We start from the raw sequence: 144,179 nt of genomic DNA, 5'->3' as shown, positions 1-144,179 counted from the left end.
TTGCGTCCAGTTCTGGGTGCCTCACTTTAGGAAAGATGTAAAGGCATTTGAGAGAGTCCAGAATAGGTTCATGAGAATGGTTCCAGGTATGAGGGACTTCAGTTATGTGGATAGATTGGAGAAGCTGGGACTCTTTTCTTTGAAGAAGAGAAGGTTTGATTGAAGTATTCAAAATCAGGAGGGGCCTGGACAGAAAAGATGGGGAAAATCTGTTCACGCTGATGGAAGGATCAAGAACCGGAGAGCGCAGCTTTAATGTAATTGACAAAAGGAGCAAAGGCAACATGAGGAAAAACTTTTTCACGCAGTGAGTGGTTAGGATCTGGAATGCACAGATTGTGTGGTGGAGGCAGGTTCAATCAAAGCATTCAAGCAAGAATTGGATTGTTACCTGAAAAGGAAGAATGTGCAGGGCTAATGGGACAAGGCAGGGGAGCGGCACTAGTGTAATGAAAATACGATAATTTTCAAAGTATTTTTCTGGTTTATTGTGAAGTAGGTTTATGGGGGTGTGTATAGTTCGGTCTGTCTAGGTGATTTAATTACATTTGGATTCAAGTAGATTGTAAGGTTAAAATCATCAAAAGAAGCTATGTGCTTGGCATGCTAATGAGTAAACATGGATACTGGCTTAGCATGTAAGGTATGAATGAAATTTGCATTTTTAGATAAATGAAGGGATTATTTGGATTTTAAAGGGATCTTAGCCTGTTTACAACTAGCCAGATAAACAAGGCAAAGGAATGTGTTTATTTTTCCCAAAGATTACTGACAATATTGGCAACATGAAAGTTTTTATATTATGAGGAAGTTACAGTTTCAAAGACATATGGAACATTAAAATTTACATATTAAAAAGAGAGAAACATATATTAAGGAGAATGAAAGGCTATGTGGAAAATAGGCCATGTAAGATCTGACAGGAATGTGTGAAATAGCCTTAATGAAGCCTCCAGCCTTTGAGCAAAATCTGCTATATAATGAAACTAAAGTTGTGGAAAAGCCATTTGGAGTTCCACTCTCACTTGGGTATTGTGGCCCTCTATCCAGTTCTACCTGTTTCCCCCCCCATCCTCCCCCACTTAAACCAGCTTATATTTTATCTCTTTTCTATTTTTACTTAGTTCTGTTGAACAGTCATACAGACTCGAAACGTTAACTGTGTTCCTCTCCACAGATGCTGCCAGACTTGCTGAGTTTTTCCAGGTAATTTTATTTTTGTTTTGGATTTCCAGCATCCACAGTTTTTTGCTTTTATCATTGCGTTAACTTGCTGGTTCTGTTTTAAACCTAAAATCTATTTTGGACTGTTGCCTTAAAAGGGATGTAACTAGGGGGTCAGGTTACTTAGGAATTTTAAGAGTTATAATCATAGCAAGTAATTGTAGTTTTATGTATGTGCTTGAAATATTTTAGATTTTGTTACTATTTTAATTTATTTTTTAAAATCTCTGAAGGTCTTGGCGGGTTTATTACTTCTGAATTCAGTGCACACATCTTCTCATAATAAATACAAGTTGCAAAACTGTTGTGGTAGCGTGACCAAGTTTCCCTTGTGGATTTGGTCTGTCTGGCATGCATCATCTGTCACATCATAAAACTAGGTAAATTGCTCCTATGGAGAGCTGGTGCAGACACAATATGCCGAATGGCCTCATTCTGTGCTGTAATAATTCTGGGAGATTCTGTGCGATATATTCGATGTTTTAGATTTATTGATCCCCTAATTTCCCTTTGGTTGAATTTCTACAATTGCCACCTTGTAAAATTGCATCTTCAACTCGCAGAGATGTCAAGAATTATGCCAGGAATTTTCTTGGGATAATTTTTTATTACCTGACCTGTTTGTCCTCTCCTGTCCTCTTCCTCCTCTTTCTATTCATGTTGGTCTTTCAACAGGCACTGGTCATCCTTGCATATCTTGCCCAAGTGGCGACTCTGAATGAAAATCAAACTTAGAAAATAAACAATTTTTTACTTCACTTTACAATCAAATACCCTCAGAATGCCTACTGCCACTTGTTTAGCCTTACTGATGAAGGCTTTGTGTTGTTTGAATTACTTTCATGAATGGGGGTAATTATTAATCAATCATTTTCTATTCTAAATACCCACATTTTCTATTTATTATTCCACTTAAGTGCATTATCTTGCATTGATCCACATTAAAATCTATCCTCTAGCCTGTTCTCTTGATTTTGTCCAGATCCCGTTGAACGCCTAGTATCTTCCTCACAATGGTTTTCAAAGGATAATAGTTTGTATTACTGGGACATTTGCTGTTAAAGAGATGTTGGGCAAATAGATCATGTATTTGCAACCCAGAGAAAGCCACCTTTGGTTAAGATAAGCTGATAAATTGCATGCTAGTCATTGTAACTTGTTCCTCATTTTTCTCCTGCTTCAAGTAGAGAATAGACATTCAGTGCAAAACTCAATCAATGCCAACACACAAGGATGTGAGATAATCTTAACAGTTAATGCTCAGAAACAACCCCAGACACACACAATGAATTAGAAGGGAGAGCACTAATTGTATCCAAATGCAATTTGACATCTCCTTTTGACAAAAATCAATACTTAATACTATAAAAACTGGCCAATTTTTGAGAACCTTTATCACTAATTGCTGGTATGTAGTAGGAGTGGGATAAATAGATTTATTTGGCAACTGCTCCACACTGAGTCGGGGATCATTTAAAATGAGAAATCTTGGATCTTGCCTTAAGAGAGACTATATTTCCTTCAATCTGATCATTTTAATCAACAAATATCACTACTTCATATTCATCTCAACCTTTTTGCTAAAACAAGTGACTGGACCATTGTTCTTTATGCTTATTGAATTCAATTATGGTAGCATAAACTTGAACCTCGAACATCGGGGGTTTGCATTTACAATAGCTTTTTTACTGCAGAGATTCAGATAATCTAATATATTACACCACTTTATAAAGTGCATCATTCATATCTATAACTCCATCTGCAAGTTCACAGGCCAACTATAAATTCAAACTAACACATGATGGAAATGGTGTTTCATTCCCAATTCTGTCAACACTATTTGCGTGCACACAGTTCAGGTTTTTCCCTCCGTTTGTTTACTGAGCTGGTTACCCTGCAATAAAAGAGGCAGGAAGAGAAAACACAGTGTGCAGCAGAGTTCACGAGATGTAAGAAAATCTTAATGAACATGGAGTAGCAGCCATTTTTTCTAGACATGTTAGATTCAGATGTTGATTATGTATATTATCTTTGAGTCTTCAATTCATTCCAGAGGCTGAGGTTTTCCCAGCCCAGTTTAGAGATTGGCATTATGCCAATTTTCTATATAGAACAGATGTTTGGGTTAGTTAGAATTCACATGAGAATCTGTTCTCTTTTTTGCATAATAAATAAGGTAATGGAATAAACTACACTCCTACACACTGCAGCTGTCCTCAAATAAGAATGATTTCAGGTCCAGTCGTGATAAAGCGTTGTTCCATGTTAGCATGTACCAACTGTGCTGTAAGGAGTGTCCAAGGTCAACCTTTAGGTGGAACTCTGTTTTGTAGCTTGTGCACCATCACTGAGCATGTTTTCTCTTTGATGCTAACACTGCGTCATTTCACAAAGGGGGTTTCCTGTTTTAGATCAAATAGAAGAAGTCCCATGTCCGGCTGCCAGTTTAGTTGAAAAGCAATCACCTGCTGAAAGCAAACAGCAAATCCAAAGCAACACTAAAGTTTTGTTACTCCAAAGCATAATTGATATTGGATTGTTTTCATACCTGAAAGAATTCACATTCCTATCAAAACATCATATTATAGTTCCCCTATTATTGGTTTCTCACCATAGTGTTCAAAATAAATATATCACAACTTCTTAAAATATTATTTGTTCCAACCTCCATAATTCTTTTGTAAATAAATATAGACATTGATCAGATCCGTCAAAAAAAAATCCTGCACAGAACAACATTGAAAACTGTCATCAGATTCCAATTCAATTGTCACAGTCATGATCTGCCTTGGGATTTCTGGGCAGGCTGATTGATAGTTCAGTATCAAAGCACTTCTGGCTTCTTTGAACTTTATATCTGTATCCGTCACATTAATCTTAAGATAATTAAAGGAGAAAGAAGGTTTGGGGGCAATACCTCCTGTTCAAAGTACTCTCCAATATCTATCGGGGAAAAAAATATATTTGGGCCTCATCCCAGTGCAACTGAGAGTTTATCCAGAGCCAAATGGTCCCAGAACAAAACCTACTATTAGTCTTGTGCATAACTTTAATTTTTTCATTAATGTGGTGTTTTGCTGAGAGAATAGGCAGGTTATTTACTCAGACCTCTGCTCATACTGGCTTTCACAGCCTTCAACTAATGTCACCTTGACCTTACTTTGATCATGTGTCTATCTTATTGAGGCTACACCATTTAAAATTTATTATGGCATAAATTACTGATGTATACTGAGCATAATTCTACAACAAAATGACTTCCCTAGACCTATCAAGCTTCACCATTCATAAAGAAGTTTGGCACTTTGGAATTAATTCTTGTCCAATGACTCATTCCATGCCGTCCTATCTAACAAAAATTGAGCAGCATGAGGAATTTACAAAGATGTTTGGTAGATGAACATAGAAAGAAGACACCAGAACTACTTGGATATACATATCAGGAAAGTACTGATACCTATGATGGCGGGGCGGGGGATTGTAGTGTTATCTTACGAGGAAGGACGGACAGACTGGGCCTATATCTATTGGGAGGTGATCTTATTGAAACATATAAGATCCTGAGGGGACTGGACAGAGTTAGTGCTGAGTTTCCCCTTGTGGGAGAGACTAGAACCATGGGGCACAGATTAAAAATAAGGGGTCGCTCATTTAAGACAGAGATAAGAAGAATATTTTTCTGAGGATTGTGAATCTTTGGAAGTCTCTTTCCCTGACAGCGGTGGAGGCAGGGTCAATGAATATTTTTAAGGCAGAGGTATATAGATTCTTGACTAACAAGGGAGTCAAAGGTTATCAGGGATAGGTGGAATGTGGAGTTGAGGCCACAGTCAGATCAGCTGTGATCTTATTGAATGGCAGAGAAGGTCAAGGGGCTGAATGGCCTACTCCTGCTCCTAATTCATATGTTTAAATTATAAAAGATTTTGATAGAGTGGATACAGAGAGGATGTTTCCTCTTGTGGGGAGGAGTATAACTAGAGGCCATCAATATAAGATAGCCACCAATAAATCTAATAGGGAATTCAGTAGATACCTGTTTACCTGAAAATTGGTAAGAATGTGGAACTTGCTACCACAGGGAATGTTTGAAGTGAATAGTATCGATGCATTTAATGGGAAGCTGGACAAGCTTTTGACAGAGAAAGGTGATTATAATGGTAGATTTGGATGAGAAAAGATGGGAGGAGGGTAAAGAGGAGCATAAACACCAATGTGGGTTGGCCAAATGGCCTGTTTGTGTGCTGTAAATCCTATGAAATTCTGTTTAATCCAATGAGAAGCAATAATTTAAAATTTGACTAATTGACTCAGTAATATAGCCCTAAAAGGAACTTGTGCAAAAATAACTCAATGTTGGGCATGCCACATTGTATTTCTAAAGCCATTAATCTAACTTTGTGTTAGCTCTGCCACATTAGTAGTTTATATTTTTCTCAGCTGCATACAATATTCCAAATCAAACCTAACCAATGACCTGTACCAGGATTGCATTGATTTAATATCAAATGCCCTTGAGCTGTAACCTAGTACATGATTAGCTTCATTTATGACACCTTCATATTGACTGGATGTTTCAAGTGATTGATCAATAATCACACCCAAATCTTTTCCTTTTTCATTAATGCTAATGGACATTCCTTCATCTTGTATAATTATCTCACATTCCAATGAACATAACTATACACTTGTCTACATTAAATGCAGCTGCCATTCCTCTCTCTATCTATTTTACCTGGTCCTGATCTCAAATGGTAGGAACCTCGCTTGTACTCAGAACATATAGCTGGATGCTGTAAGGAAATTTTGTAATATTACGAGGTTTATCCTTTTCTTTAACTATATATAATATAAATAAGGTGGCCCAGAACAGATAGCTGGAGTGCTTCCATAATTAAAACACGTTGGCCTGGATATTGCGGGCAGTGCCGAGGCAGGGTTGCCTGCTGCTGACCTCAAAGAAGGTTGCCCAAAAAAGATCTAGCAATCTGTGGTGTGGTTTTCCCCTTTCCCAACAAATAAGTGTAAATCTGGCACCAACTCAGGGATATCTTGGCATTCAGCAACAGTCAGCAAGCAGGTAGGCAACCAATCACATTGAAGTATTCATATACAGTAAGCCAGGAAGTTAAAAGCACTTAAAATCTTTTGACTTTCAGATAGCAAAATAAATGATGATTGGATTAAGATAGAAGCTAAAATAAAGGAAAGCAAGCTTGGAAAGAAGGACCTTTTTAAAAATATGTGGAAACTTTTTTAATATTTTGGAGAAGTTTGACATTCCACGAATATAAAATTAGCTTTTCAAAGCCAGTGAGTATGTTTGACAGAAATTAAAAAGTTCATATGCTGTTTAAAAACCCAGTTACACCTCATGTAAGCATTTAAGAAACACCTTGATTTCAAGATTCTCATCCTTGTTTTCAAATCCCTCCATGGCCTCGCCCCCTTCCCATCTCTGTAATCTCCTCCAGCTCCACAATCCTCCGAGACATCTACATTTCTCCAACTCTGGCCTCTTGAGCATCCCTGATTTTTAATGTTCCACCATTGATGGCTCTGGAATTCTCTCCCTAAATCTCTCCCACTTTACCTGGCTTTTCTCCTTGAAGCTGATCCTTTAAAACCTAATTTTTGACTAAATCTTTGGTCATCTGCTCTAATGTGTCCTTATTTGGCTTTGTGCCATTTTTAAATGTTTTTATGTTAAAGGAGCTATATAAATAAGAGTTGTTAAAAAGGTGCAGCTTTGGCAAGATTTTTTACAGTGACACGAACCCCATTTGAGTGTAAGTTCTTATCAATTTCATTAGAGGCAGCCAGGGGCGGGTGTGGATGCGGTGTGCCTTATACCTTATAAAGAAGTATAGAATCACTGACAGCAACTTCTGGATTACTGTGTTCTTCTCGGTATGTGAGAACTCCAGAAGCTGCTGTCAGTTTTGGTGGGATAATGTTGGTGAACACTGACAGTTTCCCAAGATCTGGGCTATTACTATTCTTGTGAAGTCTTTTCTAATTAATACTTTGAATTATTGCAAAAACATTATTCCATTTGTATTTCAATTAGCAAATTATTCAATGATGATGGCTTTACAATCATTATTAGAGATTAATCACCATAATGGTGGAATTATAATGTTAACATTTTGTTGCATTTTATTAAATGCCCATTGAGGGTGAATGGTACACGATATGCACAATTCTAAGGAGACCTGTTTTTCTTTTGGTCTGCTCATCATTCCTACATTCTGTACTCCATATCTGCACCAAGCATTCTAGAACCTGGTTTTACAAGGTGCACAGCAAAGCTCCCCCTAGACTCTGCTAGTAATTCCTGTGTTTTCCACAAAAGCAATCCGTGGAACCTGTTTGAAATCTGTGCCAAATTATAAGCTTCTTAATTTGCTGCAACATAATTTTCTGAGGGAGCACAATGTTTCTAGATCCTCCTTTGTCAGTCATTTCAAAGTTCTGCACAGAACTGACGATGCACCTGAAATCCTGGCATTACTCCAATCCTCTTTCACAATGTATGCCATTCATGTGTGGTATAAATAAAATGCAGAGTTTGGTGATGTCATGTACAGTGCACTTGTGAATTATGCAGTGCAGTGTTGCTCAATGGAGTATTTCTGTTTGTTGCTGCTCCCCCTTAGAAATCCTTTATCCTCTGACTGCTTAATTCTTCCCTGATATTTCTTAACATCTTTAATGCTTTTTGCATATTTAAATAGCTTGTTGCTCTTTAATTTTCAGGGCTGCTAACCCCAATAATAAATATATAAATTCCTCATTTCAATATTTCGGAAACACATTTCTTGTTTTCTTGCTTCCCCATTGTAAAGCGCAGCATTTAAATTTCAATGGAACCATTTCAATGACAGAGAGAGAGAGAAACACTGGTGGAGGTATTCTAAACCATTTCTGTAAATCAGTCCACTTTAGCATTCTATTTCTAAATGGACATCATAGCATAAACATTCTTCAGAAATATATATCCCTTGATCTTTATCATTAAGCTTCATCATTTAACATTTTATCCTCAAGTCACAAGGTACTCAGTATTAACCCCTGTGCAGACTGTTGAAAACCAGCCTGCATTGAGCTGTATGGATATTTGCTCTCATCACCTTATTAAAACAGTGACAGACTATGTAGGGCCTCAGAGACACGTCATCCTTCTTGGTTAGACACAGTGTTGTCCATAGGGAGTGTGAAGGCTCAGTCATTTGTATCTTCAATATCTCCAAGACACGTTGTCAGATTAATGTTGTATTTCGTTTCCAGGGCAGAAGAGCAGGGTTGCTCTCTATCGGGTGTTGCAACCCAAGTATCAATCATATGGCACGGAGTTGTAATCCCTGTATCTTTTAACTGTCAGTGTCTTGGAACCTTGCCAGCAAATCACAACTCAGGGCAGTGGTCCAGTCAGCTCAAGACTCACTTAATATCCTGAACAATTACTTACGCAGTAGCTTTTGATGCTACTCTCCTTGGCAACATGACACAACTGTTCATTTTCTGCAGTGGACTAAGCTCTACTGGATGATTGTATGCTTAATATTTGAAGTTTCTCTTCCTGTTAGTCAGATAGAATTTAAAGAATGTTCCTTTGGGTAGCTTGGTATCCCAAGTGTTTCATGAAAGATCTTGTGGACATAGGATTATTACAACAATCAAGAGTTTTGGAGAAGTTAATGATTTGCCTGTTGGAACCTCATTACAATTGTGCCAAGTTTCCACGTGCTCCAAGCAGCTGCCTGGGTCAACTTCAGAAGACATATGTCTGTGTTACAGCTGCTTCCAGCTATATCTGTTGTGCCACCAAACAGATCAGAAAAGTAAGCCCATTCCTGTGCAGATGGTGATAAGTTTGTGTCCCCGAGCTGCCTGTCACCTGAAATCATTGGCCTCCAGATGGGTTTCTGCAGTTCGCAGTCTGCTAGATGGAGTGACAGAGGCATTTCATTTTAGGGGCTGGGAGAAAACTGACAGAATCAGCCCTGCTCTTTGACATCACTTCTCCTGCTATCCAATTACACACCATCACAGGCAGCAGATACAAATATCTGAAGTTTAATGCTATAAGTCTAAGACAACGAAGGTGGGAAGAGATCACATCAGGTCATAGTTTTTGAATATACTGAAACTTGGAAAGAAAATTACATGGTTTGTTTTGTCTCAAGTTACTTATAAAGAAGTTACCACTCAGGAGATAATCTTTACTTTAATCTGATGCAAGTTATGTGTATAGTGAGTTTACAAAGCTTTCTCTCAAAGCATAACAAACTTGTAATGGCCAAATATTCAAAATTTCTTTCTTCTACAGATTTACAAAATTTGTGTGGATATACACCTTTCAGTTAAGATCAGAGTACAAGCATAAATAAATGCACTGTTTATTGTTAAACTGCAACTTGAAGGCACATAAGAACTGAAATGGGTCATTAAGTCCCTCATGTCTGTTCTGTCACTCAATGAGATTAAGGCTGATCTGACAGCAACAATCCAAATTTGGCATCAGGTGCAGCCACTTTTCTCTTTCAGGACAAAATGTCAGGGATGTTTCTCATCAAGGTGAAGAGGCCCATTTTCCAAAATCCTTTTCTCAAACTACATTAAAATGATGAATACATGTACAGTTATGGGCAAAATCACAACATTGCCTTCTAATCATCTGCACTGCAACATGAAAGGACTTGGAATCACAATTTCTCAGGTTTCTGTTTCTTCCTACTTATTAAATACATTTTCCTGTCTCCCCTCAAATTTCAGTCATATATGGCACCCAGTTCACAGCACTTGGAAAGTGACATTTTTCTTGGCATCTACCCAGCTATGTGGAATATTGCCCAGGTATGTCCTATACACAAAAAGCAGGACAAATCCAACTCAGCCAATTACTGTCCCATCAGTCTACCCCCCATCATCAGTAAAGTAATGGAAGGGGCCATCAACAGTGCTATCAAGTGGCACTTGTTTAGCAATAACTTGCTCACTGACACCTAGTTTGGGTTCCGCCAGGGCCACTCAGCTCCTAACCTCACTACAGCCTTGGTTAGAATAAGGACAAAATAGCTGAACTCCCAAGGTGAGGTGAGAGTGACTGCCCTTGACATCAAGGCCACAGATGACAGAGTGTGGCATCAAGGAGCTCTAGGAAAACTGGAGTCAATGGGAAATGGGGGAAAAATCTCTGCTGGTCGGAGTTATACCTAGCACAAAGGAAGATGGTTGTGGTTGTTGGAGGTCAGTCATCTCAGCTGCAGGATATCAATGCAGGAATTCCTCAAGGTAGTGTCCTAGGCTTAATCATCTTCAGCAGCTTCATCAATGACTTCCCTTCCATCATTAAGTTCAGAAATGAGGATATTTGCTGCTGATTGCACAATGTTCAGCACCATTTGCGACTCCTCAGATACTGAAGCAGTCCATGTCCATATACAGCAAGATTTGGACAATATCCAGGCTTGGGCTGACAACTGGCAAGTAACATTTGCGCCACGCAAATGTCAGGCAATGACCATTTCCAACAAGAGAGAAACTAACCATCGCCCCTTGATGTTCAATGGCATTACCATCACTGAATCAACATCCTGGGGAGTTACCATTGACCAGAAACTGAATTGAACTAGCCATATAAATACTGTGGCTACAAGATAGGCCAGAGGCTAGGAATCGTGAGATGGTAACTCACCTCCTGGCTCTCCAAAGCCTGTCCACCGTCTACAAGGCACAAGCCAGGAGTGTGATGGAATACTCTCCACTTGCCTGGATAATGCCGCTCACACAACATTCAAGAAACTTAACACAGTCCAGGACAAAGTAATCCACTTGATTGGCACCACATCCACAAACATTCACTCCCTCCACCACTGACACACAGTAGCAGCAGTGTGTACCATCTACAAGATGCACTGCAGGAATTCACCAGGGCTCCTTCAATATCACCTTCCAAACCCACGACCACTACCATCTAGAAGGACAAGGGCAGCAGATAGATGGGAACACCACCACCTGGAAGTTTCCCTCCAAGTCCGTCACCATCCTGATTTGGAAATATATCACTGTTCCTTTACCGTTGCTGGGTCAAAATTCTGAAACTCCCTTCCTAACAGCACTGTGGATATACCTACACCACATGGACTGCAGCAGTTCAAGAAGGCAGCTCACCACTACCTTCTCAAGGGCAACTAGGGATGGGCAATAAATGCTGGCCTAGCCAATGAAACTCACATTGCATGAAAGAATAGAAAAGAAATAAATATTGCTTTTGAACAGGTTCCCAGAGGTACATGATGCATCTTGGGGATATGTCAACTTCAATGATTTTCTGTCTTTCCATTGAAATGTAGCTGGCCAGGACTCCCATCTTCTCTAAAATCACAGAAAAGATCAATGTGGGGTATTGTAGATGTTGATCTGAAGGACTCCTCTAAGATAGTGTAGGTGTTTCCATGCTTTTATTTGTCTGGTATCTTTTTCATCTTTTAAAATGTAGTATAATATTTGAGGAAGGAAAATGCAAAAACTTGCTTGTCTATTGGGCCTTCACAAATTCAAGAAGTCCCAAAAGAGTTGTACCTCCAATGAATTACTCTTGAAGTGTAGTCATGATTGTTACGCAAGCAATATTTTAATGCTGTACTGTATAACTTCTGAACATTTAGAACTAGTTGTGACTGTGGTAAACCCAAAATACAGTCCTGCCTGGACTGATGACCAATATACCTTGGTGGTCATCAGAGCCTACACTTAGGTCTATTGCTATGGAAGCAATTTTCTAACAGTTATTTGTTGCATGAGCCTTAAAATGAAGAAGCTAACAAAGATCTTTATATGGCTAGGTGTTAATTTTCATTTGATAACACTTTGTGAAGCACCTTGACCCTTCACTCCATCAAAAGTGCTATAATTGCAAGTTGTTATTGTATACTAACCCTCAGAGCTGTGATATTGAAGCCATTTGAATGTGGGAAGGATTTGATCCTTTTTTACCGCTTGTTATGATCCTTGGTCAGACACCCAAGTTTTTGGTAAGATTCAGTTAGGGACCAATGACATTTTATTTAAAGTAGACAAAGTGAGATTTAAGGCACTTGCTCAATGAATAAATCACAAGATTCCACAGGTTTTGAAAGATAAAACAATTTACACCATCTATCTTACTTTCCCTGAATGTTAGAGTATATGAGGTACAAGTGAATTAACAAGCAAACCATGGTAGAACATATCACAATACACAATAAATGGCAGATGCAACCAAGACAGAGTCCATGGACTTCTCAACAACCCATCCAGATGTCAATAAACAATGTGAGTCAACCAATCTCACTGAAACTTTGTCTCTTTCACGAGGAATTCCAGTCTTCGCCTTCGAAGATCTAACATGGGAATTCTCTCAAAGCTGTTCCAACTCAGACGGTATCAATAACAGCCCACCTTGCAGGGTTTCAATCTCGTCTCTCGAGATTCCAGTTCCCTGGATTCCTGAGTCTGCACCCAAGCACCAACTCACAACACAACTTCAGCTCTTCAACCGTGCCAAGCAGAACAGGACTTCTCCAAGAGGGTACGTTTGCCCCAACGGCCTGCAGCATGGAGACACCAACCTTTGGCTACCTTCTTTGCTTAAACTCTGCTCCCTGCAGCTCTTTTCCTATTTGAAGCCTGTTTCTCTGCTCCTCTGAACTGGGACCTTTGCCTGTCCCTGTCTCCACTCTGGGACTCTTTTACGACCTCTTTCTGTCCCCTCTCCCTTTTGGGAGCTCTCTGTCCCCTGCCTGGGACACTTGCCTGTGATGGCATTCCACTCCCAGTCACCTGATTTTGGTTTTCGCACCATTTTTCTTTTGGCACAGGTGCACTTGGCTCAATGAATGTAGAAGTGCGGATCTGCGCATGTGCAGCCCGTTCCCGGTCCATGCATGCATGAAAGCTTCAAGGACCATCAGCAGCTAAAGTTCTTGACCTCCGCTCTCTTGACCTTTCACTACATCAAAAGCGCTATAAGTTGTTGTTGTATTCTAATCCTAGTGGCTGTGATTATGAAGCCACTGGAATGTGTGAAGGACTCTATCCCTTTCTATCACTTCTGGTGGCTAAAATATTATATATTTCTGAAAGCAATTTCAGACACTGGAAGCTAAGGTGAATTGTCTTTGTTGTACATTGAGCTAAGTGTCAGCCAATACACAACCAATGACTTGTATTTGCATATGATGTGTAATTTATTCACATTTGCAATGAAATTGACCTACTAAATAAATGACTCATTGGCACATTAAATAAAGTTGCATCATAGTTCATCCTGCTATTTTGGTTAGAGGAGAACATTTGGTGATGGAACAGTTTAGCTTTATGTTTGAACATTCATATCATTCACATCATGCTACCATCAATGCTATTAGTTGATAAACCATCCTGGTGACATCTCTGAGAACTGCAGATTGATGTTACTCTTTCTCATGGTAATTTTTAGCTCCTTCCTCCAAAACCCAACAATACTGACAAACTCATTGCTTTTGAGGGCCCAAGTACAAATACCATACAATAATTGAATTTATATTCCATTCCCCCCTTGTCAAGAGTCCAACATTCTAGAATTTTTAACTATCAGGCCATCACTGATTCAACTTTAACTTCTTCTGCTTCTAAGCAATTAATTCCATAAGCATTTTGTAATGGTTTAAAAATTTTGATGAAGAATTAACTTTCGCCATTAGAGATTTTTTTTTGTTAGAAAAAGTACAACAAAGAAAATACCAAGACAAGTGCATGAAGTATGAGAAAGGATCAAACTTTTTGTCCCAACTCTTGATCTATGTATGACACTGATACTGACATTAAAGTCAATACAATAGAACAAATTGCATTTCTATGGAGCGTTTAATGTCATAAACCTGCTTGTCAGAGAAGAAAAATACACTGCAGTTGTAGGAGAGTTAGATGACCAAAACATAGTTGAATATGGGTTTTGAAGAGGGTATTAAAGTCAGGAAAAGAATAATAAAGTTGATGGGTTTGGGGAATGAAATTTAGCTAATGTTTAAGTGGGCAGAAAACTCTACCACTGATAGTGGAGTGGTGGAACTGGGGATGTATGAAAAGAGGCCAGAGGCAAAGCGCATAGTTTGTGATATATGTTTTTAGGCAAATGAAGGGTAAGGATGAGCAAGGCTGCTCAGGGATTTGTAAGTAAGAATGAGGATTTGAAACTCCTGAGTTGAGTGCATTAAGGGGCACTGAGTCAGTGAAGGTCTGGTGGAATAGGTGATGGAGGTCATGATGAATTGTATGCAAGGTGGAGTTCAGGAGGCAGCAATTAGAGAAATGGAGTGTAGAGGTAAAGGAAATGTGAATGAAAGGCTTGGGGCATGGTATGGTTGGAGACAAGTGATGCAGAAAAGGAAGCAAGCAGCCTTGGAGATGGGTAGGATAGGTATTGTGAAGTTTTAGTACAAAATTAAACAACATTAAGTTAATTCTTCATCAAAATTTTTAAACCATTTTACAAAATGCTTATGGAATTAATTGCTTAGAAGCAGAAGAAGTTAAAGTTGAGTCAGTGATGGCCTGATAGTTAAAAAATCTAGAATGTTGGACTCTTGACAAGGGGGAATGGAATATAAATTCAATTATTGTATGGTATTTGTACTTGGGCCCTCAAAAGCAATGAGTTTGTCAGTATTGTTGGGTTTTGGAGGAAAGAGCCAAAAATTCAAGCTTGACCAGCGAGGAAGAGTTTGAGAGTAAGGATATGTAAAGCTTTTTTGGGAGTAAATTAAAACAAATTTGGTTTTGTAAGGTTTAATTTGAGAAACTTTTAATCATATTGGTCTTGAATTGTAATTAGAATGATATACTGATTTAGTGACAAAATGAGGAACAGATGGGTTCATGTATCATCAATTTAAAAAATCACAAGAGGAACTTGGTAATTATGTAGGTCAAGATCTTAAAGTTAGTAATGAGCACCTGACACTTGACCTGCAAATTAAGAGGTCCTGGTTAAGGTTCCTTTACCACCTCTAGAGTTAATTAAATTAACTTATTTCATGGAGGGAGTCCTTTTCTTTCTACTGCAGGAAGATCAATTTGTTGCCCAAGGTGAGTAAGGTCTGGATCAATCATTTATTGTGAATGGGATACTGAAGCTGCACAGTATTAGAGCTGCAGAACTAATTGTTCTGTTCAACTGTTCGGTGATTTCAATAACCTGAAAGATATTTCAGCTTTCTGCACTCCCACAGAAGCGCAGTGTTCCACTGTACATCCACAATGATCATTCCTAAACATTCCAGTTAAGTTCTCCCCTTCTTTCTAATCAGATTCTAGGACCTAAGTGGCCAAGCCACTACCTGGGAGAACTGATTTATTAGTCTGGATGGTAATCCCATGGAGAAGGCAGTCAGAGAGAAGAATGGTTCAGAAGAAGAACATCTTTTATCCCATTTGATCTCATTCTTCCATACTGACTTTACAGTCTTTCTTTTTACGAAATCTCTTCAATGATTGCTCAGCCACTCTAACAAGGAACCCATTTAAATTGACAGTATTACATCCAATATGAAACTGTTATGGTGTCAACTACCCCTAAACCTCCATGGAATCCCCTTCAACAGGATAAGCCAAACTAGGACAGAACCACAAAAGAAGTAAAGAGATGAATTCTTAGTGACTATGTGACAGTAACTTAATAACCATAGCATACCACATATGTGTACAATATATCAACATTGTTATTCAGTTAACCAGTAATTATTGCACGATATCCAACCAAATCTAGTAAACTAGTTAGGTACTGAAAAAATTGAACAGTTTAGCTCAAAGGATGGCACAGGTGAGCCAGGTTTTCTGAATTAAGGAGAGAAAGTAAGTCATCAGATCAAATATCAAATAATAAAGCTGATGTATTCAGGCCATGAGGAATTGCACAGATGCTGCACATTGAGCCATTCAGACATGATGTCACAGCATGGACTATTGGATAATGATCAGGGCATGGATGACAGCTCTGTAACATTGCAACTGTCTACCACTCGTGGTCTTTCCCAAAACAGCCTTCTGTCTCCTGGAACTCTTTGACTTACCAATATGTTTTTTAATTATACAGAGCAGGGTGAATCTCCCTGGCCCGACACATGATAGTCAACGGATGTAACTTTTCCCTTAATTGTATTCTAGGCATGTGACAGCAAGCAGTGCCTTCAATGTGGTCTAAATGGAGCCAGATGTCCTGAAAATAGCTTAGCTGAAAAGGGAAAAGCATGCCCTCCTGTTTTGCATGCTTTTAATGCTGAAGGTTCTTTTGCCATCTTGTGGTCAAAATATTGTATGAAATCCTAAGAAAGAGTTATTTGAATTAGTCACAGCCATTCAATCCAATATTTTCTGGAAGTCTGAGCTCTGTTTTACACTTATTCAGTTGCGAAATTTTCAGTAAATGTAGTTAACAAGCTAAAATAAACAGTTATTTTTTTCTAAATCCTTCAATACAAGTAGTGCATAGCAATAAAAGTACCATCCGATAAAATGGAAGTGCATTTACATTATCAGTAATACAAAAATGAACATATTGCATAATGTATAGATCAATGATTTTTTCATGATCTAAAATAACCAAAAGGCAGTCATGCTAAGTCAGTGAATCATTCAATGAGACAAAGTTGGTTTTAGGAGTAGAGTTTGCAATTATAAAGGTCCACTGGATTTCAAACCAGTAGAAATTGTACATCGGCAATTCCAGTTCAAAACATAAAGCAACATCTTTTGGGTTTACATTTGGTAAACAAGCTTACATGTATATGTCAGATTTTTCACAGCTGGGGGAATGCAAGCTGAAGATGCAGCAGTGAAGAGCACAGTAATAAATCACCCTTGACAAGGATAGGTACTTTACATAATATCGACTGCAGAACAGTACAACGCTGTTTGAGGAGCTAACTAAGTGAAACTTCTCCATCAATGATAGGCAACAGAGCAGAAAGGGATATGAACTTACAGCCCTTTGGTTTGGAAGCCAGTGCACTGTCACTAGAGCTACAGGTTTACATTTAATAGTTGGCCTCTATTTAAATTGTAACTTATATTTAGACAACAAAAAGTGACATGGAAAAACTGCATGACCTTTCCTTGGCAACCTCCATTGGCAAGAAGGCTTGAGCCTGGCCCACTTGATCAGAGTGGACCAGAAAGCACTTTCAGCCATTAGATCCTCTGGGCCCATAGCAAAACTGAAGGGGAATGCAAACCTTACACACCCATTAGAGGCCAGCTCTGGAGTGACATTAGCCAATATTTGGAACACCCTGTTAGCTGAAGAAAGGCATCAGGTGAATTTTTGGAAATTTTCAGAAGACAATGGATCCCAAGATTATTACTCATTATTATCCTGCTGATCTAATCTCCAAAAAATTTCTGAGGCCTCGATAATTATTCATCGTAAAATCCCTGCCCAGCTTGGCTTACTTGCAGGGAATCTGGAGGCAGCAAGAGCTGGGAGATATGTGCAGTTGGTCCTTAATGGCTGCTGTTTAAAGAGGAAGGAATCATAACTGAACAATGAGGCAAAGCACCATGACTTTCAGATGGAGTTTCAGGGTTCAGAGGTGTTTATGGAAAAAAAACATCAGCAAAAGAGAATTGGACTGCTTTGACATTCCAGGGCAACCTCTTCACAGGTTGTTGGGCTACCAGAGTGGGTCCAGCCACAAATAGCCAGATGATGTCACAGAAGATAAAGGCAAAGATTAATAGCCTCAAGAAGTCTACCAAATCTTCATGCCAAACAGCATAAGCAGCAACGATAGACACTGCTAAGCGATTCCACAACCAACAGATCGGATCTAAGTTCTGCAGTCCTACCACATCCAGTTGTGAATGGTCGCAGACAATTAAACACTCACTGGAGAAGGTTTCACAAATATCCCCATCCTCAATGATGGGGGAGACATGCAAACGAGTGCAAAAGATATGAAGCACTTTCAACAATCTTCAGCCAGAAGTGCCAAATGGATGATCCATCTCGGCCTCATCCGGAGGTCCCCAGCATCACGGATACCAGTCTTCATTCAATTCGATTCATTCTACGTGATATCAAAAATGGCTGAAGGCATTGAATACTGCAAAGGCTATGGGCCCTGATGATATTCCAGCAAAGTACTGAAGACTTATGCTCCGGAATTGGCTGTGCCCCTACCCAAGCTGTTTCAGTGCAGTGATAACACTGGCATCTACCTGGCAATGTGGAAAATGTACACAAAAAGCAGGACAAATCCAACCCGGCCAATTACTGCCCATCTGTCTACTCATCAGCAAAGTGATGGAAAGGGTATTCAACAGTGCTATCAAGCGGCACATGCTCAGCAATAACCTGTTCACTGACACTCAGTTTGGGTTCTGCCAGGGTCACTCAGCTCCTGAATTCATTACAGCCTTGGTTCAAACATGGACAAAAGAGTTGAGCTTCAGAGGTGAGGTGAGAGTGATTATCCTTAACATCAAAGCAGCATTTGACCCACTGTGGCATCAAGGAGCCCTAGCAAAACTGGAATCAATGAGAATCAGGAGGAAAACTCTCTGTTGGTTGGAGTCATACCTAGCACAAAGGAAGATGGTTGTGGTTGTTGGAGTTCAATCATCTCAGTTCCAGAACATTACTATTGGAGTTCCCCAGGGTAGAGTCCTAAGCCACCTTCAGCTGCTCCATCAATGACCTTCCTTCTATCATACGGTCAGAAATGGGGATGTTCGCTGATGATTGCACAATGTTTAGCACCATTCACGACTCCTCAGATACTGAAGCAATCCATGTCCAAATGCAGCAAGACCTGGACAATATCCAGACTTGGGCTGACAAATGCCAAGTAACATTTGCGCTACATGAGTGCCAGGCAATGACCATCTCCAACAAGAGAGAATCTAACCATTGCCCCTTGAAATTCAAAGGCATTATCATCACTGAATTCCCCCACTATCGACATCCTGGGGGCTACCATTGATAGAAACTGAACTGGACTAGCCATATAAATACCGTGGCTACAAAGGCAGGTCAGAGGCTTGGAATCCTACAGCGAGCAATTCACCTCCCTCCCCAAAGCCTGTCCACCACCTACAAGGCACAAGTCAGCAGTGTGGTGGAATACTCTCCACTTGCCTAGATGAGTGCACCTCCAACGACACTCAAGAAACTTGACACCGTCCAGGAAAAAGCAACCTATTTGAGTGCTGCCTCATCCACAAACATTCACTTCCTCTACCACCGACGCCCAATGGCAGCAGTGTGTACCATCTACAAGGTGTACTGCAGGAGCTCACCAAGGCTCCTTAGACAGCACCTTCCAAACCCATGACCGCTACCATCTAGAAGGACAAGAGCAGCATACACATGGGAACAGTACCACCTGGAAGCTCTCTCCAAGCCACTCACCATCCTAATTGGAAATATATCGCTATTCCTTCACTGTTACTGGGTCAAAATCCTGGAGCTCCCTTCCTAACAGCACTGTGGGTGTACTATATCACTTGGACTGCAGCGGTTCAAGTAGGCAGCTCACCATCTTCTCAAGGGCATCTAGGGATAGGCAATAAATGCTGGACTAGTCAGTGATGCCCACATCAAATGAATGAATAAAAACAAAACCACAGTAAGGTTGGCTAATGTTGTACTGGACCAAGTATGCAGGTGTAATGCTTCATCTTGCTTATAACACCCGACTAAGGCTGTAAATTAATCCCTCATAAAATAGATTTTTTTCAAAATTCACTTACATATCCATACCACAGCTGGACATAATTTATTACTGTTATTTCAAACAAGTACTGTTATTGCATGACCAAAGTATAGAAGGGTGGTTTCATAAAGCAAGTTTAGACTCATCGGTCAACATAAGCCAGCCATAGTGGGAACTGGGAACATAAAGGGACTGGGTCACGATTTAGCTGGAAATGCCTCTGAAGCATTGCACAGAAGCGTTATTTTATAGTTATTCTTCCTCATCTGTACCCTTCCACATTCTTACACCCATGCATTGCAGCAAAGTACCATTACACACTTGCTGTGTATGCTTTATTTGAAGAGTATTGTCACAAAACTGTCATTTTTCATAATATTTGTGGGATATTGTAAGGTAGGCTTATGTGGGTGGTTGATTTAATTGAATTAGAATCAGATAGGCTGCAAGGTTGAAATTATCAAAAGAATAACTGTAAAACAGACTTTTGAAATGGGGATGAATAAACTAGGATGAAGGTTGGGTGTGAAGGATATTTGCATTTTTAGATAAGTAAAGGGGTTGTATGATTTTCAAAGGAATGGTGTAATGTTTACAACTAACAAGATAAATGAGGCAGAGTAATACATTTATTTTTCCCAGAAGTGCTGACCATAATGATGACATTAAAGATTTTTATATTATGGGGAAAGTAAATTTCCAACGACATGTAGAACAATGGGATTTTACACATTAAAGAGAGAGAAACCTATATAAAGAAGGATGGAAGGCTATATTGGGGTGTGGCTCTGTAATATCTTGAAAGGAACACCATGTGACACAGACTTGGAAGAAGCCCAAGCCACTTTGAAGAAGTGCTGCTCCAGTAACTAAAGTTGTATTAAAAGCCTATGAAATTCTGCTGTTGAGTGGGTGCTGTGGTAACCTTGCTGGATTGCTTATTTAAAGTTAAAATCTATTGGAATGTTGCCTTAAAGGGGGTGTTTAGTTGGGAGTCAGGTTATTTAGGAATTTTGGAATATGTTATAGCATTAAGTAACTGTAATCTTATGTATGTGTTTGAATTATTTTATTTTGTTAATAAATGTTTTAATTTAATTTTTAAAATCCCTAAAGGTGTTAGTGGACTCATTACTTCTGAATTTAGTGCACAAATCTTCTCATAATAAATACAAATTACAAAACCATTGTGATAGTGTGGCCAAGTTTCCCTTGTGGATTTGATCCATCTGGCATATATCATCTGTCATATCATAGCAGTATAGTTCAGCATCTGTTACAACATTTCTTGTTCTATTTCTAATGATGCCCTTGAGAATGAAGGCACAGAACCCAGTGGTTCCCACAAAGTCTGTAATTTACACTAATCCAGGCCAATTGCCCATCCATAGCAAGCACCAACACCTTTAACTCCATCCAGGAAATTTAGGTAATCTGTATGAGCTGGCTAAATGACACTGTATGTGTGAGTGGGAGCAGGTGAAGGTACAGTAAAAGCAGGCAATCTACTGGCCAAAAGCCCAATTCATGTACTTCCTCACAGCTCCTTAGGATCCAGACCGCACAGGGCCTACATTTAAGATAAGTTGAAGAGATGGCATCTCATAAACCAACACAGATAACCTGAAAGTTGATGGAGTGGAAGCCCTGGTATCCACGAAGGGTTTGGAATTGTGTGCATGAATCCATTGAAGCCTTTGGGTGCCACCAATAGTGGCTTGGACTTGGGGGAAATCATGCCAGACAAAGCAGATTGTACAGTTCTGTCATTCAGCTAGGGGAAGTAATGAAGTTGTTTGCCGGGTGGCCAATTCATCAGTTGGCTGCATGATACACCAATAAGGTACACATTGACTGATATTGTTGGTGTTCACTGTGACAGCTTGCATTGAGCCAGATACATAAAAGTTCAGAGCTATAATGACCTTGAGATGCTCTGGTTGAAGGTCTGGGTCTGGGAAAATAATGCATCTTTGTCACTAGCTTCTTAGTGAAGCAGAATCCATGAAGGCATTTTTCCTCTACTTTCCAAAGTTGGTGTGCCTTGTGTACATATATATAATGGGTGTGGGCAGTGCCCCTCTGATGCAATCTGACCTTCTTTCATCTTATTCTTCCTCCTCCAAATAGCACAAAAAGCAAGAAATCTCCATTGTAAAGCCCAATTATCAAAATTATAAATGCAACAACTAAAAATCTGGTGGCCAAAGCTCTTACAAAAAATAGGATGAAAATTATCACTAAAGATATAGTAGCATTTAACAACACAACAATGAAATTTCTCAGTCTTCCCAGAACCTAGTGGGTTCCTTTTAAATGCTGGCTTCCTGATAGCCCAGTGTGTGATTGCCTCATCTGTCATTTTATAAAATAACAAGAACTTGCACTTGTATAACAATTTTAACTTGAAATATAGCTCGAGGCACTTCACATATGATGGAAACTGAGTAATTGTGTCAAAATTAGGAGAAGTGATTGAAAGCAAAGGCAAAGGCTTAGCTTTTTGAAAGGCTTTTAAAAGTGGTGAGAAAAATTGGAAAGTGAAGGAGTTGAGGGAGGGAATTTCAGACAGCAAGGGTGAGATGGCTGAAGATTCTGCCACTGAAGCCAGGGCAGATGAAGAAGGATGAAATAAAAAGCCCAGGCAGCAGCAGAGCACGACCATGGAAGGCTGTGTAGTCGAGAACAAAAATTTTGAACTCAGTATGTTAGAGGGGGCAGGGACCTAATTGAATTTAGGAAGATCATTCTGTTTGGTGCACAAAACTTGATATGAGAGTGTGATCTGCACGGTTTTGGACAAGTCAGAGTTTCTACAAGGTGGAGCTTGGAAAGTCAACAAGGAGGGTGGTTGACATTAAATCTAGAGGTAACAAAAGTGTAAATGAAGCTTTTGAGAGAACTGGAACTGATAGGGACTGAGATGTGTAACAATGTGAAGATGGAAGTTAAAAGCTTTGATGACGGATTGGATATGATCTGAAATTCACTCCTGGTTCAAATGCTCAGCACCTCGTTAAAGCTAAATGAACAGCTAATGAAGGAGCTGGAATCAAAGCCAAGTTTTATTGCAATTTAGGTGTGAGTCAAACAAGGCAGTTTGACTCATCTTCCAAATGTACAAATGGGGGAACGTTGGCTAATAGCATCCTCACAATATGGGAAATTGTATATACTGGAAGTTGCATCCCAATCCAACAGATTTAAATGCTGAAGTCTTTCCTGAAGTTGTGCAGGGTTCCACAAGATCAAATTCTCTGATTTTACCACTTTCCAGTGCCAAATTCACTATTTCTACCTTTGATGGGAACTGAAAAATTTACCCTATGGTGTAAATAGGGTAAATTTACACTATAGGGGCAAGGGGTGGGGATGGGGACTTTATGAGAAAGAGTAAAATTAAAATGAAAGTCACCATAGTCCCAGAGGGCCATGGTTGCTCTATCATTAGAGAGAGATGACTGGTGGCAAGTTTAACCTGAGGGTCACCACACCTCAGGCAAGGGATGAGCTCTGCCGGTACAGGAATTGAACCTGCACTGTTGGTGTCATTCTGCATCAAATAATCCACTATAATTAATGTTTAGGGTTCCTTGAAGACTTAGAATATTTTATAACACCTTTATAGAAGTATGAAAACAAAAAATCTACAATGTAAACCTTTTTTTCTAGGTTGCAGGTGATCATAATATTAACACACAAACAGGAGGTGCACTGAGCTAACAATGGATCAGATCTAAGCTCTGCAGTCCTGCCACACCCTGTCATGAATGGTATTACACAATTAAACAACTAACTGGAGGTGGAAGATCCACAAACATCCCAATCCTCAATGATGTGGGTGGCCAGCACATCAATGTAAAAGACAAGGATGAAGCATTTGTAATCATCTTCAGCCAGAAGTGTCAAGTGAATGATTCATCTTGGCCTACCCTGGAGGGACCCAGGTTCACAGATGCCGGTCTTCAGCTAACTGGATTCACTCTACATATTATCAAGAAATGACTGAAGACACTGGATAAAATAAGGCCCTGACAACATCCTGACAGTAGTACTGAATATTTGTGCTCCAGAACTAGCTGTGCCATGAGCCAAGCTGTTCCAGTACAGCTACAACATTGGCATTTATCCATCAATGTGGAAATTTGCCATGGCAAGTCCTGTCCACTAATAATAGGACAAATGAATTCTGGCCTATTACCACCCTATCAGTCTACTCTTGATCATCTGAAAAGTGGTGGAAGGTGTCACTGACAGTGCTATTAAGCACGACTTACACAGTAATAGCCTGCTCACTAATGCTCCTTTTGGGTTCCACCAAGGTCACTCGGCTCCAAACTTCATTACAGTCTTGGTCCAAAAATGGACAAAGGAGCTGAGTTCAAGACTGAGATGAAGGTGACTGCCCCTGACATCAAGGGAGCATTTGACTAAGTGTAGCCTCAAGGAGCCCTAGCAAAATTGGTGTCAATGGAAATCAGGGGGGAAACTCTGGAGTGGTTGGAGTCACACCTAGCACAAAGGAAAATATTTGTTGTTGTTGGAGGCCAATCTCAGCCTTAGGACCTTGCTACAGGAGTTCCTCAGGGTAGTTTTCTAGGTCAAACCATCTTCAGCTGCTTCATCATAAGGTCAAAAGTGGAGATATTCGCTGATGATTGCACAGTGTACATTACCATTTGTGACTGCTCAGACACTGAAGTAGTCCATGCCAACATACAGCAAGACTTGGGACAACATTTGGGCTTGGGCTGATAAGTGGCAAGTTACATTTGTGCCACACAAGTGTCAGGGGATGATCATCTCCAACAAGAGAGAATCTAACCATCTTTCCTTGAAATTCAACAGCATTTACATCATTGAATCTTCCAGAAACTCGACAAGCCTCCTTTGACAGCATTTTCCAAACCTGCCACCTCTAAGACCTAGAAGGACAAGGGAAGCAGACATGTGGGAACATCATCACCTGCAAGTTCCCCACAAAGTCACACACTATCCTGACTTAGAAATATAATTGCTTTTCCTTCAGTGTCGCTGGGTCAAAAACATAGAAATCCCTTCCTAACAGCACTGTGGGTGTACCTACACCTGCAGTAGTTCGAGGAGGTGGCTTACCACCACCTTCTCAAGGGCAATTAGAGCTGGGCAACAAAAACTGGCATTGCCAGTGACACTAACATCCCATGAAAGAATTTTTTAAAATTCCAACTGTTAGGCAATGACGTTGGAAGACATAAATGTTGCTTCATAAGCAGCATCAATGTCTTATGATATACTCAGTTCAATCAAGATGAGTGCATCATCATTAATCACTTAGGACAGCTTTTGCTCACAATAATTACAATTATCTATAAGCTGAAAAATAACTCTAGCCTCACATGGAGTTGGAAATTCATTCAGCTAATTGTGATTGTTTATTGTAGTCACGTAGGGTTCTGAAAGACATCTAAAAATGTATATATTTATTTTATTTCAGCGCTGTGTACACATCTGATGTCAATAGAATTGCCAATTTGTGAGCAGTGCAATACTAGAAAATAATTTAACCTGTGACACTAGGTATGTGACCCATTCATCCTTCAGGCTAGTTAATTGCATCTTCCTGACATTGCGTAGTGATTTATTTCCTATGTCCCACAACTCAGTGTCTGCAATTGTGATCTTAGAGTTGTTATTGGTGGCTGAGTAAAGCTGCCATGTCAGAGCTCACACAGGTCTCTACAAACAAAAAGATGTAGTTTTGTCCTTCCTCTTCATGGTATGGAAACAAAATAATGCCCATCTATTTTTCTTTTGGAGGGAAAATCTGTAGTTTGTTCATTTAATTTTGTGTGAATTTAGAATTACAGGTTAGTTTAAATTGTATGCTTATTTAATTCTAATTTGCTACGATTGATTGTGGACTGAGCAAATGTTTGCAAACAGAAATTTTGAGCTTACAGTCGGAGGTGTTTAAAATTAAGTTTGTGACACAGCTCTGAAGATCTACAATAAAATGGCTTCCTCTCTCTCTCTCTAAAGATTAAAAATGCTGCTTGTAATTTCTGATGCTGTACTTTTGCTCGATTGGATGCAAACAAATAAAACCACTCCTTTTAATGGTCCTTTGCACAACATTAAATAATACCATTGCTCATTATGTTAACAAAATAATCCGGAAAAAAAAGTTAAACCTAAAGACAATTCTCCAATTTTAATCTATACCTTTTGTTGTAATATCTTGAGGTAGTACTCTGAATTAAGATATGATACAGCACGGATAATGCTGTTTGACGTGTCCCTAAGGTATTCTGTCACCCCCGTTCAAGGCTTCTAAGTTTGGTTCTCCAATCTTTCACCCTAAAATTCAAACCCATTTCCCCATCATCCCTGTGCTCACTGTTCTTGCTCTGGCAACACTTCATTTTTAAAATTCTCATCCTTGATTTCAAATCTCTCCATGGCCTTACCGCTCCCTATCCTTGTCACCTCCTATAATCCTTCGAGACCTGTGCACTGCTCCAATTCTGGCCTGCTGTGCTGTGCCAGAAAATTAATTGCTCCATCATAAGTGGTCACATTTTCACCTTCTGAGGCCCCAAATTCTCGAACTCCTTCCCTAAACCTTTCCAATTCTCTCTCTCTCCTCTTTTAAGATGCTTATTGAAATCTACTTCTTTGACCAAGCTTTTGGGCATTTGTTCTAGTGTCTCCTCATCTGGTTCAGTCACAAACTTTGTTAAATGATGCCCCTGTGTAACTCCTTAGCACGTTTTACTTTGTTCAAGGCACTATATAGAAATGCAAATTGTTGTTGAATTAATAAAAATGTCAGATTTCATAGAAACGTAAGAAAATTAAGGTACAGAAGAAGGCCATTTGGCCTATCATGTCTGTACTGGTCAAAAAAGAGTTATGCAGCCTAATCCCATTTTCTAGCTCTTGGTTGGAAGTATTGCGGGTTACAGCACTCCAAAGTGCATATCCAAATATTTTTTTAAATGTGATGAGCTATTCTTAAAAAAAACAAGCAAAGTTAGGCAGTAAGGCGATTAAACCTACTACATGCAGTTACAAACACTATGTTCTAACCATCGGTGTGAACCAGCCCAAACCCTGTGAACTTTCCGTTTTTATATAATGTTAGAAGACTATGCCCCTTAATTTATAAAAATATGGGGGAGGATCTTCCTGATGTTACCCAGCATCATTTCCATTTTCAGGTGGGCGGGGGCGCAGCCAAATCAGCTGCGCACCCGCCGACCTGTCAACAGCCTATTGAGACCATTTAAAAAGCAATTGACATAATTAATGGACCAGCCCATCCAACTTTAAGGGCAGGATGAGGTTTCATGAGGGTTTTTAAATATTTAGTTAAGGTTTCAGTAAAAGTGATGGACGTGTCCCAACTCATGTGACAGTGTCACATGAGGGGACATGTCAGGGAAATTTTGTTATCGTTTCTTTAACATTTTTAAATTTGGATCTGATCACCCTGAGGCAGCACTTAGCCTCAGGGAGATCAGTGCACTCTTTCACGCGCATGCACGAAAGAGCGCATTCCCGGCTGAGGGAATCCCCCTCCCCGCCCGCAGAGGGAGCGCATTGCGGTTCCTGGCAGACGTCATGCTGGGCGGGCCAACTGTAAAATGGCACTTGCCCACGCCAGCTCCTGCACTTCCCTCCTGAAGAGGGGAAAATTTTTCCCATGACTCTTTAGCTTTCAACTGACTGGAACTTCTGCAATTTGAACCGAGACAGAGCCAGCTGCTTGAAAATGCAAGGCCACATTACAGATTGGAGGTGAGAAACCACCAGATGACCCTCAAGGGAATGTAAAGAGAGAAACACTTCCTGTGACCCAGACACCCTTTGAAACTTGTAACTGTCTCAGAAAGGAACATTAAAAATAGGCGGTGTCCAAAAAGTCTTCAGCAGAGGAAACAAGTTGAGGGCTCTTTCGCTCCCTCTCTCTCATTTGGAATAAGCCTATCACCTGGTTGAAGAAGCCAAATATGTTAGAAACCTAGCAGCGAACCAAAATCTCATAATAATTTCAATACCTTCTACGTCTGATAGTGTCCAAGAAACCATCTAACCAAAATTGGCCACAACGTTTAAAATCTACGCCTCAAGGAAAATCAAAGGACGCTTAACTATGTATTAATTTACCTTTATTTATTGGGCTCTAACTCACCTTATTTCTGACACCTGTGTATGTGTGTGTGTGTGTGTGTGAATGCTTGGCATTGCGTTTTTATTATTCATCTCAGATTCAGGGGTCAATAAATTTGCTCTTTCTTTGATTCACAAAAACCTTGCTTGATTAGCTCTTTATTGCTCACAGTTCAATACATTCTGGTTGAGAAAAAGGCATATTCTTGTGAAAAAGAAAGGTAAACCTTTGTTGTTGTCAACCGAGGAAGTTGAGTAGAGGGGAGCCAGTTCACCCCTTCTTAAACAAAAACAGAATTACCTGGAAAAACTCAGCAGGTCTGGCAGCATCGGCAGAGAAGAAAAGAGTTGACGTTTCGAGTCCTCATGACCCTTCAGCAGAACTAGGTGAATCCAAGGAAATGGTGAAATATAAGCTGGTTTAAGGTGTGTGTGTGTGTGTGGGGGGGGTGGGGGGGGGAGGGGAAGAGAAGTGGAGGGGGGTGGTGTGGTTGTAGGGACAGGCAAGCAGTGATAGAAGCAGATAATCAAAAGATGTCACAGGCATCAGAACAAAAGAACACAGAGGTGTTGAAGTTGGTGATACTTTCTAAACGAATGTGCTAATTAAGAATGGATGGTAGGGCACTCAAGGTATAGCTCTAGTGGGGGTGGGGGGAGCATAAAAGATTTAAAAATATTTTAAAAATAGGTGGGAAAAGAAAAATCTATATAATTTATTGGAAAAACAAAATGAAGGGGGAAGAAACAGAAAGGGGGTGGGGATGGAGGAGGGAGTTCAAGACCTAAAGTTGTTGAATTCAATATTCAGTCCGGAAGTTGTAAAGTGCCTAGTCGGAAGATGAGGTGTTGTTCCTCCAGTTTGCGTTGGGCTTCACTGGAACAATGCAGCAAGCCAAGGACAGACATGTGGGCAAGAGAGCAGGGTGGAGTGTTAAAATGGCAAGCGACAGGGAGGTTTGGGTCATTCTTGCGGACAGACCGCAGGTATTCTGCAACCACTTTGGTGGGTGACCGCTTTGCAGAACACCTGCGGTCTGTCCTCAAGAATGACCCAAACCTCCCTGTCGCTTGCCATTTTAACACTCCACCCTGCTCTCTTACCCACATGTCTGTCCTTGGCTTGCTGCATTGTTCCAGTGAAGCCCAACGCAAACTGGAGGAACAACACCTCATCTTCCGACTAGGCACTTAACAGATTTCCAGACTGAATATTGAATTCAACAACTTTAGGTCTTGAACTCCCTCCTCCATCCCCACCCCCTTTCTGTTTCTTCCCCCTTCATTTTGTTTTTTCCAATAAATTATATAGATTTTTCTTTTCCCACCTATTTTCATTATTTTTAAATATTTTTAAATCAATTATGCTCCCCCCACCCCAACTAGAGCTATACCTTGAGTGCCCTACCATCCATTCTTAATTAGCACATTCGTTTAGATAATATCACCAACTTCAACACCTCTGTGTTCTTTTGTTCTGTTGTCTGTGACATCTTTTGATGATCTGCTTCTATCACTGCTTGTTTGTGCCTACAACCACACCACCCCCCTCCACTTCTCTCCCCCCACCCAACCACCCCCCCACCCCCACCTCCCCGACACACACACACACACACACACAAACCTTAAACCAGCTTATATTTCACCCTTTCCTTGGATTTACCTAGTTCTGTTGAAGAGTCATGAGGACTGGAAACGTCAACTCTTTTCTTCTCCGCCGATGCTGCCAGACCTGCTGAGTTTTTCCAGGTAATTCTGTTTAACCTTTGTTGTTGTCAACCGTGGAAGTTGAGTAGAGGGGAGCCAGTTCACCCCTTCTTACCTGGTCATACCAACATATATATTTTCTGTCTTGTACTTACAGAGTAATGAGAATGCGGAACTTACTACCAGATGGAATAGCTGAGACAAATAGCATAGGTACCTTTAAGGAGAAGCTAGATAAACACATGGGGGAGAAAGGAATAAAAGGTTATGATGATAATGAAGAAAGGTGGGAGGATGCTCATGTGGAGCATAACTATTGGCACAATCAAATGGGCTGAATAGCACAGTTTCTGTGCTATAAATTCTATGTGAATAATTACTGCTAGTCCACTGGCCAGTTCTATTGTTCAAAATGATACTGAGTGTGGTACCTTACAATGGTTCTGACTATTAACTCTAAAGAACTAACTTTACATTTTCATGATTTGTTTCAATTATGTTTTTTTAATCTGTGGTTTGTTCAAACCTAAATTAAGATTTTCATTGATAAAAAGGATCTAATTACTTCATCCTCACTTTCATCAACTGAAGTGAAAGTGGTTGTTTTGTGTACTGTGAAGGCTCTAAAATATTATTGATATTATTTGGATAGTGCTGATTTTTTAACAAAAGTCTTATGCAATCAAGTGTTCACATTTCTTTATAATCTATGGGTGTTTTGCTCTTCATAAGAAGGATATTCCCACAGGATACAGAAATTATTCATTAGGATTTCTTTTGCTATTTTTATTACTCTAATTAGGGCAAATTTGGAATTAGAAGCTACACACATTTCCACAGATTCAAGGATAGAATCTCACTCTGTGCTTGGTGCAGAATATAAATCTTCCTTATTCTGAGATGTTGACAAAATATTAATTATATCATGACTGAATTTCATTAGCACCTTGTACTCTTGACATTGCTAGACCACACTTCGTCCAGGATAAAGCAGCCGGCTTGATTGGCACCACATCCACAAACATCACTCCCTCCACCACCGATGCATAGTAGCAGCAGTGTGTACCATCTACAAGATGCACTGCAGGAATTCACCAAGGCTCCTTAGACAACACCTTCCAAACCCACGACCACTAGCATCTAGAAGGACAAGGGCAGCAGTTGATGGGATCACCACCATCTGGAAGTTCGCCTCCAAGCCCTCACCGTCCTGACTTGGAAACATATCACTGTTGCTTCATGGTCGCTGGGTCAAAATCCTGGAACTCCCTTCCAAACATCACTGGACTGCAGTGGTTCAAGAAGGCAGCTCACCACCTCCTTCTCAAGGGCAATTAGGGATGGGCAATAAATGCTGGCCCAACCAGCGAAGCCCTTATCCTGTGAATGAATAATTTAAAAAAATACTAATCCAATCAGGAATGGTAATTTGAAAAGCCTGTTGGCAGAATGATCACTTCATATTGGTTGGAGGTATTAGGCAGTCTCTTCTCGGGTTGAGTAGTTTACGGCTGTATTAGACATATATGAGCTTTCAGTACTTTTATTTAATGTTAAGATATTTTTAGGTCTTGGAAATTAGCACTAGTCCACAGACCAGGCTGAATGTTAAACTATGAATTGGTGATTTTGGAAATGTGACAGAACCCACCATTCGTAACAGCAGGGAAACTCTCCAACTCTCACATAAAGCTTCAGATCATCACATCAGCAGGAGCTGTGACTAAAGTTGGGAAGGGGAGTTACCATTTAAGTATTAGTGTGGGCATCTTACTTTCAGCTGTTACTTTCAACTGTTGGCCTGTTCTACTTCACTAGCGCTGTGTACTTTGGTATATTTAAATAGTAGTGACCTTCTTGCCCCACCATACACCCAACTTAAAGGGCTCCTCAACTTTTCCTCTGTTTTCTTTGAAAGTCCTGGAATCCCATACATGAAATTCTGAGCAATAGATTACAAGGCCGAAATTGGTCAGAACATTGTTTGGTCTCAGTTTGGATTACCTGATTGAACTTGATTCATTGTTGAATATTCTGCAGTATATTACACTAATCACATAACAGTGCGTATGTATACTTTAGAATAGGTTAACACAGACACCAAAACAGATAGAGGAATTTCGGAAAAATTCACCAAGTGTTCACACTCCAGTGATTGCAGGGCCAATATTTTATGTTAAAAAGAATAGAAACAATTCAATATTGGAAAATAATTCCTTCTTATCAGAGATTCTAGTTATCATATTTGTGCATGGATAATTTGTTTAGTGAATCAGTATTAATTTCTACACTTTTTATTGACTACTTCATCCTGCTTAAAACCCCATGTGTTACTGAAACAGCATAAAGCTTGGTATAGTATCATAATAATGAAGGAAAATCACCGAATTGCATCTGGAAATATTGGATTTTAAGAATAAGAACTGATTTTTTTCAAAATGCACACAAGCCACTGGCTGGAATGCTGCAGGGTGACTCCCTAAGAGGTAATGGAACCCCACCCTGTTGCCAGACAAGGTACTTCTAAAGACATCCAGAAACTAATTGCTCCCTCCGGTAGAGACAATGGAACATAATGGGAGATAAGCATCACTTCATCAAGAAATTCTGGGGACAATGCCCAGACAGATTTGTAAATTTGCCTTTAGTAGTTAATAAAATTACTCTTACCTTTAATTCAAGAAAGTCTGATTAAATTGGCTCCTTCAACACCAAAATGATTGGGTCTGGGAAAAAAGTATCTGCAAAAGGGATCCCTTTTTAGATTAAATCTTGTTGCAACCAAAAGAAGGGGGTGTGCTGAATAAAGACAGTTCATATAGTTCAATAAAGTTCATCCCTCCTCACCCGGAGCATAACAGTTTGGGGATGTCCCAGCAAGACGGTGACAAATTGAGGCATCTCATCTGGATCAACAACTTTGGGGAACCTTACCTGGGGGTGGGTCGTAACAGTGGGATTCCACAGAGGAGCTACAATATTCATTTTCTATAAACTATCTGAACCAGTGAGTCTGATGTAGTTATGAAACAAGATTTAAGTTTAGTTTATAAAGACCTTTAATAACAATTTAATTCTTACTATTTTGTTGCCTCCCTTTTGGCAACTGTGCCGCCTACAGCTCCTAACCAGAGGCACTGAATGTTTTACTGTGTCTCTGTGGAATTGCTAATGCTGCTCCTGGATTGGTTATTTGGAAATTCTGAAGCAAAGCAGGGGGCCTCCCACCCTCTGAAATTTTATCTTTCCTTTCATTTCTTTCAAGCACCATTTAACATCTTAATTCAATCTGCAGGGGAAAAGGGGGCAAATGTTGGCAGAAGTGAAGTCTGAGTCTGTACATACACTGCTTGTCGGAGCATGGTAGAAGGACCACCACTCTGATTCCATCTTGCATCTGGGAGTGTCTCTTGTTACACAAAATAAAAAAAAGCCAATTTTATATTTAACTGTTTTAAATGTACCGCTTCCATAATATAGCTGTTGTCTTATCTAACAGCATTTCCCCTGTGATTACATTATTAAACTGAGATCTCCTGTGGTTTTATGTCTTGGACAATATTTATCTCTCAACCAATGACAGACTATCTAGTCATTTAACTCATTACTTTTTGTGGGACCTTGCTTTGTGCAAATTGGCTACCAAATTTTCCAACATTACAACAGTAACTACATTTCAAGAATACGTAATTGACAGTGAAACACATTAGGACGTTTTGAAATCCTGAAAGGCACTATATAAAGTCAAATTCTTTATTCTGTTTAAATGTTCTGTGTGCAGTGGTTTAGATGTGCTTAGACCGGGGATTCCCAGGTTAATTAATTTTCATACCGTATTACCGGCTTTCAGCAAAGCTAGTGTGGAGACATTAAAATTAGTTTCAGTGTCTCCAGCACTTGGGAGGAGAAAAATCAGCCAGTTCTGGTGTTTGCTCTGAAGACTAGTCAGCATTGTACTGACAGTTTAGCTTCCAAGTGTGGGTGGTCCTGACAAGTACCCGGTGACCATTAAGGACCAATGCATGACTGAACATTGGATAGGGAAAGGAAGAGGCTTGTCTGTATTACTCTCTCCTACCGACACTGCTGGGCAAAAGGCCTCCTTGAGTTCGATTCTGGTGGCCTACTGCTGCCAGTGGCGCTGAACATCTATCATGAGACCACCTTCTGAGAGGAAAAAAGGGAGAAAATTGTGGATATTATTCTATTTGGAATTGTGGGAAGGATTCCAGTTACATTGTACCTGAAAATTCTGCAGGGTTCGTAGAAGGGAATTTTTGCTTGATAATCGTATCTTTAATTACACGCTCAGAGCAACTCAAAGAAAATAACTTCACCCTAGCTAGTTTATATTGCTGAACATGCACCATTTCCTCTGTCAGACCTATACCATTACACAGAAAGCTCATGTTCCAAGTGGGAGCAGCCACGCGTGAAATATAAAGTGTTATCATACCTCCAACTGATCTTTAGGGTAAATAACAGAACAAGGTTAAAGCAAAATCTATTAAAATACTCTCTTTCTGAATGACAAAAAAGTAAATATTGATAGGCCTGCAGTGACAATCGACCCTTTCTTGGGTCAGTTACCTGCCTATCACTCATTCATTTGTTCATGCCATCTAGTTGTACAACAGAGCAGCCCAGTGTTATAACTTAAAGATTCCTTGTCTGTGGAAAGGGACACAAAAACAACACAGAACATTTACAAAACAATCATGAAGATGTTTAACAAGTATTTTGGTTCAACTCTAACAATCGGGTTTAGCACAATTTTTCGCGCACATTGAGAGGCTAAATCTGACCTTTGGTGTACATCATCTTCATATGCAGCAGAATTTAGGAAGAATTAAAATTACTCCACAATGCCTTTATTATTACTAACATAAATTTATTCAGATTAAGTTTCCTCTGAGAACTCTGTATTTCTCCAATTCTGGCCACTTCTGACTATCCAATTTTAATTGCCCCACCATTGGCAGCTATGCCTTCAGCTGCACATATCCTAAGCTCTGGTATTCCCTACTAAACCTCTCTACCGCCCTCTCCACCATTTAAGATACTCCTCAAAACCTATCTTGTTGACCAAACTTTTGACCGCCTCTCCTAACTTTTTATGTGGCTTGATCTTATATTTTGTCTGATAACAATCTTGTGGGACATCTTGGGAAGTGTTACTATGTTAATGGTGCAATAAAAATGCAAGTTGCTGTGGTATTAATTCATATTTCTGCATACTGGGTTGTCCCTCTATGAACATTAATAGTTTTGCAGACAGGAAACTAGTCAGCATTCGACTTTGCCTTCAATGTCAGTTTTGCCTGTGAATCAGAAGATTGTGGATTCAAGTCTCACCACAGTCTTTTGCACAAAATCTAGGCTAATGATGCAATACTAAGGGAATGCTGCGTTGTCAGAGGTGCTGCCTTTTGGGTGAACTGTGAAACCAAGGCCCAGCCTGACCTCTCAGGTACATGTGAAAGGTCCCATGGCACTATTCTGATGAGGGGAGTTCTCCTGATGTCATGGTCAATGTCCTTAGGTAGTGAAAGGCACAACAGAGATGCAAGCTTTCTTTTTTAATACTATACTGCAAGGAACTTGTAGTTTAGGAATATCTTTCCATTCTGCAGATCAGAAAATATTTATGCACAGTGGCCACAATCATTATGTTAATCATAAATCAAATAAATGTGGTGTAACGTGATACATCTGATCCTTCACACATTTTTATACATTATATATGTTTATGTATTTTTGGTGCATAAATCACAAACATTTTATCATCGTAAGAGGCCTTGGAGGTTTCTAAAGCTTGCACACTCCATAAATTACCTTACAATAGCAACCTATACTATTTGTAATATGTTCATTTGATGCAGGACTGTCTGCAGTTTCTTTTTTATGTGTTCTACATATGCCATTGCAGGTTCCCAACAGCTGGGTGCTTTGCACCTGCATGTGTAAGTACATACATAAACAGAAAGAAATTAAATCTTATGCAGAGCAGTAGAAAAGCCAACCAGGCGTGAACCACAGGGGAACAGTATGACAAGTGCTTAGCTGTAAACAAGCTTTAAAGGGATTTAATTCTTTTGACAAGTGCCAGTGGTGGCATCTCACTTGGAGTCAGCATATGCAGAGATTGGAGAACAGGAATCACAGAGGAGTGTGTTTTCAAGGCTCCCAGTGAATCAATTTCAGCATTTCCCAAAATAACCAAACATGTGAGTGATATAATTACCCTCTTTTTCAAGATTTCTGACCCTGAATTCTAATGGTGCTGACACAAACGTTTTAAGCACAAGAATGATATGATGGATGTGGAAGTCATATTGTAGGATGAAAATTACACAGTCAAATACAGTTAAAATCGAACATAACTGGTCATGGGGATATAACGTTACAATCTCAAGTGGAGACATTGAGAAAAAATGTCATTTAATACTGAAACTTTTTTTTCCACAAAGGCTTAGAGATTTTTTGGAGCATAGAGTGAAGGATATTATACTGCAAGATTTTAAATCTTTATATCAACAAATATTGGAGGAGTTAATCTTAATTAATCAGAACACTAATGCAGTAGCAAGCAGAAATAAATTGATGGGTCCTGGCCCCTCTCTATAAAGAGATTTGCCTTTACTTCTATTAAGACTGAAAGGAAGCAGAAACTAATCAAATTGGACACGCAATCATCAGAAGAAAAACTCATTAACTCTGAAACAATATTAGAGGAATTTAAATCTCACTCCATTAATTTTAATGCTTTGTGAAGCATTTGCCTTCTCTGCATCTTGTAGCAGTAACCTGTGAGATTTGTCAAAATCTTTCCTTCACTCTTTCCCAAATGGACATTTAATGCTGACAGCTGGTGAAATTCTCAAGGTGCAGCTTCACATCTAAACAGCCTTCATTTCTCAGACACCTGTGATGCATTTCCTCCTCTTTTACCTACTGTTCCCTGGGCTTGTTTCAAAATGATTTGCATGTCTGTCTGTAAAAGGAACTGACCAGTAACTGCCACTCAAGCTGTGTACAGTAGTCTGTTATCTTGTGAGTCCTCTAATGGGCACAAACATCAACAAAGTCTTTAACCATGGCCAACTATTACTTGTCTCTTCCATATGAGTGCAGCAAACACTATCAGCTATACAACTAGAATCTCAATGTTGTCAGTTTCTTCTACTTGAATGACAAATAATGCATAACACAAATTGTTAAGAAATTATTTTTTTATTCTAATATTTGTCTTAATACTGAAGCCTTGTAATGAAGATCTTGGTTTCAATAGAAGGCTGCCAGAATCTAAAATTTTGAAAATGGGCACTGTCCCTAAATTAACATTATATAGAAAATTAGAATGGGGGTTGCTCCAAACTCCTCTCTCACTAATGAACCGCCCGCAAAATGATGTAGTGGAATCAGATTCAGAAATCTTCAAAGCTGTTATAGCATAGCTAAAAAACATAAGCGCAGATTTTGTTCTCAGCAGCATTTCACTGTTTGCCTCACTGACAATTGCTCACAGAGTGTGCACAGGCTTGTTGTAGGAGAATTCCCTTAATCAATGCCTGTTTCACTGTAACATCCTCTACAGGGTATCTGTGATATCTGTGAGCAGAGCAATAAACAACGAGGTTCTTCAACCAATCAGACTGAAGAATCCTCACTGAGCCATGTAGAGTCCAAACCAGGAAGTATAAAGCAGGAAATATAATTAGATTTAAAAGTGATGTACAGAAAGCAAAATAAAGAACAAGAAATACAAATACAGAAGGGAGAGAGATAAAGGAGACACAGAAACTATTATTTTAAAAATCTACAATAATTAATTTTCTTCTGAATAAATGAGGCTCCACACTTGTAAAATATATTTGTTCAGAGCCAGGGAGATTATTCAGCAGTAATTCTCACTTATTATCCTGTTAAAAACTACTTAATTCTGAATGCAACATTCCTAACATTTTCAACCATTTTTAATGACCATTTTCAAACAGAGTTCATATTGTTGCAGTAATTTTGATGCTAAGTCTAACAGTCTACCCTATGGGGGTTCAGAATATATCTGACAGCGTTCAGCTGCACATGTGCTGACACCAGAAATTACTATCCAATTTATGCTATTGCAACAAAATTCAAACCATAATCATCAGGCATTCCTGGATATGGAGAAAGGACCAATTCACGTACATACTAGGTACATGAGTATTTTATCGAACTTGACTTGATCCTGTGAACACGTAGCTATAGCAACGTCATGTCTACATCTCATCAAATTAACATCAGTTAAGGATTAATACCAAGTCTATTTAGTTGCAATTTCGGTTTAAATAGATGTTCAATCACTTAGTCTACTGCATTCGTTGCTCCCAACGCAGTTTCCTCTACATTGGAAAGACCAAACGTAAACTGGGTGACCGCTTTGCAGAACACCTGCGGTCTGTCCGCAAGAATGACCCAAACCTCCCTGTCACTTGCCATTTTAACACTCCACCCTGCTCTCTTGTCCACATGTCTGTCCTTGGCTTGCTGCATTGTTCCAGTGAAACCCAACGCAAACTGGAGGAACAGCACCTCATCTTCCGACTAGGCACTTTACAGCCTTCTGGACTGAATATTGAATTCAACAACTTTAGATCTTGAACTCCCTCCTCCATCCCCACCCCCTTTCTGTTTCTTCCCCCTTCCTTTTGTTTTTTCCAATAATTAATATAGATTTTTCTTTTCCCACCTATTTCCATTATTTTTAAATCTTTTTTGCCCTGCTAGTCTTTCCACCCACCCCCACTAGAGCTGTACCTTGAGTGCCCTGCCATCCATTCTTAATTAGCACATTCGTTTAGATAATATCACCATCTTCAACACCTGTGTTCTTTTGTTCTTTTGTCTGTGACATCTTTTGATTATCTGCTCCTATCACTGCTTGCTTGTCCCTACAACCACACCACCCCTCCCCCACTTCTCCCCTACCCCCACCCCACCTTAAACCAGCTTATATTTCACCCCTCTCAGTTCTGTGGAAGGGTCATAGGACTCAAAACGTCAACTCTTTTCTTCTCCGCCAATGCTGCCGGACCTGCTGAGTTTTTCCAGGTAATTCTGTTTTTGTTTTGGATTTCCAGCATCCGCAGTTTTTGTTTTTATCTCTGTGTTCAATCACATTCCTTTTCCTAATATTCAGGCACTGCAGGCCTTGGGCCAGCAAACTGAACTTTCTCATGCAGGACACTCTCAAACAATTTTATTTTTCTTCCAGCTGCATTTTCCTAAAGCATTGAATCATGCTGAGTCATGAGCACCAGGTGATCTCCAAAGCCTTGTTACAATGGCCATTCTCCCTGTGTGAATATAGACAGTGGATATCAGCTGGGTATTCAACTGTGGTGGCACATGGGTGGAGCATCACAGAGATGTTGGCTTGCTCTGATGGGTTCATTCCTTTTTCTTTAATCCCATTCAGATAATCATCTTCATTTCCATTTTATGTTTTCTCCTTCTATCCTATTTTTGGCATATAAACCATGCCAGAAATTTTTACCCAGCGTCAGAAAGAGTAAGTACTGCAAAAAAATTACACGTCCATGGCTCATAATCTTGAAAGTATGGATTTTTTTCATCAACTTGATTCAATTGAGATGGAACAGACTTTTCTCTAGTGCACTGCTCTTTCACATCCTCACTTGGAAACTTCTTCTTCTATTGTGAGTAATTTTCTGGTTACAATATATTTCACTGTTGCACCTCAAAAAATGTATTTTCATGCATTGTCCCCTTTTCTCGCTTCCTATATGAAAGCACTGACCCATGCCTGTAACACTCCAGCACATCAACCAGCTGGCCAGCCTTCAAGTGTAAGCCTGCTGAATGGATGTCAGTAAGGGTATTCAGCAAAAGGAGGCATCACAGTCAAACCTCATCTTGTCCAAATACACTCAAATTTTAAACTGTGGGCACATAGAAATCAGTAATAAACCTGTCTATTCTCTTCCTGTCCCCTGCACAGAGGCACTGTAGCCAACTGCAGTCCTCTATCTTTACATGGTTGAAATTAACTGGTGGATCTGGGATGTTCCGTTTACAGTGCGAATTGAGACGATCCCCTTACCCACTGGATCAACAGGGTACTCCTTAAAGATTATCCTTATGTTTGACATGCAGAATTAAAAATAATTGATAACGCAATGCCTGCTTGGTCTCACTCTGTAATTGCCTTTTTTGTTGCCAGTTGAAATTCATTGTTCCCAGGTTTCTGTACAAATGATGGGATTAACCAAGATGCTCCTGCCCAAAATGGTTGTTCTTTTTATCTGAGATCCTGAAAGATTCTGTAAACTATGAAACACAAACTTCCGAATACATTAACTTTACTTTTGTCGATTCTGTCCCTCAAGAATTAGCAATCATTACGAATTATTCTTGAAAGGATAATTCCATCACTGAACTGACTAATATATTTGTTTAGCAACTCATTGGGAGAAAGGCAATGGACCTGACACAGAGGACTGGATTTTCATGGAGTCGGATAGATGCTGTGGAGGTGTGAAAATGGCGGCAGAGACCAGATTCTGGGATTATCACTGGTGTGGGATAAGGATGCAGGCTGCTGGGGGTTGTGAGTCGGCGCCTTGCACTCCCAATCTTGCCAGCTCCACAGTGGTATAGGTATTTCCTAGTCCTCTGCAATTTTCATAGCATGTGGCCAGCTTTGAAAGGATTTGTAGTTCATGGCACCTCAGAGATGTTGTGAACCATACTCTGCATGAGGGAACCTTTTGAAAGGTAAATTCAAAAGAACTTATCAACGACCCCCCCCATGCCAAGTCATGCCCCTCCACCCCCACTCCACATGACCCCTTATACCCTTCATGCCATGCCCCTCCACTCAGCTCTCATGGTCTCTTATACCCTCCATGCCAAGCTATGCCCCTCCACCCACCTCCATGGCCTGTCATACACTCCGCACCAAGCTATGGCACTTCCAAGCACATTCACCCACCATATATTCTGCATAGAACCAAAGAACTCTATAGCAACAATATGGTGTGTTAAAAAAGCTTTTAAAAAAGTCCTTCATTCTTGCTTTCCATTTTCTTAGAAATACCACTCTCACGATGGCTCAATAAAAATGTCAATCATCCAGACCTTTTAAAGTATCAAAGCAGAAACTGTAAGCACTTGAAACCTCTTTATATTGTATAAATAAACATTTTACAATTAACTGAACAGATCAGAGAACCAGAGCTGTCAATCAAGCAATGTTTTCCCTGGGGTACAATTGTTTCAACTGAGTAATGGATGTCTGGGCTCTCAGCCAAGAATACATAATGAAGCTTGGCTGAGAGCCCAGACATCCATTACTCTCTTGGAATGGCTGCACATCAAGGAAAACATTGCTTGGCTCTCTGATCTATTCAGTCAATTGTACACTGTTCATTTACACAAGACAAAAGAGGTTGAAGTGCTTGCAGTTTCTGCTATTGATATTTTAAATGATCTGGATGATTGGCACTTTTATTGGGCTGTTGTGAAAGGATTTTTTTCAAGATAATGGAAAATTATTGATGAATGACTGTTTTATTGAAAGTTTTTTTTAACACATCATCGTATTGTCATTATAGGGTTCATTGGTTCTGCACAGAGTGTCTAGTGGGTGAATGTGCATGGAAGTGCCATAGCTTAGCATAGAGTGTATGAGGGGCCATGTGGGTGGGTGAGTGGAGGGGCAGAGTTTGGCATGGAGGGTACAAGGGGCCATGGGGGTGGGTGAAGGGAAATAGGTTGGCATGGGAGGTGTAAGACACCATGGTAGATGGGTGGGCATGACTTGGCATGGATGAAGCATGGGGAGTGTGTGGGGGGGGTGAGGGGGTGCAAGGAGTGATGTCTAGAGGCCCCTACTGTTTTTATTGTAACTAGGACAAAGTCCCAGATCACCAAGACGGGCCTTTTAAACGGACCACCTTGGCAACTAGAAGCCTCTGCAGTCTTTCTGTGGGTGCAGGCCTGACTCCTGTTAGCATCTGTCCCCTGGAATGAAAATTCCATCTTTGCGAGCACTTTCTCTTGAGGTGGGCTAGCCGGGTCATGAAATTTCCCAACTCCTGCTACCCACCTCGAAGATGAAAACCCATCCCAGAATGTCTTTAGACTCTTTATTAACCTGGTGGGGCATGCCAAAGTTTAGTTTACATTTATGAAGTGCAATATTAATGGTAAATGGTGTTAAATACCAGTCACACTGCCCTTCGTCCTTCCTGAAATCTGGTTCAGCCACTGGATCATATCTGGAGGTTGTGGAGCTGGCATGTCAGCCATCCTATGTGCACCACCTTGTGGTAAATTATACAAAGGAACTGCAATTGAGACGCATATTTTTATGTGAACTGTCTCTTCCTGTTCAGGGCTGAAGGAAATTACATACAAAGAACATGTAAGGAGGCAAGAGTAAAACCATCCCTTTTTTGACTGTTGTCTGTGGTTTAAATTCCTTCATAAAGTGGGACTCTGCCCAGGAACCACCTTGTTTAATAACAGTCAAGCAGGAGGAGTTTAGAGTCTGCAAGAGGTTTACTTGGTAATAAAATGGAAAAATGAACCAAAGCAGTTAATTTGCACTTGCTGAAAAATAAATTATGCAATCTCGTGGTATTAATCTGGTTATGGAGACCATTTTGTTATAAAGAAGTTCATAAATCAGAAGAGCAGCAGGTTTATTTATTTCCCCCCAAGGACTATGCAGAAATGTAGCCAATCACTGAAGAGCGATAGCTAAATGCATTCATAAAGCAGAGACAGGCATCAGCTGCTCAGCCTGGCTCCAATTTTCTAGAGGAAGGTGAAGTAAAAACTTGTCAGCCCACTATGCAACCTCTTAATCTCACTGTTTATTCCAGGCTTCATTAAAATCAATCTCTACCGGTTGGGCTGTCACTCAGGCTGTGCTCAGTGTCCTGCTGTCTACTTTCCCCTGAGAGCATCCTTCATTCTGATAAATGGTCTGTTACTTGCACTGAGGCTGAGAGGAGAATGGTCTTGCATCTGAGGAGATGGAAGGAGACAGCTTCCCTCAACAGTCCCTGAGTAGAATACAATAACAGTTTGTGAAAAAGACCTGTCAGGCAGAAAATAAGTTTGGTAGCAACAGGAAAATGAAATAATTGAGTCCTGTACTGCAGGACTAACGGTACAGTGAAGCGGAGCGAGAAGCAGGATGGCAAGTTCACTGGCTGGGTGCCAAGTTTGGTCTCATTAGCACAGGCCAACCAAAAGCAAAAGTCCAAGAGATTTGCCTCATTTACAGTTAAATAATAACTTAACTGAAACTCTAAAACTGAAGTTGTCGTTCCCAGGGAGTTGCACACTACAATTTAAAAAGAGAACTTGATTCTATTTTAAGAATTATCCTTTTCAATAAATCATTCCTAAACAAAAATTAATCCTTTCCTGCAAGTCATGAACCTTGACTGTGTACAGATGGATCTGCTCAGTTTATCCAATCTGTACCAAAAAGACTAAAATCTCAAAGAATGGCAGGGAAGTAGGATCAGAAAACACAGGTTTAAATGAGCAAAATGCTCATTTAAAATAGATATCAGGGAGAACTTGGTTACTTGGAAGTCTGTACTGGAGTGCTGCTATGGGCTGCATTAGAGTGCTTCAGTTGGAGTTTGGTGAGAGAGGGATTTTTAAAGGTTAATTTCTATCTAAAGTCTATTCTTTCTTTAATTTAGCAACTAACTAAAAGTTGATCTTTAGGTTGTAAGAAGATGAGTTTTAGTCCAACTTTAAAACAGGGGTTATACAGGCTCTGCTTACAGCTGCTGCTCGTAAATTAGTTAACTGGCTTAAATAGGTTTTCAGAAGTTAGATTCAAACAACATAAAAGCAAGATAGCTATGGCGCTGCTTTTGTCTGCACTGGGGTGCTGCTTTGGGCTGCATTAGAGTGCTTCAATTGGAGTTTGGTGAGAGAGGAATTTTGGTGAAGAGGGAAGGAGGTGATCCTTTCATTTTCCACCTCTTCTCAGTAAGAAGAGCGGCTGCCTTGGTAAGTAGGACCTGGTAAATATTTCCTCTGGCCTCAATATTCTCAAAATTAGAAGGAGTAAAAGTAAAGGAAGTAATTTAAGGATAAGTCATGGCAGGGCAGCTTGGCCAAGTGGAATGTTCCTCTTGTGCGATGTGGGAAGTCAGGGACACTTCCAGTGTCCAGGGTGACCATGAGTGCAGGAAATGTCTCCAGCTGCAGCTGTCTGTGTTTTAGAGCTGGAGCTGCGCCTGGAGTCACTGTGGAGCATCCACAAAGATGCGTTATTTGTGAATAACACGTATAGTGAGGTAGTCACACTGTAGGTAAACAGTGCACAGACAGAAAGGGAATGGGTGACCGCCAGACAGAGGAAAAGCTCCATGCAGCTAGAGCAGGAGTCCCCTGGGTCCATCTCCCTCTTCAACAAATTTTCCATTTTGGATACTGCTGGGTGAGATGGTTTCTCAGGGAAATGTGGCAAGGGCCAAGTCCGTGGCACCACAAGTGGCTCAGCTGCATGGGGCATGGGGTGGGGGGGAAGAGTGGGAGAACAACAAGGATAAGAGATTCTATTGTAAGGGAAACAGAGAGACATTTCTGCAGTCGCAGAATGGTATGTTAACCAAGGGGTCGTTGACAGGGCCCTCAACCGTGTCCAGCCCATCTCCCGCGCATCCGCCCTCATGCCATCTCCTCCCTCCCAGAAACATGATAGGGTCCCCCTTGTCCTCACTTATCACCCCACCAGTCTCCGCATTCAAAGGATCATCCTCTGCCATTTCCGCCAACTCCAGCATGATGCCACCACCAAACACATCTTCCCTCCACCCCCCTGGCGGCATTCTATAGGGATCGTTCCCTCCGGGACACCCTGGTCCACTCCTCCATCACCCCCTACTCCTCAACCCCCACCTATGGCACCTCCTCCGTCTGGCTGAACTTGTTCTCACACTGAACAATTTCTCCTTCAACTCCTCTCACTTCCTCCAAATAAAAGGTGTGGCTATGGGTACCTCCATGGGCCCCAGCTATGCCTGTCTCTTTATGGGGTATGTGGAACATTCCTTGTTCCAGTCCTACTCCGGACCCCTTCCACAACTCTTTCTCCGGTACATCGATGATTACTTCGGTGCTGCTTCATGCTCCCGTCGGGACTTGGAAAAATTTATTAATTTTGCTTCCAATCTCCACCCCTCCATCATTTTCACGTGGTCCATCTATGACACTTCCCAACCCTTCCTTGACCTCTCTGTCTCAATCTCTGGTGATAGACTGTCCACCAATATCCATTACAAGCCTACCGACTCCCACAGCTACCTCGACTACAGCTCCTCACACCCCGCTTCCTGTAAGGACTCCATCCCATTCTCTCAGTTCCTTCGCCTCCGTCGCATCTGTTCTGATGATGCTACCTTCAAAAACAGTTCCTCTGACATGTCCTCCTTCTTCCTTAACCGAGGTTTTCCACCCACGGTCATTGATAGGGCCCTCAACCATGTCCGGCCTATCTCCTGTGCATCCGCCCTCACGCCTTCTCCTCCCTCCCAGAAACATGATAGGGTCCCCCTTGTCCTCACTTATCACCCCACCAGCCTCCACATTCAAAGGATCATCCTCCGCCATTTCCACCAACTCCAGCATGATGCCACCACCAAACACATCTTCCCTTCAGCCCCCCGTCGCTCCCTCTGGTGGGACACCCTGGTCCACTCCTCCATCACCCCCTGCTCCTCAACCCCCACCTATGGCACCTCCCCATGCCCACGCAAAAGATGTAACACCTGCCCCTTCACTTCCTCTCTCCTCATCGTCCAAGGGCCCAAACACTTCTTTCAAGTGAAGCAGCATTTCACTTGCATTTCCCCCAACTTAGTCTACTGTATTCGTTGCTCCCAATGCGGTCTCCTCTACATTGGAGAGACCAAATGTTATCTGGGCGACCGCTTTGCAGAACACCTGCGGTCTGTCTGCAAGAATGACCCAAACCTCCCTGTCGCTTGCCATTTTAACACTCCACCCTGCTCTCTTGTCCACATGTCTGTCCTTGACTTGCTGCATTGTTCCAGTGAAGGCCAACGCAAACTGGAGGAACAGCACCTCATCTTCCGACTAGGCACTTTACAGCCTTCCGGACTGAATATTGAATTCAACAACTTTAGGTCTTGAACTCCCTCCTCCATCCCCACCCCTTTCTATTTTTCCCCCTTCCTTTTGTTTCTTCCAATAATTTATATAGATTTTTCTTTTCCCACCTATTTCCATTATTTTTAAATCTTTTATGCCCCCCCACCCTCACTAGAGCTATAGCTTGAGTGCCCTACCATCCATTCTTAATTAGCACATTTGTTTAGATAATATCACCAACTTCAACACCTCTGTGTTCTTTTGTTCTTTTGTCTGTGACATCTTTTGATTATCTGCTCCTATCACCGCTTGCTTGTCCCTACAACCACACCCCCCACTTCACTTCTCCCACCTCCCCCCCCACCCCCCCACCCCCACACAACCTTAAACCAGCTTATATTTCAGCCCTCTCCTTGGATTCACCTAGTTCTGTTGAAGGGTCATGAGGACTCGCAACATCAACTCTTTTCTTCTCCGCCGATGCTGCCAGACCAGCTGAGTTTTTCCAGGTAATTCTGTTTTTGTTTTGGTACGTTGCCTCCCTGGTGCCAAGGTCAAGGATGTCACTGAATGGCTGCAAGACATTCTGAAGGGGAAGGATGAACAGCCAGGGGTTGTGGTCCAAATCAGTACCGACAACATAGGTAAAAAGAGGGATGAGGTCCTGAAAGCAGAATATAGGGAGCTCGGACATAAATTAAAAAGCAGGACCTCAAAGGTAGTAATCTCAAGATTACTCCCAGTTCCACATGCTAGTGAGGTCAGGAATAGGAGAACAGACCAGAAGAATCTGTAGCTGGAGAGATGGTGTAGGAGGGAGGGATTTAGATTCCTGAGGCATTGGGACTGATTCTGGGGAGGATGGGGCCTGTACAAGCAGGATGGGTTGCACCCCAGCAGGACTGGGACCAATATCTTTGCAGGGATATTCACTATTACTGAACGGGAGGGTTTAAGCTAGATTAACAGGGGAATGGCAACCTGAGTGGGAAGACACTCTCCTGAGAGAGGGAAACAAAGATAGGAATGAAAGACAGAAAAGTAGAAAGCAAAAGTGGAAGGCAGGGGAAACAAGGGATAGCAGCAAATAGGGCCATCCTACAAAAAATGTGTAAAAATTTTTAAAAGACCAGTCTAAAGGCATTGTATCTGACTGCATGGAGCATTCGCAATAAGGTAGATGAATTAACAGCGCAAATAGATGTAAATGGGTACGATATTTTGCGATTATGGAGACATGGCTGCAGGGTGATCAAGGCTGAGAACTGAATATCCAAGGGTACTTGATATTTAGGACAGATGGGCAAAAAGGAAAAGGACGTTGTTAGTTAAGGATGAAATCAGTGCGATAATGAGAGAAGATATTGGCTTAGAAAATCTAGATGTAGAATCAGTCTTGGTGGAGCTAAGAAGCAACAAGGGGCAGAAAACACTAGTGGGAGTTGTCTATAAGCCTCCAAACAGTAGTGATAAGGTGGGGAACAGCATTAAACAGGAAATTAGAGATGCATGTAATAAGGATGCTACAATAATCATGGGAAACTTTAATTTGCATATAGACTGGGCAAACCAAATTAGTAATAATACTGTGGCAGATGAATTCCTGGACTGTGTACGAGATGGTTTTTTGGGCCAGTATGTTGAGGAACCAACTAGGGAATAGGCTATCCTTGATTTGGTATTGTGCAATGAGAAGGGTTTAATTCATAATCTTGTTATGCAGGGCCCTTTAGGGAACAGTGACCATAACATGATAGAATTCTCCATTAAGATGGAAAGTGAAGTAGTCTGATCTGAAATTAGGATCCTAAATCTTAACAAAGGAAATTATGAAGGTATGAGGCATGAGTTACCTAAGATAGGTTGGGGAACTTCATTAAAAGACATCTTGGTGGATAGATATCGGCTAATATTTAAGGAACAAATGTATGCATTGCAACAGTTATACATTCCTTTCTGGAGCAAAAACACAAAACAGAACAGGAAAAGCAGCCCAACCATGGCTAACAAAAGAAATTCAATGGGATTAGACAAAGTCAGCAGGGATTTATGGAGGGAAAATCATGTTTGACAAACCTACCGTAGTTTTTTGAGGACGTAACTAGCAGAATGGATGAGGGAGAACCAAATGGATGTGGTGTATTTGGATTTTCAGAAAGCTTTGATAAAGTCCTACATAAGAGGTTAGTGTGTAAAATTAAATCACATGGGATTGGGGGTAATATATTGGCATGGGTTGAGAATTGGTTAGCAGACAATAAACAGGCAGTAGAAGTAAATGGGTCTTTTTCGGAGTGGCAGGCAGTGACTAGTGGGGTACCACAGGGATCAGTGCTTGGGTCCCAGCTATTCACAATATGTATCAATTATTTGGATGAGGGAGCCAAATGTATTATTTCCAAGTTTGCTGACAACATGAAACTTGGTGGGAGTGTGAGCCATGAGGAGGGCGCTAAGAGGCTTCAAGGTGATTTAGACAGATACATGGCAGATGCAGTATAATGTTAATAAGTGTAAAGTTATCTGCTTCGGTAGGAAAAACACTTTGGCAGAGTATTATTTAAATGGTGATAGATTGGGAAATTTTGATGTACAAAGGGGCCTGGGTGTACTTGTATACCAATCACTGAAAGCAAGCATGCAGGTGCAGCAAGCAGTTAAGGTAAATGGTATGTTGGCCTTCATTGTGAGAGGACTTGAATTCAGGAGCAAGGATGTCTAACTGCAGCTGTACTCGGCCTTGGTGAGACCACATCTGGAGTATTTTGTGCAGTTTTGGTCTCCTTACCTAAGAAAGGATATACTTGCATAGATGGAGTGCAGCGAGGGTTCACCAGACTGATTCCTGGGATGGCAGGATTATCGTATGAGGAAAGATTGGGCCGACCAGACCTGTATTCATTGGAAACAAAAACAGAATTACCTGGAAAAACTCAGCAGGTCTGGCAGCATCGGCGGAGAAGAAAAGAGTTGACGTTTCGAGTCCTCATGACCCTTCGACAGAACTTGAGTCGAAGGGTCATGAGGACTCGAAACGTCAACTCTTTTCTTCTCCGCCGATGCTGCCAGACCTGCTGAGTTTTTCCAGGTAATTCTGTTTTTGTTTTGGATTTCCAGCATCCGCAGTTTTTTTGTTTTTTTTTCTCTGTATTCATTGGAGTTTAGAAGAATGAGAGGAGATCTCATTGAAACGTGTAAAATTCTGACAGGGATGAACAGACTGAATGCAGGAATGATATTTCCTCTGGCTGGGGAGTCTAGAACAAGGGGTCATAGTCTCAGGATATGGGGTAGACCATTTAGGACTGAGATGAGGAGAAATGTCTTCACTCAGAGGATCGTGAACTTATGGAATTCTTTATCACATAAGGCTATGGAGGCTAAGGCACCGAAAATATTTAAGAAGGAAATAAACAGATTTCTGAACCCTCAAAGCGTCAAGGGATATGGGGAGAGCGCGGGAGTATGACGTTGAGATAGAGGATCAGCCCATGATCATATTGAATGATGGAGCAGGCTCGAAGGGCTGAATGACCTACTTCTGCTCCTATTTTCTATGTTTCTACTTGAACTGTAATAATGGCATAGGTCATTGACCTGAAACGTCAACTCTGTTCTTTCTCCACAGATACTGCCAGACCTGCTGAGTATTTTCATCAGTTTCTGTTTTTATTTCAGACTTCCAGCATCCACAGTATTTTGCTCTTGAGTCTGTCCCTCTAAAATCTTGTTGGCTGTCACTTGTAAGATTGTTTTCACAAAGGTACTCCTTAAAATTGTTTCTAATCAATTTTATAATTTTGTCAGTCACTTATGTAAAATTGGGTTTTTTATCATCTTTTTTGAAAGATGTTGGATTTGTTTCAATGCAGTCAGATCTTGGTGTTCATTGGCTCCCACATGGTGACTGCCAGCATCTTATTGATTTAGTTCTTATTTTCAGGAAAATCCTCAGAGTATCTTGAGATATATCTTCCTAAGTATCTGTAATTTCAGTGCTGGCTGATTTTCAAACCATTAGCCACAGTTATGATGATTTTTGTCATTACTCTGCCAGGCTGCTTGATGATACACACCAAAGCAATAATGCATTACCCTTCAGGAGGAAAATACGAACATGGGTCATCTTTATCTGCTGTGAGCACAGCTCCCCTTGAGCGAATGTGGAGTGCTATTCACATTAAAACCTTAGAGTTTCCAGTTTGCTTGCTGGAGCAGAAGTAGGATATAGGGAACGGGGAACTGGTAAAATGTCATCAGTTTTCATTGTGGAACATTTATGGGGAACACTTCAGCTTTAATTAAGTTAAATAAGAATCTCCAAATTCTGTAGATCGTGAATGCAGCATTTTTTATCCTAGCTGCTTCGAGTGATTGTAATTCCTTCCTGAATATTGTGCATCATTGTTTCATTGTTAGAACAGCAAACAATTCCATAAGGACATAAAAGTACTTAAGGATCAGTCCGGATTTAATAATGGTCTGTTTTTTGGCATATTGAACAATACCCTAGAGCATTTCATGATTCTGTCCCTACTTGAAGGACAATGCAACAATCTTTAGCTTCCACTAATTGTTTAGTATCCGACTAATGCTTATTTTTTGTTTCCACTTGTGTGTTAATCAGCAAAAAACCCATCTTCAGCAACAAAAGGCAAAATTTTTGTACTGGAATGCATTAGGATGCATCCATTTATATTTTCAGTACAGATATAAGTCTGATTACAGTTTCTTAAAATGTTTATACATACATAGGAAAAACATATTATAAACTACATAGAATAAAGGTGGGACATTTTACAGCAACTTTCAAATTTTCCTCCAACAGATATTGGGCTGTAAGTAATTTTGACATAGTGGAACCTAGTTTAAACTGGCAAAGCATTTCCTAAAAGAAAAATGTTCCAAGAACTCATGTCTCTGAATCAAAATTGGTCATGTGACATAAAAACAAAAAAACTGCGGATGCTGGAAATCCAAAACAAAAACAGAATTACCTGGAAAAACTCAGCAGGTCTGGCAGCATCGGCGGAGAAGAAAAGAGTTGACGTTTCGAGTCCTCATGACCCTTCGACAGAACTTGAGTTCGAGTCCAAGAAAGAGTTGAAATATAAGCTGGTTTAAGGTGTTGTGGGGGGGAGGGAGAGAGAGAGAGAGAGAAGTGGAGGGGGGTGGTGTGGTTGTAGGCAAAAGCAGTGATAGAAGCAGATCATCAAAAGATGTCATAAACAACAGGACAAAAGAACACATAGGTATTAAAGTTGGTGATATTATCTAAACGAATGTGCTAATTAAGAATGGATGGTAGGGCACTCAAGGTATAGCTCTAGTGGGGGTGGGGGGAGCATAAAAGATTTAAAATATTTAAAAATAATAGAAATAGGTGGGAAAAGAAAAATCTATATAATTTATTGGAAAAAAACAAAAGGAAGGGGGAAACAGAAAGGGGGTGGGGATGGAGGGGGGAGCTCAAGACCTAAAGTTGTTGAATTCAATATTCAGTCCGGAAAGCTGTAAAGTGCCTAGTCGGAAGATGAGGTGTTGTTCCTCCAGTTTGCGTTGGGCTTCACTAGAACAATGCAGCAAGCCAAGGACAGACATGTGGGCAAGAGAGCAGGGTGGAGTGTTAAAATGGCAAGCGACAGGGAGGTTTGGGTCATTCTCGCGGACAGACCGCAGGTGTTCTGCAAAGCAGTCGCCCAGTTTACGTTTGGTCTCTCCAATGTAGAGGAGACCACATTGGGAGCAACGAATGCAGTAGACTAAGTTTGGGGAGATGCAAGTGAAATGCTGCTTCACTTGAAAAGAGTGTTTGGGCTCTTGGACAGTGAGGAGAGAGGAAGTGAAGGGGCAGGTGTTGCATCTTTTGCGTGGGCATGGGGTGGTGCCATAGGAGGGGGTTGAGGAGTAGGGGGTGATGGAGGAGTGGACCAGGGTGTCCCGGAGGGAGCGATCCCTATGGAATGCCGATAGGAGGGGTGAAGGGAAGATGTGTTTGGTGGTGGCATCATGCTGGAGTTGGCGGAAATGGCGAAGGATGTCCTTAACCGAGGTTTTCCACCCACAGTCGTTGACAGGGCCCTCAACCGTGTCCGGCCCATCTCCCGCGCATCCGCTCTCACGCCTTCTCCTCCCTCCCAGAAACATGATAGGGTCCCCCTTGTCCTCACTTATCACCCCACCAGCCTCCGCATTCAAAGGATCATCCTCCACCATTTCCGCCAACTCCAGCATGATGCCACCACCAAACACATCTTCCCTTCACCCCCCCTATCGGCATTCCATAGGGATCGCTCCCTCCGGGACACCCTGGTCCACTCCTCCATCACCCCCTACTCCTCAACCCCCTCCTATGGCACCACCCCATGCCCACGCAAAAGATGCAACACCTGCCCCTTCACTTCCTCTCTCCTCACTGTCCAAGGGCCCAAACATTCTTTTCAAGTGAAGCAGCATTTCACTTGCATCTCCCCCAACTTAGTCTACTGCATTCGTTGCTCCCAATGTGGTCTCCTCTACATTGGAGAGACCAAACGTAAACTGGGTGACCGCTTTGCAGAACACCTGCGGTCTGTCCGCAAGAATGACCCAAACCTCCCTGTCGCTTGCCATTTTAACACTCCACCCTGCTCTCTTGCCCACATGTCTGTCCTTGGCTTGCTGCATTGTTCTAGTGAAGCCCAACGCAAACTGGAGGAACAACACCTCATCTTCCGACTAGGCACTTTACAGCTTTCCGGACTGAATATTGAATTCAACAACTTTAGGTCTTGAGCTCCCCCCTCCATCCCCACCCCCTTTCTGTTTCCCCCTTCCTTTTGTTTTTTTCCAATAAATTATATAGATTTTTCTTTTCCCACCTATTTCCATTATTTTTAAATATTTTAAATCTTTTATGCTCCCCCCACCCCCACTAGAGCTATACCTTGAGTGCCCTACCATCCATTCTTAATAGCACATTCGTTTAGATAATATCACCAACTTTAACACCTATGTGTTCTTTTGTCCTGTTGTTTATGACATCTTTTGATGATCTGCTTCTATCACTGCTTTTGCCTACAACCACACCACCCCCCTCCACTTCTCTCTCTCTCCCTCCCCCCCACAACACCTTAAACCAGCTTATATTTCAACTCTTTCTTGGACTCGAACTCAAGTTCTGTCGAAGGGTCATGAGGACTCGAAACGTCAACTCTTTTCTTCTCCGCCGATGCTGCCAGACCTGCTGAGTTTTTCCAGGTAATTCTGTTTTTGTTTTGGTCATGTGACAACTGACTGTACAATTATTTCTACTTTCTGTGATGACATATTACAAGTATATGCTTTACTTTGTATAAACACAGCAGTTTAGCACACAAGATACTTTGAATAAAAGTAAACAAGACCAGGATGAATGACACAGACATAATGGGCTGAATGGCTACTTTCTGTGCTGGGACCATTCTATGATTCTATGAAACTGTTTACAAACCACAAAACTCCGTTATATGTTGCCCCAAGATCTTAACTTAGAAAAGTATATTGGCTCGGATTTTGTGATAATGGTTTCGGCGAGGCTGTCAATTCTCTGCAATATTATGGAGCAAAATGTACAGTAACTTCTGGCGTCTGCAAATGCGCAGCAAAAAGCAGAAGTCTGGAAGTTACTATCCAATTTATCCTGCTCCCCTACAAGCTTTGCTACACTGGTACCTCGCTGATATACTGGGCATTGAAATACATTTAGGGCATGGAGTTGCTCTAAGTACACACTCATTAAACATGCCAGAAAAAGTTAGGACATGCAGATTTACATGCAAGTAAATATTTAATGGTATGTGAAATCTTAATTATGCCAAACAACCTCAATGGCACTGAAAATTAACTTTTACAACTGCGGAGTCTCATTTCTTCAATTTTAATTATTGTTAGAGATTTTAAAAAATAACTAATCTCTTTCTCTCTTAATTCTATCCATCTACCCCTCTCTTTGTTTTCATTTTCTGTACATGATTTTATATTGAATTATATATTCTAACTTACACTTCCTGATTTAGACTGTCTCACTAAAGGTTCTTCAATCTATTTGAATGACGAGACACACTGATACTTGCCTTACATCCCCTGTAGAGGGCACTGTGGTGGATTGGAAACCCAGTGACAGTAAGTTGCCACTCCAAAGCCCATGAAAAGTCTGCTGGCAGCTGTAAGGATAATGAATGTTGAGTACCATTTATTTGCTCTTGACCATAAAATTGGGCCTTTGATTTTCTTTGGCTCCTTCCTCACAAAATAATATAATTGTATAGTTAGGCATCCAGCCAACAATAATAGGATGCAGAGAGACAGTTCTGTGGTGAATGAATAACCATCCAAATCCTCGTGGTCAAGAAGGTGCCTGGCATGTACTTAGCACCTTCCTACATATTTAAGGTTAGGAATTAAGTGACTGAAGGGATCAAGCATGCATCCCACCATATCATGGTACTGCACTATGGAACTCCAATTTGCTTTGCAATTATGCAGGAAGAATATATGTTCTTATGCTGATAATGCAACTGTGGGATCCCATGTAGTATAGTTCCAAGATGCCATAATGATGATTGGAAGCCTGAAACTGCCTCGATTCATTTCAATTTTTTTATGTAGAATTAACCCTATATCATAAAAGACATTAAAGAAAAACTATGATATAGTACTATTAGGTGAAAAAAAAATCATTTGACACTCCAACCTTGTTACTGTTACCAAAAGATCATTTTTAATGGTATAAGGTTGTGAACATACATACGAACAAGCAAGTTAGGAGCAGGAGTAGGTCACTCGGCCCTTTGAGTCTGTTCTGCCATTCTATAAGATTGTGGCTGATCTGACTGTAACCTCACTTACCCCCGATAACCTTTCACCCCTTTATTCATCAAGAATCTATCTACCTTTTCCTTGAAAGCATTCAAAGACTCTGCTTCCACTGCCTTTTGAGGAAGGGAACTCCAAAGACTTGATACCCTCCGAGAGAAAAAAATTCTTCTCACCTCTGTCTTAAATGAGTGACCCCTTATTTTTAAAGTGACCTCTCTTCTAGATTCTCCCACAAGAGGAAACATCCTCTCCACATGCACCCTGTCAAGACCCCTCAGGATCTTCTATGTTTCAATCAAGTCGCCCCCTTACTCTTCTAAACTCCAAGCCTAGTGTGTCCAATCTTTCCTACTAAGACAACCCGACCAATCCAGGTATTAGTTTAATAATTCTTCTTTGAACTGCTTCCAAGGAATTACATCCTTCCTTAAATGAGGAGACCAATACTATACACAGTACTCCATATGTGGTATCACCAGTGTCCAGTACAACTGAAATATAACCTCCCTACTTTTGTATTCAATTCCTCTTGCAATAAACAATAACATTCTATTAGCTTTCTGAATTACTTGCTGTACCTGCATAATAATCTTTTGTGATTCATACACTAGGACACCCAGGTCCCTCTGAATCTTGGGGCTCTGCAATCTCTCACCATTTAGATAATATGCTTTTTTATTCTTCCTGCCAAAATGGACAATTTTACACTTTCCCACATTATACTCCATTTGCCAGACCTTTGCCCACTTGCTTAGACTACCTATGTCCTCTTGTAGCCTCCTTATATCCTCTTCACAACTTACTTTCCTACCTATCTTTATATTATCAACAAACTTAGCAACCATTCCTTCTGCCTCTTCATCCAAGTCGTCTATATAAATTGTAAAAAGTTGAGGCCCCAGCACTGATCCCGGTGGCACACCATTCATTACATCCCACAAATCAGAAAAGGCCCCATTTATGGCATCTCTCTGTTTTCTGTTAGCCAGCCAATCTTCTATCCATGCCAATATACTAACCCCTGCACCATGAGCTTTTATGTTCTACAATAACCTTTGATGTGGCGCCTTATCAAATGCCTGTTGGAAATCTAAGTATAGCACATCCATTGGTTCCCCTTTATCCACAACGCATGTGACTCTTTCAAAGAACATGATTTCACTTTCACAAAACCATGTTGACTCTGCCTGATTGCCTTGAATTTTTCTAAGTGCTCTGCCATAACATCTTTTAATAATAGCTTCCAACATTTTCCCTATGACAGATGTTAAGCAACATGGCCTGTAGTTTCCTGCTTTCTGTCTCATTCCCTTTTTGAATAAAGGAGTTACATTTGCCATTTTCGAATCTAATGGCACCTTCCCTGAATCCAGGGAATTTTGGAAAATTAAAACCAATGCATCAACTATCTCACTAGCCATTTTTTTAAGACCCTAGGATGAAGTCCATCAGGATCTATGGATTTGTCAGCCCGCAGCTCCAACAATTTTCTCAGTACCACATCCCTGGTGATTGTAATTTTCCTGAGTTTCTTCCTTCCAATTCCTGATTAACAGCTATTTCTAGGATGTTATTTGTAATCTTGTTACTTGTAGTGAATCTTGGAGTATTGCACAAAGTGTTTTATGAAACTCTAATATAAGCCATTGTCCATTTCACAAGTTACAATACAGCACTATGGGCATAAACTAATAAGATTAATTGACTTTACTTTAATTTGTTGCGTGTTGTTTTGTGATAATAATGCTCCTTTAAGCATCAATTAGTTTAAATCAAAAGAATGATGTAGTGTGATCATTCATTCGCAAGAAACATTAAGACGTATTAGCATAACTGTGCCCCTTGGGATTCGATGTAACAGAAGTGAAAAATTGCCATTATTAATGTTAAAAAAGCAAAGTTTATTATAATAACCCAACTTATTCTGCAAGCTTCATTGTACACTGGTATCTTTTACTATCTCGAAAACAATGTGACTAACTGTAATTGCTTTGTGAGCATTACATGTTCTCTACATTGCGCACAGATATTTAAACAATACAGAAGAGAGATCAACCTACAGTGCTTATCACTTTGTATATACTTAAACCAATATTGTGTCACTGAATCTCTTGGAGACTCAAAAGTAAATCTTTCTCAGATTATTATATGTAGATAATTCATCACTTCAATAGAATATATTTGCAGGTCCCAAAAGATGTAATAATACAAAAAATTAAGTAAATAAAATTAATGAATGTTATACATGCATTAATGACAATTCTTATCCCAAATCCTCAAAGCATCAATTGAACTGGGGAGAGAGAGGTAGATTGGAAAAAGAAACTGAAAGTTAAGAGTTGTTGAAGGTAAAATAAATTTTTGACATGAAAGAGAAAATCAAGATTCTTGGAAGCAGTGTTAAGAATGGAAGAGTTCCACTGAGGCTAGATGACACAGTATTGATAGGAACGCTAATAGATGAAAAAAGGATGAAGTCAGCAAGGGTAAACATGGCAGCTCTCAATTAAACTGAGAGCCCATGAAGAAACTGTACCTTTTAAGAATTGAAAGCAAAAGATTTTAATTATTAATTGAGAAAGGTCTGGTGGTTGTAAGCACTAAGGGTGTAGAATTTGAATGAACTATTAGAAATTAATATATTGAAATTGAGCTGAAAATATTACAGCTCAAAAATGGTGTGAAACAACTGATGCCAGGAAATTTTACTGGAGTACTATGATTAAAATAAGAGCAAAACAACTGCTGTATCAGTAAGTTTAACTATTATTTAACCTTCTTCTGTGGTGTTATTAAACTGTAAATTGGTTGATATACTCAAATTAATTCTGTACTTCTATGCTTCCAGTAAGGAAGCCTCATTCAGAGTGTTCCATTTCCTCCAGAAATGGAGCAACAATTCTGTGATCTGCACTCACATGTTGTCATGAGCATGGATCCTATACCCGAATTACTTATGGACATATTGAAATTATAAGTAAGAATTTTTTTTAAAAGGATATGCAAACAAAAGCTGGCTGAGACTGTAAGGTAACCACTTACTGGCAAATTCCTATGTGGATTACTTGACCAACTAGTTCACAGAGAATGGAATGTCGCGTCTAAAAGGTCTGACACAGCCTACTTCAGACAGAGGCACTTCAAAAGAATGCATACTGAATTGAACTGTAATCTCCGGTGGTTGCGGAGATAATGGAAAATGATTATCATCTCAGCTGAAAGCACCCCCTGTCGAGTTATATCCCAGTATGTGAACATGAACTGAGTTGAAAAGAAAACAGATCTGGGAGAAAGACATGTTTGTTTTTTTTCCCTTCTATGAATATACAAGGAAAGGGGTTTAAAAATGCCAACTGCAACCCTAGTTCTGTGTGCTAGGCTGGTGTTCTGTTCTGGTGTGTGTGCGCTGTGAAGGTCACAGCTGAAGAACACCAACTGGGCATCTTTGCGCTTGCAGGTAAAAAAAACTCTCTCTGATTGCTAGAAGCAAGTCACAAGTCAGCAAAGCCACAGTCGAAAAGAGAACAGGATAATTCCTTTCAGCTAACCTGCAGAACCAAGAATCTCCAACCCAATTGCTCAACTGCCAAAGTCAGCACGACCAGAATCACCCCAACTTAACAGCTGCAACGTTTCACCATGTGCTCCTCACAGACAAGCCAAAGGACTGATTCGTATCTCCTTCATAACTTTTACTTTTGGATTCAATTTCTTATCTGTGTGTATGTGTGTTGCGTTTTTATTATTTTTCCTCGCGTTTAGTAACTAATAAACTCACTCTTTCTTTGAACTCAAGACAGCCTGGTTAAATTGACTCCTTTTAAAACAGAAATACATTTGGACTGCGAAAAGGTATCCACAAGGGAAGGGATCCTTCTTAAATTGACCTTGTGCAACCAACCAAGGGGGTTGAATATAGAAAGGGAGCCAGTTCATTCCTCCTTACCGGGGTGCATAACAATTTGGGGTACCTCGTCCGGGATCATAACAAATTGGGGGAACTCACCCAGGAACCAGTTGTAACACGATGAACAGGAGGGTTATGTCATGAAGTGCATAAAGCTTTAAAAATGAAATTATATGCCTTTAAGGCCACAAAGTTTTCCCAGGCTATCAGCCATGTCACAGTTGCCTCTGAATCACAAGACATGAGGTTCAAGTCCCATTCCAAGACTTGAGCACAAAAAGCAAGGTTGGCGTTCCAGGGTAGTACTGAGGTCTGTCAGAAATGCTGTCTTTCTGATGAGACATTAATCTGAGGTCCTATCTGCTTCTTGTGGTGGCTGTAAAAGATCCCATGGCACTATTTTGAAGAAGAGCAGAATTATCCCTGGTGTCCCTGCCAACATTTATCCCTCAATCAACATCAGAAAAACAGATGATCTGGTCATAATCACAGTGCTGTTTATAGGAGTTTGTTGTGCATTGGCTGCTGCATTTCCTACATGAATGACTACACATCAAAAATACTTCATTAGCTGTAAAGTGCAATGAGATTTCTGGTGGTCGTAAATGCAAACCTTTCTCTTTTTGTGAAACTAGAAGTCCTGCCTGACTGCTCAAATGGACGTAGGAGATTCCATGAAGAGTAGGAGGGTTTCTCACCAAAGTTCTCTCTATGGTTATCCCCATCATCACCGTATGTGATTAATGGTCAATTATCTCATTACAGTTTTGGGGCCTGGTTCTTTCTAAACTGCTTGCTGCTTGGACTACAAAACATATACTTCAAAGAAAGTAATACATAGTTGGAGGATGTGTCAGGTGTGTGTGTATATGCTGTAAAGGTAAGTCCTCTCTTTTAAACTTCTTCTGCTTTACATTAATATGGGTTGCGCTAGCTAAACCAGGCATGACCTGCTGAGACGGTAGTCCTGATAATGAAAACTTATAAATGGAAATAATTTAAAGATGAGTCTTGAAGATTTCAAGTGATGGGGCTGTGACTATTTGCTTTTGCAGCTTGTTCCATTGTGAGATTATCCTTAGGAAGAAAGATTGTTGATCCACAGTCTTGGAAACAAATAGTCTTTATATTTTTGGGGGGGAATGGCTACGTCGTGTTTTCTCATTGCCAGAGGGCACCAGATACTTGTTTCTGTCAACTCCCACCAGCCCGTTCCATACTTTATGTAGAACATGGTCGGTCTATTTTTCTCCCTCCTTTACTGCAGTGATTCCCATTCCAAATCTTTGATCAAGGATGTGACACTGGTGTATTTCCCATGCTGATTCTTTGCATCACTTCAATATCTCTCGTCATATTGAGATCTCACACACAACGTGCATATCCCCCAGGATTAGACGAGCAAATGTTTGTTGGGAAGCCATAACTTATATTTTCGGCGTAATACCAGAATTCCTCCTCAGACATCCAAGAAGCCTGTTTGGATGTTAATTCAATGTGGAACCCCCACTGAAGATTGTTTTAAGATGACGCCCCTCCCCCCCCCCCCCCCCCGGGCAAGGTTGTGCATCAGTATCTGTAAGGGAACGTGTGTTTTACTGAAATTTACACGTTTAAATGATACAATGTTATTTTGCTTCAAATGGCTTAGACTTCTGCTACCAAACTGATCAGGGAGACTCACCAAAAGGCGTTGCGAAGGCAAACCTAACGACAGGCATGTGGGTCTCGGCCAATCGGAGCGGCTGTTATTGAGGGGTGGGGAAAAAGGCGCCGGGCGGCGTTTCTAGGGCAACGGTCGTTGCTGGGTGGGGGTGGGGGTGGAAAAATCGATCGGCTGTTTGTAGCTGTGGAAATTATAATTTATAAAACACAGTTCGTATTATTGAAGTAAAAGATGGTAAGTGTTGGGGCGGGGGCGGGGTAGAGAGAGAGAGGTGTGTGTCTCCCGAATGTGTGTGTGCTCTCAGTTCATGGTTGTTGGCTGGAGTTACTTTCTAGAGTATAGCCCCATCGTGATTTCAAAATTTGGCTTATTGCTTATTAAACTTGGTGCTTTAACCCTTTGCGGGTATACTTTAAACATCTGCTCCACTAGTCAGCCAATGCTGAGCGGTGCCACTCTGCAGAGTGAGAAGGTTTGGGTTGTTGCCCCACCATCTTGACCCAACAAAACGTCAATTGTATCCCCCCTCCCCCTCCCCCTCCCCCTCCCCAGATGCTGTCAGACCTCCTGAGTTTTTCCAGGTGTTTTTGTTCTAGATTTGCAGCATCCGCAGTATTTTGCTTTTATCTTTTCTGAATAGCCGTGAGGCATAGGAATCCTGAGACTCATTGAAACAACTTGTCCAACCACCGCCCCCCCAGCCCCCCAAGTCAAAACCAGGGTCCTGTAAAGTTCAACTACTCATTGGGTGATCTTACATTTATCGAGGGGAGCAAGTGTTGAGGAATACTTGCGCCCCATCACAGTTAAATGCTGAGGGTGTACCCTGTTCTCGAAGTAATTTTTTTTGTGTGTATTCGCCTTGACGTTTATTTTTTTAAAAGGGATGCTGTGAAGGAAAGATACATTTTAGGAGGGGTGACCAACAGGCTGATCACAGAGGTGGGTTTTAAGTAGGAGCAGAGATGCGAGGGTTTTGTGAGAAAATTCGAGAACGGAGCCTTGGGAAGTATAACATGTCAAAGTCAAGAACAAAGCTTGGAGGCAATGGAGAGTTTAGAGATTGGGAGGGGTGAGAAAATGGAGAGATTTCAACCTGAGGATGAAAGTGTTAAACTTGAGATGTTTGTAGAGTGTCAGTCAATGTAGGTCAGTGATGTCTTGGTGACACAGGGCTATCCAGTACCACCCTTTTCATTTCAACTGTAATCTCAATTCAGATGCTTTAGCAATTTCCAACCCAAGTGCTTTGTTACCAAGTGATCTCTGTCCTGGAACCCTATAATAGGCACAAATAATTAATTTTGAACCATCAGCTTGAACTAACGAGATAGATTCAACTGTTGTTGATGCATTAACATCATCTCATTTTAAGGTAATTAAGTTTTCTTTAACAAATAGGTTGTGGGCAAGTGAGAATTGGTGCATGATAGGATATAGGCAGTAGAGTTTTGGTTAAAATGAAGATTGGGAGACGAGCCTGGAGATTGTTGGAATAGATCTGGAGGCGATAAAGGCATGGATGAAGATCTCAGCAGCAAATGGGACACGTGGATCCAATCACAATTTATACAAAAGGCAGGATTTTTCTGTTGGCATGCAGGGATAGGCCCAACACACAGCTGCGCAATGATGTCAGGCTTGCGTCTTGGCATCATTGCGCAGTCCCGCGATATTTTGTTTGGCGGGTGCGTGCTGGAGTTGGCTGCGCGCCTGCCTAATGCAAAATGTCTGTTAAGGCCAATAACAAGGCAATTATTGTAATTGTTAACACTGTCTGTCCAACCTTAAGGCCCAAGCAGCCTTCGCGTTTTTTAGGAAACCTCATCCACCAGCGGGATGAGGCTTCCTAAAGATTTATTAAATAAATTTTAAACATTCATAAATATAAAAACATGTCACATGAGAGGACATGTTTAAATAATTTTTAAAACTTTTTATTTAATAATTTTAATATCGATTCAATCTCTCTGAGGCAGCTCTGTGCCTCAGGGAGATTGATGTGGTCTTTTGCGCTGGCCCCGACTCTCCCTCCTCCCCCCCACCTGCACATGTAGCGCCGAGCGCTACGGCTTGCATATTATGCTGGGCGAGCCTTAATTGGCTCGCCTGCATAAAATGGCGGCACCCCGACCACTCCCGCTGAGCCCGCCCGCCATATGAAAATTCTACCCAAAGATCCTCCTTTAAGCTATCCAATTAGATATCATGATTTCAAGCTCAATCACCCCACTATGTGAAGCTTTCCACATTGCAATAGCAAATAAGTAGATTTCTCTTCACTTGCCTCACTCTTTTTCCCTGCAAACATCAGGAGGTTTAATATGTGCTGGCACGCAGGAAGCCACTCAAGCTCCCAGAAATAATCTTCATGGCCTCCCACTGGTAGATATTTACCATGTTTGTGTGGTGGCTCCTGAGCCAGGTTAAGTAGCAGTACTCTGCTGTTAGGTCGACTAGGATGAGTGAAGCATTGTGTAGTGTGTTGGCTCTGCTGTCCCAGGTGGTACCCACCAGTTTCCATTTGAGAATCATCTCATCTTGACCTGGGCTCCGGCATTCCGGAGGTGTTGTCGATAGGTCAGTGAACGTCAAGAGTGATGCCAAGATATTTTGGCATTGAGTCATTGGTGAGTGGTCAGTCACAGAACTGGACATGAAGTTTTTCTGTGTTCCTTGATAGGAAGTTCTTCCCATCTTCCTCAAAGAACACGAATGGCTGACAGCTAATGATGCACTCCTATTCACACAGAACCTCGAAAAAAAAACATGCACTCATCTGAAATCTCATGGCCCCTACTGGGGCACATTCCACATCCAGCAAACTAACAACAGTCCCACCTCTTGATGGCACACTTTATGGTTGACTGCAGACATCAACTGCAACCTGGTAACTGATCCACATGGTAAAGTTCCAGGTTTCAACCTTCCACAGAAAATCTGAACAACCCTCAGTTGCTTGAGGACGGGTCAAGGAAGATGTGGCCATTTGCTCCCCAAGTAGAACATGAGGAACAGCTCAAATTGTGACTGTGGCCATCCAAGTTAGACTATCGTCCATATACAGTCAGACCATCATCCATATACTGAACCTTTGCCTTGGGAAATCCATTTCTGGTGGCATTACAATCATTTGCATTGCATCAGCTGAAGCCATTGAATGGATTGTTAACATTGACATTGAACTATAACTGCTCCCCCAGCCATACAAATTAAAAAGAACCCTCACTCTTGGTGAAAGTTTCACATTGATGACTCCTTATCACTGATTGCCCCAACCAGTGGCAGGGTTTTGGGTCGGGACCTTGAAGCTGGGGTCAAATAGGAGTCACCATCATGCACCGTGTGGGAAACAGGAGCACAAAGGGCATTCCCTGCAAAGACATGGTGCAGCACCGTCCTTAACTTCAGCTATCAAAACCACTTGGCTGCGGATTAAGCTTACTTCAAAGATTTCCTTTCCTTAAATTTTTAATCGCTCCTTAATCTGCTGCTTCAGCTTTGGCAAAGACTGCAAATAGACAAGATTTTTTTTTTGAGGCTTTGTAATACGTCTGGGGTATTTGTCCCCTAATTTTGAAACTTTATTTGGTCCATTTATGTTTCACTTCATGTGATTTTTCCATCGCCATCACTGATGTACTTCACGCAAGTCTGTTCTTTGACCTGTGATTGATTATAAAAATGGCCAAATTTCAGAAAATTATGTGCTTTTAGCACTTTTCCATTCTGGTGGGATTTGCACCAGTTCTTAGCTATTAAGAACCAGCCTGTAGACAAAATAACAGGTCCAAGTGACTTGTAGGCTATTTCAACTTGGGCGATGTCTGCTTGGGGAAATCCAGAATTGTTTTTTTCTTATTTCTGTATGCAGCCAGGCTGATGTGGTTACAAAAGCATCTTTATATCAAGAACTTTATATCCTGTTGTAAACAATTACATTCTCACATTCTCATTAGTTGGGAGAACTGTCGGCAGGTACCGTTCAAATTAATTTTGAAATCTGAAGTTTATATGTCTCCCTGGCTGCATTTTGGAAGAGGAAATTATTTTTGCTAAACGTGTGCCAATGTTTCAAAATGTCCACTTTCTTCTTTATTATCAACAGGCTACTTATTGTCCAACTAAATTAGTGAAAAAGCAACAGCTGCTAGCGGGAGTAGACAAAGTAGACGAGGACACAGTGTTTGCACATTTTCTTAAAAAATTGGAAAAGGAAAAGGCTTTACTTGCCGGAATGAGATCTGACGAATTGGCACCAAGGAAACGCTTTCAAAGGATATTACAGGATATAGAACATGAAAAATTGATGGAAGAAGCAATTATAAAGGTAAATTAATTACTAGAGTTCTTAGTTAAGTATTTCATTATGTATTGGTTATTGTTTAATTGGTTTTGATTTGTAGGGCATGCATGCATTATCTCAAGTGGGATTTACTGATGTTTTCTAAGTTCTATAATTGTGGAATATTTCACTTTTTAAATGAAATTCAGACACTTATTATTGTTGTTCTGGCCTTAACGTAGCATTCAACTTCCTGACAGAAATGTGTCTAGTACATTTAAATGCACTTACTCTCTTTAGTAACTTGTACTTCCCAAATATACGTAAGCAAAAGGAATACTGAGGCCAAGAAGGATGAGATTAAGAAGGTGACTGAGATGGCTCTTGCTGTTTTAAGAGGTGGAAAGTAAAGAGATTTCAGAAATGAGTTTCAGACAGTGGGACCAAGCTTTGCCACCAAAAGGGCAAAAGAAGGGGGATGCTTAGGACTAAAAGGAGCAGGATGTTCGGGAGGGCATATTGTCGTGGAGGCTATTGCAGAAATAGGTGGGTCAAGGCTATGGAGGGATTTATAAAAGCAACAAATGTGTCAGAGGACAGAGCCAGTGTAGGTCATCAAGAATGGGCCTGATGGGTAGGTGAGACTTGGTGCAGGACATGATACATGCGGCCACATTTTGTGAAATCTGGACTTCATAGATGATAGTGAATGGGAGGCAGAAATAAGTGGTTCTGGTGATGGAAGAGCTCAGTTAGTGGTCAAACATGGGACAAATATTGCGTATCATTGCTTGCTGTAGATCCATCAATTTGATGCTGGAGCTTCTGCTTCAGCCAGCAATGAGCAGCACCAGCTTGATGGCTGAAGTATTAAATTCTAGGCCTTGAGGAAAATGTTTATTGTTGTTCACAAGAAATTATAATACTTCAAGATTAAACACTTCCCTTGCCTCCATGTCTTAAAGCTATCCTCATGTCCTAGGCCCAACCGTCTTCAGCTAATGAATGAAGAGTCATACGGACTCGAGACGTTAACTGTATTCCTCTCTGCAGATGCTGTCAGACCTGCTGAGTTTTTCCAGCTATTTTTATTTTTGTTTCAGATTTCTGGCATCCGTGGTATTTTGCTTTTATGCTTTCATCTTCTGCTGCTTCATCAATGACTTTGCCTCCATCATAAGATTAGAAGTGGGGATGTTGCTGATGATTGCAGTATTCACTATTATTCACAACTCCTCGGATACTGAAGCAGACCATGCCAATAAGCAGCAAGATCTGGACACATTCAGGCTTGGCCTGATGAGTGGCAAAGTAAATACGTGCCACACAAGTGCCAGGCAATCACCATCTCCAACAAAACAGAATCTAACCATCGCCCCTTGACATTTGATAGCATTACCAAAGCTGAATCCCCACCAGCAACATCCTGGGAGTTATAATTGACCCAGAAACTTAACTGGCCTAGTCATATAAATATTGTGGCTATAAGAACAGGTCAGAGGCTGGGAATTCTGAGGCGAGTAACTCGCCTCCTGACTCCCCAAAGCCTGTCCACAAGGCATTGGTCATGAGTGTAATTGAATACTCTCCACTTGCCTGAATAAATGCAACTCCATCAACACTCAAGAAGCTTGATACAATCCAGGAGAAAGTAATCTGCTTGATTGGCACTCCATCCACCAGTGACGCACCCCCTCCACCACTGACGCACAGCGGCAGCTGTGTGTACCATCTACAATATGCACTGCAGCAACTCGCCCAAGGTCCCTTCATCAACACCTTCAAAACCCACAACCTCTATCACTGAGCAGGACAAAGGCAGAAGTTGCATGGGAACACCATCACCTGCAATATGCCCTCCAAGCCCCACACATCATCTTGACTTGGAACTATATTGCCATTCCTTTCACAGTCACTGGGTCAAAATCCTGGAACTCTCTTCCTAATAGCACTGTGGGTATATCCACAACAGATGAACTGTCATGGTTCAAAAAGGTAACTCACCACCACTTTCAAGGGCAATTAGGGATGGGCAACAAATGCTGATCTTGTATGCTGGCCTCACATCCCATGAAAGAATTTTTTAAAAAATTGACACAGATATTCACCTTTGGGTACAGGAAATAAGTTTCTTCAAAAGGCAGAGTCAGATTTTCTTTCACTGGACATTATTAGGGAAAATTTCCACTTGGGTTCTGGCAATCTCCTCCTATAACCTAGATGATGGATTGACACGCCTCCTGGAGTAGCATGTCAATGGTCATTTTTATACATTTATGCTGTTCTGTTGATCTGCCAAAATTATGGTGGGAGATGGGGGAAACCACCATAGAAAATCCTGTTGTGTTCTTTTTTAGAAGTAATAGTGAATGATTTCACTTCTCATTTGAATCCATTTTCTTCTAGGTTTATCATTGTTTTGAGTTCATTTGAGTTTCTGGCTTTCAGGAATTTTATTATTCAGTTGGTCATCATTTAAGGTAGTTGGTTTACTTACTCATTGGAGAGAGACTCCAACAGCACCTGGAATTTCAACATATTTTTCCAAAAATATACTTTATTCATATAATGTAATGTCATCTTTGAATGATCATGTAAAGTGTAAAAACAACTCAGTTTCTTCCAATACGATATGTATATCGTGAAGGCAAAATACTGCAGATGCTGGAAATCTGAACCGAGAACAAAAAATGCTGGTAAAACTCAGCAGGTCTGACAGCATCTGTGGAGAGAGAGACAGAGATAACGTTTTGAGTCCGTATGACTCTTCTTCAGATCAAAAGGGAGGTAGAGATGTGGTGAAATATATACTGATTAAGGGGAGGTGGAACTGGTGAAGCTGGATAGAAGGCCAGTGATAAGTGGAGGCAAAGGACAGATGGCAAAAAATGTCATAAACAAAAGGTCGAAGAGTTGTTGATGGTGGTGGTACTGGCTAAATGAGGTGCTAATGGTGACATTAAGAAAGCAAAATGTGATAATGGCCAGACCAGGGTAAGCACCCTGGAAAATGACAGATGGCCCTCATGGGGGTGGGGTTGGGGGAGGGGCCAGTGGTGGGAGGAAAGATCAAAAATAGGATAAAAGTTGGGGATAAAACAATGAATGAAAATGGAAATAAATTTTAAAAATGGTAATGAAAATAAGTGGATAAAAAATTAATAAAAGTAAAAATGAATATGGAAAAGGAGGGGATGAAAAAGGGGGTTGGGGATGGAGGAGAGAGTTCATGGTCTGGAAGTTGTTGAACTCAATACTAAGTCTGGAAAGCTGTAAAGTGCCTAATCGGAAGATGAGCTGCTGTTCCCCCGGTTTGCGTTGAGCTTCACTGGAACATTGCAGCAGGCCAAGGACGGACATATGGGCATAAGAGCAGGATGGTGTGTTGAAATGGCAAGCAACAGGAAGGATTGGGTCATGCTTGCGGACAGACCGAAGATGTTCCGCAAAGCGGTCACCCAGTCTGCGTTTGGTCTGTCCAGTGTAGAGGAGACTGCACTGGGAGCAGTGATTGCAGTAGACCAAATTGAGGGAAGTGCAAGTGAAATGCTGCTTCATTGTTTGGACCCTTGGATAGTGAGAAGGGGAGAAGTAAAGGGGCAGGTGTTGCACCTTCTGCGATTGCATGGGAAGGTGCCATGGGAGGGAGTTGAGGTGTTCGGGGTGGGGGAGGAGTGGACCAGGGTGTCCTGGAGGGAAAGGTCCCTATGGACTGCTGACAGGAGGGGGTGAAGGGAAGATGTATTTGGTGGTGGCATCATGCTGGAGTTTGCAGAAACGGCAGAGGATGATCCTTTGAATGAGAAGGCTGGTGGGGTGAAAAGTAAGGACAAGGGGGGCCCTATCATGGTCTGGAAGGGAGAGGAAGGTGTGAGGGAAGAAGATGTGAGGGCAGAGGTGCGGGAGATGGGTCGGACATGGTTGAGGGCCCTGTCAACCACCGTAGGTGGGAAACCTCGGCTAAGGAAGACATGTGAGAAGCACAATTTTGCAAAGTGGCATCATCAGAACAGATGCGACGGAGGCGAAGGAACTGAGAGAATGGGATGGAGTCCTTACATGAGTCAGGGTGTGAGGAGTTGTAGTTGAGGTAGCTGTGGGAGTTGATGGGCTTGTACTGAATATTGGTGGACAGTCTATCACCAGAAATTGAGACAGAGAGGTCAAGGAAGGAAAGGGAAGAGTCAGAGATGGACCATGTGAAAGTGATGGGGGGCTGGAAATTGGAAGCAAAATTTCCAACTTTTGCTTTCTTAATGTCACCATTAGCACCTCACTTAGCCAGTACCAGCACCATTAACAACACTTTGACCTTTTGTTTATGACATCCTTTGCCATCTCTCCTTTGCCTCCCTCTATCACTGGCCTATCCAGCTTCACCGGTTCCACCTCCCTTAATCAGTATATATTTCACCACATCTTTACCTCCCTTTAGGTCTGAAAAAGAGTCATACGGACTTGATATGTTATCTCTGTCTCTATCCACAGATGCTGTCAGACCTGCTGAGTTTTTCCTGTATGTTTATTTACAATTACAGTCAATATTTACAGAGCTCTTTACATTTCAAGCATATAGCCCAAGAGGTATTTCACAGTTTTCAGCCCCACAGCGTACGACGGCTGATATGCCTTTGACAATGGTCTTTCCCCATTGCAGCTTTGCGGCAGCTGCCCCAAGCTTTAGTGTGTCCCTCAGTACATAGTTCTGGACTTTGCAATTGCTAGACTGCAACACTTGGCACTGGAAGACTGACTGGTTTTGGGCAGACCAAAAAGCATCCTTCACCAAGCTGATGGTCCTCTCGCCGCAGTTGATGTTTATCTTGGTGTGCATCCCTGAGAACAACCCACAGAGCACTGAATTCTGTGCGAAGAGTTGCTTGGGATGAACCTTGAGGTAAAACCATTGCATGGTGGTGGACAATTAAACCACAAACTGGAGAAGGAGGCACCACAAATATTCCCATCCTCAATGATGGGGGAGCCCAGCATATCAGTGTAAAAGACAAAGCTGAGATAGTTGCAACCACCTTCAATCAGAAGTGCCGAGTGGATGATCCATCTTGGCCTCCTCCGGGGGTTCCCAGCATCACTGATGAATTTGATACACTCCACGTAATATCAAGAAACAACTGAAGGCACCAGATACTGCAAAAGGTTATGAGGCTATGTGGTTCTTCAAAGTTCATGAAGGAGATTGATTTTATGGTGTTCAGATGAAGAGAGATCACCTGAGAGGTTTGGTTATGAACTTGACAATATCCTGTGAAATGGTTATCACAACTTTTTAAGGTGTGGTTGCTAGAAAGGGCTCCTAAGATGGAGGAGCTGATGTAGCTACAACATTAGTTACCTTTGTAAAAAGGAAAAACTAATTTGTTTCATTTGCCATTTTGTAACTTATTGGTTGAATATTGAATCATTGCACTTCCACATAACTTTGAATTATCAAGGCTGGTATGAAAAATTCCTAGCAGCCTGTGAAGAGATAGGAAATTACTTTTGTGACTGTGTCTCCATTGTATTGATGGGATACTTTACATCAAATATGCTGCTTCTATCTCATACGCCTACAGTGATTTGCTAAACTCTCAGCATAGGGTGAGAGGAGGCTTGTGTGGAGCATAAACATTGGATCTATTGGCTGAACAGCCTGTTTCTGTGCTGTAAATAATTTATAATACTGGAAGGCAAAGGCTACATAATCTCAACTTTTTTAAAAAGCCAGTTTAAAAAAATATATAATGAAACCTTCAATATCCTCATAATGGTGGATTTTAGAAATCGGCAGATAATTGAAAATACCTAAATGTTGGTCATGCATGCATGATACAACATTCCCTAGGCATGGGAAAGAAGATAATTACAATATAAATAATACTAATTTGAATTTAGTTTTGAGGTTGATTTATTTCAGATATGTGGAGATTGATGCTATGCAATAAGGTGTTACCTGGCTCAAGGCTTTTTGCTGAGAAAATTCTAGCAAATAACTAGGAAGTTGAATAATTCGAATGCTGATAAAAGGCTTCACTATATAAATGGTTCAATTTAACTTGTTAATATTCAATAAAGCAAAATGTAGTTCAAGTGCATACATGTATAAAATTAAATTGCATTGGTCATTAGGAATGTTCTTTTGAAGAGCCTATTTACATTGGTTAACATATGTGATTCCCATGCTTTATTGTGCTTGACTATTTCTCTGTAAAAGGCAGAAAAAAGAAAATTACTGAAGGCAAAACAACTAGAACAAGAGGAGAGAATTGCCAAGGAACTGGAAAGAATAAAATATGAAAAACTAAAAGATGAAAAAATGAGACAGCAAGTCAGAGAAAACAGGTAAGATAAAGAAACATGTCAAATTTATATATATTGCCTCATCACATTCTAGAAATACATCACAGCTAATTAATTATCTTTTGAAGGGTAGATCATTGTTATGAAGACTGAGGTAATCTGAAAGGAGGGAAGGATATGTTTTTAAAAAATGAATGACCAGAAACATTTTGCAATTAATGATATTGAAAAGAGATTGAGGCTCCAGTTTTTCTTTCCCAGATGAGCCATGATCACAAATTGAGCAAACTAGGTTATAGATTTATGAATAAATATTAAATGTCAATTTTCTGACATCAATGGTTTCTCTCCCCACAGAGGCTGCCTGACCTTGAGTATTTCCATCATTTCCTGGTTTCATTTCAGATTTTCAGCATCTGCAGTATTTTGCTATTGACAAACGTTAACAGCAAAACTACTGTTGTCATTTTACAGCTTTATTTCTTCTACTACCACCTGCTTTGTGTCGCACCATCATCCCTTTTATCATTTAATCACTCCTGTTATCCACCCTTCTACTATCCAACCTACTTCAGACCTCTATTCTTTCCTCCTCACTTCTTTCTTTCTCCCTCATCCTCCTTTCTTTGCATCTATATTTGCTTAAAAACTGTTACAAAGTATTTATAGCAAATGGGGAAGACGATAGGCATAGTGGTATTGTCGCTGGATTAGGGTAATGCTCTGGGGACTCAGGTTCGAATCCCGCCACAGCATAAAAATCTGGAATTAAAAGTCTGATGATGACCAATGTTGATTGTTGTAAAAAAAATCCATCTGGTTCACTAATGTCCTTTTAGGGAAGGAAATCTGTTGCCCTTACTTGGTTTGGTCTGCACATGACTCCAATGTGGTTGAATCTTAAATGCCCTCTGAAATGGCCAAGCAATCCACTCAGTTGTATCAAACTGTTGCTACAAAGTCACAAAAAGCAAAAATCGGGCAGACCACCTGGCATCGACCTAAGCATTGGAAACAACAAAGGCAATCTCAGCTCTGTTGACCCTGCAAAATCCTCTTCACTAACATCTGGGGGCTAGTGACAAAATTGGGAGAGCTGTCTCATAGACTAGTCATCCTCACGGAATCATATCTTACAGATAATGCCCCAGGCACCACCATCACCTGGGTATGTCCTGTCTCACCAGCAGGAGAGACAGCAGAGGTGGCAGCACAGTAATATAGAGTCAGGAGGGAATTGCCCTGGGAGTGTTCAACATCGACTCCGGACCCCATGAAGTCTCATGGCATCAGGTCAAACATGGGCTAGGAAACCTGCTGATTACCACGTACCACCCTCCCTCAGCTAATGAATCAGTGCTCCTTCGTGTTGAACACCATTTGGAGGAGGCACTGAGGGCAGCAAGGCCGCAGAATGTACTCTGGGTGGGGACTACAATGTCCATCACCAAGAGTGACTCAGTAGCACCACTACTGACCAAATCCTAAATGATATAACTGCTAGACTGGGTCTGCGGCAGGTGGTGAGGGAACCAACAAGAGGGGAAAAACAAACTTGACCTCATCCTCACCAGCCTGCCTGCCGCAGATGCAGTGGTTGTAAATGATATACAGTATCGGTAGGATTGACCACCGTACAGTCATTGTGGAGACGAAGTTCCGCCTTCACATTAAGGATACCCTCCATACATTGAGGGTAGCACTACCAATGTGTTAAATGGGATAGATTTCAAACAACCTAGCAACTCAAGGCTGGGCATCCATGAGGTGCTGTGGGCCATCAGCAGCAGCAGAATTGTATGCAACCAAAATCTCATGACCCGGCATATCCCCCACTCTACCATTACCATCAAGCCAAGGGATCAACCCTGGTTCAATGAAGAGTGCAGGAGGGCATGCCAGGAGCAGCACCAGGCATACCTAAAAATGACGTGTCAACATGGTGAAGCTATAACAGAGGACTACTTGTGTGCCAAACAGCATAAGCAGCAAGTGATAGACAGAGCTGAGAGATCCCACAACCAACAGATCAGATCTAAGCTCTGCAGTCCTGCCACATTCAGTTGTGAAAGGTAGTGGACAATTAAACAACTCGCTGGAGGAGGAGGCTCAACAAATATCCCCATCCTCAATGATGGAGGAGCCCAGCACATCAGTGCAAAATGTAAGGCTGAAGCATCTGCTACAATCTTCAGCCAGAAGTGCCGAGTGAATGATCCATCTCGGCCTCCTCTGAAGGCCCCAGTATCATAGATGCCAGTCTTCAGCCAATTCGATTCACTCCACATGATATCAAGAAACAGCTGAAGGCACTGGATACTGCAAAGGCCCTAACAATATTCCGGCAATAGTACTGAAGACTTGTGTTCCAGAACTTGCCACACCCCTAGCCAAGCTATTCCAGTACAGCTACAACACTGGTATCTACCTGGCTATGTTGAAAATTTCCCAGGTATGTCCTGTACACACAAAGCAGGAGAAATCCAACCTGGCCACTTACCACCCCATCAGTCTACTCTCTATCATCAGTAAAGTAATGGAAGGGGTCATCAAAAGTGCTATCAAGCGGCACTTGCTTAGCAATAACCTGCTCACTGACGCCCAGTTTGGGGTCCGCCAGGGCCACTCAGCTCCTGACTTCATTACAGCCTTGGTTCAAACATGAACAAAAGAGCTGAGTTCCCAAGGTGAGGTGAGAGTGACTGCCCTTGACATCAAGGCCGCATTTCACTGAATGCGGCATCAAGGAGCCCTAGCAAAACTGGAGTCATTGGGAACTGGGGTGGAAAAATCTCCACTGGTTGGAGTCATACCTAGCACAAAGGAAGATGGCTGCGGTTGTTGGAGGTCAGTCGTCTCAGTACCAGGACATCACTGCAGGATTTCCTCAGGATAGTGTCCTTAGCCCAACCATCTTCAGCTGCTTCATCAATGACCTTGCTTCCATTATAAGGTCAAAAGTGGGGATGTTTGCTGATGATTACACCATGTTCAGCACCATTTGCGACTCCTCAGATACTGAAGCAGTCCATGTCCAAATGCAGCAAGACCTGGACAATATTCGGGCTTGGGTTGACAAGTGGCAAGTAACATTCGTGCCACACGCTTGTCAGGCAATGACCATCTCCAACAAGAGAGAATCCAACCATCATCCCTTGATGTTCAGTGGCATTACCATCACTGAATCCCCCACGATCAACACCCTGGGGGTTACCAATGACCAGAAACTGAACTGGACTAGGCAGATAAATATTGTGGCTACAAGAGCAGGTCAGGGGCTAGGAATCGTGTGACGAGTAACTCACCTCCTGACTCCCCAAAGCCTGTCCAAGGCACAAGTCAGGAGTGTGATGGAATATTCCCCACTTGCCTGGATGAGTGCAGTTCCCAAAACACTCAAGAAGCTTGATACCATCCAGGACAAAGCCCACTTGATTGGCACTACATCCACAAACATTCACTCCTTCCACTACTGACACACAGTAGCGGCAGTGTGTACCATCTACAAGGTGCATTGCAGGAATTTACCAAGACACCTTCGACAGCACCTTCCAAACCCATGACCACTACCATCTAGTAGGACAAGGGCAGCAGATAGATGGGAATGCCTTCACCTGTAAGTTCCCCTCCAAGTCAATCACCATCCTGACTTGGAAATATATTGCCATTCCTTCTCTGTCACTGGGTCAAAATGCTGGAACTCCCTTCTTAACAGCACTGTGGGTGTACCTACACCACATGGACTGCAGCGGTTCAAGAAGGCAGCTCAACACCACCTTCTCAAGGGCGACTATGGATGGCAATAAATGCTGGCCTAGCCAGCGAAGCCCACATCCCGTGAATTAATTTTTAAAAATACAGCTAGGTTAGTTCCTCATTTATCTAACCCCTTTCTTGCTATCTTTTTTGATCTCTTCCAATATAATTAATATGTACCATGTTAGTTTCCCAGGTGAGTTTATCGTGTGTACCCTTTGTTGGCCCTATCCCAATTCAGATTTTCTACTTTTGTAATTACTGTTTGTGGAATACTTTGCTTTTATATGTTCTTTGGTAATTTAGTGTGTATTTTCTTTTTGACCTTTTTGTATTCCTTTTATCATGCATTCTAATGAAAGGTAATTGATTTGAAACATATCACAGTTTCTCTCAATAGATGTTGCCAGCCCTGAGAATTTCCATCATTTTCTGTTTTTATTTCAGATTTCCAGCATCTGTGGTATTTTGCTTTTCAAAAAGTGTAGTTTAATCATTTGGCAGTATAATTTTACATCATTGTACCAAAATCCTGTGTGGTTGCTTCATCCTCTACATGCAAACAAGTGTTGCTGTATTCGACCCCAACCCCAGCCCCCAAAAAAGCAACAAATTTCTTCTACAATGCCTGGCTTATTAGATCCAGTAATTATGATTACTCCCAATTTTCAAGATGTATTTGCTGCTGATATTCTGTTCCTCTTGTATAGCATTGGGTCATTGTATATACACCACCTTAACTTTACAGTCTGTAACTTCTCTCCCTTTTCCAGAGCATTCATTGTGGAGACTTGTTGGCCATGACTATGTTGGTTTATATTGCTGTATGGGACCAAAACATTTTTTGTGAAAGACCAAGAAAATTCAGCTCATTGTACCATTTGTTATTATGCTACTTGGTCTACTTTTTCATGTGATTATTGATTATGTTGTTAGTTATTCTTGTGTTTCTGCATATCTAAATTAGTCTTGAGCTTCGTGAGTTGGAAGCCAAGTTGAAGGCTGCTTATGTGAACAGAGAAAGAGCTGCCCAGATAGCTGAAAAAGAAGCAAATCGTTTAGAGAAGATTGTAAGTACTGTGCTTAAAAGATGGCTGACTCAAAAATTGAGTAATAAAAACAGCTCAGAAAGGAGGTACCACATTTATAAGGTTTTGTGTTACAAGGTCAAAAATCACACTTTTGTTTCCCTTATAGACTGATTCCAGTTTAAGCATACATATTATGTTGCATGCTTTTATTTAGCCTTTCATTCTGCTGACAGGACCAGAGAATTATTTTTGGTCAACTGCTAGATATTTTTTAAAAAGGTTTTGTGTCACACGTTGTGAAACAAAGTCAATATAAATCCTATACCTTTTTTAAGTAAATGCTAATTCTTAAATAATTCTACTCATCCTGACTCTTTTTCCACCCTAATATCTTTTTACTTTAGCCTTCCTTGTCATTTATTTCTAACAAATTCTTCCCACTTCCAAACTTCTTCAGGTTTAGAATATTTACCAGTTTTTCTCTGTCTTTCTATATCCACGTTAGCCAGTGATTTTATTGAAAACTGGTTCCAAAGGCTGTGAGACTAGAAACCTGTAAATTGTCATGCTTTGATTAAGTGCATGGGTATGATTCAAGTAAAACTGTCATTTTCTTTTTTGCAAAATATGTTTCTGTAATGCTTAAAATTTTGGATTATGCACAATCTATATTATAAGAAAAGTAAAGTTTGTTATTTTTCAAGAACTATATGCTTTTATATGGGGGTTGGGAAAAACTGTAGCCTCTGGAGTAATAGACATGGTTATCTTTTTAAACTAGAAACGAGAGGCTGAGATTGCTAAATTGATGAAGAAAGAACATGAGAAAGCTACAGCGGAGGAGAATAAGGAGGAACAAAAACGTCATGAACAAGCCGTAAAATATCAGAAGGAGCTGGGGCAGCAACTTGATCAAAATGAGCAAAGGAGACAGGAAGCATATGATGAATTCCTAAAAGATAAACTAAGGATTGATGAAATTGTAAGAAAGATCTATGATGAAGATCAGAGGTAAACTTACTTTGAATTAATTAGTATTTTTGAATTTTATCCAAAAGAAATGTTTTATTAAAACAAGGATGTATTTTTATGTTGGACAAATCTTTTTCCCATTTTGAATGTAATTTCCTTTGAGTCTTTATTCATATAAAGCCTGTGGCACTGTTAAATTACCTCTGGATGTCACTTGTTTTTAAAGAGTGCAATAAATGCATTTAGTGGGAGCAACTGGATATGATTGCCCTTGGACAGGGTTATGAATTAATGTCAACACTTAGACATTTCTTTCCAACATCATCTCCCAAATATATTTATAGTGAGCTTCTCACTGACCAATCTGTGCTAAGTAGCTGATATCAGTTTGGGCAGCAGTTGAATTGCACCAGTTAAACTCAGCAATTATTAGCTAAGAAGGTGGAAAATATCACCCGAAGGTGCTGTCCCTGATTGTTATCCAAAGACTTGAAAATGTGTGTGTGGTCATTGGGTGAGAACAAGTTCAGGCTTGGCACTTGAAGAATGTGTGGTTAGATTGGCTAGTACCTTCAGGGAAGAGAGAGAAAAGTGATTTGGGGAAGAAAGTATCCTTATGAATTACATTTTTACAATGTGTAATGAATATCGTAAATCTCACAACCTCTCCCACCCCCTTTATTGACTTAGACTCTGGGAAAAGCATTTTTAATTAAGATTCCTAAACTCATGCTTACCAAGTGAACAGTCATTTGGAATGTTATGGTATAGTAGTCAGTCGACAGAAAGCTAAGTCACAGTCCCCCTACCCCACCCTCAACACCGGCACTTTTTCAAAAGTAATTAAAAGATCAAAACAATCCCAACACAAAAAGGTACCTGGCAAGATAGCTGATCACATTTTATCTCTTTACAAACAAATAAAAAACTTAGGATTTTTCAAATCTATGCTGCAGTAATGACAGTGTTCTGAACTTTTAATAAATTAACATTTGTGCACCTTAATTCTTGCTTGTGATATTGGAAATATATCCCTTGAAAATATTATTCACTATCACCACTGTTGTTTTAACTCTTGCTGCATAGGGACAGAGAATTGAAGATGGAGAAGATGAAGGAAACTCAGAGATACATTGAGGAATTCCAGAAGCAACGAGCTGAATGGAAGCAGATGGAACGTGAAAAAATGGAAGCAGAGAACAGAAAAGTTATGGAATTTGCTAACACGCAGCAAAGCAGAGAAGATGACCGGATGGCCAAAGTTCGAGAACGAGACGAACAGAAAAATATGTTGTACAAAAAGGTAGCATAAATTTGCTTAATCTATCATTACATGCACATTATAATACTCTATCTCTTAAAAATCCAATTTCTAACAAATAATTGGCTTGTTTTTCACTATAGCTTGCCGAGGAAATTGAAAAGAAACGGCATGATCGTGAAGAGTTGGAGAATATCCGACAAGAACTGTATCTTGAAAAAGCAGAAGAGGCTCGCAGACAACAAGAAATAGTTAGTATCAAAAAGACTTCTCATCGTCGGCTTGTTTTTAAATTAAAAGTTAACTTGTTCCTGGCAGTACATATATTGAAAAAGTGCATTGAAAACATGCAATTATTATCTTGAATTAAAAAGTAGGTATCAAACTGAGCCTGATACATTTGTATCTAACTTTTGCTATCCTTGATATTTTCACCTCTGGGTAAGTAATTGTTTTGTTGAACTCATTTCAACTTGGTCAAGCTAAAAGTTTGAAAATATATTGATATATTGAAAATGTATATTTTTTTTTAGAAGCCCAATACTTGGATCTAAATACCATGTGTAATTTATTGGAAAACTGTGCAAAATCAGATAATCGTTGTCATAAATGTCCATCATTTAGCATAAGCAAGCAAGGATTCAGTTGGCATTACAAATGGAGTGAAGAGATTTCCTATTTTTTTTAAAAAAACTCTCCATTCTATAGTATATGAATATTAATTGTAGTGTGAAGAATGCAAGCATTGTGACCTAGATTTTGCTGTCAGTGGTGAAGGAATGGCACTTGCCATTCACCTCACTGACACTTGCCCATAGATTCCACAGGCTTCTCAGCATAGAATTCTTCTAATCCAGTGTCATTTCCAATACAGATTCCTTTGTCAGGAATCTATGGCGGCTATGATCAGGGCATGAAATAGTAAAGCTCTTCAATCAGTTGGATTGAAGAATCCTCCTTGAGACACGCTGTCTAAAGCAGAAAATAAATGTTTAATTTAAATAATGTATAGAGAATAAAATATAGATGGGATTAAGGGAGAGAAGAGGCAGATAGGAAAAAATTAAATCTCCAGCATGAATTATCTTCTGAGGGAATGAGTCTCCGCACTTGTAAAAATAATTTTTCAGAGGCAGAGGTTACCCAACAGATATGATCACTTATCACTGTTTAAAAACTTACTCCTCAATGCACCAGCCCTACTTTTAAAGCCATTTTTGGTGTGGAACTAGTGCGCACGAACAGCAAATTCATGCTGTTGCAGTCAGTTTAATGCCAAGTCTATCAGCAAGGGCACAGTACACCCTGTGGAGGAGTAGGATATCTCTGACAACAATTTCTAGATTTCTAACATTATAGCGCTAATAGCTTCACCCATTGTAATTCCTGCAAAAATCTACGTCAATGCTGTGTTACAAAACTATCATATTTTTCATAATAGTACTGTGGGATATTGTAAGGTAGATTTATGGTTGTGAGTGTGGATGGTTCTGTCTGTGTGACTGATTTAATTGAATTAGAGTCAGATAGACTGCACGGTTGAAATTATCAGAAGAGTCAGGTATTAAAAGGGTATTTGAAATGCTAATGAGTGAGCTAGAATTTGAGTCAGGAAATAAAGTATGAATGAAATTTGCATTTTAAGATAAGTGGGGAGTTGTTTTATTTTCAAAGGGATGGTAGGATGTTTACAACTGACAAGGTAAATAGGGCAAGGTTATTCTGTTTTATTTTCCAAAAGGGAAAAGGGCCATATTGACAACATGAAAGATTCTTATCATATGGGAAAATAATTTTCCAAAGACATGTAGAACAGTGGGATTTTACACATTAAAGAGAAAGAAACATATATAAAGAAGGATGGAAGGCTATGTGGGGGTAGCAGTGTAACATCTTGAAGGATACACCTTCAAGCAGCCTTAGGGAAAAGCCTCTAGCCACTTTTATAGAAGTCTACTGTATCCAGTAACTAAAGGTGTGTTAAAAAGCCTTTGGAATTCCACTGTTGAGTGAGTGCTGTGGTAACCTTGCTAGATTGCTTATTTAAATTTAAAATCTACTTTTGACTGTTGCCTTAAAGGGGGTGTTTTGTTGGGAGTCAGGTTAATTAGGAATTTTGGGATCTGTTATTATATTAAGTAAATGTAATCTTATGTATGTGTTTGATTTCCTTTCTTTTGTTAATAAAAGTTTTAATTTAATTTTTAAAATCACTAAAGGAGTTAGTAGACTCACTACTTCTGAATTCAGTGCACAAATCTTCTCATAATAAATACAAATTGCAAAACTGTTGTGATAACGTAGCCAATTTCCCTTGCGGATATGGTCCGCCTGGCACAAATCACCTGCCACATCATAACAGTTGCCCTCAGTTACTACACTCCTGCAATATAACTAATCTAAATATGAATTTTCAGGTCGTACTAAATCTAAAAATTGCTTCTTACACATGCAGGACTGTAAAACAACCAATAATGCAGTAATTTCATGGACATCAGCAAGCTTGTGGCTAGAAGTTAAAAGGTTGAGTACTTGTGTGTGCATGATGTTTTCCTTAACTGTGCCACAGTAGAAGATTTCATAGTTGTACTCTGGTTTTTCATCTGAACTAAAGGCTTACGAGAACAACTGATAAAATTACAAGCAATCCTCTCCACCATGGAGAGGTGAGCTTCTAGTTGGAAACTGTATTCCAGACTACATATTATTGTTTCATCTTGCTATACAGTTAAACTATATTCTAAGATAATGTAAAGAAGCTTCACATTTTAACATTTACTTTTACAGGCAGACATGGAAAAGCAAATTCATCAGCGTCTCGAATTGCAACAGACCTACCAAGAGCAAATGGCTTTCAAACAGAAGCGTATGCAGGTGGAGAAAGAGGAGGAGGATGAGATACGAAGGAAGATGATGGCTAAACTTGCAGAGGATGACCGTATTGAACAGATGAATGAACAGAAAAGACGTATGAAACAGCTTGAGCATAGGAAGGCTGTGGAGAAAATCATTGAAGATCGACGCCAACAATTTGAAGCAAACCAAGTACGTAATGTGCATTATTTAAAATACCTTTTTCCCAATGTCATTAATATATTATAGAATCATAGATTGGTTATAACACAGAAAGAGAAAGAGGCCATACGTTGTGCCTGTGGCAGCTTTCTGTCAGAGCTACTCGGTTAGTCTGACTCCCTTGCCTTTCCCAGTAGTTATGCAAATTTTTCACTTAGCTAACTTTTGAAAATCATATTTGAATCTAGTTCCACCACACTCTCTGGCAGTGCATTACAGATCCTAAACAATCGCTTCGTTTAAAAAAAATCAAGCTTTTCCTCTTGTCATCTTTGGTTCATTTGCCATTCACTTTAAATAGGTGTCTTCTGATTCTTGAGCTTTCTGCCACCAAAGGAACAGAGTTTCTCCAGTCCGAGGTTATTCTCATTAAAGAAGGTTGAGAGGAGATAAGATGGAAGTGCTAAAAATCATGAGCGGTCTGGATAGAGTTTCTCCAATCAACTGCATAATTGAAGTCTCTCATCCCCAGAACCCTCTCCAATGCCTTAAAATCTTTCCTAAAGTGTGGTGCCCAGAGTTGGACACCAAACGCCAGAAAGGCTGAACCAGTGTTTTAGGAAGTTCACCAAAAGTTTAGTGGTTTGGTATTCCATGCCTAGGATCCTGTATGCCTTCTTATCCGCATTCTTAACTTGCCTTTGCACCTTCAATGATTTGCGCATATCTACTCCCTCTGCTCCTGCACCCCCTTTATTTTATATTGCCTCTCCTCTTTTCCCCTGCCCAAAAAGTATCACGTTATTTGTTACTTAATAGCTTTGTTCAGGGATTCTATTTGATTTCTTATAGCAAAGTTACTACTTCATTATTAGAAACATAGTCTGCACATATTTGAAGTGTAAAGGAACCTATTGGTGTGTACAAAAAGTGCATGTTTTTGTATCTCACTTTATACTAGAGACTACATTTCAGTATTTTTCATTTTAAAAAATGTAACTCATGACTAAGTTTAGTCAAGGCCCTAGTGCATCCTGCTTCATGCACAGAAGGCCAGGAATTTGTGTGTTTCCATTTATGGCTTCCAATGCATTTTGATTAATAAGCTTAATATTATTTAGCAACGGGAACTTGAAAGACAACGTGAAGAAGAGAGGAAGAAGGCAGCTCTTCAAACCATGATTGAGGAAGAAAGGCAGAAACTTCTCAAAGAGCATGCCAGCAAATTACTAGGCTACCTTCCAAAGGTACGTGTAGTGAAAAGTCTTACTGGTTTAGAAGCTGAATTTTACGGTTTTGGTATTTATTACGTAGATGTTATGACCCAGCAGATGGTAAAACTGAGTTATTTAAATATCCCAGCGGGAAACTTTAAACAACTATCATAACCTATATTTTTAAGTGGTATATTTGAGATGCAACTCTAAATTCAGGAATCAGACCACCAATTCTTGAGAGGTTTTATACCAAAATACATGAGACATTTATTAATTTACACAAGTTAAATATATACACATGGCTACAAATTACTACTATCATAACTTTTAACAAATTCCCAAATTAATCTCCATTAATGCAACAGCAATCCATTGACTGAACCAGACACCAGGCAAAGCATTTTCACTTTACGAATTCAAAATGAGTTCCTCTCACTTTGGTTCCTGCGGAGACAGTTGTAGGTTTACAGCTGCTTTGATCTTACATTGCCTCTGCCCTGCACACACGAAAACTACTATCGGTTATACTCAGCACATCTCATTGAATGTAGATTCTCATTGTATCACCAGCCTCTTTGAGCTCCACCTCTTCTAATAATAAAACCCCTTTCATAGTACCAATTTTATTAGTAATATAAACATATTGCTTGGTCTCTGCTAGCTAGGTGCCAGATTTCACCCCACATCTTGAATGCGCTATTCAAGAAATGCAAATGCACTCTACCTCTCTTACAGCTCAAAACTAGTACACATCAAAACACCCAGACTAGCTGGCTTTAATCCAATTAAGACACATCCACAGACTAAACCTATATTTTAAAAGAAAAGTATTTTCCATAATATTATGTACTTTAACAGCTTCATGATAGTAGAGAAGGAATTAGCAGAAGAGCAGCTGTGAAGCTTCATGTATCATTTCACTTGACTGTGGAATACTCTCCTGGACATTGAACACCTGGAATTCCAATCACTATGAATGAGATGAAGTACTAGCGTTGTTAGAACATATGCAAGTTACGAGAAGTCTGAGCCTTTCTGTCTTCGAACAACCTGGGTTAAATTTTGTTATCAATATCTCCAACTACACCCAAGTGTTGTGTTACCCAGTTATCATTTTTCTACCAAATGCACTAATTGTGCAGTCAATAACAACAACTTGTATTTATGTGGTGCCTTTTTAATGCAATTGAACCTTCAAAAGAGCTCCATTGAAGCATTATAAAACAACATGTGACACTAAACTACATGAGACATTAGGGCAGATGTTCAAAAATCTGACCAAATAGGCAAGTTCTAAGGAGTATCTTAAAGGAGGAAAGTCAGGTAGAGAGAGACGAAGAGATGGAAGAGTATTACAGAGCTTAGGGCTCAGGCAGCTAAAGGCACAGCTACCAATGGTGGAGCGATTGAAATTGGGAATGCGCAATAAGTCTGAATTACAGAAGAGCAGATATCTCTGAGAATTGTGGGGCTGAAGGAGGATATAGAGTTGGGGATGGACAAGGCCATGAAGAGATTAAAAACAAGAATGAGAAGTTTTAATATTGAGACATTGCTTAAATGGGAACCACCATAGGTTAGTGTTCATAGGGGTGATGGGTGAATGGGACTTGGTGCAAATAAGGACACAGGCAGCAGAATTTTGGATACCTCAAGTTTATGTGGGGGTTGAATAAGAGAGGCAGGCCAGTAAGAGTTGGAGTAGTCAAGTCTAGAGGCAACAAATGCATAGATGAGGGTTTCAGCAGCAAATGAGTTGAGGCAGGGCAGAGTTTGACAACATTAGACAGGTGGAAATAGGAAGTCTTGACGAGAGCAAGGATATGTGGTCGGAAGTGCTTGAGGGGGTCAAATACGAAACCAAGGTTGCAAATAGTCTGGCTCAACATTAAGGGAGACGGATGGAGTAGGCAGGTAGTTAAGGATAGAGTTTGTGGTGGAGACTGAAGACAATGTCTTTGTTCTTCCCAGTATTTAGAGGAAATTTCTGTTCATCCAATACTGGATGTCGGTTAAAAAGTCTTAAAATTTAACACCACTGGAACTGGATGTTGTCAGCATACATGTGGAAACTGATGTGTTTTTGGATGGTATCACTAAGGATTAACATATAGATGAGAAATAGGAAGGCACCAAGGATTGATCCATGGGAGACACCTGAGATCACGATGTGGAAGTGGGATAGATTCAATAGATAAGAAGGTGAGTGCAGTCCCATCCAGCTAGATGACAGTGGAGAAGCAACGCAGGAGGATACTGTGTCAAAGGCATGTGAAACATTAGGCAAGTAATTTATATTGAGTCCTTTCTATAGATTTTTTTTATTGAATTGGATTTGTTTGCAAACAATATGAATTATTTCCTGCCCCTTTTCTGCATGTTGATTTTAAATAACTCTTTCTCCTTTGTTCAAAAAACTCTACTGGGATAAAAGAATTGAAGCAAATTAATATATTTATTGATACTTGTGCACAATCAACTCAAGATCAACATTGGCTTCAAAACACTTTTATTTGTTTATGGGATGTGATTATCAGTGGTCAGGCTAGCATCTTTTGCCTACACCTAATTCACCTTGAGAAGGTGTGATGAACCACCTTCTTGAACCATTGCTGTTCATGTGATGTAGATACACCACAGTGCTATTGTGAGGGAGTTCCCAGATTTTAACTCAGCAACAGTGAAGGAATGACGATATATTTGCAAGTCAGGATGGTGTGTCACTTGGAGAATCTGCAGGTGTTGATGTTCTCATATACCTGCTGCCCTGCTTTTTCTAGGCAGTAAGGGTTGCAGGTTTGGAAGGTGCTGTTGAAGGAGCCTTGGCCAGTTGCTGCAGTGTCTCTTGTAGATGGGTCACATTGCTGCTATGGTATGTCGATGGTAAAAATAGAGAATGTTTTAAAGTAGTGGATGGGCTGCTAATCAAGCGGGCTGATTTGTCCTGGATTGTGTCAAGCTTCTTGAGCACTGTTGAAGCTGCACTCGTCCAAGCAATTGGAGAGTATTCGATCACACTTCAGACTTGTGCCTTGTAGGTGGTGGACAGGCTTTGCAGAGTTAGGAGGTGAGTTACTCTCCACAAAACACCCAACATCTGGCATGCTCTTGTAGCTACAGGATATTGATGGTTGGGGGTTTTGGTTATGGTAATGCCATTGAATGTCAAGAGGAAATAGTTAGATTCTCTCTTGTTAGAGATGGCTATTATCTGGCACTTGTGTGGTGAGGTTAACATTTGAGCTACATGTTACCAGAGTACTCAATATGTGCAGCGTGATGTCTATCACTTTGGGGATGGAGGGGGAAATTGAGACTGCGCTTCATGGGGGCAAAAGCATAGCTGCAGAGAAGGGTCTTGAGGTTTTCAAATGTAGGCGAGAGATGGAAAGACGTAAATGCTGAAAACGGGAGTTCCAAAGGTCAGGACCACTGTTTGTGTAGTAGAGGAAGCAGGGAAGTAGTAGTTTAGTGTTGAACTGGAGTGTGTGCACAGTGATATAAGGAGGGTGAGTCTGTCGAGGAGTTTGAAGGGCGAGAATCTTAGTCAGGTCGTAACCTACTGGATCATTTTTATTTTATGAATGGTAGAAGTAGGAGGCCAGAAAGAAAAGGGTTGAAAAAATGCAGCTGCAAGAAGACAAAATTATGGATAATGGTTTTGGCAGCAGAATAAGGGCTGAATGCAGACGTTATAGACATGGAAGAAAAAAAATTGGTGAGAAAGTCAAACTCATGGTTGAGCAATATACAACTATTCTTCAACTCTTAGGCAGGTTAACATGGAAATAGACTTGAGACCAGAGACATAAAGGCATTTGCAGGAATTTAAATGCTTTGGATTTAACAGCTTTAAACTGGAGAAAATTTGACTCATCTAGGTTGTCATGTTCAATAAGCAGTTGAGACAGTAGCAACAGCTGAGGGAGTCAAAGGAGGAGGTAGTGAGGTAAGCCTGGGTGTCATCAGCCGATCCCAAACTTTTGGGTAATATTACCAAGCTAAATGATGAAGATCCATGGGATATATCAGAGCTGACCCTGGGATAAGAAAGGGAAATGTAACTGAGAGGAGTAGAAGCAGGACAACCATGCCATGGAGCTGGCCAGTGCAGGAAGTATGTTAGAAAATGTTGGAATAGTTGACTGTCAAAGCAGTGGAGAATTGAAGAAGAATGGCAATGTGCAACAGTCACAGTCAAAGATATTGATGGTGACTTTCAGTAGGTGGGGAGCATGTCTGATTTGACAGCTTTGAACAAGGAGAAATGAGAGATGGGAGTATGGTTGTTAGACCAGTAGAGTGCAACAGGCTAATAGTCTAGCTTCGGTGAGAGTTATGCCTTGATGTCCAATTGGCCCGTAATTAAATTTGAGAGATTAAATAATAATTGTTTCAGTTCATTGTAAGCATTTTAAAATAAAAGATGATTGTCTTGTTTAATATGGAGGTACAGCTTAAGCCAATGGTGTGTCCATTGAGGTCCTGCATGTTTTTTATGAATTCATGAGTCCACGTGTGAGAAGTGCCTCTGACTACTTGTGTTCAAATTTAACAAAGTTTCTGAGCTTAACAATCAGCTAGGGACTGTCGCATATGGAAGAATTGAGGGCTCCTAGAATATAGATGCCCTTACTCTACAGGGACAGAGAGTTAACTTTAAAAGAAATAACATACCAAAAAAACGGAATGAATGATTGACACTAATTTTACTTCAGTTTAATTATTCTCAGTTTATTGTATGAACATAGCTACGGTTATGATTGCATTTTTTGATGATTAAGCTAATTATTTTCTCATATGTATCTTTGAAAGGGGGTATTTAGAGATGAACAGGAACTTGAACTGTTTGATGATGACTTCAGAGAAAATTTCAAGAAAGGAAGCGCCAATCTGTCTTCAGATGAAGGCTGGGATTGTTAGACCTGTACCCATCATGTTTGGTATTTAAAGCATGGCTGCAGGAGCCAGCACAGTTACTTCATTTATATTGATCTCTATTTTTAATTGTAGAGTTGAAAATGTAACTGATGTGAATGTTAATGACATTATATAAATAAATAATATAAATCACTATGAAGTTGTTCATCTTTATGGAGAAGATGTTATTTAGACCAGTGGGATGTAGATTAATGAATTTTGCCACTTCAGTTAGCAGATCAGCAATATCTTGAATCTATAAAATTTTCAATTTAACAAACATTTTACATTACTGTATAGTGTTATATTAATACTTATTTTTGTTTCTCTGGCAAATTGGTACTTTACTGCATGCCATGGGGGAAAAGAATTGAATGACTGGATTAACGAAGGAACAATTAATGGAGGATCAATAGATCGGGTAAATGATAGATTACCTACCATGTGGGTCCTCCAATGATTTGTATCCTCTGCTTAATTGGTTTCACGTGTCTACTAGTCATGTGGAATTATTGAAGTTGCAGAATAGTACTGCCCTTATGTGGTCCTCTAGTCCCACATCACACACAGGCCAAATGCGTTCAATTGTAACAGTTAATTTTGATTTGGAGGAAACAAACTAATTTTTACCCACAAAACCCTATCTGCCTCTAAGGCCTGTGTGGAGGAGAGGTAGGATCTTAGTATGTGACATCCATACTATTCAAGGAATAATAGAAATTGCACAAGGTAGTTGAGCTATATTAAGCATCCTCCACCCACTTTACCAAAGGAGTACAATTTAGAAACAGGGGCAGTAATACAAGCTGCTTGGAAAGATCTTCCCAAAATGCGATCAGTGAATTTATAAGAATTACTCTATGGGACTGATAATACAGAACCAATGTGTGCTCTGGTACTGTTGTCCAGTCAGCATTGAGTTCACCTGTGCATAAATGTGCTGAATTTGTCCAATAACTCAAGCTCTTTCAAATATGTTCCTGGTGCACTAAGCACTGTGCTCATGATTTATAATGGCTGGCTTACTTCAAAGCAGCCTTTCCCTTGCATTGCTGCGCCAGAGATATTTTTCTCATGCTACTTGAAGTTCCCTAGCGTGTCTTTTTCTCTCTGTTCTACAATCAGCAGTTTGTACAAGAAATATTTAGCTGTGCCTGAAAATCTGACAGGAGGATAATCCATAATGTGTTTATGAATGAGCTACATCAGTAAATCAATTTAATTCCTATGTCGAAAACATCAATGTGCTCTAAAGTAACAAATACAAAACCGGATCTATCATGGTAAGTGAGGTGAATTCTAGTCCGAATACTACTTTCTCTCTCATTTCATTTAAATGTTTGCCTCTAAATCTTTTTCCAGAATGGGAGGGTAAGAAACTAGAATTGTTAGTTTGAAACAGACTTCCTAAACTTCAACTGTACTTTAAAATGATTAAAAGCACCATCAGCATGAACAATAGCACTTAACAGTAGTCGCCTCTGAAAACTGAGGGGCATAGGCTACATTCATCCAGTCCTTTCTCAAGTGTGCTGTAATGGTTATCATTGTGGAGAGAAGTAAATCAAGGCAGATTTTGATAGGAGACATCTGACTGAGCTGGCCCTTTCAACAAGGCTTTCTTGCAGATTAATGTTCAGAAGTATAGTCTCCCAAGCAAAATTCAAAGTTAAACTTGAGGTTCTGCTGTGACCAGATAATCGGCTGAGAGCATATCAACTATTACTGACCTTGAGACAATTCCCTTCTAATTTCAAATAGACTGGTTGAGGGCAACTTGTTAGCTAATACAGGAATGACAAACCTAGAGTAGCTTCAAATGGCCAAATTTATGAAAAGTATTCCTTCCAGCAGTGGCAATTACTTCATGCCAGTCCATAAAGTCTATGCCAATACTGTTAACTGATGCCTCATTTGTCCCTCTTAAGTATGACAATGTAGGTGTATATATACCAACAAATGTATTTTAGGCAGGAGCGAGGGTTGCACACAACAATCAAGTACTAGTCATACTGAAGTCCTGGACATAATTGTTAGCTGGAAAAAATGGCATGGAGATAATATCACTGGGTCAACTAAGTTCCACAGACCTATCTCCAAGTGTTTATTGTGCTTGTTTGTAAAGTGAAGATGACTGAGATTATACTGATACATCTTAGTGCTGGATACTCTACTCAAGTTTTCTTAATATTTTGTGGCTGACCCTACTGGCAGTTGTTGCTGCACATGCTTTAAAAGCAGGAAAATGGTTTCAAGACCATAATTGAATTAGACATGGAGAAATACCAACACTATTGGGCTCTTAAGGAAAATGTATTGAATGAAAATTAAAACAAATCAAAATCAGTCAACAAAATGACTTTGCGTAGCAGAATCTCTGCTATGTAAAGTCATTTTTACTAGGTAGCTTCAAGATGTGGGCCATACTAGAAGCTGATTATGAAAACAAATGTAGCATCTCAGGAGTTAGGGTCTGTGGCTTAAATGGAAGGAGAAAACACAATCATTTGGTTAAAAACCAACAACCACCCCACAATTAATTGACTATCAGTAGAAAGAACTAAATAACAGAAAATTAATGGCTGGCTTACTTCAAAGCAGCCTTCCCCTTGCATTGCTGCGCCAGAGATAGACTTGATATTTTTCTCATGCTACTTGAAGTTCCCTAGCGTGTCTTTTTCTCTCTGTTCTACAATCAGCAGTTTGTACAAGAAATATTTAGCTGTAAAACAATTTTATCTTTATTCCTTTAAAATATTTTTTAAATTGGTAAGAATAGGGTGGATGTAAATACTAAACTCAAAGAAAAAGATCCATACGGAATTGCAACAAATGTTATGTTTTACAACATTGAATTGGTATTTAACTCCCAAATTTCTATTCTGGTTAGTTTCCCCATTCCAATGCTTTAATAAATTCCTCTTCAGTGAAGGACAGCATTTTAGCAGCTTCCATGTGCATCTAAAAAAAAGAAACAAGTTTGTAAACTTCTACTGCAATTATACATACTGATTCAATCACTGAGTTATTTTGGGTGCCATTTAAAAAAAAAATCTCAGATTTTAACCTTGATGTTTGTAACAACAACCATGATGGTAAATTCTACTGATGGTAAATTCTTATTTTTGTCCCAGCTTACCTTTTGCCTTTTAAGGATGTCTATTAGCTTCATCTGCTTCTTAAAGCCAGTCATGAGCTCCATTTTCTGCTTTTCTAACTTTTTGTTTTCAGTCTTCAGCTGTTCAATCGTTAGTTTCTCTTGATTAGTTAAGTCCTGGTGATAAATAATTAGCATGTTTACAAACGTACTTGTTTGTATTGCACTAGATTAATTTTTTGGCCACCCTCTGTTGAGCACTATTTTGATAGGCAGGCACAGAGTGTCTTTAGGCAGCCACTAAATCCACAGCTGCTGGGAGAGCATGGTTGCAGGATTACCCAAGTCAATGTCGCGTCAGATGTGAGAAAGAATAGTTTAACAAAAGATTGATACCAAAACACAGCAGCTCACATAGCTGATAAGTAGAAATAGCAGGTTATGACAAAGGGCGTGCAGGAGCAAAAATAAACAAGAGCTGCTAAGTGTGAAGATACGGGATGAAGCATGACCAAACAGGCAACAAAAAAAAATAGAAAATAAATAGAAGTTAATATCGCAAGCTGTACTGACTTAACATAAGTGGTCTTTTCCTGTTTTACTTAATAACTCCCTCCTGCATGATGGTTTGAGTAAGGGTTTCTCACCAACTGGATCTGATTTTCCCCATATACCAAGTCACAAATGTAATAAGCTCCTGATATGAAATTATCAATAAAACACACGGCTAATGCACCCTATACATGATTGGTCAATTTTGATGTACAAATAAGTACAGTGCACATTTAAATGGAGTTGTATCCAGTTATGACATCTGCACAGGATGGACGATACCATACCAATCTCTGAAAATTTAAACAAAGATTTTAACACTTGACAAAAACAATTGCTAGGTGTGTAAAAAATTTATGCAGATTATTAATCAGGATCAAACTTTTAAAGGAAAAATATTTTGTGGAATTAATAAGTTTTTACGTACAGCAGTGCTAAACTTTAAAGGATTCTGGAACTGGGAAATCACAGTTTGTTAGGATTCTTCATTACCATTGCTTTGCAATTCAAATAATGACTGTCCATCTTTGATTCTTATGATTTAAGAAGGAACAACAATCAGGCTTCAAGGTCATCACTTTTGTTTGTCTGGATCAGTGGTTCTCAAACTGTTTTGATTGAAGAACTCCTTTTCAAATGGATTGGTAGTCACGGATCTCCATCTAAATTATAATGCTACATAATAACCTTAAAAGTGCTGCATGTAAAATGTATTTTGATGTTTTTGAGAAAACAGACATTTCCTTACTGATATCAGTAAGATGGGTGTGGCTGCATCTTGCTGAAGCATCTGTGCTTGGCAACAGCCGGCACCCAGGGAGAGTAGGACACAGAGAAACACGAGGGGAGTTGGGGAAGTGCATGTGCAGTGGGGAAGCACACCAAGATAGGAGCACTGAGAACGCAGGAGCCCTGAGGACCTGGAACATGGAGAGTGCACCACAGGAGCAGGGAGAGAACAGAACATACCTCCAGCTTCCACACAAACATTTACTCATGACAACGCTGCCCTGGGCAGTCACCCACATTGTCTATCTGTGGACCGGCCCTGCATTGTGGACTCCCTGGAAGATCTCTGTGGATCCCAGTTTGAGAACCACTTGCATAGATGGGTAAAGGGAAATCACGTTGGCAGAACACAAAGTGGCAGGTTTAGTAAGTAACCCCAAAAAATGGGAAACTACTCAAACCCTGTCAATTGTAATATGAAACTGGCTGTTGGTGGAACCCAAGTACGTTCTTAGGGGATGGTAGTGCCTTTCCTATCTTTTTCTTCCTGATCTCCAGAATTAGGGACCGTTTGCTGTTGAGAAAAGTATGTAGAGGAGAGTATTGTGTAACTCAGATCCCTGAGCTATGAAATACCAATAACTTAAATGTTTAATATGAATAACCAAATATAAATAGTCATTTGGTAGTATAGAACTTGAGTATTGCTGAAAAAAGACATTTTGTTGAAATTTTTCATCTTGCACTCATCAGGACAATCACAAGAACACTAATGTCAGGGGAAGCAATGACTTTATACTATATGAGAAGAGAATGCTGATTGGTTGGCAAGTGGACTCTGGTAGAGGCATTGCTATGGAGAATGCACCAGTTAATGGTGGCTGACAGTTAACTGCCATTCACCATTAACTGGTGCATTCTCCATGGCAACACCTCTACCAATCAGCACTTTCTTCTCATATAGTATAAAGTTGTTGCTTCCCCTGACATAGGTCAGGACAATCACAAGAATACCAAATTGCCCTTGAGAAGGCGATGGTGTGCCGTCTTCTTGAACCACTGCAGTCCATGTGTTGTCAGAAAACCCACAGTGCTGTTAGGGAGGGAGTTCGAGGATTTTGACCCAGCAAGGGCTGGAGATTCCAAATAGTTCCAAATCAGCATGGTGTGTGACTTCAAAGGGGACTTGCAGGTGGTGGTTCCTATGCATTTATTGCCCTTGTCCTTCTAGGTGATGGAGGTCGTGGGTTTGGAAGGTGCTGCAGTGCATTTTGTGGATTGTTCACACTGCTGTTACTGTGCGTCAGTAGTGGAGGGAGTGAATGTTTATTGTGGTGGATGGGGTGCCAATCAAATGGGCTGGTTTATCCTGGATGGTGTTGAGCTTCTTGAGTTTTGTTGGAGCTGCACTCATCCAGGCAAGTGGAGAGTATTCCATCACACTCCTGACTTGTGCCTTTTCGATGCTGGACAGGCTTTGGGGAGTCGAGAAGTGAATTACTGCCCTCGGAATTCCCAGCCTCTGCCCTGCTCTTGTAGCCACAGTATTTATACGGCTGGTCCTGTTCCGTTTCTGTTTAATGGTTAGTACCAGGATGTTGATAGCCGGGGTTCAGTGATAGTAATGCCATTGAATGTCAAGGGGCGTTGTTTAGATTCTCTCTTACTGGAGATAGTCATTGCCTGGCACTTGTGTGGCACGAACACTACTTGCCACCGTCAGCCCAAGCCTGGATATTGTCCAGGTCTTGCTGCATTTGGTCGTGGACTGCTTCAGTATCTGAGAAGTCGCGAATGATGCTGAACATTGTGCAATCATTTGTGAACATCCCCACTTTGGACCTTATGATGGAGGAAAGTTCATTGATAAAACAGCTGAAGGTGGTTGGGCCTAGGACATTACCCTCGGGAACTCCTGCGGTGATGTCACGTGACTGAGATGATTGACCTCCAACAACCACAACCATCTTCCTTTGTGCAAGGTATGGAGAGTTTTCCCCCTGATTCCCACTGACTCTAGTTTTGCTAGGGCTCTTAGATGCCACACTCAGTCAAATAAGGTCTTGATGTCAAGGACAGTTACCCTTACCTCACCTCTTATGTTCAGCTCTTTTGTCCATGTTTGGACAAAGGCTGTAATGAGGTCATGGAATCATTTATGACACAGATGGATGTCATTTGGCCCATCAAGTCCATGCCAGCTCTCCGCAATCCAGTCAATCTCGCTACACCCTTCAATCCCTGTTGCCCTCCAGGTTTATTTCCTTCAAGTGACCATCCAATTTCCTTTTGAAATCACGAATTGCTTCTGTTTCCACCACTGCTGAGGCAGCAAGTTCCAGGCCACCGGTATCCACGACACAACAAAGTTCCCCAGTTCAGGTGCTGAGTGGCCCTGGCGGAACCCAGACTGAGCGTGAGTGAGCTTGTGAGTGCTGAGTAAGTGCCATTTGATAGCACTGTCAATGATACTTTCCATCACTTTGTGGATGATCGAGAGTAGACTCATTGGGTGGTAGTTGGCTGAGTTCCTGATTTTTGTGGACAGGACATACCTGGGTGGTTTTCCATATTGCTGGGTAGATGCCAGTGCTATAGCTGTACTGGAACAACTTGGCTAGGGATATGGCAAGTTCTGAAGCACAAGTGTTCAGTACTATTGCCGAAATATTGTCAGGGCCTATAGCCTTTGCCACATCCAGTCCCTTCAGTTGTTCTTGATATTACATGGAGTGAATCTAATTGGCTGAAGACTGGCAATCGTGATGCTGGGACCTTCAGGAGGTGGCCGAGATGGATCATTCACTCTGGCTGAAAATTGTTGAAAATGCATGGAGAGGTGCCAACACAATGATATACTGTTGGGATGAAGTTGTCCTGGGAGTCCTTAACATCACCTCTGGAGCCCAGGAAGTCTCATGGCAAAGAAGCCTACTGTTAGTTACTACCTACCACCCCTCATCAGCTGATAAATCAGTATTCCTGCATGTTGGTCAGCACATGGAGAAAGCACTGAGGGTGGCAAGGGTGTAGAATGTACTCTGGGGGTGGGGGTGGAGTTTAATGTCCATCATCAAGAGTGGCTTCATAGCACCACTACTGACTGAACTGACCACGTCCTAAAGGACTCTAGCTGCTAGGCTGGGTGTTTGGCAGGTGATGAAGGAACAAACGAGAGAGAAAAACCTACTTGACCTTGTCCTCACCAATCACATTGCTGAGGGCCTGAAATCATGTGTAGGCCAAACCAAGTAAGGACATTAGTGAACCAGATGGGTTTTTTACGACAATCAACAATGGTTTTGTAGTCACCATTAGACCAGCTTTTAATTCCAGATTTATTAATTGAATTTAAATTCCACCAGCTGCTGTGGTGGGATTTTAACCCATGTTCCCAGAGCATTAGTCTGGGCCTCTGGATTAGTAGTCCAGTGACATTACTACTACCCCACATCCGACTCCCTACCTTCAGTGCCACCATAATGATGTGCAAACAGTTTTAGACATCTGCAGAACTCTGTCCAACTATTAGCCTGTGCTTCCAACTACCAAGTCAAAATTCAAACCGTTAAATAATTTGCTATTAATCTCTTTCAAGCCTTATGAGTGGAACTTTACCAATTGTTTCAGTAATGTATGTATTTTTCCAAAATGCACAGTGCTAATTAAAAAATTAAGTTTCATAGTAAGTAGAATAATAATGGGGAATTGCACACTAAGGGTGCTTTGATTGGAAACAGAATTATAGCAGTGTAGTGATACTTCTCCAACCTGCACTGACTTCGGGCACAGCTCTTCACCAGCAGCATGGTATTGATAATTTTACCTTATCTTATGTTTATCTTCATGTTTACCTTATTATTCTGCTTCAATCTATTTAGCTCTGTCTTGTATTTTTCAGCCTCTTCTAATGCCCTGTTCAGACGAACCTCTGTGGCACTTTGGTTTGTAGCAGCTTGCTTCTGGGCTCTTTTCTGGCTGTCCAATTCCTAACATAACAATTATATGGTGAGGAAAAGTCATAGAATATGCACTTGTAAGATGTTAAAATATACAAAAATAGTTAGTTGTCCTAGACTCTGCTATTACACAAATAGTGCACATGTTCTGAACATTAATATATCTCAAAAAATATCACTGGTCCTATTTGCTGAATCATTTTTATGCTAAACAATAGCAGGCAGAAAAGCAGACATGGTAGAAATGTTGATTTTAGCAACTTACTGCCAGACTGCACTTTTTGATATGGGTTTAAACAGTGGTAAACATAGTCAGAGATTAAAAATACCGATTAAGCAAGCTCCATCGGGCATCATTTTTCAACATTATGAAACCTACTTCCATGAGTGCCAGGCTTTACTTACTACTGACAATCTCATTGTTGATTGTTTAATGTTTATTAGAAGGAAAATATATTGGTTGTGAAACATTTTGAGATTGTGAAAGATGTTCAACAAAAGTAACCTTCCTTCTTTCCTTACTGCATATCGAAAAACCTATTTGAATTATACCACATTTCTACAGCTTTCTCAATTACATCCAAATAACTCATACATCTACAACAATTTTGTCTGAAAAATATGATATGCATGACCATTAGCTCCTCAATAAACTCATGGAAATAGCAAATAATTTATTTTGCTTTTCCATACAAGTGAATGCCATCTCCATTTTGTCTTCGGTAGGCATTGCTTAAAAAGTATTAAATGCACAAAAAGTCCAAACTACTATCTCTTGTTATTAATATTTATAATCATTTAATTACTTAATAATGAATCTACTATATTTTGCTCAGTGTCAGACAATGTACTATATCATCTTAATTTAATTACTCAGTTCTGCTGTATTTGTCTTTGTTTGTTTCCTTCTGATTGCCTTTTACTTCCTTTTGCCCAGTCTCTCTCTTCTGCCTTACTCTTTTATCTCCTCCCAGATGGGTGTGGTGTGATTGCATCTTTCAATGAAATGTATAGGAAAAACGTCTTCTGTATCCAATAGTAGCTGTCTTTTCATCCCATGTCCTTGCCACTCTTGTTTCTTGCACATCATCTTACTGCTATTGCGTTCCCATCCTATTTTTTTCCGCTACATTTCTTTGGCAGCAGATAGTTTCCTGTTCAGTGTTGTTCGATGTTTGTGTTGCTACTTAAAGGTAGGTTATTTAACGCAATATCCCACCAGATTAGCTGTCTACTTTCTAAATCTTTCCAGTAATGGATCATGCTTTTCAAAAGCACTCTGCTATAAACCTGGTCAATACTTAGTGTGCTCCTTGCTTGTTTTTTTATAATACTGTATATATCTGAAAGTTTAATTTCACTGATGGGTGGTCATTTATATTTGTTTATCCCTCATTTTCTATTGCATTGCCACTAGTATAATTTGTCATATTAGCACAGGTCAATGGTTCATTTCCTTCAGTATTCTGAATAAGGTTGAATTATTTCAATGAGAATCTGATTAACTGGCTGAATTTAGTGCTGGTGCTAAATTAAAACAGCAAATCTGAAAATTAGGTCATTGGTAATTTGCAGAGCCATCTAAAGTGCCTTACACCTAACAGTTTGAAGAGATGAGATGAAGGGTAATACAGACGGAAATAATACATGCTACGTATTAATGTGTAGCAACATCATTTAGAAATCATTAAATGTATTTTCTTAATTAATTTTCTAATTTTGTGACCAAGTAGTTAATTACAGACCTTTTGCTAAAAGCAGTATAGTTGCATATTTAATAGAACCATTTTCCCCAAGCATTAACTGGTCACCTTTATTTAAAAGCAAACTGTTCATCTCACAATCTCTTCAGTAAAGTAATACATTTTGTTTAAAATTAGGAATTCTTACATTTCAATCATTAATACTCATCAGAAGATAAAAGTTTATACTTAAATGGACATTGATTATTATATGCTGAATTTGGAATCAGAGGAATTAATGGTTAATAATTTCTGAATACCTTGATTCTGAATGCTGTTGTACTTGATTATATTTTGTTTTTTTTTTGTATAGTTTGCTCATACAAATTTAAATATACATCAACTAATGTGCAGGTATAGTGATTATGTTGCTAGATTAGTAATCTAACAAGCCTGATTAATAATCCAGAAAATACAAGTTCATATCCAAGCATGGCACTTTGTGAATTTAAATTCAATTTAGTAATCTAGTAACAATAAAAGTGACCATTAAACTGTTGGATTTTAGTTTAAAAAAAACAACTGCTTCACTCATGTCCTTTAGGGAAGGTAAATCTGCTATGCTAGACTGTAAGGACTATATGGAATATCAGTCCCACACTGACAAGGGTGAACCTTAACTGCCCTCTGAAGTGAGCAGCAAGCCACTCACTACCAAACTGCTATTGAAGAAGGCAGCCCACCACCACCCTCGCAGGGCAATGAGGGAGGGGCAATAATGACAGCCTACTTCCCAAGAATAAATTTTAAAGATCTGGTGAATTGTGTGGATATTGTTTCAAATTTGAAAGGAATAAAATATGTCCAGTTGTTACTATGTATAAGTAGTATCTGCACTATCTTTTCTGAAATCTGGTTAAAAACACAGGAAAACATAAATAGAAAGTGAACTGTACCTTTCTGGCCATCAGATGGCAGCAACAAGTAATCTCTGATTTGATGACTTACACATGACTGCTGAAGACTAGCTTAGTAACTTCACATAACAATTTAACTATGACAAATCATGGTATCGTTTTTAAGCATGTATTTTTCTTATAGATAAAGTAATTGTGCAACATCTGTAAAATAATTGAACCCCAATGGCTTGGCGAGTAAAAACACTGCTTGGTGCCATACTTAACCCTGAACAGCTGAAGGTCCCAGGTTTGATTCCTGGTTCATGCTTAGTTAGCTGATCTCCACTGGGGCAACAGATGGGGAACCATCATTGGCCTCGGGGCTGGAAATTGAGAAATCTGCCAGGGTTTCTGTTCTTGACTGTTACTGCATGACCCAATAGAAAGTTCAAGTTTTCACACTGGCTAAGAACAAGATCAGGATCGACTGTGACTGCCCTTCAAGGTCAAACAACCTGGGTTTATAAATGAAGAAAAGCCACTTGGACAAACCTGCTGACATTTATGCTTCTAAGAATTATAAACCAGCTGTGATAGGCTCCTTTAGGAGAGAAGGGGAGAAAACTGGGAAAACTTCTATGAGGAAAGGTGATACTGCAAATTCTACATGTATAGATAACATTACAACTGGAGATATTTTTCTTTTCAAATTTCAAACAATAACAACACATAATCAAAGCTTATAATGAATATAAATGCATCATGAAGCACTTTAATTAGTTACCTATCTTGGTCCATAGCCTCAACCATTTCCACAGAAAATTGCTTTCCAAAGATACAATTTTGCTTACATTTTTCAAACACTAAAATATCTTAATTCTACTTTAATGGAGTATCCACAGGCATCAAGGTTCCAATTTTAAAATATCTGGTCATCCCCAAGTTCATACAAGAGACACTAAACACATTCCACAGTAGAATAATCACATTTGCATAAGTGTTTTATCATTCCACACCAAAACATATGCACATACCTATCAAACTATCTCAAATATTAATATTGTAAGAATATTTAATATAAATGTGACTATATACACTTTGTGTGTGTAACAAACAGCATTATCAGATTTTTAAATTGAATATCCTTTTAAAAAGAAAATTGTAATTCTCTTTAATTCTTAAGGGGGTCTGATTTGCTCGTAGTGAGTTGGAGGATTGTTGCAAGGGAGGATGCTGAGGTGGAGTGTACATTTCCTGCTGAAAGGATTTGGAAAGAATGTGCGAGGTGTTTAGAGATGATTAATTAATCATTTTTGACTGTCTCCTAGACAATAAAACTGTACCTGTCCTATTTGTACCAAGAAAGACTTTTTCTGTAAGCAATGATGAAATTCAGGCCCAACATCAGTTTCATGAACAGATTTTTGTAGGATATGCTACTGAGATGTTTCATTTGTAGTATTCCATTCTCATACTTTTCTTTAAATACTTCTCTTCAAATATGGAAGATTTAAGAAAATGTAATAAACAAATATGTACACTTTAATGGTAGTATAAGAAATGTCATATAAAATATGAAAATGTAGCATTTATAATCAGTTTTACTTCAGACTTGTGTCAACTGTATCACTTTGATTTTGAAAAATATTATCTCAAGTTATGTCTTTCATTTGAAAGAATGAGCTTTGCACCTATGATTTTTATACATCTCTCTATTGCTAGTCCATACAAACCATATATTCCCAATTGCTTAAATGGTTCAGGTGAAATCTAGTCAGACTTCCAGAACAGTTTGCTGCAGAATTTTATCTTTATTTATGGATTATTTTGCACAAGGCACATTCATTTCTAGGGGCATTTTGTTTTGATTAGTGATCATTTTCCCACCAAGAGTCAATGTAATGAAAATGATTTATCTTTGTCTCAGCTTTGATTTGGTGACTCTTTAAAATTTGGTCTTTATACTTGGGAAGTTAACAGTCAGTCGAAACAGAATCTTGTACCCGGTTTTCTCCCAATACAATTTTGCAAAGTTTGCAATTATAAATCAGAGTTTTCCACTTCTGCACTCAGCAGCCCAAGAATTCTTCCCATTAACTTTAATGATGTAAAATCATGGGCTAGGAAGCACTGAAATAGAAAACTCTTGCTACTATGACCCTAGTAACACAATTTTCAAATATTCAGATCTCATGATTGGTTCAGTTTGCATTTAACTGACAGCTCCTTTCTGAAGGAAAGGTTATGATATCCAAGATCCTGCAAGTTCTGGTAACTTTTTTCTGTGATATAAATGGATAATTCTGTTCATATACATAGTTGGCAGTTAGAAAATCTCATGAGAAATAGACTAAGAATCTCACAAAAGCGACCAGGAAACTGAGAAAAAAAAATTGAAAGACATGAGAAACTGCAATAACAGTATGCCATTTTAATTTCTCAAATCAACCTTGTGCTTAATGCATCTGTTGTAGAAAGCAAGTAACAACCAAGCACTTGCAAACAATCTTGCCGATAGATGGTTACTTATGGCCAGTTATGAGCAATTTGGAGGTCTAGTATCAGGTCACCTGCTTGTCCTTCCAGTTATAGTTGGTATTGACTAAGTGATATTCAAAAGTGGTGAACTTATCCTCAATTTAACAAAATACTTAAATAGAATGCTGCAGTTAAACTGGAACAGGTATGAATTTACTCCGATCACTATAAGGTAAAATATACCTTTTGCAAAGAGGTCACTCGTTGTTGCAATCCATCGCTCTTCCTGTGTGCCTCATCTGCCAGGCTTCTATACTTTGCAATCTGTGTCTGCTGGATGCTGGTTGTTTTCTGTAACTTGTTACGTTCTTCCTCTGTCTCTTTTACTCGATTGCTCAAAGAGTTATTTTCATCATCCTATTATTTAATGAAACAATGAGATTATGAAAAATAATCTTACAAATAATTTTGTATAAAATTAAATCTTTTCAATGGAAATGGTCACTCAACTTCACAGAATCAACATTAAGTTTCATAATGCAAAGCGAACTGAAATTCATCACCAATTAAATAATTTTAAATTAAGAAAAAAGTAAAGGGAATGCAGTAAACCTTCAGATGATGTCTCATATATGTACTATATATATATAAAAAAAAACTTGATACAGCAATTAAAGCACAATATTAAAGTGAATCTAGTTCCATAGGTAAAGAAGTGGCTCAGGAGCATAAAGCAAAGAGTAGAGTAAATGAATTAATGATACCTGGACAGTGGTCAACCTCTTTAATTTGCCATTTATATAAATGGCATAGGCACAGGAGGAATGACACTGAAGTTTGCTAGTGATATCAAATTGGGAGTACAGTGAACAGTGGGGAAGAATGTGGGAGATTACAGCAGGGCATAGATGAGTTTGTGGAGTGAACAGATAAGTGTCAGGTGCACTTTAATGCAGAGAAACAACAAAGGAGGAGGATTTATGAAATGTTACAATTCTTAAAGTTGGGAAACAGAAACCTGAGGTGCAGGTACATCTGTAAAAGTAGTGCAGGTAGAATAGGCCATTTAAGAAAAAGAAGGAACTGATGTTCAATTTATATAACACATCGGTACGCAGTTGGAGTATTACATGTAGTTCTCAGCACCCAGTTAAAGATGGATATTAGAGCACTAGAAAGCATATGGAGAAGATTCATTGAAATTGTAGAGAGTTTATATTTATGAAGGAAATGCATGAAACATTGGGATTTTTTCATTCAAAAGTGAAGGTTAATGGAGACTTCAAATAAGTTTCAACGACTGAAAGGTTTTGAGAGCAAAAAGTAAAAATATGTATCTCATATTTGTGAACACTGAGCTTAAACTAAGGATAATAACTGGAAGAACAAAGGGGGACATTAGAAAATAAATTCACGCAGCCTTAGGACATGGCATGTTGTGCAATAAGTAGCTACTGAGGCCAACATTGTGTCAACATTTAAATCTAAGTTGTATGCATGTTTGAAAAAGTAAAATATAAGATATATAGAAAGGGCAAAGAATTAACATTGCAATTGTGATGAGTTCCAGCTAAAGAGCCAGCTGTGGCACAGGTGTATTAAAGCAAAAGGCTCCCTTCCATCTGTACTTTCTATCATGCTACAACCCCCACCAAAATGTAGGAATATACAATGATGAACCATTCAAGGAGTTTCTTTTATTGTTGGCTGAAGTGGCCTAATCTAAGTCTTTAAATTTAAGTTATTGTAAGGTTCATCTCGACAAATTGTCCATATTGATGGAAGGATGCGCAGGGGCTTCAAAAATTAAAGGGGATAATTGAGACAGAAAAAATAAAAATTTAGGCATGACAATTCCATAGAAAGCGTAATAGATCTGTGGAATAAACGAACATGGAAAATCACCGAAGCCAAGTTGATTTAAAAGACAACTCAATGCATTTCTACAGAAGTGAAGGTTAAACTCAGATGGAAATAGTGATATTGTTGGAAAAAGTAGCAAAACATTGAGAACCTTATGTCATAGCATGGCCATACCATACTCCATTTTCCAGATAGTAACACTATCTCACAGAATCACAATTGTTACAGCGCAGAATGAGGCCATTCACCCCCTCATGTCTGCACCGGCTCTCCGAATGAGCATTTCACCTAGTGCCATTTTCCTGTCTTCTTCCTATAACCCTGCAGATCGTTTCTTTTTAAGTAATCATCTAAGTTCCTCTTGAACGCCTCAATTGAACCTGCTTCCACCACACTCCAAGGGCAGAATTTTCCCCCAGTCAGGGTTGGGGCGTGCCTCTGATCAGCGCCCCCAGTCGGGGCTGCGCCACCATTTTACATGGGCGGGCCAATTAAGGCCCGCCCAGCGTGACATCTGCAAGGAAGCGCTATGCACTCCCTATGCGGGTGGCGGGGGGGGGGGAGATTCCCTGAGCCAAGTGTGTGCTTTTTCACAAAAGAGCGCATTCATCTCCCTGAGGCTAAGCGCTGCCTCAGGGAGATCAGCTCCTGTGTGAAAAGATGTTAAAAACAGAACAGATAAATTCCCCTGACATGTCCCCTCATGTGACACTGTCACATGAGTTGGGACATGTCCATCACTTTCATTGACACTTTCGTTAAAAATTTTAAAACCTACATGAAACCTCATCCTGCCCATGGATGAGGTTTCATGCTTTTTCTGAAGCCCGCCAGGGTTTTGGCCTGTCCGCCAACCTTAAGGTTGGATGGGCAGGTCCATTAATCTCTTTAACTACTTTGTCAATGGCCTCAATTGGCCATTGACAGGTCGGCAGGCGCACAGCTGATTCTGCTGAGCTCACGGCGACCTGAAAATTGAAATGAGGCGGGGTGGCATCAGGAGTTCCGCCCTATGTCATCCCGCGTCATTTTATGGGTTGGCGAGCGGGCTGCGCCCCCTGCTCACCAACCGGGAAATCCTGGCCCAAGACAATATATGCCAAACCCTAACAACTCAATGTGAAAGTTCTCATATCGCTTTTGCTTCCTTTGCATATTATTTTAATCCTTTGCCCTCTTGTTCTCGATCCTTTTATAGTTTCCCCCTGTCCACTCTGTCCAGGCCCTTCATGATTTTGAATACTTCTATCAAATCTCCTCTCAGCCTTCTCCTCTCCAAGGATCCAAGGAAAAGTGTCCCAACTTCAGCAATCTATTTTCATAACTGAAGGTTTGCATCCCTGGAATCATTCTCGCAAACCTCTTCTGCACTGAGTCCAATGCCTTTGCGTCCCTCCAAAAATGCAGCGGCCAGCTGAGGTCCAATTAGTGTTCTGTACAAGTTCAACATAACCTCCTTAGTCTTGTACTCTGTGCCCCTATTAATAAAGCCTAGGATACTGTATGCTTTATTAACTGCTCTCTCAACCTATCCTGCCATTCTTAATGATTTATGCACAGATACACTCAGGTCCCTCTGCTCCTGCACCCCCTATAGAGTACCCTTTGTTTTATACTGTCTGTCCATATTCTTCCTACCAAAATGTATCACCTCACACTTGTCCATGTTGAACTTCATCTGCCATCTATCCACCCATTCCACCAACCTGTCTGTGTCCTTTTGGAGTCCTACACACCTCCTCACAATTTACAATGCTTGCAAGCTTTGTATTGTCCGCAAAGTTTGAAATTGTTTCCTGTACATCTAGATCATTAATATATATCAGGAAAAGCGAGGGTCTCAATAACAAACGCTGGGGAGCTCCACTGCAAACCTTCCTCCAACCAAGAAACATCCATTAACCATTATTCTCTACTTCCTTTCAATCAGCTAATTTTATATCCATGTTTCTATCTTAACCCAAGGTCTCATTAACTACTTTACTATGCTTTTCAAATGATTACACTTGCTTACAGGTGCATTGAACCTGGAATATTTGTAGTGACCATGTATCAGTTAAGAAGCAACTACAACCACAGATTGTTGTATCTTCCGCTTGATGTCTAACGTTTAACCATCTCCTGGTAATTGAGAGATTATGTACTGCTCTTACTCATCCTGGCTTAGACCCTCACCAGTCCACCGTGCATCTTCTTCTCTCCTTCCCAAACCAACAACTCCAAATTGCTTGTTGAGTTCCTTACCCAAGGGCAGCATCCATTCTGCAACATTTTCCTTACCTTTTGCTCATGCCCAGGCTAAGGTTTAGGTTTAACTCAAGCTAACCCTTAGAACAAAGAAGGCTGAGAGGTGACTTGATTGAGGTGTACAAAATTATGAGGGGAATAGATAGAGTGGACAGGATAAAATTGTTTCCCTTTATGGAGAATTCTAGAACCAGGGGACATAGATTCAAGATAAATGGCAGAAGGTGTAAGGGGGATATGAGAAAGAACTTTTTTACACAGAGGGTAGTGGGTGTCTGGAATTCGCTGCCCAAGTTGGTGGTAGAGGCAGAAACTTTAAACTCTTTTAAAAAGTACCTGGATCTGTACCTAAAGTGCTGTAAGCTGCAGGGCTATGGGTTGGGTGCAGGAAGGTGGGATTAGAAAGGGCACTGGGTGTCCTCGGGCTGGCATGGACAAGATGGGCCAAATGACCTCCTTCTGTGCTGTAAATTTTCTATGGTTCTAATATTAGTGTACACTGGAGAAATATTGCTAAATATCAGATATGTTGGATGTACCTAATTCTTGCAAGAATCACAAGATACATCCTACATTGGAAATGTAGGCTGGAATTTTCCAGCCCCTCACACCGGCGGAGATTTCAATGGCTTGTCGGCCCCACTGTGGGGGGACCTGCCACAAGGGGAGTGGGGGCTGGAAAATTCTGGCTGTAGTTTTTTTTTAAAGTATGAGTGATATGACTGGGTCCACTTGAGAATGTTGACATTATGATGATCAAGTAACATGAGGAGGACAGCAATGATGTTGGTCATGGCAGAGAGAGATAGAATGTTCAGTTATTTTATATTGATAAACAGAGTTTGCAACTTTTGCAAAATGAATCTAAGAAAGAACATCAAGCACTGTGTGGGGAAAGGATGTCTTGGGCAAGAGAAACTAGCCCATGCAAACAAACACTGACTGTTAAAAATAAAAAAGTCAGCTGGGGCAAATGTGTAAAGAATTAGCCCTGATCCAGATAATATCTACCATATGTGGAATATTTTCCATATTCACAGATGTTTTATATCAATGTATTTACAATGACCTGTGTCGCTAAGATCAAAATGGCACCCTCAGAAAAACTTTAATTTCAAGTTTTTATTTGTAATTTAAAGATTATTTTTACAAGAGATTGTTTAAAATCTATTGATAAGTCAGGTGTAACATTATAAAACTGTTTCTATTTACAACTATTTTCAGCATATATCTTACTCTGGCATTCACCCAGCACAACCCATTTTAATTGGTTGGACATTCAAGGGTAACAAATGTTCTTGCTTAATTATTAACCCATAAAAGAACTTTTAACTACCCAAGCTTATTTCTTATGAGGAGAGATTGTGTCTAAGGAGGTTTTTATAATAAATACACTCTAGTATGTAGTGTCACAGGTACTCAAACTGAGAACTTATTTTTCATATTTGTAAGCTTAAGTCCCATTAAAATATTTGTGGAATAATAATGTTGACCACATATGAGGGTGACAAAATTGTTTTATTTACTGTTGATGATTAAATATATATTTTCTAAAGAATGGAAAAATACTGTGGTCCTTAAAGGGCTGAGGATAAGCCAAGAAAGGATACATTTTTTAGTAACTGGGCGCCATTATTTATAGGTAAGAATTCCACTGGCTCAGCAACCTCTGGTCATGATTGTGTCCAACTATTCAATTTTTTTTAGTATCTTAGGCAAAATAACCTAAAATGAAATGAAAAGTTACGCGTGCTACAGCTTTAAAAGAGAAGAACACCTCAGGAAAACGATAACAGATATTTTATACTATGAAGAACTTAAATGAAGTTTTGCAAGTCTGTAACATCAGTCTCTACAGACTCTCGACATTAGGTTTCTCATCTAGGTAAAACGTACTTAGCTTACATATCGTCAGCTGACTTCCAGTTGTGTAAGTGGGGATCAGAATTTCTTCCACTTCTGGCCCTGAGCACTCCAACCCCGCAACTCGAAGTCTCACTACCATCAGTTGGCATTCAATCTACCTACTTTTTAGAATTTCCAAACTATATTGAGCCAAACACCTTCTGAGAGCGGCGCTGTTGGCTGATGTTGTAAGCATCCTAGCATCTGATGAAGGAGCAAAATTCCTACATCTCGTGGACAGAAAAGATCACAGAGCATTATTCAAAGAAGAGATGGGGCATTCTCTTGCTGTCCTGGCCCGTATTTATGCTTCAATAACCTTCACTAAAAAACAAATTATTTGATCATTAATCTTACTGTTTGTTTAATCTATTTGTGTGCAAATTGGCTGCTGCCATATTTCCCTACATGACATCAGTGTTTAAGTTTGAAAAGTACTTTATTGGATGTGAAGCACTTTGGGGCAACTCAAGGTCACGAAAGATGCTGTATAAATGCAATATTTGCAGGTGTTGCTCGTCCAAAATAGGTTTGTGGCTAGTAACAATTGTAGCAAAAAAAAAGGCGTGGAGAGAGGTAAGTGTTACATATCTTAACTAAAACGCACAAAAAACAGCAGTAACAGGTCCTTTTAAGAAAAATAAACCACCTCAATTGTGTCCATCATAATATATGCTCAACCTTCTCTGCTACTCAATGTTTTATTTTGTGCACACCATCATTGATGTAAATGCCCTGAGAGGAAAGTAACAATCCAAATTCAGTATTCTGTTTATCATGATTATCTTCAGTGTTAGCTGAAAAGGATTTATACCTGAAAACATTAAGCCTTTATCAGAGATCATTTCTGAAAGGCACCGCCACAGACAGGGCTATGATATCAGTGCCATTTCTACAACCTGCCCACCCCACTGGCAAGGCTCCAAACCAGAACCTTACTGCACAAAATTACCAATAGTTTTCAGAAATGTTTATATATAGTTCAAAAGTCTTGTGAATCTTTTACCCTCTATTTACTGAATTGTGGGATATATCTTTCTATTTCACCCCTTCCCTATTTTTTAAATCACAAAATAAGTTGTTTATTCTTAAATAGCAGCTCACAATTACTTAATATCACCTATTCAGCATATACTTAATACTCGACAGCGATATTATTAGTATTTGATTACGACATTTAGCAAATATTTTCCATTTGGATAACATCCAAACAGCTGATGGTAAATACTTCTGATACTCTGAAATTACATTTCAAACCTCACCTTCTTGTTGTATTCATGAGCTAGTCTATCCAGTTCCTCCTGCATTACTCGTAGTTTTGCTTTCAGAAATCGTATCTGGGCCTCTGTGAATTCAGATTAAGGAATACATTTTCATATCTTTTTCTGTAATTAATTTAATTAAACAGAATTAAAAAAAAACAAAAGCTTTCAAAGAAGGATATCCTTTATAGCACACCTTTTAACGCTACTTTAAAGGGTTAACTTTCAAAAGAAATATCAGATTATCAACTATCAAGTCCACAAATTAGAATAGTAAGTGGATTTTTCCTTCAGTTAGATGTGCATGAGCTTTGCCACTAGAAAAATGAGATATCCATACATATTGCCCTTCTCCACCTCTAATGCATCAATTCCCCCATCAGCTATCTACCATACATGTAAAAATATTTCAACAGATTTTGAGAAACAAACACATTAGCAATAAAGAAGGTGCAAATGATGTCAGAACTGAAAGGTCATGAACTATTGAACAGCTGGGCCTCTACTTTCTTGAAAATTGAAGACTGAGGGGTGACGAAATTAAGGTCTTCAAGATTATCAAATGGTTTGATCAGTAGATGTCAAGAGGATCTTTCCACTTCTGGGTGAGACCAGAACTAGAAGCCATAAATATAAAATGATCACCACTAAATCCAAAAGGAAATTCAAAATAAACTTCTATATCCAGAGAGTGGTTAGAATGTGCAACTAGTTCCCAGAAGGCATAGTTGAGAGACCGTTACTGAGTGGGAACCTGATTCCTCAATTTGCATACTTTGTGATTGCTCTTTCACAGAGCAAACAGTCTGCCTCCAGGTTCCCTGCCAAAAAGAAAGAGGGTGGGATGATGCACCAACTACAGCAATGAAGGATCTCTCTTTATTTAAAGGGTCCCTGGCAGTGGATCAAAATGACAGCCTGTTCCGCAACTTTCCCAGCCAGTTTGCTCCCACACTCGCCTTCAATGGTCTGGGAAAATTCTGCTCCGAGTCTCTGATTTGCCATGTAGCAAGTTCTTCAGTTCAGTCATGATAGAAGAGGAATAAGGATGAGTGGTTGGGATCCCAATGTAAAGTCTAATAGGTAGTCTAACTACAAGTCATTACTAATAGCTGCCCTAGAAGCAGTATGTGAAAGCCTCCCTAAGATCCACATCTCATCTAAATTAAAGGAAGGAATATCTTAACTCCCCTCGAGCAGAACCACCCACTTTACAAAATAAGCCTGCAGATACCTCAGAACACTTGCCAACATTGATATTTCAAAGTAACCGAGGCATTCCAGAGGTGATGGGGTTTTATATGTGGCAAAGGATGGAACAAATATTGCAGTTAGAAATGCAGACCTACAAGCACCATTTCATCAAAAAAAAAAGGGGGGGGGAGCATTTTCCAGCTCAACCCAGGTATCAGCAGAGCTCCTCTGAACAAAGATGAACCCAAAATTCCACAGACATAGAATATACAAGAAAACAGGAAGGGCTAGAACAGACATACTCACAAAAGACCATTTTCCAGTGATATGAGTCTTCCAGCATAGTTTGCTAGGTAAATGCAGCACGTGGTGTATCAATAAACCAAACAAAAATCATAATGGGCAAGGTTTCTGCTTTGGCCACACTTGGTGATTCTGGCCATTTTGGAAAGTAATTTTTTCCCCATGATTTCCACCCATACTCTAGATGATTTTGGGATAGAATAGTAAGTTACTTTGTTTTTTTTTTGAACTTTCAAAATGTACTTAATGGTGTCCTTGCACCTAAATTAATTCCAGCTTAATTTTTGCAGTCTCCTTGAAGGCCTGGGAATCAGTGCAATTAGCAGAAATTTCCAATGGTGATTAAATTATCCTGCGGCCCAACCATTTTTGTAGTCTACTTCTTGCATGATGTTTTTAAAACTCATGCAAAACTTTGGAGAAACCCAAGTTGTGCCGAATGTCATTGGCGCTTAAAATTCAATATCTCTTGCATTGTGCCACAAAATCCAGCACATTTGAGCAAAAACTGCAGGCCTATCTCATCTCTTAAAGAGCCTGGCTTTCACTCCTGTATGGTTTCTTCTTTTTTAGTTGTTTATGGGATGTGAGCATCACAGACAAGGCCAGCATTTACTGCCCATCCCTATTTGCTCTTGAGAAAGTAGTGGTGAGCCATCTTTTGATCTGCTGAGCCCATGTGGGTGTAGGTACACCCACAGTGCTGCTGGGAAGGGAGGTTCCAGGATTTTAGCTCAGCAACTGTGAGCAAATGGTGATACAGTTCCAAGATAGGATGGTGTGTGACTTGGGGGCGGGGGGGAGGGGCCTTACAGATGGTGGCACCTACAGGTGGTGGCCTTCCCATGCATCTGCTGCTCTTGTTCTTCTAGGTGGTAGAGGTCTCAAGTTTGGAAGGTGCTGTTGAAGGAGCTTTGGTGAGTTGCTGCATTAATATATATCAAGTAAAGCAGTGTTTTTATCGTCAATTAAATTCCTCATGGCTTAATCAGCAATGGACATGTCACTCATGCATTCGCTTTGAATATTTATATCTTAGTGTTTTCAATTTTATGGAGATGGTGCAGACTGCAGCAACAGTGTGGCAGTGGTTGAGGAAGTGAACATTTAAAGTGATGGGTGAGTGCTTTATCTTGCTGGTGTCAAGCATGTTGAGAGCTGTTTGGAGCTGCACACATCAAGACAAGTAGGGAGTATTCCATCACACTCCTGACTTATAAATGGTGGTTTTGTAGATGGTGGGCAGTCTTTGAGAAGTCAGGAGGTAAGTTACTTGCTGCAGCATTACCAGCTTCTGACCTGCTCTTGTAGCAACAGTATTTGTATGAAATATGCCTAATTCATAGGTATGCATGGGTGTTCAGTACCTTGTGAGGGGCAAATCTTCAACTGTGCACCTAGACAGTCACGTCCTCATACATTTTCCAGAAAAGATTACTGAATACCAATCAGGAAATGGGAATCTTTGGTGTTTATTCTTTCTCTAATCTAGGATAATGAAGCCAATTACTGCCTTGACGAGATCATTACAAAACAAATATAAAGACAGTGTTGTACACGTAAAATTGAAAACACAACATATAAAAAATTTAAACAAGTGCATGAATGACATGTATCCTGAATCATGAGCAGGAGACTGATAGACTTCAAGAGGACATAGACAGGCTGGTGCAATGGGCTGAGGTATGGCAGATAAAATTTAACGCAGGTAAATAGGAAGTAATACATTTTGGTTGGAAGAATGAGGAGAGGGAAAATAAAATAAAGGTACAATTCCAAAGGGGCACAGGAACAGACAGACCTGAGGTTATCTGTGTACAAATCAATGAAGATGGCTGGGCAGATTGAGAAAGTGCTGATAAAAATATGCAGGATCTTGACCTTAGAAGCATAGAGTACATAAGCAAGGAAGCTATGACAAACCTTTATAAATCACTGGTTTGGCCGCAACTGGAATATTGTATCCAATTATCAGCACAATTTACGAAGGATGTGAAGGTTCAAGAGGGTTCAGATTTACAAGAATGGTTCCAGAGACTTAATTTGAGAATAGATTGGAAAAGCTGGGGTGGTTCTCCTTAGAGAAGGTTGGGTACAGATTTCATTGAGGTGTTAAAAATCACAAGGGGGTCTGGAGAGAGTAGATAGAGAGTAACTCTATTTGGCAGAAGAGTCAAGAATCAGTGGACATATATAAAATGATTGGCAAAAAAACGAAAGGCGACATGAGGAAAAAGGTTTTTACAGTGCAAGGTGTTATGATCTGGAATGCACTTTCTGAAAGGGTGATGGAGGAAGTTTCAATTAGGGCTTTCAAAAAAGAACTGAATAAGCAACTGAAGGGAAAAAAATGCAGAGCTTCAGGGAAAGAGTGGGATAGTGGGACTAGCTAAACTGTTCTTGCAAGTAGCTGCCACCAACTTGATGAGCCAAAAGCCCTCCCTCTCTGCTGTAGCCATTCTATGATAAAAGGTCATTCTTTCCCACACATTTCAATGAGTATTTTAAATGTTTTTTTTTAACCATTGAAAAAGTTTGTTCATTGCATTTGATCTTCATGTCATTTCATTCTAATTTCAAAATGTTGTTACTCCAACATAAAAAGTATTAAAGCTGTTGTAATGTTTCTCAGTTGTGTATGTACTTCCCTCCCTTGTTTATTTGAGAGTTACATTATAGGAATTTTTTAATTCCTATATTATTTTAATTTTAAAACTGTCAGCAGGTAGATTTCAGTCGATTCACATATGCAAGTTGGTTGTCCAAATATGTTAATTCTGTATCACTGATAGAGACTGCATCTGAATCCATTCCCATTGAAACAGAATACTCACAATGTTGAATCTGAAACATTAAAGCTGCTGCCTGTCTCCTCATCCTCAATTGGTCAAACTGCCCCCCAACTAAGGTTTGGAGTGGTAGCAAAAGTCTAGTTTTCACTTGTATATGTTTGGAACCAGAACTGATGTTTCCATACAAACAAATGTCTTGCCGTAACATGAACCTCAGATTATGCACAGATTGCAGCTTTTGTTCAAGCATTGTGTGCAGCCTGCAAGGATATACCAGCTGGCAGTTCATCAAACAAAGAGCAGTAAATCTGGGTCTGATGTTACAGATAGAAGATGACACTAATAATCCACCAGCCTTATCCAAAGCTATTTGGTTCCACAACTACACAGATTGCACCTCCTGCAAGACAGCCAAGATTTTGATCTCCTTCTCATCTTGCAGGACAAGCCATCGCCCACATGAATTGTTATGATAAATCAGAAAGGAAATTAACAAGTGAGCACATGGTGGAATGCAAAATCTTTCCGCCTCTGCATTTTTGGCTATAGGTTATTTTTCCAAAACACTAGTCTGGAACAAAGATTCCTGGTTTATACTGGTCTCTTTTTCCACCGTTTACAGATTTATTATAACCTTTATCATAATCAAAAGAGATTCATAAAGAAATAATTTTAGTAATATTCTTACAAACCAATCAAGTTTTATGTGACTATGAAAGATAGTTTAAAATAATTTGAGTCAATTTAGTTAAGCAGTTTGAATTAATCTATCAGTACAAATATGCCATCTTAGAACTGGTTTGTGTCTACATTTCTTTGTAGAAATGTTGACCATGAGAATTCAACCTTTTGTTTACCAGGTAACTGAAGTGAAATAAGAGTCTTAATGATAACTGACAGTAGCTTCAATTCTAATAATGAACCAGCCATTTCCGATATCTTATCTGGTGAAAGCCTAACAATTCGGCCACATAGAGTTTCATGACTCCATCATGCCCTTCATCACTTATGCTTTGCTGGAGAGCTAACTGTTATGCTGCAGCTCACAGGCTCAATAGTAATGAAACTCGAGGACCAATATCACGTGCACCTCAGACCACATTATTCAGGCACAGTGATCCCCCTCACTTTTGGTTGCACCAGAATTTCTAGGCCTAAGTGTCTGAGCTATTGACATTAGGAAAGTTCCTGGACTGCATTGAGTTGGCTGGTCTCAACAAGGCAACAGTGGGGAACTGGGAACCGAACTCAGTATTCTTGAGACAAAAACAGAAAATGCTGGAAAAACTCAGGATCTGTGGAGAGAGAAACAGAGTTGACATTTCGAGTCTGTTTGACTTCTTCAGAGTGAAGAGAAGCAGAAATGTGATGAAATTTATACTGTTTGGGGTGGGAGTAGGGGTTGGCTGAGGTGGCGGGGTGGTGGATTGTTGGAGCAGGTGAAACTGGATAAAAGGTGGGGACAAAGGAGAGATTGACAAAGATGTCATGAACATAAGTTCAAAGGGATGTTAATGGTAACCATAAGGGCTAAATAAAAGAGGTTGATAGCGGCAAAGGTAAGAAAGCAGAATATGATAACAGCAGAAGAATAAACACTCTGAAAAGAACAACATGAACAAGTAATAAATGGCCCTTGTGGGGGTGGGTGGGGGGAGGGCGGTGGTGGGTGAAAAAAGGATCCAAAATGGGATGAAAAAGGGGGATTAAAAAAAGGGATACAGCAATGAATAGATGAATAAAAATAAATTTAAAATAGTTTAAAAAATAAAAATAAGTGGATAAAAAAGAAAAATGAATTTTGTAAAAAGGGATAAAAAAAAAAGGGGTGGAAGATAGAGGAGAGAGTTCATGGTCTGAAATTGTTGAACTCAATGTTAAGTCTGGAAGGCTGTAAATTGCCTAATTGGAAGATGAGGTGCTGTTCCTCCAGTTTGAGTTGGGCTTCACTGGAACATTGCAGCAGGCTAAAGACAGATGTGTGGGCATGAGAGCAGGATGGTATTGAAATGGCAAGCAACAGAAAGGTCTGGGTCATGCCGTGGGAAGGACATGAGGTGTTGGGGTGATGGAGGAATGGATCAGGTTGTCCCGGAGGGAACGGTCCCTACAGAATGCTGACAGGGGGTTGAGGGGAAGATGTGTTTGGTGGTGGCATTATTCTGAAGTTAGCAGAAATGGCAGAGGATGATCCTTTGAATTCAGAGGCTGGTGGGGTGATAAGTGAGGACAAGGGGGACCCTTACCCTCTTCATCGTCCAAGGGCCCAAGCGCAGCTTTCAGATGAAGCAGTGCTTCACTTGCACCTCCTTCAATTTGATCTACTGCATTCGCTGTACCCAATGTGGTCTCCTCTACACTGGAGACACCAAACACAGACTGGGTGACCACTTTGCAGAACACCTTCAGTCTGTCTGCAAGCATGACCTGGACCTTCCTGTCGCTTGCCATTTCAACACACCATCCTGCTCTCATGCCCACATGTCCGCCCTTGGCCTGTTGCAATGATCCAGTGAAGCCCAGCGCAAACTGGAGGAACAGCACCTCATCTTCCAACTGGGCACTTTACAGCCTTCTGGACTTAACACTAAGTTCAACAACTTCAGTTCATGAACTCTCTCCTCTATCTTAACCCCCTTTTTCAAAATTCATTATTTTTTATCCACTTATTTTTTAAATTTTTAAAAATTTATTTTTATTCCTTCATTCATTGCTTATCCCTTTTTTATCCCCCACTTTTTATCCCATTTTCAATCCATTTTTCCCCACCACCACTTCACCCCTACAAGGGCCATCTATTACTTGATCATGTTGTACTCTTCAGAGATCTTCTGCCATAATCACATTCTGCTTTCTTACCTTTGCCACTATCAGCATCTTTTTTAACCCTTACCACTACCACTGACACTCCCTTTGTCCTTTTGTTCATGACATCTTTGTCAATCTCTCCTTTTCCACCACCTATTGCTGGCCTTCTATCCAGCTTCACCTGCTCCACCTCCCACATTAAACAGTATAAATTTAATCACATTTCTACTTCCCTTTAGCTCTGAAGAAGTCATACAGACTCAAAACATCAACCCTGTTGCTCCCTCCAAAGATGCTGTCAGGCTTGCTGAGCTTTTCCAGTATTTTCTGCTTTTGTTTCAGATTTCCAGCATCCGCAGTATTTTGCCTTTATCTCAGTATTCATTTTTTTTTAATTCATTCAAGGGATTTGGGCTTCGCTGGCTGGGCCAGCATTTATTGCCTATCCCTAGTTGCCTTTGAGGTGCTGGTGGTGAGCTGCCATCTTTAAATGCTGCAGTCCATATGGTGTAGGTACACCCACAGTGCTGTTAGGAAGGGAGTTCCAGGTTTTTGACCCAGTGACAGTGAAGGAACGAAGATATATTTCCAAGTCAAGATGATGAGTGACTGGGAGGGAAACTTCCAGGTGGTGGTGTTCCCATCTATCTGCTGCCCTTGTCCTTCTAGATGGTAGGTTTGGAAAGTGCTGTCGAAGGAGCCTTGGTGAATTCCTGCAGTGCATCTTGTAGATGGTACACACTGCTACTACTGTGCGTCAGTGGTGGAGGGAGTGAATGTTTGTGTATGTGGTGCCAATCAAACGGGCTGCTTTGTCCGGGATGGTGTCAAACTTCTTGAGTGTTGCGGGAGCTGCACTCATCCAGGCAAGTGGGGAGTATTCCATCACATCCTGACAGGCTTTGGGGAGTCAGGTGGTGAGTTACTCGTTGCATGATTCCTAGCCTCTGACCTGCTCTCGTAACCAGAGTATTTATATGGCTACTGGAGCACATTCTGTGCCCTTACCACCCTCCGTGCTTCCTCCATACTGGTGTTCAACATGGAGGAGCACTGATTCATCAGTTGAAGGAGAGCGGTAGGTGGTAATCAGAAGGAGATTTCCTTGCCTATGTTTGACCTGATGCCATGAGACTTCATGGGGTCCACAGTCGTTGCTGGGGAGACCCAGGGCAACTTCCTCCTGACTGTATATTACTCTGCCACCATCTCTGCTGGGTCTGTCCTGCCAGTAGGACAGGACATACCTAGGGATGGTGATGGTGGTGTCTGGGACATTATCTGTAAGGTATGATTCCGTGAGGATGACCATGTCAGGCTGTTGCTTGACTCGGCTGTGAGACATTCCTGAGTTTGGTTGGGGTAAAATTGTCTGAGCGAGGTCTTTGAGCTGTTGTCGCAATGGTCTGCATTCCTTGCATAGTCATTCCGGTTCTATTGTGGGTTTACAAGAAGTTCTTGGAGCCTATCTTGTATCCTTTCATCTCTCCCTTTATTTCCCGCCTATGGCCTAAGCAAGCAGTGAAAGAGGAAATTGCTACACCAAAAACAGAAGCATGTAATGGAATAATTAAGTCATCCGCAGAGGGTAGGATCAAGCTTGGCTGTGATGGTCACATAGCACACCAACACTCAGGTGAAGTATTAGAGGGTAGGCAATGCTTGTGGAATCATAAATAAGTCAATGCCATTATGAGAGGAGGAAGAAGAGACAAAGAATGGAAGAGGAATTTGGCAGAAAAAGGGAAAAAATAACCAATTCAGTGCTCCTGTTCTAAAATCTTGAACAATTATTAAAACTCTGTTTTAGGTATTCCAATTATTAACATGCACTTGCTTTAGGAAAAATAACTATTTTACTGAGCTTCAGTGGCTTACTGCAAAGAACAAGCAGGTTATCATCTACATTTGCTCCAGTGCTTGTAAGAACATGGTTATTTTAATACTTTCTGTTGCTTCACATGTTCCTTTTCTTGTTACATATGTGAACAATTGCAATGATGCTGTGGACCCTAAAATGCTTTTCTGAAATAACCTACTAGTGGTGAACATTATAACGACGGTTTGATTTTTGTTTGGACAAGCTTGCAGATGAAAGGCTTCTGCACCGGCTGGTGATTTGAAACTTCTTTTTATAACCATTTTGGTAAATGGCCTGTTTTCATAGTAAGGTTACGGAAGCGAGGGTTAGAATAAAATGAAGTTTTAGAATTGACCGCATTGAACACCAAAACAGCCTCATGGCTGCTGTATATTTCTAAACAATTTAATTTACGATATCTGTTTTCCCAAGCTGCCCAATAAGGAGCTGCAAAACAAAAACAATCTCTCGTTCTTTCTCACTTCAGATTAATGTTGATGTTCAATTATAAAATTAATTAGTCCAAATCTTCAATCATTTAATTGAACCTGATTGAATGCAGAAATAAAGCTTCTGTGGTTTCTTAAATCCATGAAATGTGACCCAATTTCTATAACATTATCTGAAACCCGAAACTTAGAATGCAAATCTGGTGGTGCAAGTTTATCATAATTCATCCACTCAGTTTTAGTAACTACTTGAAGTGTTTTTGACAAGTTTACTCTACTGCAAGTTTTTTGTTTAAAGAATAATGAAGCTTTTTGACAAATAAATTGCCTAATGCAGAGAAATAGCAAAGCAATGCATTCAAACTCACCTGTGCCCATTTCATTGCCTATGCTGGGCATGACCTCATTTTCCACATCAGCAGGAGAGCCATCCTCCAGTTGACCTTCAATTTTACTAATTGTCTTTTCAAGGGAGAAATTTGAAAAGTCCTCTGGAACTGCAACATCATCAGCTACATGTAATTCAATAGTTTTGTGTTTAGCGCTAAAAATTAAAAGAATGAAATGTTTTAGTATTTAATTTTCTATCTCCAGTTCAGAATATAATTTTGCTCTTCTGGAACTAACATATTTAACACTGGGGAGGAGGAACCCTTTACTTGTTGAAATGCTGGGAGCGGTGGACCATAGGGAACATTAGAAGACTAGGGGCTGAATCTTCCGGTCGGTGTGCAGGGGTGGGCTCGACATGCCAATGCATAAAATGACGTACGATGACGTCGGGCATGCATCCTGCCTTCATCGCGTGTCATCTTGATCTTTCGTTCAGCAGGCGCGTGCCGAAGGTGGCTGCACGCCCCCCAAAATGTCAACAGCCTACTAAGGCCATGAAGGAAGTAATTAAAATAGTTCAGAACACTGCTATCCAACCTTAAGGTTGGCGGGCAGGCGAAAAGCCCAAGCAGCCTTCACATTTTTCAGGAAACCTCATCCACGGGTGGGATGAGGTTTCCTGAAGCTTTTATAAAATAAATACATAAATTTTCCCATCTTTACAAACACGTCCCAACTTGTGATACAGCCACCTGAGGGGACATGTTCGAATAGATTTTTAAATCTATTCTTTATTAATTCTCATAATGATTCAATCTCCCTGAGGCAGTTCTGTGCCTCAGGGAGGTTGCTGCGCTCTTTTGCGCACATGTGCAAAAGACTGCAGGCCCCAGTTCTCCCTCCTGCACCCACAGGAAGCGCTAAGTGCTACCAGCCACACGTTACACTGGGCAGGCCTTAATTGGCTGGCCCGCATAAAATGGTGGCACACAGCCGATTGCCACCGGTGGCAATCGGCTCCCCGCCCACCCCCACCAGCCTTAGGAAAAATCCCAGGCCTAGGAATAGGAGCTGCAGCAGACCATTTGGGCCCTTGAGCCTGCTCCATCATTCAGTAAGATCATAGCTGATCTGACTGAGGCCTTAACTCCATTTTCCTGTGTGTCTCTCATAACCTTTGGCTCCCTTGTAGGTCAAAAATCTGTCTAAGACAGCCTTGAGGGGGCGACCGGTAGCACACAGAAAACCTGAAAGTCAGGAACTCCACAATATGCAATTTCTGGTCCCTACAGGTTCTGCTGAAAGTCAGCCTGATTGACTTGGCTTCCAGTCTGGCCTGGAGCACTTCAAGAGAAGGTTGGACCAAATAAGTCCCATCCACAACCCTGCAAGGTCCAATCCCCGATCTTGGGAGGGAGGGGATTGATCACCTCATGATAAAGGAACTGCGGGGCTGGAAGGAAACCCTACCTCTCCGAGCCCACATAGAGTGCTGCGAAGGCACTTGCTTTCTCCCAAGGCTGTCCTCGCCTTGTTAGCTGTAAAATCCAGCCAACCACATAGTTAAACTGCAAAGCAGGTTAAATCTGAAGCTTTCAGTCTCATTAGCACATTTAAAATGCCAACCTATATCCTGGAGCCTGCTTAGCAGCCCATCCCTTGTTCCGCCTCAGTAAAACCCAGAAGTCAATGGGTTGCAGCCGCTTTCCCGATGTACTCGAAGTTTTTTCCCATTTAACCCCAACCCTCTCACAATCCTACCCACTCACCCATGTTAAAATTCCCGCTAGGTCTTTCCAAAATATAAATGGTTAAGGAAAAATCAAGTACAATGGGTTGAAGGGCCGAAGGGCTTTTTTCTGTGCTGTAGACCTCTATGACTCTATACAAGAGCAGTGAAGAAATATTCATCTGGGTAAAATGTTAAATGTTTAGCAAATATTGCACCATAGAACTTAGTGGCTTAATTACTATAATTATGTACACTAGAATAAGTATAAAACATATACAATTCTCAGTCTAAGAATTTAATCCATAATCCAGTTGCATAAGTGTGTTTTAGCATCAAATTGTAACATATCCAGTTTGAATTTATGGAGCGAAATCAAATGAAAATCATAAGTATTTTCACTTATTTCAAAAATTCATAATCTCAGTAAAACATTTGGCTTCTCGGACATGTGAATGTGCTTTTGACAAATTAACCTAATTGTCATTTGATTTACCAAATGCCATTTCGGCTTCCCAAATTCAATCTACCCTTTTCCAAGAAAGGCTGACTTTACAAGATCAAAAATAGCTGAAAAAACTCAGCAGGTCTGACAGTATCTCCGGAGAGGAATACAGTTAACATTTCGAGTCCGTATGACTCTTCATCAGAAGTATGGTTCTGTTGAAGAGTCATACGGACTCGAAATGTTAACTGTATTCTTCTCTGCAGATGCTGTCAGACCTGCTGAGTTTTTCCAGCTATTTTTGTTTTTGTTTCAGATTTCCAGCATCCGCAATATTTTGCTTTTATTTTGACTTTACAAGATGTCTGTTAAGGGTTGTGGGACAACCACCAACAAAACAGTATTTGGGATAGAGTCCAGCTATAAATTGCTATAAATGGAAAATGCACAGCGATCCAGAGTTTAGTGTAATGACTATGCTGTTACAGTATACATTAAACTGTTAAGCCTTCGTATAGGTCAACAGTAATTAACCAATGGTCCATGGACTATAAGTAGCTCACGTCTTTTCTATTAGCCTGCAAAGCCATGGTAGTGTCCCTGGTTTTACAATCTCTTGCACCCCTCTGTCCATTCATTATCCTGTTTTAGCCAAAGTTTCCCTCCTATTAAATACTCAGCAGTCTAAGAGATTGTTTGAAATATCACTAAGTAAATTTAAAGAAAAATCTGTTGTCCACACATGCATTGAATTATTTTTATGCCGCTGGCATCAGGCGTTTGAATCTAGCAGGATTGAACTGGTTCTCTTTGCTGTTTCTCATTGATGGATTTAAGATTTATCCACCAATGAAGGAGCAGCAGTGTGGGATCAGACCTTTCTAAATTATCAGCTGCACCAAAGTGAACCAAGCAAAGCCAGGGACCTGTAAAAAACTGTACAGTGCACAGAGAACATGCCCTAATGTTTCCCAGGTTGCTAACTTAGAAGTAAGAGATGCTAAGTTAATCTTTAATTGTTGTTTGGCAAAATCTTGCATTGGACTCATTCTTAGCAATTCATTAAATTACTGTACCTATTACCTGACCAGAGCTGTACAAAAGTGTCCCAATGAAAGCCACATATTAATTTTACTCCTCCCTGATTGGACATTGCTTAGCATCTCCCCCAGCAACTAGATGAGACTGGGAATTCACAGGAATTGGTAATCAATTCCATGCCCCATTACTGTGCAGTTTCTGTAAGTGATCCAATATGTCACAGTACCCTTAATGTGACTTTTTTTGAGAAGAACTATTGTGCAATTATTGTCAATGTTAAAGTGGCTAAATGAGCATGCTACTTGTATCTAAATTGTTACACAAGTTAAACACATTTTTACTTTTATCTCTAGATTAAAATTGTCACAAAGTTCCAATCTTACTGCTCTCCTCACAAAAATGTTTTACATTTTATAGCACATAAATGATCTAACAATGCCTCTTTATTTATACTGAAACTTTACTGAAAGAAATGTAAAGAATTAGTACAGTAATCACAATAGCACACACTGTAAAGCAAAAATCTATCGAGCAGAAAAAGTAGTTATTTATAAAATGCTGAATTTTAACTTAAAGCAGTCATAATTTAAGAACATATCCAAAAGTACTGTACAATTGGAATGCACAGGAGGGCATAGAAATGAATAAATATCAAATTTAATTTTTGCCTTCACCCTGATGATACATTTCTAACAAATTATTTTACTTGCTTAAATGCAAAACACTTAAATAAAGTATTCACCTACAATCCCAGTGCACTAATGTACCAGCATACTCCATCACAGAGAGGTAGGATGTAGATTTGAACTAACAATTTCATCCTCAGTGAATTCCTGCTCTCAGTCAGGTTATCAGCAGAGAAAAAGTCAGATTGAAAATAGGTCTGCTGTTTTTACATATTTCTTAGTGAATGGTTTTATATATAATTGATTAAATGGTTTCGGCAAACGTCTCTTCTAGGTATGGCCATATATGGATGCATCTAAAGAAGCAAATAAATGTAACAAACTGGAGAATAAATAGCACAAAAGCAAAGGATCATTGTAGGAACACAATTAGGAAATCATATCAGTGCATACTAGTCAAGATTACCTACTGGCATGAAAATCTATATCAATATGACAATCTATTATGTGTCAAAATAATTCAAAAAAGAAGAAACAGTCAGCAAAATACCCCGAGACATTATGGAAGACATCACTATCACACATTTTATGGCTCCTATACTGTCAACCCTTCTATAGCAAAACTACAGTAAGGTGAGGACCATGTTCTATATTTCTGATTAACCTTTTTTTAAAAGGTTAATCAGGGATGAGAAACTTGAGTTATGAAGATAGATTGGAGAGCTTAGGACTGTGCTGCTTGGTGAGGAGAAGGATAAGAGGGGATTTGATAGAGGTGCTCAAAATCATCAGGGACTGGATAGAGTAGATAGGGAGGAACTTTTCCCGCTTGTCAAGGGATCAAGAACGAGAGAGCATAGATTTAAAGTAACTAGCAAAAGAGCAAACATGTTATGAGAAAAAAATTTCACACAGCAAATGGTTTGAGTCTGGAATGCACTGACTGGAAGTATGGTGCAGACCAGCTCATTCAAGGCATTCAAGAGAGCAACGGATGATTATTTGAATAGAAACAATGTGTTTGGGATGGGGAAAAAGCAGGAGAATGGCACTAAGTCATGATGCTCTTTTGGAGAGCTGGTGCAGACATGATGGGCCGAATGGCCTCCTTCTGCACCGTAACAATTCTGTGATTCTATGAAAAATTGCCTTTTGAATCATAGCCTTTAATCCCCACAACTTTCAGCCACTTCTTCCCTTTCCATCCTGCACTTCTGTTCAATGCAAGTAGCACAAAGCAATCCATAAGTGAAATAAAAAATATATTTATAGTATCATTGCATTACAAAATGTGCTTAACACATGTTAATATTTATAAGCAGTGCACAAATTATATTTTGTTTACTGGGTTTTACAAATAGTGAATAGTAAATTAGATTTATGGTACTGAGATAGTGAAAACTTTACCTTGACAATTTCTTTCCCTTATTTGCTGAATTTGGTCTGCTTCGCTGTGTGTTTTTCAATCCAGCCTTATTTTTGTTCCAAAGCACACAAAGAAAAAAACTACAATTAGTCTCATCAAACAGTTAACTGTTTCTTATTTTTTGAATTATTTTGACACATTATAGATTATCATATTGATAGAGGTTATCATGCTGTAGGTAAACAGTTGGTACATTACAAGTTCCTTTTTTTTTTGGCTATTTTATTTGTTTGTGAGATGTGAGTGTCACTCAGCATTTGTTGCCTATTCCTATTTGGCTTTGAGATGGTGATGGTGAACCACATTCTTGAACCGCTGCATTAACTCACTCACTGACTTTTCCAGAACCGCTTCATCCAATTTGGGGTCCGACAGACAATGGGCGCTAGGCAGAGTACACCCAGGACAGGACGCCAGTCCAACACAGGGAACACGTTCACACGCACGCACACAGACACACACACTGGGCGACAATTTACCTTAGCCAATTCACCCATCTTTGGACGGTGGGAGGAAACTGGTGCACTTGGCAGAAACCCATGCAGACACAGGGAGAACTTCACACAGACAGACACCCGAGGTCAGGATTGAACCCAAGTCCTTGGAGTTGTGAGACAGCAGCATTAACCACTGCACCACTGTGCCACCCCCAACACATTTACATCCTTCCTTAAATAAGGAGACCAATACTGCACACAGTACTCCAGATGTACACTCACCAATGTTCTGTATAACTGAAGCATAACTCCCTACTTTTGTATTAAATTCCCCTCACAACAAATGAGAACATTCTATTAGCTTTCTTAATTACTTGCTGTACCTGCATTCTAACTTTTTATACTTATGCACTAGGACATCCCTCTGCATCTCAGAGCTCTGCAATCTCTCACCATTTAGATAATATGCTTCTTTTTTTATTCTTCCTGCCAAAATGGACAATTTCACATTTTCCCACATTATACTCCATTTGCCAGATCTTTGCCCACTCAATTAACCTATCTATAGCCATTTGTAGTCTCTTTATATCCTCTTCACAACTTACTTTCCTACCTATCTTTGTGTCATCAACAAATTTAACAACCATACCTTCGATCCCTTGATTCAAGTCATTTATATAAATTGTTAAAATTTGAGGCCCCAGCACTAATCCCTGTGGCACACCACTCGCTACATGTCGCCAACCAGAAAATAACCCTTTAATGCCTACTCGCTACTTTTTTTTTCTCTTCCCCTACGGTCCCTCATTTAATGGCATCTACCCTCCCCAACCTTGCCTCAGAGCCCCCCTTTCCCCTCTGCTTGCAATCCGCCTTCATTCATCTTTGGTCTGGAGTCCCACAATGATTCTGGACCTCTGGTGGGGACATTGCTGCCAGCTGCCACTGCTGACTGGCCTCTGCTTGGTCAGCAGCTTTTTAAAAAGCTCTTTCATTGGATGGGGACATTGCTGGCAAGGCCAGCATTTGTTGCCCATCCCTAATTACCTTTGAATTGAGTGGCTTGCTATGCCATTTCAGAGGACAGCTAAGACTCAACCACATTGCTGTGGGTCTGGAGTCACGTTTGGCCAGAGCAGGTAAGGATGGCAGATTTCTTTCCCTATAGGACAATAGTGAAGTCAATGGGTTTTTGCAACAATCAATGATAGTTTCATGGTCACGATTACTGAGAGTTGCTTTCAATTACAGATAATTTTTTAATTAAAAAAAAATTAAATTTCTCAAGCTGCTGTGGTGGTATTTGAATATGTGTCCCCAGAGCATTAGCTTGAGCCTCTGGATTACTGGTTCAGTGACATTGAAACTACGCCACCAGCTTCCTGCTCTCAGAAAGTGGGATTCAATCGTTGGGAAGGCCCATTGGTGGTCAGTTAAGTGCCTAAAGGACACTTGATTCCATCAGGCCTCCCCCAAGGAACTGGCGAGAGATCCAAGACTGTTCTCTAACCAGAATCCCAGCCAATGGTTCTAATATGGAATGCGTAAGTTTAGTGATTCTCTTTTTCTCCCCATGTGTTTTATATTCATATAAATTTTATTTTAACAGGGTGTACTGGATTGGATGAAGAACCAATGTGGCCTTTTAAAAGGCTGGAAGAAAAGACTAATTTGATCTTTTTTAAGGTGGTTTCCTTTACTTACGTATTGTGCTTTAGTGAATGTTAAAGAAGGGCAGTGAAAAAACAAAAATTCGAACCTCAATCACCCCCAACATGTTCCCTCCCCATAGCACCTTTCTGTGCAAATGCAAGAGATGTAACACCTGCCCTTTTACATCCCCTCTGCTCACCATTTCACCATCCAAGGCTCCAAACATTCCTTGCTGGTGAAGCAGCAACTTACACGTACTTCTTTCAATTTTGTCTTCTGTATACACTGCTCACAATGTGGTTTCCTCTATACTGGGGAGCCCCAACCAGATGGAGGATCACTTTGCAGAACACTTCCATTCAGTCTGCAAACATAACAATGAGCTTCTGATGGCCTGTCATTTTAAATCTCCACCTTGCTCTCCAGCTGACAGCTCTGTCCTTGGCCTGCTGCGCTGTTCCAGTGAAGCTCAACGTAAGCCTGAGGAACAGCACCTCAACTTTTGATCAGGCCTTCTGGACTCAACATTGAATTCAACAATTTCAAGCCGTAAACTCTGTACCCTCACTTGTTTCCTTTTCTTTGCATGTTTTGGCTTTCTCTTAATTTTGCTTTCAAACAGCAGCACACCTGCTCTAAGCACATCTTTTGTTTCTTTACGTTTTTTCCTGCCCCTTCACCATTCCCGTTGGCCTTGTAGGACTAATTCTTCTGTCACTCAATCTCAACTGTCTTCCACCCTATCACAGACCTTCCTCCTGTCCTTGTCCCACTCAGCCCTTGTTCAAACCTTTTTATATTTCTAACTTTTCCCAGTTCTTAAGAAAGGTCATCAACCTAAGACATTAATTCTGTTTCTCCCTCCACAGATGTTGTTTGACTGACTGTGCATGTCCAGTATTTTCTATTTTTATTTCAGATTTGAAACAAATCAGTCTACTTTGCACCTGATGAAATTCAATTAAAAACTCACTCTATAGATGAAAGCCAAATACAAAAATGTTAATTAAAAAGAAACTTACAATTCAACATTTAATTACATTGGAGTTCGTGATAAACATTTGTAACTGAATAAATTTAGATATACAATTGGACATGTATTTACAAAAAGTATATATTTTAATGCATTAGATATATTTATATCCAACCTATATTTTATGTAATGTAATATACTTAGGTTTTATATATAACTTAATATAACACACATTTTATGTATTTTTTATTTTGTGTTTCTTTATTACACCTACTGTATTTCTCTTGCATAGTGCCATACAAGAGAAAAGGTACCTTTATTTATATAACTGCAATGCACAAATACCCAATCTTTATTTTTGTAACATCACAGGGTATACATTAGTATTTAAGCAGAGCTATTGAAAGCAGGTTGGGGTAGGAGTTTTAAATGCTTGTCTCTGTAATCTATTCATGGAGAAATTTGAGCGTCATATACACTGAGATAGGATTATCTGCTGATTTTGGAGCCTGTAGCATGATTGCCTATTGTAACTACAAATATTGTTCTCAGATTCGTGACCATCATTCACTAATTGGATAAATTATGGAGTTGTTTTTTCACATGGGTACACAAAAATATTGTAATGTTTAAATTACAGCAGAGTGAGTGCTAAACATTACCGATCCTCTAAAATGATTAATAGCAGTTTCACATGGAATTTGTTTCATTCATTGTTGTAATGTGCATGTCATTGGCAAGGCCAGCATTTATTGCCCATTCCTAATTGCCCTTGAGGCGAGCTGCCTTCTTGAACCGCTGCAGTCCAAATAGTGTTGGTACATCCACAATGCTTTCTGTAGCAGTTTGATACATCTGAGTAGCTTGCTAAGCCATTTCAGACAGCAGTTAAGAGTGAAGTACATTGCTGTGGATCTGGAGTCTCATGAGAGCCAGAATGGGTAAGGATGGCAGATTTCCTCTCCTGAAGGACGTTAGCGAAGTAGATTGGCTTTTTATAACAATCCAGTAGTTTCATGAGACTAGCATTTTATTCCAGATTTATTAATTGAATTTAACTTCCCCCAGCTACCATGGTGGGATTTGAACACATGTCTCTAAAACATTAGTCCTGGCCTCTATATTACTAGTACATAACATAACCACTATGTTACCATCCCCAAGAACAGGCACAATTAAAAGTGTTCTTTTTAACAAACACAGACTGCTGTATTCTTTAGTGGACTCGTAATTTGTGTCAGAAAATAGGTTGTGTACTAATGATTAGCATTCACCTATCTCATTGTAGTAGTTTTACATACTACAGCAGTCCACATACTTTATTTTTGCTTTCAATATTTTAACAGCTCTAAATGCTGATTTGCATTAAGAAGTGATTAATGGTAAAATCACAGATACCATGATTTTCCCCAGCAACTCCATGAGTGATGGTGTATTGGACCATACAAATGAGGAAGGCACCACGTTATAATCCCAGTCTGCATTGAATTAGTCATTATCAGGAAGGGTAACAGTGAGAGTGTTACAATTAGTAGCACTCAGTCAGAAGGTTGTGGGTTCAAGTCCCACTACAGAAACTCGAGAACAAAATCTAGGCCAGCACTGACATAGGTGCTGTTTTTCAGATTAGATACTAAACCTGTCTGCCCTCTCAGGTGGACATAAAAGATCACGATTTTGAAGAAGAGTAGGAGAGTCCTTGTCAATATTTATCCAACAACCATCATCACTATAACAGATTACCTGGTCATTATCTCATCGCTGTTTGTGGGACCTTGCTGTTATTCCAAAATTACAACAGTGACTACACTTCAAAAATACTACATTGGCTGTAAGGATGTTGAGTTCATGAAAGGTGCTATATAAATGCAAGTCTTTCTTTGTTCATACCTTTGGGCTAAAAAAGGCTAAAACAGTAACTAAAAGTTCCCTCCAGGACACCCTGGTCCACTCCCCCATCACTCCTTACACCTCAACCCCCTCCCACGCACCTTCCCATGCAACCGCAAAAGGTGCAACATCTGCCCCTTTACTTACCCCCATCCTCACCGTCCAAAGGCACAAACACTCCTTTCAAGTGAAGTAGCACTTCACTTGCACTTCCCTCAATTTAGTCTACTGCATTCGCTGCTCCTGATGCGGTTTCCTCTACATTGGAGAGAACAAACGGAGACCGGGTGACCGCTTTACGGAACACCTTCGGTCTGTCCGCAAGAAAGACCCAGACCTCCCTGTCGTTTCCCATTTCAAAACACCACTCTGCTCTCATGCCCACACGTCCGTCCTTGGCCTGCTGCAATGTTCCAGTGAAGCTCAATGCAAACTGGAGGAACAGCTCCTCATCTTCCGACTAGGTACTTTTCAGCCTTCCAGGCTGAATATTGAGTTCAACAACTTTAGGTCATGAACTCTCTCCTCCATCCCCACCCCCTTTCCGATCCCCCTTTTTCCAATAATTTATATATATTTTTCTTTTCCCACCTATTTCCATTATTTTTAAATGTATTTCCATCCATTGTTTTATCTCTACCTTTTAGCCTATTTCAATCCCCCCCACCCCACCCCCACTAGGGCCTCTGCCCCTTGCTCGTCCTGCTTTCTACCCTTAATGTCACCATTAGCACATTTCTTAGCTAATATCACCACCGTCAACACCTCTTTGTCCTTTTGTCCATGACATTTTTTAGCAATCTCCACCTATCATTGGCCCTCTATCCAGCTCTACCTGTCCCACTGTCCCGTCCCCCCACCCCAACCAGCTTATATTTCCCCTCTTTTCTATTTTTCCTTAGTTCTGATAAAGAGTCATTCGGACTCGAAACGTTAACTGTGTTCCTCTCTGCAGGTGCTGCCAGACCTGCTGAGTTTTTCCAAGTATTTTTGTTTTTGTTCTAGATTTCCAGCATCCGCAGTATTTTGCCTTTAACTAAAATTCTGTGTTGGCTACTAACACCTGCTGAGAAGTATGAACCTACATTAGGTTAAAAACAGTACTGGATTGACATGAACACATTAAGCACCAGAAGGCTTCTGTGGACTTGTGCCCAGCTTAAGTCGCAATCTTCAGGAAAGCAATGAACAAACAAGTTTCTATTTATATAGGACTTTATCACATCACTCAGGACCTGTCAAGGTGATTTACATATAATGAACCACATTTGAACTGGGGTAAAGGTAAGAAAAAGTAAAAGAACCTCAAATCTGTAAAGTCACAATATTGCAAATTTATTCAATTAACTAAATTATCATTTTAGGCTCTTTTCAGTAAGCCTCTTGTAAAATAGTTAATTAATGATCATTGTATACAATCAGTTTTGTTCACAAGATAGCATTAAAACAATAAGAATTTCAAGTTTGGGATGCCGGTATTTCTAAAATTTGGGGCAATTCAGGCTCAGCAAAATACTTAAATCTGAGATTTTAATGTTTTGGTTTTTCAAAATGAAAAATGAAAATGGAATAATCAGATGAGTGGAGCAGTTTGCATGCTCGGCTCTACAAGCATTCACATTTCTGCTATAAATAGAGCAACAGAAACAGGCACTCACTAGCATGCTTGCACAGCTTTTTTTTTTACTTCCTATTTTTGTAAATTATTTTTCTCCTGCTTTGGTCGGTCAACAGTTTTTTTTCTCTCGCCACATCAGTGTCTCCCTGGAAAACCTGGCTGAAATTAGAAGCTATCCACTTAGAAAACTTGCATTTATATCATACTTTTAAGGCCAAAGCCCTTTACCCAGGTGGGAAGAAAATGAATGCCAACTCAAAGGAGGAGAGATTAGGAAAGGTGACCAAAAACTTGATTAAGGTGATAGGTTTTAAGGAACGTCATAAGGAAAGTCATGGAGGTGGATAGGGGGAAATCGTTTAGAAGGAATCCGAAACAGCAGGCTCAAGATAACAAAGCCAACAATGGAACAAAGGGGCACCAGACATCAGGGTTGGAGGAACAGAGGTTGTAAAATGGGAGGTGGGTATGGAGGGGCAAGGCCATGAAGAAATTTAAAGAGAAAGACAAAAATTATAAACTTGAGGTATTGTTATCAGTTTACACATTTCAAAAGCACTGTACCAATGCAGTTCCAAACCATACTGTGTTACACAACCAGATTCTTTTGTATAGACATATTTGGGAGCCAAATTATTTTACTCAAAATGATGATTAATTGAGCTGTAGTAGATTCTAGTTCGAACCAGTTGCTTTATGTTTCCAGAGCCTAGCACATTGGTAAGTAGTATCAATGGACAGGCTATCAAACACAGAGTGATTATGGAACTGTTGTCATCCTTTGAAAAGGGAACTTGATATCTTCCTGGGTGAACAGGGCATCTCCAGCTGTGGAAGGTTAAGTTGTTATTTAGCTGGAATGATGATTAGCAATGGGCTACTACAGTCTCCTTAAGCCTTACTTAATTGTCTTAGGCGGTTAGAAAGCATTTCAGAGATGTTCCTAAATTAGTGACAATTGTGCCTCTTTCAGGAGACTGCATGGTTAAGGAGAGAGTAAATGGTGTATATGGTTGTACAGTATCTGAATGGGCTGGGCTTATTGGACCTGATGGTCTTTTCCTGTCCTTTTCTTATATCAGTGTGTAACGGAGAGCCACAAGTGATGGAAAATTTTTTAAAAACAGTTTGTGTCTAATTTCAACACACATTTTAAGTTTCTCCAGATCTTTAATAACTGATCACATTTAAATGATTCTTATCAATATTAATTTTAGAATTTTATCTAAGCCAGCTCTCAGGTTAAATTACATTTGTTTCCAGGCCTAATAAGTATGATGTGCAATATCTGAAAAAGCTTAGCAGATATGTCAATACCTTTGTTACTTTATTTTCAAAAGATGCTCCATCAGAAGAAACAAATTCTCTGGAAAAAAGAATGGTGTATTAATACATATTTTTATACTGATTAATGTTCTCTATTATTGTTAAATATATTGGGAAATTATCTCATTCAAACACAAAGCAACCATAAGTGGTGACTCATTCTCTTAGATGTTATCCTGCACAGGAGGAATGATACTAAATACAAGTTGGCATATTAGTTGTAGTCAATATACATTACTGTATTCAATTACGCAACAATCTGATATCTCAAGCACTTCACTCTCAACTTTAAGATCACTGTTTATTTTTGAGTTCATGCTTCTGCATCACTCAAATTAGTTTTCCTAGGGTTGGATGAGTTTAGTTAGGTCAGAATTGGACTCATGAGTTGCACATCATGTGGCAGTTAAGCCCGATATCTCAGGAGATAGAAAAAAAACATACCACCATCTGGTTTCTGCATTCAGATGTCACCTCCTATTAGCTGAACATAAAACAGCACTGTAACAGTGGTCATGTTGAACTCTTAAGCCACACAATCTAATCTAAAGGCTGATCTGTGGTGATGAGCAGTGTTCAAATACAGAAAATGGGAGAAAGGATATATTAGAAGAGAAATTGATAGAAATTCTATGGAACATAACTTTATTTGAGGGTTGGGATGCTGAGTTTTTGAAGTGTTTTCTTTCTTTTTCTTTTCTGGATCTCCTACACATCAAATCAGTATCCTCAGCTGTGTCATGGAGGCAGGGTGATAGCATGCTCCAATATTTTCAACAGTATTGCTTTGAAATCAGTCACAATAAGGTGTACGACAGCGGATGTGATAAGTCTCTCTGTAATTTCTTTCTCTCATTATGCATAAGCACTGAGCCTTTACCAGACAAGAAACACAGAAGGGTTCTGCTGAGATCAGTAACCCAACGTGTGCAGAATTATAAACACAAAAGTCTTTATACTGTAAACTGTGTAATTTATGGTACCATGATGCTTTTTCTAAGCAGAAGATGATCTCACATGGTTACTTGTTTATAGGTTCATGGAAATTAGGCTAAACTTTATAATTTAAGGGCATTTAATAGGTCACATTGTTGTTCTATTAGTTCCTCCCACACAGGCAGCGAAGGGTCATGAGGACTCGAAACGTCAACTCTTTTCTTCTCCGCCGATGCTGCCAGACCTGCTGAGTTTTTCCAGGTAATTCTGTTTTTGAAAAAAATAACATACCATTGTTGTCAGACAATATTAAAGCTCAATGAGCTAAATAAATCGGTAATAAAAGTAGAAAATCCTGAAAATGCTCAGCCGTCCTGACAGCATGGGCTGGATATAATGCAGCTTGTCACGGTGGGGAACCTGGTGGCTGGGTCCACTAAATCATGGGAGATATCCTGTTTCAATCTCTCGGCAGTGGCAAAACCTCCCCCGATTAAGTCGGAGGGCAGAAGGGGCTGACATTGGACTTCCAACTGCTGATGGTGGGATATCAAGTTGGCTCATTAATCATGGCACACCTCTGATTGGCCAGCAGTGTCTGTGGGTGGGACTTTCACAGCTGGGGACCTGAATCGCAGGGAAGGCCCAATGGTGGTCACTTAAGTGCATGAAGGTCACTTGATTCCGTGGGACCTCCCCCACGCAACTGAGGGGGTATTCCTGCCAGTTCTCCAAACAGTCAGTGAGACCCCCACCAGCCTGACAAAGTCCCAACCCATATATGGAGAGAGAAACAGAATTAACATTTCAGATAGATGAACTTTCACCAGAACTGCTTTTTGTTTTTGTAACATAATCCAGTTCCTGGTGGAAAAATAAATGTAAGACTTTTCATAAATTGAAAAAATTCAAATTCATCACCTGCCAACACTTGACAAAATCCCTATGTTATTCAGAATTAAAAATAGTTTGTGTCTATATAATTAGTGACTGTAGTTAGAGAAATTTGGTGCAAGAAATTTGCATATAAAAAAAGTATGCTGATGTAAGATAAGAAAGTGTCACCCAGACAGTGTAATAAAACCGCAAGTGAGACATAATGTTTTTACAGCAATAGGTGAGTCAGAGACGAAGCAGGAAAGCTTGCAAAGGGGAGTAAGGAAACGGCAGAAATACTACATTTTGCGTCAGTTATCAGAGAGAGTGGAAATTGAGACTATTGCTATACATGAGGTGGGTGTAGAACAGTTAGTGGAGGCTGAGAGAAATGACTCAAATCTAAAGGTAGACAAATCACCAAGACTTGAATGTGTACAACCTGGATCTTGAGAGAAACTGGGGAAGAAAAAGTTCTAAAGAAGAGCAGTATTCGATTTGAAACTTGTTTCTCTCTCCACAGGTTCTGCCAGACTGCTGAGTTTCTCCAGCACTTTATGTTTTTATTTAAGAAATAGCACAGCCTCTGACTATAAGTGCTGAATTTTACTAGGCCTTTGGAAACAGCACAGAGGCAGGAAGGCTGGCAAAATGCCATGAGAAGGTATGGATGGTGGGCTCAGAGCCCATCTGAGCTACTTCCTATCTCTGCTAGCATTTTACCAGCAGTAGGAGGGTCCCTCTGCCGCATGGGAAACTGCCAGGTAAACCCTGGCACCTTTCCCAAAGATAATCCAGGCGGCAATGACTGCCCCTGTGGCATCGGCACCACCTGTACCTAACGATCCCCACCCCAACCAATACCAGAGTGTTAATTGATTAGTCCCAGCAATCCCACTTCCTTGGTTTGACAACCCAAGTCCATCTATATGTGCCCTTCCTCCAGGTGCAGCCCCAAGAGTGGCCACTGCGCCTCGTGAGGCTGCTGAGCTGCAACCCCCTAAATGGGCTAATGGCTCCTGGAGGGGGGCCACCATTTTTAATAGGATGGCAGGCCCAGCAATAGCCACTTAATTGGCTACCACCTGTAAAATGCAGCCCTGAGTTCTGCCATCCACTGAAACAGGGCCATGACTCCCACTTATGGCCCCGGTAGTGTGCCCCCCACTGCCTTGGTAAAATCCCAGCCGAAATTTCTCAAATTCTGTCAAAGGAAAACTATGCCTCAGAAGGTTAGAGTAGCAAACACGACCCACCTCTTCAAAAAGAGGTGGCAGGGATGATCTAGAAAATTGAAGGAAAATATTGGTTAATTACCAAGCACTTGGAGAATCATGAGCAATTAGCACAAATTTCTAAATGGCAGCTCATGCATTCAAGAATTCTTTGAAGTAACTCAGAGGATTGTTAAAATAAATGCATTGGATATGGTTCATATGGTTTTTCAAAAATCATTTGATAAAGTACCACAAAAGAGAAGTATGCCAAATATAATGGCCCATGAAATTAAGGGAAATGTGACCACATGAATAAGGAGATATACGGAGGTCAGAAAGTCAAGGAAATTAGCAAAACAAAATTTCCTAGCTTCGGGTAGTGTGTTATTCCACAGGGGATCATGTTGGAGTTGTTCTTATTTACTATAAAGATAAATAATGTGGAATTAGGAATTGAAGTAATAATATTGAAATTTGCTCATGACACAAAATTGGGAGCACAGCTCATTGTGACCAAGAGTGTGAAACATTACAGAAGGACATAAAAAGATGAGTAGGATGGGCAGTCAGCTGGCAGATACAGTTCAATATAGAAAATGTAAAGTAATACAGTTTAAAGTAAGAGTAACCATCAAAATACATTTAAATAGTAAGATTTTGAATGGAGTTGAATAGCAAAGGGATCTTGTTATGCAGATACACAGGTCATTGAAAATTGTAAGCTGAATCCTTGGTTTTGTATTGAGAGGCAAAAAATTTAAAATGCAAAAGGAGAATGCTGAACATGTAACGGCCCAAGTTAAGTTGCGAGTGGATATCATGTACAGTTTTTGCTGTGACATTAAGGTAGAGATTTAAAAGCAATAGAAAAGATACAGCATTGGCTCACTAGAATGGCACTGGGGATAAAGGGCTATATTTATGAAGATTTGAGATACTAGAATGTTCCAGATTTGATTGCTGGTTTATGGTGAGTTAATTGATCTCAGCTAAATTGGGGAGGAAATAGTTTACTTAGCTTCAATATCCCTGGTTAAGAAAGAGAAAACCATTGTCATAGTTTCCATATTACCCAAGGACTCCTGCTAGAAATACATGTATGGATGTTGGAAACAGTCTGGTTCTGCTATGAAGACACATGGTCATATAAGCTAGTTACATTCAGTGTTCAGGTTGACAGAGTAATAAAGACTATTTTGCAAGGTATCAGATGGTTGCTAACACCTGTGGAATACTATACTTGTATCAGTCACATCCATAGGGATAAAGGAAGGAAACTAAAAGGGGCTGGGGTGTGCTTTTTAAATGTTTCTGTGGCGTGTAACTGATCCATATAGATCAGAAAAATCCCAGGTCAGAGTTAGTTGATGTTAGCCAGAGCATCGTGGAGACATTAAAAATGGTCCAAATGACACCAAAAAGCACAAGTTGTGAATAATTTGGCTACCTTACTCAGAGCAAGTAGGATTGTTTATATAAGAAATGGGAGAAAATATCATAACAGTTTGGCTGGGAGTTGGGTACACTTGAGGTTGGGGTTATGCATGTTTATGGACATTCGCATTGTAAGAGTTTGATACTGTCACTTGGAGTGACAAAAGTTCACATGAAGATAAGAAAACATTTAAAGTACATTATTCCTGTATAGATAATCCTTTAACTTTGTTCAATGTGTAATTATCTTACCTCATTTTCTCATCATCCACAATGGCAATTGTTCCAATATGTGATACTGATTGAGATAGCATTTCCTCTTGTCCCTTCTAGACACATAACCAAATAACTCTTCTTAACAGTTTAATATGTAAGAGAATGTGAAGATAGCAAAATGGATTACCACAAAAATCTTATTTTAAACTTGGATGTTAAAAAAGCAAGAAAAAAATGGGTAAACAAAATTCAAGAACCCAGTACAAATACACTTTATTTAAAACTGGAAGGAAAACATAGAAAGAATACTTTTTGTTCAAAATACCATGTTAATAGCAAAAAAAGTCTCTTTTTTTCCCCAAAATAAAAACATTGCCAATATGGGGGCCATTGAAAAGGGAGGTTTTGAACATAATGTACTCCTCCTGGGCTCTCCTTCCCTGTCAAACCGCAGCTAACCAAAACAATGAAAAAAATCCAATAAAGATAAAGGGGTTAAAGGATTTTCTTCTCAGGATCAGCATTATTATAATCTGTTATTAAGATATTCAGGTTTTTGTAACTGACACAAATTTCAGGAATAGGGTCATATAAGACCTCCAGGTTTCAGCTGTGATTTTCTGATTGCCAGAAACAGAGTAGGACAGTGGTCAGCAATGAGAAAAACACACCACAGCTGAAATAACACTGCTGTAAAAATCTGAATAGCTCCCAGTATTTTGCCAATCCTTTTGCTAAGCCAATCAATAGGCAGCTCACAACTGTATGTGTGATTACTTGCTCTCACTTCCAAAGAGCAAAGCCCTGATATTTATGGGGAGCTGGGATGGGAGAGGGTGAGATAGGCAAATGGAAGGGAGGGTCAGCCAATCAGAAGTTTTGCTGGAGGGAACCAGGGGGCACTGCTGCTCCTGGCTCACAAGGAATGCTATAGAAAGCACTCACCTCTTTGGTCTGATTGTTGCCATCTGAATTTAGCTGCCAGGTATCTAGCATCCTGAGAAATCCAACTAATAGTGCTAAATTTAAATCAGGATCCCAACCACAATGTGGCACCTAACAAGTATAATGAACAGTCCTGCCTCTAAAAATGGTGGCAGGCACACATCTGGCAGACTGGAAATGCGTCCTGCAATTTTACACTTTTTTTTATCCTCCCCCAGCCATAGCTGCAGGGTTTGAAATTCCATCTCCGCCCCACACCACCCCAACAACTCTCTTGCCTTACATTGACATCAACCAATAAAACTGTGAAAATCAGTAATTCAGTGCATAGAGACTTAGCGGATCAAATTCACTTCCTGTTACTCCATGGAACAGTGTTTTGAAGCAACATGTCTTAATGTGGGTAATACTTGGAAGCTATATCCAATGCAATCATGAAATATTAATTCATTATTTAGCAATTCCTCTATATTGGGCAGCTCAATGCAATAATAATGCTAAAGCAATTCCTAGGACCTGGGGAGTTGTCCCAGTATCCAGGCCAATATTTATCCCTCATTTAACATCATAAAAGACAGATTATCTGTCTGTTATCAAATTGCTGTTTGTGAGAGTTTGCTGGGGGCAAATTAGCTGCCACTTTTCCTACATTACAACAGTGACTACACTTCAAAAGCAACTCATTGGCTGTAAAGCTTATTTAGACATCCAATGATTATTAAAGGTGCTATATAAATGCAAGTCTTTTTCTTTATTTAATTGGGGTTATGAATTTTAATCTCAATTTAAATTTGTACTTGGATAAATGTGGGGAAGACGAAAAAAGATAAAGGATATTTCTCAGGAAAATAGCACTACAATTCAAAATAGTCTCCTACTCATTAGCTAAACTTACCATAACTTCTTCAGCTTGGCGGACCAGTTCGGCTGTTTTTGCTTCCAGTTCTGCATTTAATCTCCTAATTAAATAGCAAGATTTTTTTTTAAGAAATGGAATTCAGTTTTCACACATTTATATTGACTGCACATCCACAATGACAAAACTTAATATTATAAATTATGTTGGCTTTAATTGCAAGGGGATTGGAATTTAAGAATAAAGAAATCTTGCTACAATTGAATGGAGCTTTGGTGAGACCACACCTGGAGTACTGCATGCAGTTTTGGTCTCCATATTTAAGGAAAAATATATTTGCCTTGGTGGCAATATAGCAAAGGCTCACTAGATTGTGGTCCCTGGGATGAGAAGGTTGGCCTATGAAGAGAGGCTGAATAAATTGGGTCTATACTCTATCGACTTTAGAAGAATGCGAGGTGATCAGATTGAAACATACAAGATTCTGAAAGGGCTTGACAGGGTAGACACTTATCCATTGCTGAATATATTCAAAGCTGAGAGAGACAGATTCTTGATAACTTGGTGAATCGAGGTATACGGAGAGCGGGCTGGAAAGTAGAGTTAAAGCTGAAGGTCAGCTATGATCATATGGACAGGCGGAGCAGGATGGCAAACCTGCTCCTATTTCTTAAGTTCTTATGTGCAATATATAGCTTAATGCAGAAACTTTTCATACTTGTATTCTTCCTCTTTAGCCAGTAAATCTCCTGCAAAAGCTTTTCTTGTCAAAGCTGATAATGGAAGAGAGGCAGATTTAACAGGCAGGGTTTTCTTTGCCTAGATTTAAAAACAATCCAAAAATATTGTAAGAAAATAATTTTTGTAGATATAATAGAACTTTTCTTATTATGAACAGCAAGAGTAGCTTGATTAAACACAAATATATTTAGTTGCTTCTTCTAAACTTGAAAGTCTAGAACTAAAATATAATTCTATTAGAAAATAAATTATTAGGTGGCACAGTGTAAGGCATAATTCATGGTCTATAATAACAAATTATAGAATGGATTTGCAAAATCCATCCTGCATACATCCATGTAGTGTTTATGTCAATTATGCCAGAGATGCTTCTTCTTATAGAAACATAAAAACTAGGTGCAGGAGAAAGCCATTCATTATGATCATCCAACTCAATAGCCTGCTCCTGCTTTCTCCCCATACCCTTTGATCCCTCTCACCCCAAGAGCTATATCTAACTCCTTCTTGAAAACATACAATGTTTTGGTCTCAACTACTTTCTGTGGTAACGAATTCCACAGGCTCACCACTCTCTGGGTGAAGAAACTGAGTTCTGTTGAAGGGTCATGAGGACTCGAAACATCAACTGTACTCTTCTCCGCTGATGCTGCCAGACTTGCTGAGTTTTTCCAGGTATTTGTTTTTGTTTTGGATTTCCAGCATCCGCAGTTTTTTGTTTTTATGGACTGAGGATGTGTTGCGCTACGATCTTCCTCCTGAAGCATTAAACCAAGGCCCCCTCTCTGCGCTCTCGGGTGGAAGCTATCTCAGATGGTACTATTTCGAGGAAAATAATTCTCTTCAGTGCCAATTTTTATCTTCAGATCAAGATCACTCAAACGGGCTATCTGGTCATTACCACCTTGCAGTCTGCAAATTACCTGCTGCATTTCCAACATTGCAGCAGTGACTATAATTCAACATTACTCCATGGGTTGTGAAACATTTTGAGGCGTCCTGAGGGAAAAGGCATGATATAAAAATTCAAATCTCTCTTCTATGAAGTTATGGTTCAACAGATGAAATACTTTTGACATATATTCAAATAAACACACAATGATGCAACAATTGTGGCATAATTACTGCAGTCTCATCAAGGAGGAAATCTACAGATTGTCAGATAACTCTAAATATTTCCTGGTGCCTGACAGCCTGGGCCCAGTTTCTTGTTTTGTTGGATTAAACTCAGCAGCAGCAGCAGCAGCAGCAGCTACTTGTTTTTAATGATAAATCAATCTGATTTCTGCCAACGTGCACCAGGTCAGACACAGGTCCCCCGGAACCCAGGGCTGGGAGCTCCGGCTGGGCGGGAGTCAGTGCCTGAAGCCCGGCCTCTGCCAGCCGACACCCGCACACCCTCCCCCGCCTCACCGGGCCCTGCGGCCGCCGCTTCTCCATCGCGCGTCCCTTTCCCCAGGTTTCCAGGACGACGGGAATCTAGCGGGAAACCTCGCGAGGATTGCAGCCGGGGGAGGGGGCGGGGCTTGAGGCTGTCCCTCCCCCTCCCCGACAATCCATAGACCCAGAGACTGACGGCCTGTTCCCCAGCCCCTCCCCAATAATCCATAGACCCAGAGACTGACGGCCTGTCCCCCAGCCCCTCCCCAATAATCCATAGACCCAGAGACTGACGGCCTGTCCCCCACCCCCTCCCCAATAATCCATAGACCCAGAGACTGACGGCCTGTCCCCCAGCCCCTCCCCAATAATCCATAGACCCAGAGACTGACGGCCTGTTCCCCAGCCCCTCCCCGACAATCCAGCGACCCAGAGACTGACGGCCTGTCCCCCAGCCCCTCCCCAATAATCCATAGACCCAGAGACTGACGGCCTGTCCCCCAGCCCCTCCCCAATAATCCATAGACCCAGAGACTGACGGCCTGTTCCCCCCCCCAATAATCCATAGACCCAGAGACTGATGGCCTGTCCCCCACCCCCTCCCCAATAATCCATAGACCCAGAGACTGACGGCCTGTCCCCCAGCCCCTCCCCAATAATCCATAGACCCAGAGACTGACGGCCTGTTCCCCAGCCCCTCCCCAATAATCCATAGACCCAGAGACTGACGGCCTGTCCCTCCCTCCCCGACAATCCATAGACCCAGAGACTGACGGCCTGTTCCCCACCCCCAATAATCCATAGACCCAGAGACTGACGGCCTGTTCCCCACCCCCAATAATCCATAGACCCAGAGACTGACGGCCTGTCCCCAACCCCCTCCCCAATAATCCATAGACCCAGAGACTGACGGCCTGTCCCCCAGCCCCTCCCCAATAATCTATAGACCCAGAGACTGACGGCCTGTCCCTCCCTCCCCGACAATCCATAGACCCAGAGACTGACGGCCTGTCCCCCAGCCCCTCCCCAATAATCCATAGACCCAGAGACTGACGGCCTGTCCCCCAGCCCCTCCCCAATAATCCATAGACCCAGAGACTGACGGCCTGTCCCCCACCCCCTCCCCAATAATCCATAGACCCAGAGACTGACGGCCTGTTTCCCCCCCCAAATAATCCATAGACCCAGAGACTGACGGCCTGTTCCCCCCCCCAATAATCCATAGACCCAGAGACTGACGGCCTGTTCCCCAGCCCCTCCCCAATAATCCATAGACCCAGAGACTGACGGCCTGTCCCCCAGCCCCTCCCCAATAATCCATAGACCCAGAGACTGACGGCCTGTCCCCCAGCCCCTCCCCAATAATCCATAGACCCAGAGACTGACGGCCTGTCCCTCCCTCCCCAATAATCCATCGACCCAGAGACTGACGGCCTGTTCCCCCCCCCAATAATCCATAGACCCAGAGACTGACGGCCTGTCCCCCAGCCCCTCCCCTATTATCCATAGACCCAGAGACTGACGGCCTGTTCCCCACCCCCAATAATCCATAGACCCAGAGACTGACGGCCTGTTCCCCTCCCCAATAATCCATAGACCCAGAGACTGACGGCCTGTCCCCCAGCCCCTCCCCAATAATCCATAGACCCAGAGACTGACGGCCTGTTCCCCACCCCCAATAATCCATAGACCCAGAGACTGACGGCCTGTCCCCCAGCCCCTCCCCAATAATCTATAGACCCAGAGACTGACGGCCTGTTCCCCAGCCCCTCCCCGACAATCCAGCGACCCAGAGACTGACGGCCTGTCCCCCAGCCCCTCCCCAATAATCCATAGACCCAGAGACTGACGGCCTGTCCCCCAGCCCCTCCCCAATAATCCATAGACCCAGAGACTGACGGCCTGTTCCCCCCCCCCAATAATCCATAGACCCAGAGACTGATGGCCTGTCCCCCACCCCCTCCCCAATAATCCATAGACCCAGAGACTGACGGCCTGTCCCCCACCCCCTCCCCAATAATCTATAGACCCAGAGACTGATGGCCTGTCCCCCACCCCCTCCCCAATAATCCATAGACCCAGAGACTGATGGCCTGTTCCCCAGCCCCTCCCCAATAATCTATAGACCCAGAGACTGACGGCCTGTCCCTCCCTCCCCGACAATCCATAGACCCAGAGACTGACGGCCTGTTCCCCACCCCCAATAATCCATAGACCCAGAGACTGACGGCCTGTCCCCCAGCCCCTCCCCAATAATCTATAGACCCAGAGACTGACGGCCTGTCCCTCCCTCCCCGACAATCCATAGACCCAGAGACTGACGGCCTGTCCCCCAGCCCCTCCCCAATAATCCATAGACCCAGAGACTGACGGCCTGTCCCCCACCCCCTCCCCAATAATCCATAGACCCAGAGACTGACGGCCTGTCCCCCAGCCCCTCCCCAATAATCCATAGACCCAGAGACTGACGGCCTGTCCCCCAGCCCCTCCCCAATAATCCATAGACCCAGAGACTGACGGCCTGTCCCTCCCTCCCCAATAATCCATAGACCCAGAGACTGACGGCCTGTTCCCCCCCCCAATAATCCATAGACCCAGAGACTGACGGCCTGTCCCCCACCCCCTCCCCAATAATCCATAGACCCAGAGACTGACGGCCTGTTCCCCCCCCCAATAATCCATAGACCCAGAGACTGACGGCCTGTCCCCCAACCCCCTCCCCAATAATCCATAGACCCAGAGACTGACGGCCTGTCCCCCAGCCCCTCCCCAATAATCCATAGACCCAGAGACTGACGGCCTGTCCCCCACCCCCTCCCCAATAATCCATAGACCCAGAGACTGACGGCCTGTCCCCCCCCCCAATAATCCATAGACCCAGAGACTGACGGCCTGTCCCCACCCCTCCCAATAATCCATAGACCCAGAGACTGACGGCCTGTCCCCACCCCTCCCCAATAATCCATAGACCCAGAGACTGACGGCCTGTCCCCAGCCCCTCCCCAATAATCCATAGACCCAGAGACTGACGGCCTGTCCCCCCCCCCCCAATAATCCATAGACCCAGAGACTGACGGCCTGTCCCCAGCCCCTCCCCAATAATCCATAGACCCAGAGACTGACGGCCTGTCCCCCACCCCTCCCCAATAATCCATAGACCCAGAGACTGACGGCCTGTCCCCCACCCCTCCCCAATAATCCATAGACCCAGAGACTGACGGCCTGTCCCCCACCCCTCCCCAATAATCCATAGACCCAGAGACTGACGGCCTGTCCCCCAGCCCCTCCCCAATAATCCATAGACCCAGAGACTGACGGCCTGTCCCCCAGCCCCTCCCCAATAATCCATAGACCCAGAGACTGACGGCCTGTCCCCCAGCCCCTCCCCAATAATCCATAGACCCAGAGACTGACGGCCTGTCCCCCAGCCCCTCCCCAATAATCCATAGACCCAGAGACTGACGGCCTGTTCCCGCCCTCCCCAATAATCCATAGACCCAGAGACTGACGGCCTGTCCCCACCCCTCCCCAATAATCCATAGACCCAGAGACTGACGGCCTGTCCCCCACCCCCTCCCCAATAATCCATAGACCCAGAGACTGACGGCCTGTCCCCACCCCTCCCAATAATCCATAGACCCAGAGACTGACGGCCTGTCCCCCACCCCCTCCCCAATAATCCATAGACCCAGAGACTGACGGCCTGTCCCCCAGCCCCTCCCCAATAATCCATAGACCCAGAGACTGACGGCTTGTTCCCCAGCCCCTCCCCAATAATCCATAGACCCAGAGACTGACGGCCTGTTCCCCCCCCCAATAATCCATAGACCCAGAGACTGACGGCCTGTCCCTCCCTCCCCAATAATCCATAGACCCAGAGACTGACGGCCTGTTCCCCCCCCTCCCAATAATCCATAGACCCAGAGACTGACGGCCTGTCCCCCAGCCCCTCCCCAATAATCCATAGACCCAGAGACTGACGGCCTGTCCCCCAGCCCCTCCCCAATAATCCATAGACCCAGAGACTGACGGCCTGTTCCCCCCCTCCCCAATAATCCATAGACCCAGAGACTGACGGCCTGTCCCCCAGCCCCTCCCCAATAATCATAGACCCAGAGACTGACGGCCTGTCCCCCAGCCCCTCCCCAATAATCCATAGACCCAGAGACTGACGGCCTGTCCCCAGCCCCTCCCCAATAATCCATAGACCCAGAGACTGACGGCCTGTCCCCCAGCCCCTCCCCAATAATCCATAGACCCAGAGACTGACGGCCTGTCCCCCAGCCCCTCCCCTATTATCCATAGACCCAGAGACTGACGGCCTGTTCCCCACCCCTCCCCAATAATCCATAGACCCAGAGACTGACGGCCTGTCCCCCAGCCCCCTCCCCAATAATCCATAGACCCAGAGACTGACGGCCTGTCCCCCAGCCCCTCCCCAATAATCCATAGACCCAGAGACTGACGGCCTGTCCCCCAGCCCCTCCCCAATAATCCATAGACCCAGAGACTGACGGCCTGTCCCCAGCCCCTCCCCAATAATCCATAGACCCAGAGACTGACGGCCTGTCCCCCAGCCCCTCCCCAATAATCCATAGACCCAGAGACTGACGGCCTGTCCCCCAGCCCCTCCCCAATAATCCATAGACCCAGAGACTGACGGCCTGTTCCCACCCCTCCCCAATAATCCATAGACCCAGAGACTGACGGCCTGTTCCCCCAGCCCCTCCCCAATAATCCATAGACCCAGAGACTGACGGCCTGTCCCCCAGCCCCTCCCCAATAATCCATAGACCCAGAGACTGACGGCCTGTTCCCCAGCCCCTCCCCAATAATCCATAGACCCAGAGACTGACGGCCTG

At 40.8% G+C, this 144,179-nt stretch overlaps 3 protein-coding genes across 5 annotated transcripts; 2 read left to right on the top strand and 1 right to left on the bottom strand.

Annotated features, from left to right (window-relative positions):
• The first annotated feature begins 60,531 nt into the window (after positions 1-60,531).
• Positions 60,532-87,290, top strand: mns1 (meiosis-specific nuclear structural 1). Its single transcript, XM_041174996.1, has 10 exons — positions 60,532-60,619; positions 64,494-64,715; positions 70,885-71,012; positions 75,694-75,796; positions 76,539-76,768; positions 77,816-78,032; positions 78,134-78,241; positions 80,778-81,035; positions 82,127-82,252; positions 87,038-87,290. Exons 1-10 carry the CDS (start codon positions 60,617-60,619, stop codon positions 87,143-87,145), a joined length of 1,503 nt encoding a protein of 500 aa, XP_041030930.1. The 5' UTR covers positions 60,532-60,616; the 3' UTR covers positions 87,146-87,290.
• A 2,569-nt stretch (positions 87,291-89,859) lies between these two features.
• Positions 89,860-139,442, bottom strand: tex9 (testis expressed 9). 3 transcript variants are annotated; one of them, XM_041174997.1, is made up of 13 exons: positions 139,351-139,374; positions 138,507-138,936; positions 137,918-138,018; positions 137,239-137,302; positions 135,435-135,511; positions 130,711-130,759; positions 122,804-122,868; positions 117,591-117,766; positions 107,816-107,898; positions 100,782-100,955; positions 95,375-95,509; positions 90,282-90,416; positions 89,860-90,103 (listed from the first exon to the last, which is right to left on the bottom strand). In XM_041174997.1, the coding sequence occupies exons 2-13, from the start codon at positions 138,702-138,704 to the stop codon at positions 90,029-90,031; spliced, it is 1,332 nt and encodes a 443-aa protein (XP_041030931.1). In that variant the 5' UTR covers positions 138,705-138,936; positions 139,351-139,374; the 3' UTR covers positions 89,860-90,028. The 3 variants fall into 3 exon arrangements, with proteins under 3 accessions (XP_041030931.1, XP_041030932.1, XP_041030933.1); XM_041174998.1 differs by lacking the exon at positions 138,507-138,936 and having other exon boundaries at positions 139,351-139,442; XM_041174999.1 differs by lacking the exons at positions 117,591-117,766; positions 122,804-122,868; positions 130,711-130,759; ... (3 more) ...; positions 138,507-138,936; positions 139,351-139,374 and adding an exon at positions 110,680-110,797.
• LOC121270055 (UPF0729 protein C18orf32 homolog) lies at positions 116,307-117,525 on the top strand. The gene is made up of 2 exons (XM_041175384.1): positions 116,307-116,500; positions 117,521-117,525. The coding sequence occupies exons 1-2, from the start codon at positions 116,314-116,316 to the stop codon at positions 117,523-117,525; spliced, it is 192 nt and encodes a 63-aa protein (XP_041031318.1). The 5' UTR covers positions 116,307-116,313.
• Positions 139,443-144,179: the final 4,737 nt, after the last annotated feature.

This window comes from Carcharodon carcharias, chromosome 26 (assembly GCF_017639515.1).
Source record: "Carcharodon carcharias isolate sCarCar2 chromosome 26, sCarCar2.pri, whole genome shotgun sequence".
Taxonomy (NCBI): Eukaryota; Metazoa; Chordata; class Chondrichthyes; order Lamniformes; family Lamnidae; genus Carcharodon; species Carcharodon carcharias.
The sequence above is the reverse complement of the archived record's forward strand: the minus strand, read 5'-3'. Positions and strand labels throughout refer to the sequence as shown.

Bases quoted from the DNA above. Each gene is read 5' to 3' on its own strand.
- LOC121270055 (XM_041175384.1), top strand. From the start codon at position 116,314: ATGGTCTGCATTCCTTGCATAGTCATTCCGGTTCTATTGTGGGTTTAC.
- mns1 (XM_041174996.1), top strand. The intron at 71,013-75,693 runs GTAAGATAAAGA...TATCTAAATTAG, and splicing joins CAGCAAGTCAGAGAAAACAG to TCTTGAGCTTCGTGAGTTGG. The intron at 78,033-78,133 runs GTAGCATAAATT...TTTTCACTATAG, and splicing joins AAAATATGTTGTACAAAAAG to CTTGCCGAGGAAATTGAAAA.
- tex9 (XM_041174997.1), bottom strand. From the start codon at position 138,704: ATGCTTCAGGAGGAAGATCGTAGCGCAACACATCCTCAGTCCATAAAA. The intron at 138,019-138,506 runs GTGAGCCTGTGG...TTTTAAATCTAG, and splicing joins GTTTCTTCACCCAGAGAGTG to GCAAAGAAAACCCTGCCTGT. The intron at 100,956-107,815 runs GTGAGGTTTGAA...ATTAAATAATAG, and splicing joins CTCATGAATACAACAAGAAG to GATGATGAAAATAACTCTTT.